This window comes from Nesoenas mayeri (assembly GCF_963082525.1).
Source record: "Nesoenas mayeri genome assembly, chromosome: 25".
Classification (NCBI taxonomy): domain Eukaryota; kingdom Metazoa; phylum Chordata; class Aves; order Columbiformes; family Columbidae; genus Nesoenas; species Nesoenas mayeri.
The window spans coordinates 4,253,430-4,366,166 of NC_137549.1; the positions used below are offsets into that span (position 1 = coordinate 4,253,430).

A 112,737-nucleotide genomic window follows, 5' to 3' on the forward strand; every position below is an offset into this window, starting at 1 on the left:
GATAAAGGCTCTAAAATCACCCAGGATTTCGGGGGAGGGCTGGGGGGATGCTCAGGGAGAGGCCAGACATCAAACGCCCCCCAGAAAATGGGGAGAACACCCAGAGCCCTCACACCCAAATCCTCCCAAGGATGGGTCCCCGCTCCCCAGCCGGAGCACCTGGGGGGAGGTGAGGGGTGTGTGGGAAGCAGGGGGTCCCGTGCCCCCACCTCGGCTCCCCCATGGCCCCCAGCCCCAAACAATAGGCGCGTTGGAGAGTTCTGAGTGTGGGGCCACAGTCAGACCCCAGCAGGAGGCCCCCGAGCCCTCCCCGGAGCCGCCTAAGGAGATTATCGCTCCTCACATGAGCCACCGGGCCCCACAGCCTCGCGCCAGGGAGGAGGCGACACAAGGGTGACAGGGACACAGAGCGGGGACCAGCGCCTGGGAGCCCCACGAGGGTCCCCACAGGCCTGGGAAGGGGCAGTGGGGGCTTTGACCCTCCGTTCGGGAGGGACAGACCTTTGCAGCCGTGTCCCCGGGGGGCCAACAGCTTCTTCCCCATGTGCTGGCGCCGCGGCTGCCCCGTCCCCGAGGGCGACAAGCGCTGGGGACCCAGCCAAGCGCAGCTCAGCTGAGGAGACAGACGCCACCAGGGCTGGGGCTGGTCCCCCAGGGCTGGGCGACAGGGACAGGGCACACACGGGCAAAACGTTCAACCGCTGCTCTTTATTGGGTGCTCGGCTTCCTCGCCCTGTGTCCCGAGCGAGCGGCACGGAGGACGTTTCCAGGGGTGACCTGAACACGGAGGCTCTGAGGAGGCCGAGCAGGGTCGGGCTGGGGGTGGGACGGGGGCAGCTCCTCCGCGTATCCCCAAACTCCCCTTGGGGACGCGGCTCCGCCTGAGCCACGGGACAACCCCCAGGCACCCGCGGCCGCCAGAGCCGCTCCCGGGAAAGCTCCATGCGGAGCAGGAACCGCCACCTCTGTCCTGCCCCACAGCGCTGCCGGGGGGGGGGCGGACCCCCAGCCCCCTCCAACTCGCCTTATTGCTGTAGTCAGAGCAGCTGGGGGGAATTCCGGGCTTCGCTGGTTTAGGAGAGGGGACGAGGGCACGTCCGAAGCCAAGGATTCACCATCAAGAGGGTGGGCTCTCGTCTTTCTGGGGAGGGGGGAAGGAGGGAGCTGCCATCTCTCGCCAGCCCGGCCGGTGGTGCCGGCAGCGCCGGGGCCGACACCGCGATCGGGGGGGGACAGTTGTGCCATGCCCAAGAGGAAACGCACCGGTCGCTCCACGGCCTCCTGCCCTCTGCTGAGCCTGGGGCTGAGGCTGCACAAACTCGCTGCACCTCCAGCAGCAGAGACCGGGGAGAGACACCGGGAGAAGCACAGAGGTGAGCGGAAAGCCCCTGCCCGGCCCCCTGCTAGTTGCGTTGGCTGGCCAGCTCCTGGGAGATGAACTTCCGAAGGCGCTCGAGGTACTGGCTGTAGAGTTCAATGTCATTGTGCCCGGCCCCGTCCACCCACAGCGGCTCCACAGCCTTGGGGCAGCGTTCGAAGAGCGCCAGGCCGTGGGAGAAGTCGATGACTTCGTCCTCCGTGCCGTGGATGATGAGGACAGGAGAGGTGATTTTGGAGATCTTCTCGATGCTGCCAAGAAGGTGGGTGGGGGAGAGAGGAGAGGGAGGGGTGAGTATAGGGACTGAGGCACCCCCGTTCCTCCTGCCCCCCGAAGCACAGCCCCTCGGGGAGAGGGACTGGGAATGCTCTTTGATCACAGCAGAGCTTGGGGACAGGGAGCTTCGCCAAGGACGAGCTCCAGGACAACACCTCCCCCAGCGTGACAGACGAGGACCAGCCAGTGGTGACAATGGCCCCGGGGAACCCTGGCAGGACAGTGTGAGCTCAGGCCCTCCCTGAGCCGGGATCAGCTGGGCCGGGCTTTGAGGAGTGGAAGCTTGGCTGTTCTCAGCCCGGCCCCAAAGGCCGCGCGAGGCCATCGGGACACAGAGCGTGGGCTGGTGGCTCCCAGCCACAGCTTCCGCCTCGGGGACCGTCCCTGGGGACTGTCCCTCAGGTCCCACCGGCCTGGCTGCAAGGAACAGGCGAAGCAAGAGCTTGTCCCCATCAGCGCTGCCCCTGCCCTCTGCAGAGGGGGAAAGAAGCCCAATAAATTTCCCTCTGGGGAAAGAGGGATCCCAGGGGTGCCCTGAGAAGGGGCCGGTGGCACAGCCCCAAAGCTAACGGCACACTGGGTCAGGATGGCCAGGAGGTGACACCACCAGGGGACATGGGGTGCACACATGGCACAGACCTCAGGAGGGGACACGGTGACCCCGGGGGGATTTATGATTCCCCAGAGGGGACCAAACGCAAGGCAGGAGGATGCAGATGGGCACGTTTAAGCCTGTCATGGGCAACAGGTCTAGTTGTCCCCACAACCCCTCTTCATGGCCAGGGCTGGCGTCCAGGACAGGGCTGAGCTGGCACTGTCCCTGCAGAGCCAAGCCCTGTCCCCGCTCCCTTCTCAGGCCACTCACTTGGGGAAGGCATCGAACCAGTAGGTCTTCTTGGTCTCGGGGAAGGCGACTCTCATGCCGGAGGTGAGCGGGGAGTGGAGCACGATGGCAGCGCACTCGTAGCGGGAGGCCAGGTCAACCGTGGGCACTGTGCCGATGCTTTGTCCATATAAAATAATGTTCTCGGGGCTGATCCCGTACCTGGGGAAGGAGAAGGCAGCTCAGCACCCAAGCACCAGCGCCACATCGCCCAGTGGGGTCACCCTGCTCTGGCCATAGTGGGGGAACAGCCCAACCAGCAGCACAGCTTGTGCCAGCGTCCCCAAGCGGGTCACACCCCGCGGCTCCCCTGGGTCACCCTGCTCCTCCTGCAGCCGCTTCCCGGCCGCCCCTTCCCGTTCCGAGCGGCCCCGGGTTCCCTCTCTGGATATTTCCTGTTTGCTGAGGTTTTCCTGGACCTCCCTCCCGCCCCGCTCACCGCGTCCGCAGCGCCTGCCACGCGGCGTCAATGTCGGAGTAGAGGTTCCTCTCCGAGGGCTTGCCCGTGCTCACGCCGTAGCCCGAGTAGTCGTAGGAGAAGATGTTGCAGTTGATGCGGGTGCCCAGCCCGATGTAGAAGCTGCTCATCTGCCCCAGGTCCACGGCATTGCCGTGCGAGAAGAGCACCGTGTACCTGCAGCACCGGGAGATGGGCACGGTGGGTTCACGGGGACTCGGCCGCGGTGCCACTGCGGTTCCCAGCCCTGCCGGTGGCTCGGGGACCGCTGTGCCAGGGCAGGGCAGACAACCCTCTGGCCACCTCCCCGCGACACCCCGGTGCAACCCCAGGGACAACTAGACCCCCGTCGCCACCCGGGCCGGGGGCTCGCGCCCAGCAGATACGGGCAGCCCAAAGGCTGGATGATTCTGTTCGAGTTTTTTAGTCTATTTTTGGTAAAAAGCTCAGGATTTGGGGCTGTTTGCCCAATGGGGATTTTAAGTAAGAATTCTGACAGCGGGTTTTTTTCTCCCCTGAGTCTGGCAAGACACCAGACGCTGGGAGAGAAGTGAATTGTGGGAGTGACAAGGCACAAGAAATTTCCACCATAAGGGGAAAAACAATGTTAATCATAAAAATTAACACTAATAGCGCATCGATGCAAGCTTGGCTCTATTCTGCCGGAGGGAGGGAGGAGCGACATGAACCCCCACACCGTGTCACCAGCTCAGGGAACAGCCGCCCAGTCCCCTCCTGTCCCCACAGTGTCCCTGCGCACCCAGACACAGGTTGGGGTCTCTGTCCCACACCCCAGCGCCCTCCTCCCATTTCCCAGTTTATGGACCCACAGCAGCGACCAGCAGTGGGTTGTGCCTAAACTCCCCCTGGCTTTCACTCCCATCGCTCTTGAGGAATCAAATACACCAGGAAATAACATTAGATTTGCAGACCGAGTTCATCGCGGGTGTCTTCTGGCCAGCACAGGGCCATCCCCATGGTCACCACGGGACCGGGGACAAGGACAAGCGGCCGGCACAGAGCCCTGGTGCTCACCAAGAGCCTCGCACAGATGTTTGTTTCACAACTGGGACATTACATCCTGGTGTGACATTGGGGGGATCTGTGGGACAGCCAGGAGAATCCCCACATCCCCACAGCCTTCGGCTTTGTCTCTGCTCCCTATTTAACCCGGTTCCCGGCTGCAGCCACAAGGCAGACCGGTCCTGGGAGCCGAGCTCGCCGCCCCATGGGATCCCTCCAAACCCCGCGGCACAGCCGCGGCTGCAGCGAGCGCCAGGTCAGGCTGGGACAGGGAGGTGGCACTCGGCTGAGGGAGGGGAGGGGAGGGGACAGGACGGCACCGCGGCCGCCAGCGCAGCAGGAGGGTCCACCCGCAGGCAACTCACCTGGCGCCGGGCACACAGCGGACGTACATGCAGCCGACACGGTTCCCTCGGCTGCTTTTGGTGACGAACACCTCGATGTTGTCCAGCTCCCGCTGGGAGTACTGGAAATCCGCCCGGTCCTTCAAGTGCAGCTTCCAGCGGCCCGCAGCACCGCCGCGCAGGGAGCTGGTGCTGGTGCTGCCCACGGGCTCCGGCTCGGGCACCACGGCGTAGGTGGGCTCCGGCGGCAGGAAGGCCAGCTTGGCGGCGATGCGGCTGGGGCAGGGCGGGCAGCAGAAGAGGCAGCAGAGCTGGCTGACGGACAGCCCGTTCATGACGGCGGCGAGGCGGAACGCGGCCGTGCCCGGAGCGAGGGAGGATCCCAGCGGCACAGAGGCCTGTCCTCAGCCGGCCCTCGGCGTGGCCGCTGCCGGCAGTTCACCGCGGGCCGGCGCTGGGGCGGCCGCCATCCGTCCGGCTGCGGGCAGCAGCGGGGACCTGCGGGCAGGTCAGAGCTCTTCACAGACGCCCCCGACACGTGTGACCCACGGCTGGGGACAAACGCACCCCCCAGCACCCCAGAACACGCACCTCAACCCCTGCGCCAAGGGGAGCATCATCCCCTTCCAACACACACCCCCCCGGCTCGCAGCCTCTGCACCCCCCAGAAACCAGCCCCCTTCAGCACTTCCCACGCACCCCCACGCCGCACAGCGCAGCCCCCGTGCCGGCCCACGCCAGGGAGGTGAGGACACGGGCGCAGAACCACACACACAACAGCCTCATGGTGGGGGTACAAAGGCCACAGCCCCCCAGAAGCCCCCAATGCCGGCACGGGTGTATGGTGGGAGCGCCGAGCCCAGAAGAAAAAGGGGAGGGGGAGAGAAAGGGGGTAAAAAAAGCAAGTATTTTCTGCAAGTTTGGGCACAGGCTCGCTGAGGAATGTCAGCCAGCCCACACCCCCAGGAATGCGCTGCATCTGCCTCCAAGGGCTGGGAAAGGGGAGGAAAGGGTGGAGGGGGAGAGGCCGCCCGCCCCGCTGGGAGGGGAAGGCAGGCACCGAATCGTGCCCAAATATTCAGCAGAAGGGATGCCCGTGCCCCGGCCCCACCGCAGGCCCTGGCGCTGGGTTTGGGTCTGAGGGCTGAATTTGGGTGCCCTGCAGGCTGGTGACCACCCACAGCGGTGCCAGGGCCGGCGCCGCACCCAGCGGCCTCGTCCTGCCCCGGGTTTGTCACCCCACGCGCCGGCGAGACCGCACGCACCGCGCTGGACCAGGGCGAACGGCGGCCACGCCGGCACCGGCACGTCGGGGCCTGGGGCTGGGCAGGCAGGGGACGGCAGGGGCCCATGGCACAGGCGCCACGGGTCACGCTTGCCCCGTGTGTCACACCTGCCGCACGTGTCACGGCTTGTCCCGTGGGTCACAGCTCACCCCGCGTGCCACGCTTGCCCCACGGGTCATGGCTCACCACATGTGTCACCCGGCCCCGGCTGGGACACGCACCCCGCGGGCAGCACCCACACCTGCCCTCACCCCACACCAGGTGTGGGGACCAAACCCCCCACCACACAAACACCCACCCACAGCCAGAGCGTGGGACCCACCCTGCACCCACTCGCTGACCCTGTGGGACCCCCCCACACCCAAAGGACCAGTGTCGCCCCCTCCCCGCCTGGCACAGGACCCCCCACCCCACACACACTGATCGCGAGGGGCACCCCCACACTGGTGTGGGGAGGCCCCATGCATGCTGACCAGCGTGGGCCCCCCACGGGGGCCCATGTGGGACCCCCCCTCCACACACCCCCCGATCCATGTGGGACTCCCAGTGGGTGCCCCCGTTCCCCCCCACACACACTGACCCATGTGGGATCCCCACACTGACCAGTGGGTGCCCCCACACACACACACACTGCGTGGGCCCCGCCACCAGCGTGGGCGCCCCCAGTGACTGCTGTGGGAAGCCCCACTCCCACTGACCCGTGTAGGGCCTCCAGCACACACACACACACACACACACACACACACACACACACACACACATAGTGCGCCCCCCCTCCGTGGGCCTCCCCACACACACTCGGACCGGCTCCTTCCCCCCACGGGCCCGTGTGTTCCCCCCGCACACCGACCCGTGTGGGCCGCCCCATGCGCCCCCCGCCCCGCGACCAGTGGGACCTTCCTTACTCACCGGCGTGGGCGCCCCCCCCCCGTCACTCGCCCCCCCAGCACCCACGAGTGTGTCTCTCTCCTCCCGGCAGGGACAGCCCCGTGTCCCCCCCGTACCTGGACATGCTCGGCCGGGCCGGGTCCCCCGCGCTCGGGATGCCGAAGGGACGGAGCAGCCGCTGCGGCCTCCGGGGCGGGGGCGGCGCTACACGGCGGCCCCTTGAGCCCGCCCCCTCATCTCCAGGAAGTGACGACATCTCCCCGCCCCCCGTTGCCAGGGCAACGGCGCGGCCTGCTCGCCTCATGGCTGCCGGGCGCCGGCGGCGACGGACGGGGGATGAGCCCACGCGTGGCCAGAATATTTCCACCCAAACCCCTAAATCTAGATGCCAAACTCAGCCTGGACCCCCCAAAACAGACACGGGGTGGGGGGGGCGTGGGCCAGCGCCGAGGGCCCGCATGGGACCTAAGGGCACCGTGGGGTCCCACTCCAGCCCTGCAAACACGGGTGGAGAAAGCAGCTCCGCCACCAAGCGGGGAACCTGATCCCCCGGGGCCTGGGGGTGCTAGACGTGGGGCATTGAACAGGCTGCCCAGGGCAGTGCTGGAGTCACCATCCCTGGGGGGCTGGACAGACGGACATGAGGTTCTCAGGACATGGGGCAGGGACCGGGCTGGGGAACGGGTGGACTTGACCTTAAGGGTCTTTTCCAACCAAAATGATCCTGTGTTTCTATCTCCTCAGCAGTTCGTTAAAGGTCTGGTGCTAACAAAGGTCCTCACCCGGTGCTTCAACCACTTTCGATTCAGGGTTTATTCGTCTTGATGAAGGAAAACTGAGGCATGAAGAGATTTAAACTGCCCAAGGAGAGGATCAGGAAGCGAGCGGAGCATCCTCCTCGCAGAGCTCAGCGCTCAAAGGGTTAGCCGCTGCCTTCATAAACATAATTTCCTGGGATTAATATTAAAAATGTTTCTAATGGCTCCCACTTGTTTACTAAATAGCCAGCACAGAGATAAGTTATCAACTGTGGCTATAATTTGCTATTAATCAAATATTCAAATGAGTACTGCAGTTGGCCACAATGGGACACACACATAATTCTCCAGCCTTGGTAATAATTAATCTTTTTCCCCCCTTTTCTTCCCTTCACTTTGGACTCTTGCAAATATCTTTTGGTGTTAAGAGGTCCCCAGAGAGACCTGCCTCTAAATGAGGTGTAAAAATCTAAGCCGCAGGGTGCAGGGACCGGGCTGGGGAATAGTTGCACTCCATGACCTTGAGGGGCTTTTCCAACCAAAATGATTCTATGATTCTATAACGAACTGTCCACAGCATCCAAGCAAACTAGACTGTATTAATATTTACACTTCCGAAGAGAGAAGGAAATAAAAGGGAAAAGGTATGTGATGGAGAAGCAGGTGGCCGCCCTTTCGCCGCGTGGGCTTTCCGTCACATCGTGGGAGCTGCTTCCCCACCCCAGGAGACCACGACCTCCGTGCCAAGGCGAGGGGTGGTCACAACTTCTCAAGGCTTCTCCCCGAGAACAACAGCTCGTGCTCAGCGAAAACCTCCATCGCAAAACCCGACCTTGCCAGGCACATCGGCACCGCGCTTACGGCCCCGGCGCATCCCGGCACTAAAATGTACGTTCACTTGCGTGCTCTGACGTGACACAGAAGGGAAAACCTGAGGAAAAGGCTGGTGAGAGCCAGACTCCCTCTGCTCCGTGCTGGCGGTGGATTTGCATCATGTTGGAGGTCTGAATCCTCCCGGCAACGCGGTACGACGGTTCCTGCCGCAGGGCACGCGGCTTTGGCTGAAATCAGGAAAAGCTAAACCTCCGTAATAATCCCACACAAGCACTGGGACACAACAAGGGTGGAAACTACACGTGGAAGGAGCTGCTGCGATTCTCCCGGCTGCCTGTTTAGCCCCTGCGGCTCCGCTCTCCAATGCCCTTGCACCGAGGGCAACGCTTCCCCGGCGTGGGGCAGCCGAAGTGGGGCAGAGGCCGCTGCTTCTCTCCCAGGATTTCCGTGTTTGTGGGATCTCCGGGAGCCCCGCGGCTGCAGCCGCGCTGCCGGCATTCCCAGGGAGGAGAGGAGAGCCCCGGGGTGAGCACAGACCCTGCGCACTGCAGAGGCGGCTTCTGGCACCCCCAGGAGACCCCACCTGCCTTGTGCCACATGCCTGAGCCCCACATTTTCCTTCCTAACAGCCTCAGAGACTTCCCCGGGGTTTTCCTGCAGTGCTACGGAGCCCGGCACTTGGCTTTCCCTGCACCCAGAGCCCTCCACATGTGCCTCAGAGTCTTCCAGGTGCATTTTGCGGTGCTCGAGTCCTCTGAGCATGTTCAGTACTCTCGAAAGCTCCCCTTTTGCCTTCCCTTGCACCTCAGAGCCCTCCTGAGAACACCACGAGTCCTGCAGGACTCTCCCTTCTCCCCAGGGCTCCCCTGAAAGCCTCAACCTGTGCTTCTGGGCACCCCAGCACCCTCCTTGTGATTTTCTGCACCCTCTGCAATCCTCCACGTACCTTTCCCCCTGCCCCAGGTCCCTGTATCCAGATTGCGGAGCATCTCCTGGGGATCTGGCCCACAGGGAAAAGCAGCGAGGCAGGGGCTTGGGTGGGCTTCCTGGGCCCGTGGGCTCCTTAGGGGAGAAAGCTTCTCACCAAATATCAGGGACAGGAAAGGACACAGAGGTCTGGCGATCTGTGCACAACCCTGATGAGAAGGAAGGGTGTAAGGCAGAAGGCAGGAGCGGAGAGGTGCAGACACCGCGGGGTTACACCAAACCTCGCCTGGGGAGTGCCCAGCGGTTACTCGGGGGACAGTGAATCACGGTAGGGTGCTGCAGAGGTGACCCTGGGGACAGCGAGCCTGGCAGGCAGAGCGGTACCCTCCTAGCGTCCTGACCTGCGGCTGGAGCACATCTACGTCGCTTCAAGCCACAAAATAACTTTACTGTGCTGGTGCTGTGCTGCTTAACTAGACCGGTGCTTCAACAACAGCGTCTCAAAGGGAGGGGAGGGGCGTTGGGGGCGTTAAAACTACAGAATCCCCTTTTCTGCATCTGAGAGCAAACAGCTCTCGGGGGGCAGAGAGCAGCCTTGCTGCCAGGACCCCCCAGCTCCCGGTTTTACACCCGCCGCAAAGGGACGGTGCAGCGGAGGGAACAGAGGCCAGCGGCAGCGCACGGCCTGCAGCAGCAACTCCGGAGCGGTTCACGGACTCGGAGCTGCCGGCGAAGGGAAAGGCTGCGCGGCAGAGCCCTGCTGCCCAAACCGCCCCAGCAGAAGACAAGTCCCAAGGTCTCAACACGGCGTGGCGGGGCAGGATGGTCCTTTTTCCCTTGGGAAGCTGGTGGAGATCAGATCAGCGGAGCTGTGGCTGTTGGACAGGCAGGAAGGGAGGGGAGGAACAACAACTGTCAGCCAAAGGGGTGCGAGGAGTCCCCACGTCCGGGCGCTGGTTTGTGTGTGTGCTGGAGTCCCCATCACACCCCGACGGGGCTGGGAGGAAGAGGAGGACGGCTGGGAGGAAGGAGAGGAGCACCAGGCGACCTGGCTGCAGTTCAAGCTGCTCAACCCCCTTCACAACTTCTGGATCTTCTCAGCGATAACGATGGGGTTTTCCTTACGGATCTTCTCGGCGGCTTCTGCCTTGTAGTCGTAGGGGCAGGCGTGCATGTCAGAGTACCGGTGGATGGCGCAGAACAGGTTCCCGCAGCGGCAGTCGAAGCCTGAAGGGAGGAAGAGCAGAGACAAAGCCGTGTTAGTCCCCGTCCAGCCGGACGGAAAGGCAGCAGGGGCCCCGCTCCTTCCTGCCAGGCCAGGAAGCTCCATGAATGCAGAAAGAGGGTGAGCAGAGGGACTGAGCGGCTGAAGGCAGTCTCGGTGTGGGGGATGACACGGATGGCTCTTTACCATCTTGGCCGCTCCCATGAGCACACGCGCGCTCTGGGCTGCCCCAGCTGTCACCGCAGTGGGAAACGCTCCCAGAGCAGCTGCTCCCTGCGCTCCCCGGGGACGAGGGACATGCCGGGGAGTGCTGAGCGCCAGATTGCTAATCCAGCCCAGGCTGCCCGGCAGCGAGCAGAGCAGGCAGCCTGCGCTGAGCCGAGCCCTCCCGGCGTCACGCAGTGGCATCTGCACTGACCAGCGAGCAGCAAAACCTGCACCTTGTTAAGATCACTTTCGAGCTATTTAGGCTTCAAAATTCATAATTTAGTCACTTCAGTTGGAGACAATGCTGTTCAGAAGTGCTACCGTTATCAACACCCTCTGGGAAACCAAGGCCGGAGAGGGTTCACTGTGGGACAGCAGCTCAGCTCCCCATTGCCTCTTTCCTTTCCCGTCTTTCCAATTACAGGCTGTAAAGGCCACAAACACCTTATTACAAGCCCTCCAAACCCAGGTAGTATCAGAGCACGAGATCTGTTCGCATGGCTGTGACAGCAGAGTATTTGTGGCACAGGCAGGTTCTCCCCGCAGCCCGGGTCTCACCAGTCAGCCCTATCTTCTTCCGGCAAGTGAAACAGCGATTCTTCTTCTGTTTCGGTTTTTCTGAAGCTGTCTTGACTTCAGCTGTGTTCTGGGATATTTCAAGCAGCGCCCCTGAAACAGAGGAAAGAGTTTTGTTACCCTTCTTGATAAACTGAACAGCACAGTTGTTTTATTACAGCAGTTGCTTGAGGCCCTGCCGATTCTGGATTCGTGCAGACATCTGTGTGCACGCTGCCCGGCTGGCACAGCCCAAACTGTGACACTCGCCTTGTTTCACAGAGATCGACACCTCACGCAGCCTTACGTGTTCTGTCTGTCTCAAATTTCTTAAGTCCAAGACTCAGAGACGCAAAGGAAATGTTATGGTTTAGCTAAACCAGATATAAGGTAATGTGATGCCATTTAGCTCCTGCTGAGAAAACGAATTACCTGGCGCTCGCCATAGGTTAAGCAAGTGTCTGGGTAGTCACTGCGGCTTAGCTGACATACAGTAACTCCACTGCACAGCTGAGCCCAGAGTTAATCTTTGCAGGCAAAAAAAACCCTAGTTAACCCCCTGTAAGTACTACTAATTATTTTTGCTGACTCTTACGTAAGTGTCCCTCGTATGTAGGTCTCGGAATGCTTTGTACAGATACTCAGCACTGTCTCTAATCTACAAAAAGGAAAACCAAGCTCGGAAAGTCAGATTGTTAAAGGTCACTGACGCTCAGCAGGATTTCCGACAGTACCTAAGCAGGTTAGAGGAGCTGCAGCTGCAGGCAGACACGTACCTGCAGTGCAGGCTGCGGAGGCAAAGGGGGCAGAGAAAGCTTCCTGGATCTGACTCTGAACAGCTTCCTAAAAATCCCACTATAAGAAGAAAGGGGTGGCTCTTCCAGGCCTCTCTTTCACCAGATAGTCTCTCACTTGCCTGTTGTAAATGGTCTCCTGGGCTGCAAGGTATCACCAAACCCAAAATGCACGTGTATGTGCAGTGATTACAGTCTCTTTTTGGGGTTTTGTTTCAGCTTGGAATGCAAAATGTGTGCTGAACTGCAGGAGGGTGTCTCCGATGCAGCGTCACCTGGTAGCAGCTCCGCTGCAACACACCAGCTCACCCTGTAACTCGTCAACCGCAGGAACGACACCTGTGCTCCTCCATCACTTCACAGAACCCACTTTGCAAGCAAGGCGACAGCATTAGCGCTCCCTCCAAGGGGCAGGTCTGGCTCCTGTCACACAGAGTGACAACAACCAGGCCGGCAGCTGCCCCCGGGCACCCTCACAAACACGGCTCCTCTCTCCCAGGACTCCGCTGGGTGCTGCTTTCCTCCCTCGAGAGCTGGCGGGGACCCGCGGCCAAGAGCCGTGCAGCAGCCCGTGGGACGCGCCGGGCTCGCTGCCATGCGCCAGGATAAGCGTCACGGCAGATGATCCTCCTGCCAGCGAGCGAGGGTGGCAGCTCCGCAGCCCACAGAGCAATCTCTGTTGGCCTGCAGGCAGGCACAGCGTTCCCTCTCCTCCCCGCTTCAGATACACGAACTGCGCTCTGTCTGCAACTGCCTGAAAGGGAGATGTAGCACGGAGGGGTTTGGTCTCCCAAGGAACAAGCGAAAGGACAAGAGGAAAAGGCCTCAAGTTGCACCAGGGGAGGTTCAGATTGAACATTAGGAACAATTTCTTCCCCAAAGCGCTGTGGGGCATTGGAACAGGCTGCCCAGGGCAGTGCTGGAGTCACCATCCCTGCAGGTTTAAAAGGCGCATAGACGAGGTTCTCGGGACCTGGGGCAGTGCTGGGGTGGGTTATGGTTGGACTCCATGATGGTGAGGATCTCTTCCAACCAAAATTATTCTGTGACTCTATGATTCTCCTGCCAGGTGAGCCCTCAGTGCCGGGAGGTGACAACCACCCCCGGAGTCACCAGCCAGTATTGTACTTGCTGCTCAAACCCATTTGTGGGATTGGTGTCATTCAGACTCATGCAAAGGCCAGATCATCTACCTGATGAGGAAGATGCTGATGAAGCTTCTTCAGTCTTGATCGATTCTTCTGTCTCGCCGCCGTTTTCATCTCTGGATATGCTCATGGCCGTCATCTGATGAGTCACAGGGGTCTGCCCACTGGGAGCAAGTGCAACAAACAAAACAGAGAGCAAACACAAATGTTTTCTTTTGATCAGCAGTGATGTGGGAGAGATCTTCAGCCCATAAAGTTAATTTTGTTATACTCAGAGGTAACCCGGGAGTACAACAGGCCAATTCCCCTTGAGATTTGGGATCAACATTCTTCACAGACATAAATGGAACAAATCTCTGATGACCTCAGTTTCCTTTTCCACCCAATTATATCTCAAAGCCAAGTCAACAACCCATCCAAAGAAGCGCAGGGACAGGAAAACAGAGTTATGAGTCAGGACTGTAGAGCTCGAGGCAGCGCTGCCTTCCTTCCTATCAAACGTGACCGAGGTCCCCTGTCCCAGCGCTGCCGCTTCCAGACAGGATTATCGCCAGGTGCTTTCGCTCAGGACTGCATTGAAACCAGTTTAACGCAGCCGGTGACAGACGAGATGCACCAGCTCCAAGAGAACCAGGATACCACTTCACTTACTACAGGTTTTAATTTACAACCGACCCTCCGGTACCTGACTCTACTCACCAGTCATCATCATCTCAGTCTTCTAGACAAGCCAGGCTCACAATCCAGCCCACTTTACAGATCCCCTTGGCCATATGAAGGGTGAGAGCCCACCCTTGTGTCCCAGGGCTGGTTTTTGGCAGGGCTGTAGATCCACCCCAGCCCGCAGCCCCTGCCCCTACCTGGCCTTCGCATCCTCAGGCACGGCGTCTCCTTCGGCACGCTGCCCCGCAACTGCATCCGAAGCCATGGGGCTGCTGCTGGGACCACTGGATGCTACGAAACAAGATCAGAGTCTTGGCAGACTGTTAAAAATATCAGCAAGTTTCTGGGGTGCTCGACAGGCAAGGAGACAGCAGGGCGAGCACATTCAGCAGCCTTTACTCTCCTGCTCCCTATCAGGAGCTGGGCAGCTAAAATCTGACTTCAGTCACCCATGACACCTCCACCATTCTTTGATTCCTCTTCTCTCCCTCAGCACTGCAAGGCAAACTGTGCATCAGCACAGATATTCTCCTATCACTATAAATGAAAGTGCCGCAGTTACTTTGAACCCAACATTACTCCGCAGCCTCTCCAAGGTGTAAGAACCAGATCCTCATCTGCTGAAAGGAACCGGCTTCAACAGAGACATGTTAGTTTATGCCAGCCGAGGTTCTAAGTCAGGGTCTTTAGAAAAACCCTTTGTGTTCCCAATATATATTTTGGGTGGCAAAGTCATTATTACACTCAGGAACAAAACTGGAGAAGACGTCTAGAAGGAATTTCCCAGCAGTATTGCAAAGGCTGTACACGGGGCATCTGCACAAACTCTCAGCAAAAGAAAATCCTGCTAATGATGGCAAAGCGTCCTTTCTGTGCACCGAGCTGCCTCCCAACTCGGGGACGTGTCAGCTCTGTTTAGCTGCAAGAAACAAATCTTTTATTTAATTGCTTTTGATTGTCAGCCCTATTAAAAAAATCATACAAACCCAAAAGGCCAAATTCTTCCCAAATAAAGTTCGTTTCAGGGATCTATCACGGAGCAGGTAATAGCTAAAAATTCAGGGCAGTGTCAGCACAAGTGAAGTTTCACAGTTCCCTGGGAGGTGCTGACCGGGCCGGGGCTGCACAAGCTGCCAGGACTGAGAAGAGAACAACTGACCCCTTCAGAGGGAACAGAAGTGCTCAGCGGTTCCGGCCCTCAGTTTAGAGCCCCAGGTCTGCATGAAAAGGGAAAAACATGAGTTTTCCAGGAGGGAGTAAACCTGCCGGTGGCCAGTGCCAGGACCACGCTCTGTCTCGGTCACTCAACACAGTTGGCACCCGCGGAAGACAAGACTTCTCAGGAAAAAATCCTCTACCTGGGGGACTTATCCGGTCACTGCTCTGCTGCCTCTGCAGGAACTCCTTATAGCAAACGGAGCACATCCCGTTGGTGCGGGGGCTGCCGTAAAATCCGCAGCCCGTGGTACACAGCAGAGGCACCTGCGTCTGGTTCGTCTCCTGAGCCATCCTCGCTGCTCCAAGGCCCCGGGCTACAAACAGGAACAGAAATGGCACAGCTGTTAGGGCCGGAGCGCTCGTTCATTGTACCGCAGCTGACCAGGAAGGAGCACAAAGGATCCCCAGAGTCCGGTTCCTGCACGTGCACAACGCGATCCGCGTCCCTGGAGCAAGGGGTGCTCAGGGCTTGTAAAGCAGCCCTGGGATGCGGGTCCTGGAGCCGTTCTGGGCTCAGCTGCCCAGAGCCGGCCTAGAACACCGACAGAACGGCTCCCGCAGCCCCTCCTCGCACCACAGGGCTCCCTGAGTCCCGGGGAGAGACCTGAACGACCCACTCCAACGTAACAAGAAGTGCGATCGCAGCGCGGCGAGCGACTCCTGTAAACAGCGGAACAAAGAATGCCACTCAAGCAGCCAGCACAATTAGCTACATGTTGTACTTAGCAGTGTTTGTTTTAATTTCAAGCCTGTTTTAGTTTTTTAGTTCTCAGGAAAATGATATAAATGATGCAGAAAGAAGCCCCTAAACCTCAGCTTTGATGCACGTGTATTTCCCAACGTATGCTGGTAGATAAGGGCAACATTAACATAGACTGGAAATAAGAATACGGTTTCTTTCCAACAGTAGGATGCGATTCTGGAACACCTTCCCGGGCAAAACAGCAGGCACGGCGAAACCTACTTTTAAAATTAATCTTAATAATTTCTTTCTGGATCACATGCCGCTGCCTCCAGATCCAGGAACCGGCCCCTTCCAGCACTTACACAGCCAAGCCACGCTGCACCCTTAACCCAGAACCACGAACAATACCCTCCCCGCAACAACAAGCAGGGACTGGGATGCGTGCGGACGCCGCGGCCCCGCTGCGGCGGAGACAGGCGGAGGCGTTCGGGGCCCACGGCGGTGCCCGCAGCTCCAGCGCCCGCACAGCGCCGCGGCGTCGCTCCCCGGAGGCCCCAGCAGCGAGCCCCTTCTCCCAGCATGGCAGACGCACGGAGTGCCCGTGTCCCCCGCTCCGCAGCTGGCTCTGCAGCTTCCCGTCACACTCCTACAAAACTGGCTGAGCCAAGGGAATAGAACAACAGGAATAAGCAATAATTACCCTCCCAGGAGCGCTCCTGCAGGATGAAGTGGATCAGCTCTGGTTTACTCCTCCTTGTCCGCAGCTGGGCGATACAAATCGCTCCCGGGTGCCCTTGCAGAGCTCAGGCCGGCGCTCCCATCCCCAGGCCGGGAATCCTGCCCAGCCCGACCGCTCCTGCGCCCGCAGCCGCCCCTGCGCGGGTGGGACCCGGCGGCGGATCCCGCACGGGAACCACGCACGGAGCTGCGGGAGCTGCTTCGAATTCTGAGCGTCCCTGGAGGGAGAGGGCGAAGACCGCGGTGACGGGGCGAGCTCGGCTCTCCCTCGGCCGCCAGCCCGGGGACCGCGAGCCAGCTGAAATGGAGAACCGGGGGGAACCGACCCGCTCCCCCTCCCGCCGCTCTGCCCCCGCACCCGGCGCCGGCAACCCCCCGGCCAGGGAAAGTGCCGGCCCCGCCGCCCCCGGTCGAGCTGCCCCGGCCGCTTCCCGGTCGTAGGCCGCGTCTCCCCGTGCCCCCCCCCCCCCCCCCGCCCCGCCGCGGCCGGGCCCCGCGCCCCGCTCCCCGCCCGCGGTGGAAATCGAGGCCGAGGCTTTGCGGCCTGCGCGGCGGCGGGCGGGCCGGGCCGCTGGGCCGCGCCGGGCCCCACTCACCGGCGGCGGAGGCGGCCGGCGGGCCGGGCCGGGCCGGGCCGGCCGCCGGGAGCTCAGGCTGGCGGCGAGCAGGGCGGGCTGCCGGGAAACATGGCGGGTGCTGCCGGCGGGACCGCGGCCCCCGAGCGCCCTCCCCCGGGGAGGGCCCGGCCGGGCGGGTCGGGGCCGCCGCCCGCGGCCGCTGGTGGGGGGGCCGTTGTGGGGCTGGGGTACAGCTGAGCACGGCTATAGGGGAGGGGGCTGACACCCCCCGCCATAGGGGCTGGGGTGTAGGTGAGCTCTGGCTATAGGGGTGGGGTTGTAAACCCCCTTGACTGTAGAGGAAGGGGCTGAGACCCCCTTGGCTATAGGTTCTGGGGTATAGGTGTGGGTATATCTGTGATTCACCTGGCTGTACAGGCAGGGTATAGGTGTGCCCTGACTGTAGCTAGGGGGGCTGAGACCCCCTGTGTGTCAACCAGACTCCACTACAGGGAGGGGATCTGGGAGCCCCCGCTATAGGGGCTGGGACACCGACCCGGGCTATAGGACCTTCCCGCCTGCTACAGGGGCTGAGACACTGGCGGGACTCCAGCTATAGGGCAGAGGACTAAGGACATCCCCATCTATGGGCACTGCAGGAGAGGGGGCAACACTCTCCCCCCACCCCAGCTATAGGGGACAGCTGGTGGTGACGCTCTTCTCCCAGCCCCCGGTGATGGGTTTGGGCTTCTTTTTATAATCTCCCAAGTAACAAGCGCCAGGAGCAGAGGAAACGGCCTCAAGTTGCGCCAGGGGAGGTTGAGGTTGGATTTAGGAACAATTTCTTCCCCATAGGGCTGTGGGGCATTGGAACAGGCTGCCCAGGGCAGTGCTGGAGTCACCACTCTGGAGGGCTGGACAGACGGACATGAGGTTCTCAGGACATAGTGTCGGGGTGAGTTATGGTTGGACTCCATGATCTTGAGGGGCTTTTCCAACCAGGATGATTCTGTGATCATATTTTCCCCAACATTGCCTGCTTTTAAGATGATGCTGGGCCATCTTGCCCGGGTGGTGCTTTTGCCAAGAAAGGTTGGACCAGATGATCCTGGTTGGTGCAGTTTGATTTATTTGTGGCAGCCAGCGTGGGAAATAAACTCAGTTGAGAGGCTGGGCAGGTTGCTGCCCGGGCACCTCGGCCCCGAGCACCCCCGGCCCCCCAAAACATCCCCATCTCCCGGAGCATCCCCAGCCACACATTTCCCGTGGCCACCACCGGCGACAGCCGCCCAGCCCGGGCCGTGGCCACCAGGTGGCACCAGCCCCCCACGGAAGGTGCCACACGAGGGGACCCCCCCCCCATCCCCCGAAGCCCCTTCACAGTATCACAGTATGTTTGGGATTGGAAGGGACCTCAAAAGCTCATCCAGTCCAATCCCCCCATGGAGCAGGAACGCCCAGGTGAGGTCGCACAGGAACATGTCCAGGTGGGTCTTGAATGTCTGCAGAGAAGGAGACTCCACAACCCCCCTGGGCAGCTTGTTCCAGGCTCTGTCACCCTTACTGAGAAGAAGTTTCTTCTCAAATTTAAGTGGAACCTCTTGTGTTCCAGCTTGATCCCATTACCCCTTGTCCTATCATTGTTTGCCATCGAGAAGAGCCTGACTCCGTCCTCATGGCACTCACCCTTTATATATTTATAAACATTAATAAGGTCACCCCTCAGTCTCCTCTTCTCCAAACTAAAGAGCCCCAGCTCCCTCAGCCTTTCATCACACGGGAGATGCTCCACTCCCTTAATCATCTTTGTTGCCCTACACTGGACCCTCTCCAGCAGTTCCCTGTCCTGCTGGAACTGAGGGGCCACAACTGGACACAATATTCCAGATGTGGTCTCCCCAGGGCAGAGCAGAGGGGCAGGAGAACCTCTCTGACCTACTGACCACCCCCCTTCTAATACACCCCAGGTCCCATTGGCTTCCTGGCCACAAGGGCCCAGTGCTGGCTCATGGTCATCCTGTTGTCCACCAGGACCCCCAGGTCCCTTTCCCCTACACTGCTCTCTAATATGTAATTTCCCAACCTCTACTGGAACCTTCACCCTCCTGGGCACCCCTGACAGCCCTGCAGACCCGAGCGGTCCCTCTGCGGCACTGCAGCCCCACTTGGCTAACGAGGGTCACTTAACGAACGTAGAGCAGGGGCCTTGGGGCCACCAGCCTGGGGTGCCCCTGTCCCCCCGGGGCTCTCCGTGTGTCCCCCAGTGCTACTGTCCTGTCCCCAAGCACCTTGGCTTTACCGAGCCCAGCAGAGCGGGTGGGGGGGTCAGCGCAGTGTTTTTGGAGCCAGAGTCCCCAGCATCCGAGCTGCAGCGCAGGGGCTGCTCTGCCAGGTCGGCTGGAAGGAGCCCAGGAGGTACCTGGCTTCACAGGCTCCCAGATCCCGGCAGGAGCAGGGGACGCTGTGCCAGGGGGACAAGGACAGGGGCGAGGGTGGTGGCGGGTGCTGAGCGCAGGGCGGGCTGAGCTCCAGCGCTATCCAGGTTCATTTTCCCGTGATGCTCTGGTAACATTTTCAGAGCCAAAGCTGGAGGGACCTGCTGGCCAAAACAACCTGGGTTTGTCCCTTCGCTACTCCGCTCTCCCTTGTCACCAGAACTGCTGCTGTCACCCACCGCTGTCACTCCCACAGCACCAAGATGTGCTGCTGGAGCATCGTGTCCGTCTGTCCTTGAGCTGTGGCAGCGGAGGGGGAGCTCCCTCCACCTCTGCCCGCCTGCATCAGCCCCCTCCAAGCATCTTCTCTGCCCGAGGTGTCCAAGGGCTGTGGCTGAGCATTCAAATGTCACCCCACTAACAGGAGCCGTGCAGCGGGGACAGCAGCGCTGGGGGAGAAACAGGAGCAAGCCAGTATTGATTTCCAGCCAATTATCGCTGTTACCAAAGCAGCGCAATTAAAGGATGAGGACACATTTCCAATACCCTGCCTGCCCCTCCGAGGCCAGACTCGGGTTCGCACATCTGCGCGCACGCAGGCGCTCCGTGGCGGCACACGCGTGTACATGCAGGGACACACGCGCCGCTGCGCAGGCGTCGTCAGCGTCTGCTGGGCTTGTTTTCCCCGCGGAGTTAATCTCCCAGCCGCTCTGCTGCCTCTTTTTCCTGCGCAGCCAAGATGCGCGTCCATCTGGCTGCGGCTGCGCCGCCGAGGGTGGGGGCTCTGGGGCGGCTGGCAGGGGCGCCCACCCGGACAGGAGATGGAGCCATGGGAACCTGGCCAGTTTCTGACCCTCGGGGTCCTCTGTGGACTGTTCCCTCCCCACATCGCCACCCCTCCTGCTCCCCGCTGCCCCAGCACGCAGGGCTGGGTCCAGCTCGCTGGCCGCGGCTCTCCCCACACGCGCTGGACGCCGGCCCGGCCGGTATTTCATTTCCTATACTCTGGCAGGACCAGCGCTGGGGTCACACAGCTCTGAGTTACACTATTTACATCCCGTCACTGGCGAGCGACATTTTGTGAGCACCAAAGATGCCAGCAAGGACCAGCCCCCACCTCGAGCTGTGTGATGTGGGTCGCGCACAGGCAATGCCCTTGAGACGTGAGCGAGCTCTGCGTGTGGTTTCCAGCACTGGGAGGGTCGGACGCCTCCGCTCCCAGAGAAAAACACAAAGCCAGGATGAATCCCTGGGTGGGCAGAGCCCAGATCCGCCCCATGCTGTCCCCAGGGGCTGTGCCGCCCGGTGTCCCAGCAGCATCTCCAGGAGATGCTCCCAGAGCGGTGCGGAGGAAGGAGAGTGTCTGGGCTCAGGTTGTATCACCTGGGAAGGAGTTTAAGTGGAAAACCATGGAGGTTTAGCTTGGATATGAGGAAAAAATCCTTCACGGAGAGGGTGGTGAAGCTGTGGAACAGGCTGCCCAGGGAAGCGGTGGAGTCGCCATCCCTGGAGGGGTTTAAAAGACATAGACAAGGTTCTTAGGGAAGTGGTTTAGTGCCAGTCAGGTCACGGTTGGACTCGATGATCCTGAGGGTCTCTTCCAACCCAAATGATGCTGTTATTCCATGATTCTATGGATCTGATAATGGCAGGAGCCCCAAACAGCCCCCTCCTCCTGCAGCTCAGGAGCTCCTCACCCTGCCCAGCATCTCCCGTCCCCAGGGGAGGAGCAGGACCCGAGACCCAACGCCCTGTCCCAGCCACTGTCCCCACCCTGTCCCCAGCGCCGGCCGCTGCTCCGCTCCAGCCTTGCGCAGGTAACACATTAACCTAGTGCTGCGCCAGCCCCTGCCTGCGGCTCCTGCGCTCCCTGCCTGCGTGACACACATCTGGGGAAGGACAGAGGGGTGGGAGGACATCAAATCCTTTTAATAGGCTCAGTGGGTTAGAAACCCCCTCGCAATTACCGCCTTCTCCTTGTCCGGTGCACACAAAGGACCCTTCGGGGCGCTGGGCATGTTCCTGACAAACCCAACGCGGCTGCGGGAGCGGGAGGAAAGAGCAGACGCAGGAGCCCTTTCAGACACTGCGATTTGGTTGCAAACTGCTTAATTTCCTGCACAAAATGATATTTTTGTTGTTGTTGTTGTTTTGATGGAAGGACGGCACTTTTTTGGCATGGTACAATCCCAGGGCTATTCATCCGTCGCCACAGCAACGAGCTCCATCAATGGCCATCCGAGATTGCGGATGATTAGAGACAACATGTAAAAGGTGGAAGACGCTGGGCACCTCGCAAACCTCATCTTCCCAAATGGCTTGAATTATCCTCATTATTTCTCCCCGGACAATTCTCTCCTCAGTCTGCGGGAGACGTCGCTGTTATATAAACACGGGAAGAGCGGAGTTACGAGAGCGGGTGGAGGAGAAGGGAACGATCCTTTCTGGTGGGGACTGACCTGGAAAGCTCATGGCATGGAGGATGAAACCCTCCGAGTTGCTCAGGGACCTGCAAACCTCTCCCCGTGCCCGGGACGAGCATCGCTCAGGGCTGCGTAGGAGCTTTTGGGCTGGAGTGGCCACATCCTGTGCTTCTCCCCAGTCCCCCAGGCCCTTGTGCCCTCCTGTGGCTTTGTCTCGAGCTGTGCCGCTCCTTCTCGGGGACATGGTGGGGACCTTGGGGTCGGTTTGCTCTTGGAGCACTCCAGGGACCCAGCCTATCAGCACCACCTGTTTTGGGGATAAACCAGAGGGAAATGGGTTTGGAGCCTGGCGAAGGCGTTCCGTGTCCCAGTGGAGGGATCTCCCACGGTGACGGTGTCTGCAGGCTGCGCAAAGTGCGGCGGTGTGAAACTTTAATGCCCACCTGCAATATTGATGGTGCTGTTGATGGCAGGGTGGGAACCGCACTGAATGGCCTGAATGTTTCATGTGCAGCTCCGCGCCGGGATTTTGGGGACCATTTCCTCCACTGCAGCCACGTCCCCACCCCTGAGCCGTCTGGTGTGGATAACAGGGTGTTGACACCCCAGTTTGCAGCCAAAGAGTCCCACAGAAATAATCTGGGGGCGTTCTGCTCCTGACTTGGGGGGACGAGCAGAAGTGTCCTTCTGGGCATCTCTCTGCTCCAGAGGGAACAGGAGACCCGGGTGAGGGGTGGGGGTCTCTAGCACCACTTCCCAAAGTGCTGTTGCTGGGTGTCCCCACCCCAGGACCAAAGCACCATGCGGATGGCCTAGAGTGTCCCACTGGGCTGTGCTGGGGACACCGCAAGGGATGGGGACCGCAGCTGTCCCCAGTCCTGTCCTCCCCGGCCATTGCAGGGCTGTCGCCACTGGAAATCCCTCTCCCAGGGACACAGAACCACCGAATGTCCCGAGTTGGGAGGGACCCACAGGGACCATCGAGTCCAACTCCTGACCCCCAAGGGACCGACCCCAGCCCCAAGCGTGCTGCCAGGGGTGTCCATGGGACACGCTCACAGCTCCAGGGACAGGAGGGACAGCTCTGTCTGGGCACGGGGTGGTGGCTGTCCTTGGGGCAGGGGGTGAACGAACCCTGCGCTGTGTTCTGAACGCAGGCTCTTCTGCTGCCAGAGCCAGCGCCATCCCCAGCCACGGTATCACATTGGATTTGAGAGGCTGACACCTGCAAGCTGGGACATCCGTGCCCTTGGGGGGACACATGCTGGCTCCTGGCCAGGGGTCACCCCCTGCCGTGGGTCCCCACCACGTCCCAGGTCCCCTCAGTTGGGATGGTCACCCCAAGCCCCTCCTGCCACCAGGTCCCCGTGCTCGCCCTTTGGGTCCCATTCACCCCAGCATTCCATGGGGACAATGGCCAAAACCCAGACAGGCCCTTTGCAGCGAGTGTGGCTCTGATCAGGCTCAATTAGAGCTGATAATTAACAGCAGGAGAGGAGATCAATAAGGGAAGCGGCTGGCGCTGCAGCTGGGGCTGGCAGGGCTGGGGTCCCTCCTGCCACCCCAAGGGCTGGAGATCCCCCCTCAGGCACCCCATGGCACAGCCATGCTGGGTCCCTGCTCTCCTCCCGCATCCCCAGAGGAGGAGGAGGAGGAGGAGGAGGATGGGAGACGCACGTGCAAAGGCAGAGCCAGGTGCCACTGAGCCCATCACCAGGCTGGGGAGTGACAACGAGGGGGAACCCCCCTATCCCACGGACCTCAGGCTGCACTGGTGATGGAGACAGAGCTGACGCTCCGGGTCGGGAGCTCCGGGGTGGGAGAAGGAGTTAATTCCTACACCGAAAAGCTCTTTGCCGGCATCTCGTCTCTAATGGAAGAGTCATGTTGGATTAGTGGGCGGCAGCGCGAGTTGCGGAGCGAGCGCCCTGCCTGCCGGCGCCCGGCCCCGAGGATGGCGGGGAAGCCATGCGGAATGGCAGATCTGGGCCACTGTGCCAGCGCCGGCGGGGGACGCCGCGGTGGGGACCGCAGCCGAGGACGGGCGCGAGGAACCCGCCGCAGCGGGCTGGCACGCTGGTTTTTGTCCCCATGGCGGTGGCTCAGCGTCCAGCCATGATGCACCCGCGGTACCCAGGGATGCTTTTCCTCTATTCCCAACTAGCCCGGGGAAAATCAGGTTCAGAAGCGAGGATACCCCAGATTTTCACGGTACAGCAGCTCCAGTGAGCTCCCTGCGCCTCCACCACTGCAATCCAATAGCCAAGGGTGGGTGATGCCCGGGCGATGGAAAACTGAGTCGGGCACATTGGACACCATGTGCTCGGCCTCCCCTTTCACGCTCCTTATCGCATCCCCGATGGTAAATAAACCACCCGTCTCCCCAGCAACCCAGCCGGGCGCGGGGCCGCGCCGGGAGCGGAGTCCAAGGTGACGCGCGGTGCCGGCGATGGGAGCCAGCGGGGAGCAGCGCTTGCCCCCCGCCCCTCGGCATGGCACGGGGACCCGGGCAGCGGGTGCTGGGGATGGTGGGTGAGCCCCATTTCCTGGTGCGATGCCACCTCTACAAGGGGCACTGAGCTCCCCAAAGCCATTCAGCAGTCCCAGCAGATGGGAAAAGTCTGGAAAACGGGAATATTTGCCACCAAAAGTCATAGCAAGGTTCTTGAGTCACCTTCAGGGTGAACGTGTGTCTGAGCTGGGCTCTCCGGTCCCCGGCAGCACGAGCGACGGCTGAAAGCACCAGAGCATCCCTGACCCACTGACCCATAAAAACGAGGCGCCCCGGAGCGGCCGCACCCTGTGTCCTCCAGCCGAGCACCCCCCTCCACAGGTAACCCCTGCAGCCCCCCCGGGCAGGGCTGGGTCAGCCTGACCCCCCCAGCTGCTCGAATCAAGCAGAGCCCTTTGTTTTGTGCTTTCATGTTATTTAATTCTCCTCTCTCCTCACTTGCACTGCAGGGGCAGCAGCTAAGCCCAGGGCTTTGCTAAGCCAGGATCATATTAAAAGCACAGAGAGGAAGAGTTTCTGGTGCTAAGCTGCTTGCGGTAACAGAGATGGATTTAAGGAAACTGCTCCCAAAGTGATATTATTGCCCAAAAGCACCGGGCTGGGGGGGGAGGCAGCCTGGGATGCGGGGAAAAGCCCTGGGCTTGTCCTTGGTGGGATGCACCAGCACCAGCATCACCACCGGCACCGGCACCAGCGCTGGCAACACAGCGCTTGGGGGTTTTGCCCCATGAGGCCACAACCGGGACCAGGACCCACAACCAGGACTGGGACCAACAGCTGGGACTGGGACCCACATCTGGGACCGGACCCAGCCCATCGGTGCCAGGCGGGCGGCGCAGGCTGCGGTGGGAGGCTCACCTGGGCTTTGACTGTATTAGAAGCTAAGTCCTCCGGCATGGCTTTTTCCAGAGCCGCAGCCAAAAAGGTGCTTACGGGGCCAAGGCAGGAGCCTGCCAAGCCCTAATTAGAGATGCTCAGCGGTGCAGCGGTGCTAATTCCCAACCTTTCGCCTCTGGATGCTGGGATTTAAACCGCAGCAAAATCATCCCTGGGACACAGGCACTGGGGTTGGGATGTTGGAGTGAGAGGGGGATAAACATCCCTTTTCCTCCCCAAGCTGCGGTGGGCTGGGAGCTGCTGAGACTCCCTGGGCTGTCATTGATGGGTGTCCCCAAAAGGTCTCCCCGCTGTGACACAGGGTGACCTGAGCCCGGGCAGGGGGAGAGGCCGGAGCGGCTCCCTGGGCGCTGTCCTCTCTTTCTCTCGTCCTCTCTCACATTAATGTGTTAACTTTGGCCAAGAGCTTTTCCCACTGACCTACTGATCTTTCCTATTTCGGTCCCTGGAATTAAGAGATTGTTGGGATTAACTTGCGCTAAAGCCTCCAGATCAGCTCTGGAGCGGGACGCCCAGGTACGGGTGCTGCGGGCAGCCAGGGCCACCGGCCGGCGGGAGGAGGGACCCGCGCGAGGCCGAAGGCTCCAGCACGGGGCGGGAGGGGGCTGTGTGCAGGACCCCACACTTGAGCGACTCGGGTGCTCGCAGCTCCTGCTTCCCCCCGCCCCGGGGTTTTGGAGCTGCTGCAGTCAGGGCTGAGAACCCCCAGGCGATGGGAGGGTGAGGATGCCCAAAAGTCACCCAGCGATGGGTGGGTGCTTTGGGGACACCCTGTGCCCAGCCTGGCAGGTGTCACCCAGCAGCAGGGATGTGATCAAGGGGGGATGCGATCAAGGGGGGGATGCGATCAAGGAGGGGATGCGATCAAGGGGGGATGCTCCCAGCCCCCTAGAGCTGCTGGGCAGCTGCCAGCACCCCACGTCCTCTGCGGGTCCCTCAGGGTGACACCTCATTGTCACTGGGCCACCAAACCCCTCGCTGTTGGCAGCAAGGGGGGGTCCGGCCACTGTCTCGGCTGAGCCAAGGGCTGTTTTTTTGCTGCATTTCATAGAACCACTTTGGTTGGAAAAGACCCTCAAGATCACCGAGTGCAACCGTTGACCCAGCACTGTCACCAGTCTATGTCTCATGGCCCATTTCCTCAGTATCCTACTTTGGGGGCAAAAAATAAAATCCAAAAATATCCCTTTTTCACCCTGGTTTGGGAGCTCCCCTAAAGGCAGGCTGCTTTTCCATCTGCAGGGACCCCAGGGAGCCCCCATCCCCTGTCCCTGCCCCAGCCCCAGGGACCGTGTCCCCCTGTGTCCCCATCTGCCCCAGGGTCCCCTCACTCGCCGCTGCGCACAGGAGCAGCCGCACCACATGAAACTCGCAGTTTTGTGGCTGGGAAGTTCAAAAAGATGGAGGCAAAGGGGGGGGGCAGGAACAGCCCGGCTTTGAAGGTGCCTGGAGATTAACTCAAGGCCACGGCGGAGGCTCCGAGACTTTTACAGCAAAACCTCATTAAGGAGGGAGCGGGGGGGCGGGGGGGCAGGGAAATCTTCTAAGCAGGAGGAAAAATGTTTGATTCAGCAGAAACAAGTGGGAAAAAAGCCCCTTCGCATCCCCCCCGCTCCGCTTTTATCTGTCTCGGGGGACCGGGCCGGAATATGAAATCTGCCCCTCTCCTCTTTCCTGTTTATCTCCTAATTATTACGCTGGAGATTCGCAGCGCCGCGCGGTGCCCGGGCCGGTGCCGAACGGGGGCGGCGCTGCCCGGGCCGGGGGAACCGCCCGGGGACCCCTCTGCACCCCCGGCGCCGGGACGAGCCCCCGCGGCAGCGCGGAGCAAACGGGGCACGGGGGTCCCAGCCCCGTCCTTCGGGCGCCGCTGTTCAGGCCCTGCGGGGACCCCCGGGGAGCGCAGCCCGGCGGGCGCCGGGGTCGGTGCAGGGTGGGGCGGACGCCGAGCTCCCCCGCGGAGAACCCCCCGGGGCGGATGCTGCGGCCGCCCGTGGTCGCCCGGCACCTTGGCCCACTGACCTACTTTGCATATCGCTGCGCCGTGGGCGTGTGGGGACGGGGACGGGGATGGGGACGGGGATGGTAACAGGGATGGGGATGGGGATGGGGACGGGGACGGGGATGGGGACGGGGATGGTAACAGGGATGGGGATGGGGATGGGGACGGGGACGGGGACGGGGATGGGGACGGGGACGGGGATGGGGATGGGGACGGGGATGGGGACGGGGATGGGGAAGGGGACGGGGATGGGGTCGGGGATGGGGACGGGGATGGGGATGGGGACGGGGACGGGGATGGGGACGGGGATGGGGATGGGGAGGAGTTGGGTATGATAATGAGTACAGGGATGGGCACGGGGATGGGGAAGAGAAGCGGACAGTGACAGGGACAGGAACGGGGATGGTGACAGGGATGGGGTTGGGAATGGGGATGGTGACAGGGACAGGGATGGGGATGGGGAGGAGATGGGTATGATAACGGGCACAGGGATAGGGACGGGGACGGTGGCAGGTGCAGGGATGGGGACAGGGATGCCATGGTCCAGCCAAGCAGCAGGGGATGCTCCAACTCACCCCGCAGAGCCCGGGGCACACGGAGGTTCAGCCCGGCCACGGCCCCCCCCACCCCCAGCCCCTAACGAAGGCTCTGCAGCCACTAATTGCTTGGGACTCCCCTCGGGGTGCAGCATGAGACTGAATGTCCCTTCCCTGGCCAGCCACAGCTCCAATTAGCCTCGTTATCCTGCATTGCAGCTGATTAAGGGCCAGGTAATTGCTGCGATGTTGGATGTCCCTTATAGCCACGCGGCCAGGGGCTCCAGTTATATCTGGTCCCACCCGCCCCCCACCCCCACACAGCCCTTGGCCCTGAGTGGGGACAGGGACCGCCCCGCACAGGCTGTGGGACTTGGGTGTGCTCCCCACTGCTGCCTCAGTTTCCCCTTCTCCACACTCTGCTTTGCACCCATCACCCACCCTGCCGTGTCCAAGCAGCACCCACGCTGTGTCACGGGCCACCGCCATGGTCCCACACTACAGTCCCACGGCACAGCCCTATGGCACAGCCCCGTGCCAGCTTTGTGCCGTGGGGCGGTGACTCGCGCTGCTTTGGCAGAGCCATGTGCCCAGCGCCACGCCAGACCTGGCCGGCTGCCAGGGGCTGGCACAAGTGGCAAAGCCACATCTTGTCACCATGGTCCGAGGGCACCGGACCCTTGTCCTGCACCGCCAGGGCCTTTCAGCAGCAAGGCAGGAATGAAAGGTGACACCGATGCCACGGAGGGTACAAAGCAGCGGGCACCCTGAGCACGGGTTCTCTGTGCTGTTAACCCCACATCAAGGCTGGGAGGTTGCAAGTGCCCCCACATCCCCTGCAGCCACCCCATCCCTGTCCCCACTGCCCGCCCCCCCCGGCACTGGGGACAGGACCTGCGCTGGCACTGGGGCTGCCACAGGGCACCCAAGGACAAGCTGTGGGTCTGATCTGTGGCTGCCAGCAGTGGGTTCACCCATGACCTGCTCCCCGTCGGGCAGGCTGGCCATTCCCAGCGAGAAACTGAGTCACGGGGAGGTGAAGGGCCCTGGCAGTGCCACGGCAGGGACCCCACGGCAGGGACCCCACGGCAGGGACCCCACAGCAGAGCCACCGCAGGGACAGCGCTGCCGGCCGGGGCGAGTGCAGCACAGCCCGGCACAGCCCGGGGGCCCGGGGCAGGGTGAGGGGCTGCGGGCGCGGGACCGGGACGCCGACGGGAGGAGAGGTTCCCCTCTCGCTGGGTGTGGCACAGGGAGAGCAAACAGTGATTAAAGCCCTATGGTGTCATCCCAAATTCCTGCTCGCCTCCAGGCCAGGGGCCAATTGGGAAGATCCCAGTGGCAGAGCCACTGCTGTGACATGGCCATGGGCTGGTGGTGTCCCGGCGTCTGTCCTGGCCCTGACCACAAAGGGTTGGTGGTGAGACCAAGCCAGGGAGTAGGGGGAGGAGAAGGGCAGTGATGGGGTGGCAGAGGTTTTGTTTCTAATACGCCCCCAATGCTGGTGCCACCTGCGATGGGCCGGATCCAGCCCTGCTGGACATGGCCCCTGGCATCACCCAGGGGGTGCAGCTCCGGCGTCCACCCGGGTTCTGGCAGCACTGGGATGTCACCGGAGTCAGCATCTCTGCACTGAGCAGCTGAGAGCGGAGCAGCACTGGGGTCCATGTCACCACATGATGGGGTGACAGTTTTTAGGGGAGGTTCAGTGGCCTCCAGAGCTCCAGTGGCGGTTCAGTGGCCTCCAGTGACGGCAGAGGTTGGGCACCGTGTGCGAAGGGTTAAGGTGAGGGTGTCGGGGAGGGTGCGTGGATCCGGCGTTGCTCATGGCAGGTGTGGTGCCGCTTATGTAACCTCATACTTTTGGGTTGCGCCGGGGGCACTCGGGGAGTATTTTCGCTCTCGCTCTGGTGTGGTTTGGCCGTAACCGTTCCAATGGCGAGCCAGCGGCCACCTCGTGGGAGGGGCGAGTTCGCCGGGGCCGGACCCCGCGTGCCCCAAAGAGTCACCGTGTTGCTCCCGGTCTCAGTTTCCCCATCTGCGAAACGCGGCTAATGAGGCTGACCTCCTTCGGGCAGCGCCTGTGACCTTCGGGGACGGGCAGCGGCCTCACGCCACGCGCGCTGCCAGCACAGGGGCCGCCCCCACCCAAAACGTGTGCCGGGCCAAGATTCCGGGGGCTGCGCTCGCAGCAGCCCCGCTGGACGCGGAGCCTGTACAGACCGAGGCGAGACGTCGCCCCGCGTCCCGTCCGCGTGCCCATCCGTGCGGAGAAAGAGCAAAGCCGCGAGGAAGCAGCGAACCCGTTCCCAATCGCCATCAGCAAAATCATGTCAGACAGCAGCACTGGAGCGCGGAGGCGGCTCGGCCCCCCGCACCCCGCGCCCCCCCGCCCACCCCCCCCACCGCGGCAGAGCCAGGGCCGCTCGGCACAGGGTGGGAGAACACGAAGCGCCGGCGATGCTCAGTGTGGGGACAGTGCCGGTGAGAGCCCCCCAGCCACCCCAGCAGTGTCCCTGCACCCCAGCTCGGACTCGTCCTTGGGGACAGGTGGGGGTTGAAATCACCCTTTTCACATCTGCTTAAATAGTTTAATTTAAGGGGTTGTGGGCCACAGTGCCCCTTGAAGAGCCCAGCTGCAAGGGCCGGGGGAGTCTGGGGAGGAGACACGATGCCACGTGTGTGTGGATACATCGGTGCCCGTGGTGAATGCCATCATGGCTGATATGGTGCCCATACCACAGCTGTGGCCGTGGCTGGGGGCTTGTTTGTGCCTATGGCAGAAGCCACATCCATGTCTATGGTGGGTGCCACGTCTGTGGTGGATGCCCATGCCCACGTCCATGGTGGGTGCCGTGCCCATAGAAGGTGCCATGCCCATGGTGCACGTTGTGCTCATGCCCATGGTAGATGGGCACACAGCAGGTCTCCAGGCCAGTGCCACCATCCCCAGGACCCAGGCACCCCTGGGTGCTGCTGAGCACCATGTCCCCTGCACCCTGAGCCCTGGTCTGGCGGTGACACAGACCAACCGCCCTCACCCCTGCAATGTGGCACCACCGCGACTCTGGTGACCGGGTGCAAGAGTCACACCACGAACCCCAGCCAGGGGGCTTTGCCTTTTGCTGTCACCTCAACAATGACCACGAGGTCTTGTTGCGTGGTCCAGAGCCACTATTTCTCCGTGTTTATGACAGCCACGTGTTGCAGCACCCCATCATCCAGGATACCACCGGCCCCCAAAGCCCTCTGTGCACGCCATAGCACGGACAGGGTGGCAATGGCTCCTGCCACCTCCCGAGCTCCCCCTGCTCCCCCCGCGCTCCGAGCGCAGGTCCCCCAGCCGGGACATCCCCTCACACCATGTCACCTGCACCGTGGTGTGGGGACACGACGTGGCTGTTGGAGGGTCCCCAAGTTTCCCCCACCCCCCAGCGCTGGGTGTCCGCAGCTTCTTCGGGGCCCGCAGCCCGTCTGCCGGGGTCCCGGTGCCCGCGGGGGGCGGACACGGCGGAGCCGCCCGGGGCCCGGGGCGCTGATTCAGCGGGACACGCAGGCGGCCCCGTGCCTGGGCGAGCCGGGACAGGACGGGCCGGGCCGGCCCTCCCATGGGCGGGCAGCAGCCGGGGGTGCAGCGCCGAGCCCCCCGCTGCCAGAGCCCGGGGTGCCCCAGCCCGGGGGTCCAGCGGCCCCCGGCGGCCCCCGGCACCCCCAGCCCAGCGCCCGTTTGCAGCGCCGGGCACCGGCACGGCGGGAGCGGCGAGGACCGCGGAGATGATGGAGGAGGAGGAGGAGGAGGAAGGGCAGGAGGTGGGGCTGGAAGTGAAACCGATTTGGGGGGGCGGGGCGGGCTCGTCATGTGAACGGCCGCATGCTCGGGCAGAAGTGGGTCAGCGGTGCCGCGGAGGGGCCGGTGACAGAGCCGCCCCGTCCCTCCCGGTGCCTCCCAGTCCCTCCCGGTGACTCCCGGTGCCGCCGCTCCCCGCTCCGCCGCACGGACCCCCATGCGCCCCCCGGCGCGCTCCTGACCGCCGCCGGCCACCATGCGAGGTGAGTTTTTTGGGGGGCTGGGGACAGCGAGGGGGCAGCGGCAAAAGTTGTCTCCTCTGGGGAACGGGGGGGACCCGGCATCAGCCCCGCGGGAGCACGGGGGGACCCGCGTCAGCCCCGCTGGGGACATTGAGGGACCCGCGTCAGCCCCGCGGGGGACACGGAGGGACCCGCATCAGCCCCGGTGGGGGCCGTGTTCCTCCTCCAGCTCCCCCGTTCGTTGGGAATAACATTCTTGTTTATTTTGCTTTGCTTTCCGACGCCGGCTTAGACCCGCTCTTAAGCTTTTCCTCGCACTAAACCCCTTAATCTCCTCTTCAATATGTTGCTCCCACCAGTGCTGGGTTTAGTGCGGTTTTTCTTCTCCCGGGGCTGTTCGGGGCCGGGTCGGCACAACCGAAGGGACCGGCGCGGTTTCGGGGTGCCCCTTATCCAGGGAAGGGGCTGAGTCTCTTCAGCGCCTGCCTGATTTTCATCCGTTATTAAAAGCGATTCCTACTTTTCACCCTCCACTTTGCAACGCAGGCAGTTGGGAGGAGGAGGAGGAGGGAGGGAGGGAGGGAGGAAGGCTCCGTCGGGACGATGCACCGGGGCCGGTGATGGTGACGCAGCGGTGGCCGGACCCAGCGCTTCCCGTGCCCGTTCCTCATGGAGCTGCTGGGACCCAACATCCTGGGGTGGGATTTTAATCCCCCGTCAAAGCCGTTTTCCATCACCACCTGAGCCCTCCACCGCACCAGGGCTCGCTGGAAGTTGTGCTGTGCACATCTCTAGGTGTGGGTTTTGGGGTGCACACATTTGGGTGTGTTTTGGAGGTGAACATCTAGGTGTATTTTTGGGGATGTACATATTCAAGCTCCTCAAATCGTTTTTCCTCCCTCCCTGGCGCAGACACTGCGGCTCTGCCGCCCGCCGCACTCTTGTGTAATGGAGGAGCCAGGCAAGCCCCCCACATCCCCTTCCCACCCCATGACATCCCAGGATTTCACCTTTATTAGTACGGAGGGAAGCGTTAACACCTGCCTTAATTAATAACACCACCTGGCTCTTATGTAGCGCTTGCACAGCCAGCACTGGCCTTAATTAGCAGCTGGGTGAACTTTTCCTTTTTTTGAAAAACAGCTTTTCTTTCCCGCTCCCCAGTGACGGTGTGTCGGCCCCAGCTACGGGCCGAACCCCCCGATGTCACATCATTTCCCCGCATCGGGTGTTCCTCCCGCAGTGCCTCCCAGCACAGGGTCCCCGTTTCTCGCCAAAGCCCCAGTGCTACATGGTGACACGGAATCGATCCAATCTCTGTTTTGTTCCCCAAAACCACCTCCGCTCTGCCCGTTTCCCCGGGGCCACTGCAGCTCCTCGCTCCTGTCCCTCCCGCAGCTGCGCCGACGCTGGCCGAGAGGCTTTGCCTCCTCTAATCCTATAGAGTTTCCAGCCCTCCCGCTCGCTTGTTTTGCAAGTGGCGTGGCGAGGAGCGTGCGGTGGCTCGGCAGCCTTCCGACTTGTCCTAGTGACCTAGATCTGTCATTGGAAAAAATCAGAGAGGGTGGAGGAGGAGCTTCCCTGCCCGTTTCGGCAGCGTGCCCACGCGGGCAAGGACGGCCAGCACCCATCGGTCCTCCTGCACCACGGTTGTGTCTGTCCCGGGTACTGCGGGATGGGGATGGGGATGAGAATGGGGATGGGGATGTCCGTGCCCTTCACCTCCCAAAAATAAAGGTGGAGGAGAAAGTTGGGCACTGGCAATGTGGGGTCCCAAGGGATCCAGCCAGGAATTGGGATGCTTGACCCTCATAACCCCGAGGAGAAGCAGCAGGTGGAGGGGACAAGTGCAGTGATGGGGGGACATGGGTTGCGGTCCCCGCGGGTGGCAGCAGGTTAACCATGCAGCTGGCTGTGCTGGCAGAATCCCCTGCCCATCCCTCCTCCCGGCACGTTTAACTTTGAACTCGGCAGCGGCTATATAAAGAGCTGCTAATGTCTAAATCGCGCCCGCTTTATTGGATGTGGTGAGCGGAGCTGCTCTTGCTGCCTTTATTTAGCCCCATGGAGATAATTCCCTCTGATTTAGCTGCAGGGCCTGCGGGATGGGGGTGTCTCCCGCTCCAGCCTGGTTTCTCCCCACCCCAGGCTGGTGGCAGGTCCCCTTCCCCGCCACCGCGCCTGTGCCGCCCTCCTGCGCCAGCCAAAGTGCAAAGGGCTGTGTCCCGTGTGGCGGGGCGGCCTTGGAGCGGGGCCGGCGAGCCGCAGCACCCGGGTGGACCCGGGGGAGCCCATCGCCCGCTGCTGCTTGGGGGTGACCAGCTTGTTGGGGTGTCCGAGCCAGGGACACACACTGCACCACGAGATGGGGGAAAACGGCGCTGTGCTGAGGATCGAGGTGGCTGTGGAGCCACTGCTTGTGTGGCCTCGGGTGAAGGTGGCCGAGTGTCACCCTGGGGCAGGGGGAGAGTGGCTGAGCCCAGTTCTGGCCCCAAGTTTCCAGGAAATCTCTGCTAATCAATTAAGAAACCGGTTCCTACCTTCAGCATCAGCCTGGCCCTGTTTCCCAGTTCATTTCCCTGTTCGTTTCCTATTACTCTGCTGATGTGTTGTCCCCGTGGCACTGGAGCTGGTGTTTTGAACCCCAGGGCCGCATGCTGCGAGCTCCATCAGCCTCGCGTGGCCCTGGCACGCTCCGTGTCACCCACAGGTGCACAGGTGGGGACGGGACTCGCTGGCGGTGGCAGCTGAGGGACCGGGATGCTGGGGGACCTGGGAGTGCTGCAGTGTGGGAGCCGGTTCAAAAGCAAAACAAAGAGCAGATGCAAAGGGGTGATCATTCCCTTTATTTACTCATTTATTCCTCTGCCAGCCCTGCCCCGCAGCCACCTCCCCACAACACAGCGGTGGCCGATTGCTGTGGGACGTGCGGCGGCTCCTGTGGATGGATGCAGGTGGAGCAGCGCAGGTCCTGGGGTCAGAGGTTCTTGCAGGGAATGAGGGAGCGGAGCCGGGTTTTGGGGCAGGGATGGGGAGGTGGGGTGGCATCGTAGGTCCCTGGGTGTCCCCACGGGTCCCTGTGTCCCCATCCTTCCCATGCACTGGGGGTGCTGAGCCCCGCGGGGGCTGTGCATGCACCCCTGTGTCACTGGGGGGAGAGGACAGTGGTGACAGAGCATCCCTGTGACCTTGGAGGGGCGGCTGCTAATTACCGGAGGCGCCCGTCCTGCGGCATCGATCGCGGCAGCGGGATGGGGCACAAACCTGCTTTCCCAGCGGGGTCGCTGGTAATGAGCTGGGGCACCGGGGACGCTGCTCCCCACGGCGGCCGAGGGGGCGTTTGGGGCAGGAACAGGCGCGGAGCCACCTCCGAAACACCTGGAGCGGGGCTGGTCCCACCCCCGGCAAGGGGCACCCAGGGCCAGGGTGGGTTTGCTCCCGTGGCCCCGTGTGCGCACCCAGGGGAGGGGGTGACAGGGAACCCGGGGGCTGTGCAGGGACAGACGCGTGTCCCCGGCAGGGAGCTGCAGCTCTTGGGGTGCAAACGGGCGTCCCCAGATTGAGGTGTCTCCCCAAGGGCCCCGTCCTCGGGCGCCGGGGGCGCAGCCTCGGTGTGGCCGCGGGAAGGGTTAACGGCAGCGGCCGCTGCGCTTCACCCCCGGGCAGAAAGTGTGTCAGTGGGACAGGACGGGACAGGACGGCTCCAGCGGGGCCACCGGGCAGGGACCGCCCGCCGGGCACGGCCGAGCCGGTGGCCGGTGGCCGGATGGTGCCGCTTACATAAGGGCTGGCCGGTGGCAGCGGGCGGGAGTTGGGCAAGAGGTATTTACAGTGGGAGGGGAGCAAATACCGCAGCCGGGACATTTTAATTGCCAGCTGGAGATTGTTATTTATTTTTTCAGACTTTTTTGGTTTTACTGCCCCCTATTTTAGCCCCGTGGGCCCTGGGGCAGTTTGCTGCCTGTCCCCCCCACCCGGCAGGGGAAGGATTTGTCCCCACCTAAACAAAGCCCGTTTTGCACGGCGTGGCCGGTGCTGGCGGGGCTGTGGCAGCAGGAGCCCGGTGGGGACGCTGGGGCACGGGGGGGGTGGCTGTGGCCGGGGTGCGGGGTTTGCTGTGATGTTTCCCCTCGATCGCAGGGGGTTTGGGGGCTGTGGGGTGTCACTGTGGCAGTGCCACCAGCACCCCCGTCCCTCCCTGTCCCACTGAGTTTGTCCCGGGGGATGTGCAGCCACTGTAGGGGCTGCAGGGGGGACAAGGGGACGCTGAGGGAGCCAGCGCGGTGATTCACCGGGGCTCACAAACAGAGCCACAATTAAATGCTGTTCTGGGCTGTAATTGCCATCGCGCCGGGGTTACAGCCGTATACCCACGTCAGTTATTTGGAGCGAATGTCTTACGAGCGGGTCAGGTGTCGGCGGTGGGCACGGCCATGTAATTAGCAGGATGTTAATTAGAACCCCAAGAGGCTATGGGCACACAGCAAGTGGTTGGGGCTTCTGCTTGGCAGCATCCAGGGTGATGCTGGAGGAGCCGGGACAGCGTCGTCCCCTTGTCTCCTTGGCTCTGGGTCTGGGGGTTCCCTGTCCCTGGCCTGGGGGTGCAGGGGCGGGTTTGGCCGTGGGTGTCACATGAATCCATCGCTGTGATTGGGAGCCAATAAATGGTTTTTGGGGCCCTGTGGGGTGCAGGGGCCATGCTCAGCCCGGCTGTTTTGTCAGTGAATGGGGGGTGCCAGGAATACTGGTAACTGGGGGGGCTGGGATTACCAGTTAATTGGGGGGTCCGGAGTATCGGCTGCGGGCGTGAGGGCGCGGTGCCCCGGCGATGCATCACCCGCCGCTCCCGGCGGCTGCAATTAACGTTGCATAACAAACCAACATGGCTTCTTGCCAGGGGTGGCATCACCTCCCTGTGCCCCCTGCGCTGCCACCACCGCCGTCCCATCCCCTGGTGACGCGGTGGGGAGGGGTCCCTGCGGTTTCCAGGTTGCCCCCCCTCTGGTGCGTGGGTGAAGGTGGTGAGTGGGCTGGGGAGCTGGGGGTGTCTTGGTTGCTGGAGCCCCCTGGCAAGATGGGGGTGGCCACATGTCACTGCTGTCCCCTGGCAAAGCGCTGAACCAGGGGCTGTGATGCCGGCACAGAGTCGGAGGGGCTGGGATGTGGCTCAGGGTGGGGACAACAGGCACCCTTGGGAGATACCTGGCTGGGCAGCCCGGGAAGGAGGGGTGAACCCCAAAATTGCCTGGTGCACTGGGGCAGGAGCTGAGCAGCGAGTCAGTGGATGGGGAAGGGATCCAGCGCCCCCACTTGCACCCATGCTCGGGGCAAGTTCTTTCCCTGGATGGCTGGGAGCAAATCTGCCCCGGGAGGGGGACTGATAGCAGCCCTGGGGGCGGGGGGACCTGATAGTATCCCTTTGGGGGGGTACCAATAGCATCCCTTGGGGACCGATGACAGCGCAGCTGCCCCCTGCACATCAGGGCTGCTGCTGACCCAGCCCAGCCTCCCCCAAAGGGAGGGACCCCGGGGCACCCCTGGGTACTGGGGTGCAGGTGGCGCTGCCGAGCGCGGGGACCGTCACCCACGGGGTGGCCTCCAGCAGCAGCGCCTGCAGAACGTGTCCCTTGGCCAGCACCGCTCGCTCCCAGGGAGAAGCGAGGCAGAAGGGAATTACTGCAGCCGGATTTGCACCGGCCCGGGAGATTGGAAATAACCGTAATCCGGCTGGGGGGTTATTTTGGTGCGCGGCGGCTGCCCAGCACCCTCGAGAGCGACGCCGGGGCTGGAGCGCGGATTAGCGGTGCAGAGATGCCGGGAGGCACGTACGAGTCCTTGGGGGTGCCCGTAGCCCCCCCGTCGCGGGGCGGGCAGAGCCAGCCCAGATCTGGGGCAGCTGGAAAATGAGGAGGACGAAGCCTATTAGCAGCTCAGTGCCAGCCAAGCAGAAGCGGGGAGGGAAGCGGATTTGAGGGGGGAAGGGGGCCGGGACCTTGAGCTGGGGATGGTTATGTTGGTCCTGGGTTTCAAAGGAGCTGCTGGGGGGGGACAAGGGCCCCCCAAACCAGACCCCCAGCAGGAGAGAGCCCGTGGCTGCAGGGATGGGGATGGTCCCTGTCCCGGGTGCCCCCCATGCGCAAACCAGCTGAAAACTGCAGGGAAAGCTTCCGAAAAAGGGTCCAGGGTGGGCTGGTGCACAAATGTGCTGCACTGCCATAGCTCAAGGGGCTTTTCTTCCCATCTCTTGGTGCTGGAGAGGATGGGGAAGCAGACAGGGGTGTCTGTTCCCTGCATGCACCTTTTTGGGGTCCTCTCTGCGGTGCTGGTGGGTCCAGCTCTCGTGCCTCAGTTTCCCAAGTGCCCAGCGGAACGAGGGTGATCTCCCCCATTCAGTTCATCACCGGCTATCATTCACCACCACGGTTTCCCCTTTATTTTCCCTTTGCCGCAGCCCAAATCGAAGTGATCCCGTGCAAGATCTGCGGAGACAAGTCCTCGGGGATCCACTACGGCGTCATCACCTGCGAAGGCTGCAAGGTGAGGCTGGGGCCGCCCGGGGCCGGGTGCGGGGGGGCTGGCAGCGCATCTCCCAACCTCCCGGTGCCGTGCAGGGATTCTTCCGGAGGAGCCAGCAGAACAACGCCAGCTACTCCTGCTCCCGGCAGAGGAACTGCCTGATCGACCGCACCAACCGCAACCGCTGCCAGCACTGCCGCCTGCAGAAATGCCTGGCGCTGGGCATGTCCCGCGACGGTGAGTCCTGCCCGCGGTCTGTCCGTCCATCCGCTCCCCTGGGGGTTCAGGCTGCTGGGCCTGAGCTGCTTCCCCAGGGGGCCAAAAAAAGGAAAGGAGGGTTTGGGGAGCAAGGAATGCTTTTGCATTTTCTGCAGGAAAGTTTAAATACAGGGTGTTTGTAAAAGGTGGACTCAATTTCAGATTGCAATGACTTTGAAATGGGGTTCATCTTTTTGAGACACCCTGCAGTTTCTGTTCCGTTCGACCCAGGGTTGGTCTGGGGTGGGGGTGCACCCTGTGAGGTCCCTGCCCCAAGTCAGGGCTCAGACACCCCGATCCAGGCGCTCCCCAGGACCCGTCCCAGGGCAGGCGGGTGGTCTCTGTAGGTCAGAGCTGCCCTGACGTGATCCCCCGCTCCCCGAGCAGCGGTGAAGTTTGGCCGCATGTCGAAGAAGCAGCGGGACAGCCTGTACGCCGAGGTGCAGAAGCACCAGCAGAGCCAGGAGCAGAGTGGCGGCCCCAAGGATGAGCCCGAGCCCCTGAGCCGCGTCTACACCACCAGCGTCAGCAGCGGGCTCTCGGACCTGGACGACATCTCCACGCTGTCCGATGGGCTCCTCTTCGACTTCCCCCTCACCCCCGATGGCAGCAGCACCTACTACAACCTGGACCTGCTCACCTCGGCGCAGCCCTCGCCCGACCAGTCCAGCCTGGACGTGGCCGATGCGACGCTCATCAAGCAGGAGTCCATCTACGAGCTGATGCTGGAGCCGGCGCTGCTCGTGCACGGAGCGCTGGAGAGCGGCCAGCTGCCCGCCGACATCTCCGTCCTCGAGATCGGTGAGCGCTGCTGTGGTCCTGGCGCGGTGCTGGGTACACATGGGGCATACGGCCCTGGGGCCGTATAGAATCATAGAATCGTTTTGGTTGGAAAAGACCCTCAAGATGATGGGGTCCAACCATTCCTGCACCTCTGTCCCTGCCCCGTGTCCTGAGAACCTCATGTCCGTCTGTCCAGCCCTCCAGGATGGTGACTCCAGCCCTGCCCTGGGCAGCCTGTTCCAATGCCCCACAGCCCTTTGGGGAAGAAATTGTCCCCACATCCAACCTCAGCCTCCCCTGGCGCAACTTGAGGCCGTTTCCTCTGCTCCTGGCGCTTGTTCCTGGGGAGCAGAGCCCGACCCCCCTGGCTCCAAGCTCCTTTCAGGCAGTTCAGAGATCAGAAGGTCTCCCCTCAGCTCCTGTTCTCCAGGTTAAACCAGGTGGTGGATGAACCATCCCTGAGACATCCCAGGCCAGGCTGGACAGGGCTCTGAGCAACCTGAGCTGGTGAAGATGTCCCTGTCATGGCAGGGGGGAGCTGGGAAGGGCCCTTCAACCCAGACTATTCTACAAGTCTATGATGGGGCGCCAAGGGGTTCCCCAGGACCCACCACTCCCCGTCCCTTGCCTTGCAGACCGGGTGGCCCAGAACGTGGTGAAGTCGCACCTGGAGACGTGCCAGTACACGACGGAGGAGCTCAAGCGCCTGGCCTGGAGCCTCTACTCCCCCGAGGAGGTCCGAGCTCTGCAGAGCAAGGTGAGCACCCCCGCCACAGCCAGAGCCACCGCTGTCCCCCCGTGCTGTGCTGAGTAAGGCGAGGAGGATGAGGAGGGTCTTGTGGTGCTTTGGGAGCTGTAAAAGCCCAGTCTGGGGGGATATGGGGTGGCAGGTCACATCCTGGGTGTCCCTGTGCCACCAGCCTCCATGGGTGACATGGCACCTGGGTCACGTCCCTGCCCCGTGGAGTGGGGACAGTGGGGACAGCAGAGTCAAGGTGGCAGGGTAGCAGCAAAGCTGAGGTGACAGGTGGCAGGCAGCCCTAAGGGACGTCCCGTGCCCGCAGAGCTGCGAGGCCATGTGGCAGCAGTGCTCGCTGCAGATCTCCAACGCCATCCAGTACGTGGTGGAGTTCGCCAAGCGCATCGACGGCTTCATGGAGCTCTGCCAGAACGACCAGATCATCCTCCTGAAAGCCGGTAAGAGGGGTCCCCGATGTCTCCCTTGGTTGTCCCCGGGCTCCGTGTTGCTGCTCGGGGAGCAGGGGGTGGCTGGAAGGGACATGGGGAGCAAGGAAAAGCTTTTCTCCGTGGTCACCCTTAACCAAATGTCACCCGGGAAGTGGGATGGAAAGGAGCAGGGGGGTTTCCGCAGGAACAGGGGCGCTCACACCCATGTCCCCCACCCACCCCTCCGCCCAGGCTGTGATACTGAATATGCAGGGAACTGAATGTGCAAAGCCCCAGAATGCCAAAAAAGAGTGGAAAAGCTGCTCAGTTTGGAAACTTTTGGGGCTGGGGAGCTGAGAGCTTCACAGGGGCAGTGGGTGCTGCACCCAGCACGGAGTGGCCATAACTGGCACAGAGCCGGCCATACCAGACACGGAGTGGCTGTGCCCGTCATGCGGCGCTTTAACTTGTTTTTTCATTTCTTCCTTCTCTCTTAATTTATGTCGTTTTCCCCCTCTCCTCCCTCGGCGCTCCTCCACAACCCCTGCGTCCGGCTGCGAATGACTGGGTGGTGTTTCCCTTTGGTGAAATATCGTCATCAAAACTGGAAACCTTAAAATAAAAATTGGATTTATTGGAATTTCTGCTCCTGGGAACGAACAATCTGGGTTTTCCTCTCTCTCCCGCCTGGTCCGGGGTGACGAACGCCCGCCTGCCCGGCTCTCTGCCGGCACCAGGCTGCCTCGAGGTGCTCCTGCTCCGCATGGTCCGCGCGTTCAACCCCCTGAACAGCACCGTCCTCTTCGAGGGCAAGTTCGGCAGCGTGCAGATGTTCAAGTCGCTTGGTAAGAGCCATTTTCCTACACCTCTCTCAGGGTTCTCCTCCCCTTTTAGTGCTCGAATGGGGCTGGGTGTGCGGCGGTTGGACTGAGTCTCCGGGGGACGGGAGGGGTGAGACCCCCACTGTTGGAGCGATAAAGGACTCAGCAAACAATTTGATTCAATGTGAATCACGCTAAAGCCATTTATTACAGAAACAAGCCTCCTTATATATGCAACTATATTCTAATCACGCGTCCACGCTCCAAGCATGGATTCGCTAAACGAGTATCATGGGCTGTCCATGCACTGGAGTCTCACTGATGATACGTCCGATGATTCACGCCACGCCAGGACCCCGGTGATTGAGGAACGCCCCTCTTTCTAACAGCACATTCTGTTCTCAGCTTCTCGAAGAGGCCTTGAGATTCCTTTGAGCCTGACTAATTCAGCAACAAACCTTTATCATATCAAGACCCCTCCACACCCCACTGCATTTGTCCCCAGTCCCCTTGGGACCAGGTTGTGCGCTGTGGTCTGGACCCACTTTCCGCCGCAGCCCGAAGCCCAGCGATGCTGAGCACCCCATGCTGGGCCCCGGTCCTTCACCCGTCTCCTCTCCCCAAAGCTTTCTGAGGGTGCTGCTGGGGCGGTGGGGGGTCGGGTGCCAGCGGGTAGCACAGAGCTGTGACGTGTCCCTCTTGTCCTCTCTGCCGTCCCCATCAGGCTGTGACGACCTCATCGGCGCCATCTTCGAGCTGGGGAGGACCCTGTGCCGCCTGCAGCTGTCGGACGAGGAGCTGGCGCTGTTCACTGCCGCCGTCCTGCTGTCCCCGGGTGTGTGGAGACACTGGCTGGGGAATCATAGACTGGTTTGGGTTGGAGGGACCTCCCCAGTGCCCCCCACTGCCATGACAGGGACATCTGCACAGCTCAGGTTGCTCAGAGCCCCGTCCAGCCTGGCTTGGGATGTCTCAGGGATGGTTCATCCACCACCTCTCTGGCCAACCTGGGCCAGGCTCTCGCCACCCTCAGGGCCAACAATTCCTTCCTCATGTCCAGCCTGAATCTCCCTCCTTTAGTTTAAAACCATCACCCCTTGTCCTATCAACAGGCCCTGCTCAAAAGTCTGTCCCCATCTTTCTTTCAAGCACTGGAAGGTGAGGGGGTCTCATGCCAAATCTGGGAGAGCTGATCCATCAGTCTCAGTGCTGCTTCCATGGTATATGATTTAAATTATTCCCAGGAAAGGAGGTTGGGGAAAAAAAATGCATCTGAAAATGCACAAGATGCTTCTGCCAAACCTGGTGAGAGGAGGAGCCGTGTCCCCCCAGGGGTGCAGAGGGGCCACCTGGCTGTGTCGTTGTCCCCAGATCCACCCCAGGGAGCTGGGGGGTTATAGAGCAGGAGCCCAGGCAGCGTGCTGGGCAGAGCCTGTGGGGTGCTGAGCAGAGCCCGCGTGGTGCTGACCTGCCATCCCCTGCAGATCGGCCCTGGCTGACCGAGACCAAGAAGGTGCAGAAGCTGCAGGACAAGATCTACGTGGCGCTGCAGCACGAGATCCAGAAGAAGCACTCGGCCGAGGACAAGCTCTCCAAGGTACAGCGCGGGGCCGGGGGAGCGGAGCCGGGGCCGTGGCCATGCGGAGCTCGTGAGCCACACGTGGGCCCATTTTGGGGGTGACCCGGGGACCTGCTGAAGGAGAATCTCTGTTCCAAGGGCCGCGTGTCTGTCGCAGCACCCTGTGCCGTTCTGGGCAGTGGCGTTTTGGGGTGAACGGAGCTGGTTTGGGAATATTTTGGGCAGGATGGAGCTGGGATGGGTACAGGGGACACTGGGGACTCCTCGCACCCTCCCTGGTGCTGCCTGTCCCATGGAAAGACGTGGGTTTGGAGACAAGGCTGCCCAGAGATGGGCAACCCATTTGGTGCTGGTGTGCCAGGGGTCCCCAAGGCCACCCGCCTGTCCCCAAGGGACGGGGAAGGCGGCATGAGGGATGCTGGCCAGGAAACCCCATGGTCACCGTTTTCTTTCCCCACAGATGGTTTCCAAGCTGCCCTTGATGAAAACCATTTGCAACCTGCACTTGGACAAGCTGGAGTTTTTCCGTCTCCTGCACCCAGAGACGGCCGTGAACTTCCCGCCCCTCTACAAAGAGGTTTTCAACTCGGAGCTGCAGTACAGCGACCCGCGGGAGAGCTAAGGCTGCAACCCGCCGGCCCACTGCGGCTTCCCTGAAATCTGGAGACGAACTGACCTTCAGAGGTTTGGGGCAATTTATTTAAATCAAATAATCAAACTCAAGAGAACCTGGGGGCTGGGGGTCTCCCTGGCCCCGTTTCCTCGCTGTGGATTGCAATAGCTCTTGAATGTAAAGCACCTTGAAGGAAAAAGCGAACGGACTTTGCCATACCGTGAAATGAATGTGAAACCTCCGCGGGAGAGGAGACGCTCCGGCGGTGGAAAGGGACCGAGTCCCCCTGCGGTGCCGGGCAGCGCACCCGCCGGCACCACGGCCCTTCCCACCGTCCCGGCTGCACTCTCCGTCTCTTCTTTTTAATTATTATTATTTTTTAATTATTATTTTTATTTTATTTTTTACCCAAACACAAGGCATGGGGAGAAGAAGGGGCAATGCACACTCGGCCAGATGGGGGTGAGTGGGCCGGTGGGGATGGCTCAGGGCTGGAGCCGAGGGGAGGGCGAAGGTGGCGCCTGTGCTTTATCCCTGCTGCCATGGGTGCAGCGAGCCCACGGGTCACCTCGTGAGCCCGGCTGAGAGTGGGGAGGGACTGAGCGCAGGATGGTTCCAGGGAGAGGACGCCTGGCACAGCGGGGTCTCCGTGGGCTCCGTCACGGCGGGGTCTCCATGGGCTCCGTCACGGTGTTTCCCCAGTGCCAGTTCCCCGTCCCGTGGGGCTTTTCGGAGCTGATTCAGCAGGTCCGACCGCCTCGTGCCACTTTCCCGCATCCCAAGAGCTTTTCCAAGAGAGGCTTTGCCCTTGTGACCGTGGCCAAATCCTGGCTGCTCCAGCCCAGGGCGCGGGGCTCAGTGCCCATCCCCGTGTGTCCCCGCGGGCCGCGTCTCTTTGCTGTCACCTGTAGTTTTCTTACCAGCACTGGTGAAACGGTCCCGTGTCTCGGCACCGGGGAGCTCTCGTTCCTCTGCCCAGCCCAGCGCCGGGTCCCTCGTCCCGCGCCACAACTGCCACCGCAGCTGCTGTCACAGCTTGAGCTGGACCCAGGATTTTACCCCCAGGGAACTGTTACTGTGGGGTCTGTTCTCAAGTTGGCAGGACCTGGGGTCTTCTTAAGGGAGAAACTGCCGTTTGGGGACAAAGGGAAGAGGAAAGTCCTTATTCCTTGCCCGGGAAGCCGCGGTGTGGCCAGGACCCGCCGTCCGGGCTCGGGAGGCTCCGAAGGCGAAGGGGTAGATTTGTGGGGTGATGGCACGACAACCCGCAGCCGGCGGCACCACTCGAGGGGCCCTCCAGCCACGCTCCGCAGGGCTTTTCCATCTCCATTCCTGCTCCTCCTGCAGCAAATGCCAAATGCTACAAGGGAAACACCCGCTGCGAGGCAGCTCCCGTTTCTGCTGGCAAAGGGCTACGATCCCCAGACCCTTCATGCTTCGTGTTGATTCCTCGTGTGTCCAACCCCGTCCTGTGGCTCGGATCGTCCCCGCGCGTGAACCGAGGGCATTCAACGTTGGATTGCGGCCCTTAAACTAAAGGAGTAGCTTGCTTGACGCGTATAGGGGATACTCACGCTTTGGGTGCCAGGGAAGGGCATGGAGCAGCGCACCGGGGAGCCCTCGCCGGGCGGACGATGGGGAACCGGGGCCCATGTGGTTCCCCATCCGCAGGGATGGCTCTGGCACCGCCAACACCGAGTGCCAGCACGTTGTTCTCCGGTGCCGTGCGTCCTTCCCGCCCTCTCGGATCCCAAAGCTGAGACCGAAGTGAGAAGTCAGCACTGCCTTGTTTTCTCTTTTCTTTCCTAGAGGGTTGTGCCTTTTTTGTTGTAGTTGTAAGAATAATTTCCAAGGGCACCGTTGACTTCCTGGGGCTCTGCGCGGGGTTCTGCAGGACAGCCACGGGTGTTTTCAAATGTACGGGGAGAAAAACAAAAGCACAGACCTTCCTTTACACCTTCGGTGTTCAATGGTCAGCGTCACCGTTTTCATCTCATCCAGAAAAGAAACCAAGAAAGCACCTTAAATGGGGAAAAGCCCTCGCCCTCGCCACTGGCTGCGTTTTTCTGGCGTAAAAGAGCACGGCGTCCATCCGGCTCCGGGAGGGGATTGTGGTTCCGAGCGCTGAAAACCCCTGGGAGCCTTGGGAAGACTGGAAGTGTCAAACACGAGCGACCCAACCTGCCAACCCATGGGAGCCTGCACTTGGACGTTCTCTTTAAGGAACCACCTCGTCAATTAGATGATTTCTTGGGAGGGGATAAATGTTGAAATGTCAGTGAAAGGGGCGTCAAGGGACGAACCTGTGGCACCGCTGCTTTTGGGTGGTCCTTGTGTGCCGCCTGCCCGGGCGTCGAGCTCGTGGGGAAAGGGCGGATGGACAACCTGGGTAGAAATGCCCCAGAAAGGGAGATTTCCACTTGAACGCGGCAGCGGAGGCTGCGCGGGGTCCCCAAGAGCCACTTGTGCCAGCGATCGGGCTGCGATTCGTGTTGCGGTTTGTGTTGGTACTTGGGCCGTGGTTTGTGTTGGTGCTTGGGCTGCGGTTCGTGTTGTGGTTCACGTTGGTGCTCGGGCCGCGGTGTCTCCAGACGTTTCCATCCCAGCAGGCGTTTTGCCGCGTTGTTTTTGGGGCCGGGCGGTCCCCGGCGCGGGGATCCCTCCTGAACATGAATCATGCGTGTTCGCTTGCTCCGGCAGTCTGGCTGAGTGTGCATTTCCACCTCCAGAACCCTCACACTGTGTATAAAAATGGATAAAATATATATATATATAATATATATTCTTGTGAATGTTGGTGCAAAAGAGAAAAAAATATATAAAGTTTCTGTTGGTTTTATGTTCTTTTTTTTATCTATACGAATGAAAGGAAGAAATGGAAGACGTTTGTTGTTTTTTCCGTTTACCCACCTGTAGATACCAACAGGTTCATGGAAATGTTTGACTTTTTAGACTTAGGAAAACGCTTCTGTTCTCATTGAATGTCCTGTCTTGTAAGATTGTAATTTCTATTTTTTTAAAGAAAAGAAAATAACTAAAACGTCCTCTTTCGGACCGGCCAGCGCGGGAGGAGGCGGGGGGGGAACCTTTATTTAAGGACAAAAGCTTTGTCTGAATTTTTCATGACATTAAATAAAAAGTAATATAATGTATGGACAAAAAGCTTTGTATTGCGGCGTATTCTATAGGTATAGCTGTATATTGCACACAATTTACAGGAAGAAAAATAAAGTCTGTTTTGCAAGGTAAAGAAAAAAAGAAATGAATAATGTTGGGAATAGTAACTGTGGCTCCAAATTACAGTGAAGGGAGAGATGGGGGTGAAACCGCTCGGGGTCGTGGGAAAAGCTTTATCTGCTCCGGGCTTGGGACGCGGTGGTGCCGGCAGCACCAACGCGGAGCAGGATTGGGACACCAGGTGAGATTTTGGATGTTGTAAAGTATTGACGGTGTCACTTACAGCCAGATGGGCCCTGGGGAGGGTGGGTCTGACACCCCTGGGGCTGCGCGGGGGCAGAACCGTGTGAGTGTTCCAGAAAAGAAAGAGCTTGAGGTGCTGAGTGAATGGAGAGAAGGGAATGGAGCTGGTGAGGGGCTGGAGCACAAGGGTGATGGAGCGGCTGAGGGACCTGGGGGTTCAGCTGGAGAACAGGAGCTGAGGGGAGACCTTCTGATCCCTGAACTGCCTGAAAGGAGCTTGGAGCCAGGGGGGTCGGGCTCTGCTCCCCAGGAACAAGCGCCAGGAGCAGAGGAAACGGCCTCAAGTTGCGCCAGGGGAGGTTGAGGTTGGATCTGGGAACAATTTCTTCCCCAAAGGGCTGTGGGGCATTGGAACAGGCTGCTCAGGGCAGTGCTGGAGTCACCACCCTGGAGGGCTGGACAGATGGACATGAGGTTCTCACGACATGGGGTGGGTTATGGTTGGTCTCCATCATCTTGAGGGGCTTTCCAGCCGAAATGGTTCCGTGATCCCGAGCTCCGAGCCCTGGACACAAGATGGATGTCAGGACTCCTGCACACGACGGAACCGCGGACGAGCCCGGGGAGGCCCCGTCAGCCCGAACACCCGCACTCGGTGACCGGATGGGACAGCCCGAGCGCGCCCGTCCCGCCCCGGCACAGCGCGGCGCCGCCGAACCCGGCGAGCAGAGCTCGGTGTCCCTGTCCATGCTCTCGCTCTCACTGGGGTACCAACACCTCTGGATTTACTGGGGCCGAGTGACCTCTGCTGGTTTGCAGCTAAAACACTCAACGGGGCCGAGACGCTTCTGCGCGGATGGAGGAGGCGGCTGATCCCCCTCCCCTGACAAACCCCGGGCGGGCCCCTCGTTTGGGCCCTCTCGGCCGCCGTAGCGGACCGGCCACGCCTCAGCCCCACCCCGCAGCCGGCTGCCCCTCACGTGACGAGAGGCGGGCGCGCCGCGGGGCACGCTGGGAAGTGTAGTCCGGGACGCGCGCAGCCCCGCGGCCGCCGCCATTGGCGGGACTCGCTTTCCCAGTGCGCCCCGCGGCGGGTCGGGAGCGGGGCTGCGGGGCTGCGGCGGGAGCGGTGAGCGGGGCCGGGCTGCGGGGGCACCGGGGCGGGCGGGGGAGAGAGGGAGGGGGGCAGGAGCAGCCGGTGCCCGGGGAAGTGTTGGGGACAGGCCGGGGGTTCAGCTGAGAACAGGAGCTGAGGGGAGACCTGATCCCTGAACTGCCTGAAAGGAGCTTGGAGCCAGGGGGGTCGGGCTCTGCTCCCCAGGAACAAGCGCCAGGAGCAGAGGAAACGGCCTCAAGTTGCGCCAGGGGAGGTTGAGGTTGGATCTGGGAACAATTTCTTCCCCAAAGGGCTGTGGGGCATTGGAACAGGCTGCCCAGGGCAGTGCTGGAGTCACCATCCCTGGAGGGCTGGACAGACGGACATGAGGTTCTCAGGACACGAGGCTGGGACAGGGTGGGTTATGGTTGGACTCGATGATTTTGAGGGGCTTTTCCAGCCAAAACGCTTCTGTGAATCGGGGACAGCCCCCGCGGGGCAGAGATGTGGGTCAGCCCCGGGGGGAGCAGCGGCCGGGGCAGCGGTGCAGGAGGCGCTCCTCCCTCGCTCTGCGGCTGCGAGACACCAGCACTGAATGCGTGAACTAAATCACCCTCTTCTGAAGGTGTGCCAGACCCATTTGCTCATGTTTTGGTGAACGATTCTTTTCTCTTAGCGCTTTAGCATAACAGGTGTCTGTGTGGCACATATTCTTCCCCCCCACGTTGTTCTTCCCCCTACATTTATGGGTCTCAGCTGAAGCAGCTGCAAACAGCCGGGGTGAAGTTTCCATTCTGTTCTCAACTGTCTTCATACTTTATTTGCTATTCACACATTTGAAAATGGCAAAGCAAAATGCTTCCGTTTCTCAATTGTAAGCTATAAAACGCCTGTTAGACACTCGGTAACGTCTGTGAGGTGGGAAAACCTGGAGGCTTTGGCTGCAACGCGCCCTGTGTGCGAGATTTAACCAGGGAGCCCCAGGTCTGAGCAGCCCCCGGGTGACGCAGCTTCCCCATCCACGCTCTGTTGCTTTCGATAGATTGGTACGAGCAAAATAATACGTTTTCCTTTATGTAGACATAGTTAAGCTCGTCTGCAACTGTGTTTGTATGTACAGGAAGAATAAGCTGCCTGTACAGGTCCCACTTCTCAGAGTGCCGTTGTCTCCACCAAGGGCTGTGCTAGAACAGCTCCATTAAAAAGGATAGTAAACACAACCCCAACAAAATAATCGCAGTGGTGTAGATTCTACGGCCTCCAGACTGTACCCGGGCACGGAGGCGCAGAACAGGGAAGTGAGCTGCTGGAAATCGATGGGTTTGGGTCCAGCGCAACGATTCTGAGCGTGTTTTAACAGGGGCAGTTTTTAATCCAAGTTTCCTTGGTTCTTGATAACTCTTGTCAGACCCCCCAGGGCTGGTTTAGAAGGTTGGTTTGTGGCGTTTTGTGTTTCCAGTCTGGGATCTGGGGGTGGGGGCACAGGGGTTTTTTTATCCTTGACAAAAAGTGGTCAGCACAGACCTGTGTGGCTTTGTCTGTGCGATCGGTGCTGCCAGAATCAGCAGCGCCTGACGCTGAGTAAACCGCAGGAGCTGAGTCTTCCAGAATTACCGTTGTGTTCAACGGCAGCGACAGGAAAAATGAATCTGTGTGTTTAGGAGTGTTGTGGGAATTATTAAAGCAACAAGGGCTGTTGGGCTTTGTGTACCAGCCGATCTGTTTATTTTGGGACAGCAGTTCACGGCCCAGCTCACAGTGATTTTCTGTTTGTTTCAGCAGTCGGGAGCATCTGCAGGGACCAGGAAACCATCTCAGCACCTAAATGCGGCATTAGGTCTGGTGAGTTCGTGATCTCCGTATGGTTTGTGCTGGAGCCCCAGGCTCACGGCCCGTGGCTGTGCTGAGGTTCTTCGGGTGCTGGTTGTGCCATGTCTGACCTGAGCTTCTTTCTCCGATAGATCTGTTGTTGTCTGTCTGGAATTTCACCAGGGAACACTCCTCAGAGAAATGGCAGGTAAGAGCTCCTCAAAATGTGGCAATGTCGGGAGAAAAACAGTTTCCCAGAATGTTTTTCAGGTATCCAACACATCCCTCCCTGAGATCTTAGTGACCCCGAAAGCTCTGCAGCTGCTCCTCGTTTCTGACCTTGGTGTACTCACTGTGTTTGTCAGCTGAGGCTGCTGCTCTCACAACAAGGCTCAGGGGTGACTCGTTTGAAAGCTTCCTGAGGATGGAAGTTATTCACAGGAGAATGATCCCTTCCTTACAGAGGCTAAACCTCTTTCTGCAGCACTCCTAGCTGTATTATCAATATGAATACATCTTCATTTTACTTGTAGCAAAATCAGTGACAAAATTCCTCCCAACTTTTTCAAGATATGGGGAGGTCTGGACTCGTGCGCAGCCGTTGTTTGTTGGGAACGCAGTTTGATTTGTGAGAGCGTGGCTCGCGCTTGCTGGTCGATGTGTGGGTGGGAGCGCTGCAGCAGCCCCGCTGCGCGGTCAGATGTTAACAGGGGGGGTTTAATTCGGTTTCCTTTGGCTGTTCTGGAAGTAACTTGGAACAGTTGTAAACTAGAGGGTCTCTGGGTGGGCAAAAGTCACCTGGCTGCTTGCACCTGGGCAGCCACAGCGGCAAAACCCTGATGTCGTGTACCCGGCAAACAAGCAGAAGCACTTGGAGCATTTTCTGAGCTCGCAAAAGGACAAAGTGCAGTGGCCGGTGCCCAGCGGGTCGGTTTGGCCCCACCATTCTGCACTGGAGGTTGGTGCTGCAGGAGTAGAGAAGTGGGAAAGGGCAGAACCAAAGTGACCTGGTGCTGCGAGAGACACAGCAGAACTTCCTCCCTCCCTCGAGAGAAAGGAAAGATTGTCCAGGCATCTGCTTTTGGTCTGTTCAGTTAATCCTGGTCTCCTAGAGCTGTGTCTATGGCTGTAACAGCGGTGCCTCCTTCCTTTGCTTTGATCCAGGGTTATTGTGTCCGTTTGTCGGCTGCGGAGACAGACTGCCCAGGAGAAAGCTCATTAGATGCTTGTAGCAAACAGAAAATTAGCGCTAAGACGTCCAGGTTCCCATGGGCTTTGAATGAGCCGTGGGACGTCGGCACATGGGTGACAGGGCCAGCGGGAGGCGTTAACCAGTGACTGAGCCCAGCTTTACAGGGCGTCTGAACTAACCTACAGTGCATTTAGAGGAGGTGGATGAGCCTCCTAATGTTTGTTTTTATATGGAAAAGTCAAATTGGGCTGGTGACTTCAAGCTTTATTCCATATTTAACTCGGATGTACTCACAGAGGGTGTCATCCTCATTTTCTGCATGAAAATAGCCCTTTCCTTTGCACAAAGTGAAGCCTTTCCTTTCCTAAAGCTCGGCTTACAGCTTTAGACTCTTCCCTGCCAACCTGCCTGTGAATTTAGGCATTTAATGACTTGATTTTAAACAGAATTTCTCCACAAGGTCGGCTTTTCTTCACCACGTTGCTTTTGTCAGCGTTGGATTGATTGTATCTGAGTGCAAAGCGAGTGTTTGTGTTCTGTGTTGTAGAAAAGGTGAATAACTTCCCTCCGCTCCCCAAGTTCATCCCTCTGAAACCGTGTTTCTACCAGAATTTCGCTGACGAAATTCCCATCGATTACCAGTCTCTGGTGAAGAGGATCTACCACGTATGGATCTGTAAGTTGAATAAGAAACCTGTGCTGGGAAAATGTAGATGTGTAGTAAAAAAAAAACAAGTAGATCTTAATGACTCCTGTGCCTTAAAGTCTTTGCAATAAGTTGATGAGAAACAATGGTTCATCTTAGAGTAATTCCCACCTAAATTCACCTAAAATAAGATGAACAGGAGAGTTTTAGGCAAGAAGAGGGTCCAGAGGAAGGTCACCAAGATGATCAGAAGGCTGGAACACCTCTCCTGTGAGGACAGTTTAACAGTTGAGGTTATTGAGCCTGGAGAAGAAAAGACTCTGGAGAAACCTTATAGTGGCTTTTCAGTACTTAAAGAGGGTTTATAAGAACAGTGAAGACTGACTTTTTAAAAGGTCCTGCAGTAATAGGATAAAGGTTAATAGTTTTAAACTAAAAGAGGGTAGGATCGGAATAGAGATGAGGAAGAAAGTTTTTATGATAAGGGTGATGAAACACTGGCACAGGCTGCCCAGAGAGGTGGTAGATGCTCCATCCCAGGAAACATTCAATACCAGGCTGGACAGAGCTCTGAGCAACCTTATCTAGTTGAAGATGTCCCTGCTTATTACAGAGGTTTTGGACTAGATGACCTCTGAAGGTCTCTTTCAACCCAAACTATTCTATTATTCTGTTACTCTGATTGAATTAGCAAGGTTTGCTATTTGTCCATCTGAATTATTTCCATCCACTCTCTCAAGATAAATGCGGCCCTTATGCTGCCACTTGTAGCCCCACCTTGCTGTAGGGAGGATGAAATTCCCCCTTGTTTGGGCCACCTGCAGGTTTCCCTGCCCAGTCGGAGCCGTTTTCCAGCCATACGCTCTCTTCCTTAGCTGCTCAGCCCGCAAAACGTTCCCGTGGTGATTTGCTGATATTCAGGATAAACTGGATATTCTGGGCATTCCTGGCTCTGAGTTTTTCGTTGTCTGGTTCAGCCATTCAGAAACCAGTAACGAGGATTGACCGTTCTCCTCCACGAAAAGAAATGGGATGAAAAAGGGCGCAGCAGGCCCGGAGAACCACAGAACACACATCTTTTTACCTTTATTATCTTTTTTCCCAAACATTCATCATCCCATTTTCCCCTCTGGCTGCAGGAAAGCTTGTTTTCTGCCGGCTGTGCATTGGGTGCCGTGACTTTTCCTCCTGGTGCATAGGGTGTGTGTACGAGCGAGGTTTGTGTGCGTTAACAACGGCATCGTCTATCGCCCTTTGTGCCGCCGTTATTTTGAGATGCTGAAATGAGCTCTGTAATTTTCTTGCCTGAAGAAACCGCTTGTCCCTTCAGACTCCGCCGGTTAATGCTGCGCATTGTGAGGCCGCCTTTGTCCACGGCTCCTCCGAAACAAAGCGCCCCTCATTCCACTTAATGGCGGCTGGAAAAGGGCCAAGCGTTTGGGCAACCGGCCATTTGGGCAACTGGTCCAAGGGCGGCCGAGGGGACCTGGTGTTGGCACCAGGAGTTCAACATTTCCACCCACAGCACCATTTCTTCTGGAGTCTCCCCATCTTTTTGGGGATGGGATAGAGGGAGAGACGAAGGGAAGGGAAGGGCAAGAAAAGGCCGGCGTTGAAAACAGAAACGCCAAAGTTGTTGTTGGGAGGTTGCATGCTCATTATTTTAATTGGATGCGAGCATTTAATTAAGGTGGATGGTGACTTGAAACCTGTACCAGAGCTCCCACTGCTGGAGAACAAACTCCACGGCAGCTCATTGTGGATGAGCTGCGGAGCCTCTGCGAGGAGTTACAGGACAGGTTATAGACCACATTGTGTCGCAGGACCCTTCCTATCGCAGCACCGCGTCTTTGTTTCCTTTTCATGTGACGAAACCGCACAACCTCATGTCCTTTCCTCTGCCCTCTCTACAGTTTACTGCATCACGCTAGCGGTGAACGTAATCGCGTGCCTGGCGTGGTGGATCGGAGGAGGCTACGGGGCCAATTTTGGTTTGGCCATCCTCTGGCTGGTCCTCTTCAGTCCCTGCGGCTACGTCTGCTGGTTCCGACCCGCGTACAAAGCCTTCCGGTAAGGGGGAGCCTGGGAGGCCGTTCTGTTTCGGTTTCCTCGGGGAGAGAGACGCGTTACTGGGCGCGTCCCCGTGGAGATCCGGCTGTCTGGGGTAAAGACGAAGGACGTGATGTCTGAGTGTTTTGTTTACTTGGAAATGAAGAAGAATGTGGCCTCTTTTAAACAGGAGAAGCGGGACTGAGTTCAGCTGCCCCGGGTGGGCGGTGAGCTGGTTGTGCTTAGAACACCAGTGAGTACATCACGGAGCCCAGGGAGGGTGATTTCTGATGGAGATGGAAAGCCACTGCTTGTATTCATCCCAAAGTTCTAAGAGAGGAAGACCCAGCTCTGGGCTTTTGTCCCCGTCCCCCGTGCGGAAGGGGGATGAAGTTCATATTCTACTTAAATATCTCAAGCTTAGCAGCACGGTCATATAACACTAAGATAGATACTAATTTGATGAAGCTTCGCTGAGGCTTGTTTTGATGGAAGACTATTAAGTTATTAGTTTTTGAGAACTCTTCTGGTTTTTGTCTCTAGACACTCGCAAGCTCGGCAGCTTTGCGTTTTAGATAAAAGCGGCTCCCTGGGGCGAGTCCTTCTGAAACTCCACAAATATGTAAAGCCATCCTACATTTTCACTTTAATTAATCAACATTTGCATTTGCTGGTGCTCGCTGTGCATCACGAGGCACTAATCCGACATTAATAAATGATGTTTGTCAGAGCCCTGAGGTGCTGAGCGGTTCCCAGCCTGACGCGGGGGGGACCTGCCCAGTGTCACCAGTGCACACCAGTCTGGGCTCTGAGCGCAAAGCTCTTCCTGGTTCCCCGTTACCAGAGTGCTCTGGCTTTTCATTATTCACCAGATTCCATGATGAGCTGGTTTAGATGACAGCAACAGGCACCAATAGAAATGGGAGGTGGCAGGTGGGGTCCTGTCTGCTCAGCGCAGGCTAAATTAGTTGGTTAAATGCTCTTCCAAATTTGTGTACTAACAACAGCAGGCAGTTAGTGCGCTGGTGATGCTTAGAACACCAGTGAGTACATCATGGAGCCTGGGGAGGGTGATTTCTGATGGAGACGGAAAGCCACTGCGTGGATTCATCCCAAAGTTCTAAGAGAGGAAGACCCAGCTCTGGGCTTTTGTCCCCGTCCCCCATGCGGAAGCCCCAGGGCTCCGTTTAAACAGCATTTGCCATTCTGAACTCTGGGAAAAATCACTCCACCCACTGACCTCCTCTGGGCTTCACAGGGACCGTTTTAATTACTTCTTCTAATGTTGTTTGTATGTGTTTATGCAACTGAATACTGAAAGGTCCCCGAGGTTACTCTGTGTAAAGATTTCTACAGTTTATAAAAAGAAGCAGCCCCGGGATCGTCGGCTTTGCCATCTGTTGTGGGAGAGGCTTGGAAAACGCGCAGCGGGGCAGCACCGTTCCGTGCGGGACCCGAGAGAGCGAGGCCAGAGCCACTCGCCGGGCTCTTCTGGGCAAACACCATCGGTACCGGCGTCGCGCACCGCGGGATGCTGGAGGATGCTGCCGTCAAACCCTCGTCAGCCGCCTGCATCCAGAATTAAATCAGCTGCAGAGCTTTGGCGCTCGGGCAGGGCTGTTACAAATCCGCACCGGAAAGCTGGATCAGAAATCACCTTTTCTGTGTATCCTCACTAATTCCCGCAGATCCGTTCAAACGAAGACTCCTCCGGCCCGGCCAGGTCCGAGTCGCAGGCGGCTGTTTGCAGGCTCAGCCTGGAGCCTGCTCCTTGTTAATTGGATTACGACGGGCTCTGCTGCGAACAGCCCGTGTTCAGAGTATCCCTGTCACACCGCTGGACTCTGAGGTGCCGTTTGAAGGGTGGCGTCATCGAGGGTGCTCAGGGTGGCAAGTGTCCTCCATGGCATCTCTGTGCCGTCTTTTGGAAGGTCACCGCGCCGTCACCCGCGGCTTCTCCGCGTGTGTCAGACCGGGGTGCACACAGCGAGCTCTCCAGAGCCCGCCGTCCTGCCTCCCTCGGCTCCTCTTCAGGCTTTAGAGGCTGGAATTATAATGCTAATAAACATTAAATACTTGTGGGGTTTGAGCAGGAGCTGGGTATGACTGCAGCTCCTTTGGAAACTCTCCCTTGCACCAAACTGCCTCATAAGCAACTGAAGTGGTTTTTGTAGATCTGTTCTGTAAATCATGGGCCCTTTGAGTTCCTGAGAGAACGGGAATCATTAGTGTCATTGAAAATGATGGTCTGGGGAGCTGTGCCTGGCCCCGCAGTGACAGGCTGGCTCGTCGCTGTGGCTGCTTCAGTGGGATGAGGTTGTTCTGCTGTTCTGTGGTGGAGCCGAAACTCGGGCAAGACCGCGCTGTGCACCCACAATGGAGACACCAGGAACGGATCTGCTCAGCTTGGGATCATAGTCGTGACCCTGCTGTACCTGCGTGGACCAAAGGGCCTCACGTATTCAGGACCCTCTCAACCGTCACATCCCGGAGACGTGGAGTCCACAAAGACGTGAACACACGCCTCTGCTGCTTCTCCTGTGGCTGTTTGTCCTCCGGTGATGTCCCAGTGCTGGATCATTAACCGTGGGCGTGTGACCGTGATGAGGAGCAGCCGCTGAGACATTCCCAGCTGGAATTGCCCCGCTCAGACCGCGGAGCGCCGGACCGCGCCGGCTTCAGGTGTCGGGCAGAAAGACGACCGGGGCCTGCTGTGCTCTGCAGAGCCCGGCTCTCCTCGCGGACATCGCGTGCGTGGCTGTTTTGCTAGAGCAGTCGCGGGAGCCAGGCTCACCGGGAGACGTTTGGGGCTGCCGAGTCACGGGTCTGCGTGGGGAAAGAGGAGCAGCCTCCAAAGTCTGTCCTGAGATCCCATGTTTGGGGGTTTGTACGCGATGGGGTCAAACACCAGCGTGAGGCAGCGCGAGGTGCCGGTCTCTCCCTGACTGCGTCTCTTCCTTCACAGGTCGGACAGCTCGTTTAACTTCATGGCCTTTTTCTTCATCTTCGGCGCCCAGTTTCTCCTCACGGTCCTGCAGGCGATCGGGTTCTCCGGCTGGGGAGCTTGGTGAGCAAGTCTTGTGTTTGTCGCTCTGTTGGCAGAAGCCACATCCCCTCACCTGCTCGTTCTCTTTAGCACCTTCCCATAATATCCTTTGGCCATTTAACCGGCCAGTTTCTAGACTCGGCTGATGCTCTCTCAGCATCGCCCTCCAATTGCTGGCAGCATATGGCGAGCAGCACACGGTGACTCAGTGCTGGCCTATAGAGCAAGTATTGTGAGAGCTGTCCTAAAATAAATGGGAGCATTTTAGTGTCTGTCCCTGCTTATAATTGTTTGGCATTTTAACCTCCTGTCTCTAGAGACTCAAGAGCAATTCCTGCTGAAATTACAAATAACATCACGTCTTGGCCTTCTGTGTAGCATTTTGTTTTCTTAACCGCAGCTGCTCTCGTTGTCCTACCTGGTTATTGCTCCCCGAGGGCTGGAGGGGTGAATCACAGCACCCTCATGTTCCCAGCCTGGTCTCTAGACACACAATCTCTGCACAACCAAAAGCACATTGGGAATAAGCCTCCTCTTCCCAAGGTCCGTGCTTTAGCTGTCCCCCAAGGCTCGGAGCCCGGATCAGCGGGGATGCGAGCGAGCGAGGTTTGAGATCCTAGGAAATACCTGCCTGAGCCTCATTTAATTCTGCCCATTTTCTCCATTGTTCTTTTCATTTTCAAGAGCTTTAAAGCTGCCTGGTAATTTCTGGGTACAAGCGAACAGTTTTTCCTGATAACAAGGAGATTAAAATGAGACCTATAATGATATTGGTCATTTCTCTCTGATTCTTCCAGCGGCTGGTTGGCAGCCATTACTTTCTTCAGCACCAACGTTGCGGCCGCTGTGTTCATGCTGTTCCCCGCCGTCATGTTTACGATGTCCGCGGTCGCGATGCTCATCTGCATCGTAAGGGTAGGTGCTGCAGAGGTTCCTTTGACTTGGAGTATCTCCGTATTGCGATAACGTGAACAGGCTCCGCAGACACTGAAGCCAGCACTGTGTTCCAAGGCTTAATAGCCAGCTGGTATTATTACATTTGTAGTGCTTTTGTTGCTGGGGAGCGCAGGACTTTACAGAGAGAGAGAAACAAGTCCCCGCTACGGTACCGAAGTGACCATAGCTCTTCTCAGGGTGAGATGTGGGGGCGCGTTGCTGATTTTCCTCCTGTTGGTCCCCTAGGTGCACAAAATCTACCGAGGGGCCGGCGGCAGCTTCCAGAAGGCTCAGGACGAGTGGCACAGCGGCGCCTGGCGGAACCCGCCCAGCAGGGAGGCCCAGTACAGCAATTTTTCGGGGAACAGCCTGCCGGAGTACCCCACGGTGCCCAGCTACCCCCCGGGAAGCCAATGGCCTTGAGCGGCGACCGCTGCAAACTGCCTGGATTATCTGCTTTTGTTGGTCTTTTAATTATTGTTTTTGAAAAGATCATTTGCATTCCCTCCCCACAAGCCCCCCAGTCATCGTATGGACTGTTTGGTTTGATCTCCTTGCCACCGCAGAAGACGCGTGCCGTCAGCCCTCGCCCCCCAGCTCTGCGCGGCCCTGCCACAACGGGGGTTTGTTTCTTGCATTGGGTGACCAGTATTTGCCTCGTTGCAGATGGAGGGACCGACCAGCGCTGTCCCGTTGGAGGGATCCTCTCCTGCCCGTGTGACAAAGCCAATCTCGCTGCGATGGTGAACGCTGTAACCACTCCTTCTCCCACCTCCCCGCTCTGTTTTCATCAAGCGCCGCGTACGGTTGGTGACATACAGTCAGAGCATTAGTGGCAACTGGTGTTTACTCTCCTGGATGAATAATCTGGAATTTTTTACTCTAAGGGAAACTCGACACCTAAATGATTTGGTACTAGTGATAGCAAAGGTATTTGTAAAACCTACAACCTCACTTGCTTGTGCTCTCTGTGAAGAACCCTTAGGCCATGGTGCTCGCGGTGTGTGCGGGGTTCAGATGTGAAGTCCCCCAGAGCCCTCACGTGCCCGCTGGGACTGTTGTGACGCCACAACTTGCGCTTTCCCCGCTGCCAAAGGTTTTTGTCAGATCCGTGTGCTTCAGAGGTGCAGATTCATCTCATTTGTTAATGATCGCTCGCTAAAAGCCGGTTCCAAAGCTGGAGGCTGCGGAGAAGCTGGTGACACCGGGGACGTTCCGCCTGGCAGCGCGAGGTCTTACGTGGCATCCAGGTTTTGTGCTGCCCCAAGAAATGCTCGACCAGACGCAGCTCGTTCTGCCCCTTTCCGGGGCGCGGGGTCGCTGGTGATCTCCGCCTGGGCCCCGCTGTGCTTCGGGAAAAGTTCTAGTACGATGAAGTTTTAATTCTGCAGTTGAAATCCAAACATTATGGGGTCTGGTAGAGCAGGAGAGCTTGTGCGTCCTCAGAACCGTTACCTGCGTAGCCAGCAGCACTTTCCCCGGTGCACGACCAGCAGATTCTCCTGCTGTTCTCAAGAATCGGCTCACAAGAGGACAGAGCTGTCGGGAGGGGTTGTTCACATCCACCTCGTCCATCTCCATTCCTGCAGCCTGAGCCATCCCACTCCCGTGTCCCGCACCCACCCATCCGCGCAGCAGGTTTTCCTCTCCCCCAACAGCCCGCTGCAATTCTTTTCTTCTCAGACCTGTCAAAACTGGGGGATCAGCTCCCAGTGTTTTTATAGGTGCGAGCGTTGGAAGGTTTTGGTTTGGAAGGTTTTGGCCAACGATCCTGTGAGGGATGGTGGAGACGTGGGAGGTGTTGGGCTCCCCATGGGACAGACCTGTCTGGCTGTCGGATGGGACGCCAGAGATGTTATAGCGTAAGCGGAGTCACTCCGAATTCACACCGAGTAACTGGAAAAATAAAACTGGTTCCTGGAAAGGGCCAGGGGAGCTTGTCCTAGCTAGGTGGAATTGATTTGCAAGTGATCTTTTGAAAACTTGTCTCTACATGTGCCTTATCTAATACAACAATAGCTCACAAGGGAGAACTTTGCTTCCCCATCGCTCCCGCGGCGCTTCCCGCTTGCTCTGCTACCTGTTCTGTCCACGCTCGGGGTCGCAGGACGGCTTTGCCAGCAGCGCCGGAGCGAACGTGCATCACAGGGCAGAGCGCCCGGGGTTTCTGCTCTCAGCAGCTCTGCGGTCCAGCCTGCTCTGCTCTGGGCTATTCAGTGTGCTCCAACACTAGGGGTTCTTTTCTTGCGAGTGTGCAATGTGCTTGTAAGTACAATCGCTTGAAGCCTTCTTACCAGAACACAACCCCATCGCATTGCCAAGCTTTTAGGTGCCTTTGTCATGCATCAAGCGTAATGTGAAGTGTCCTTTGCCGCTTGCCATCAGAGAGGGATGAAGGAGCTGCCTGAGGGTTCACTCCCTGGCAATACGGTTTGCAGGATGGGGCCGGACGCGAGGTCGGCCGCGCTCGGGAGCCGGAGCACCGTGGACCCGCGTCCCCCGGCCCTGCCCCGCGCTGCCCTCAGCTCCTGCCAAAACCTGCCAGAAGCGACTGGTGTCTGCCCTTGGTTCTCGTGCGCCAGGTCAGGGGTTGTGAAGGAATCGAGAGGAGAAGCGTTACAAGTGTTACCGGGACTCCATGCCCTGTATTTTTTTTAACCCAGGGGGCTGTTTTGAAGCCCCCCCGTTGGAAATGCTCGATGCAGGAGAGGAGCCAGACACCAGAACCGCATCTCGTTACCAGTCACTGCCTGAGACCTCTCCAGGGCTCAACCGAACCTCTCGGGGTGGGATCTGCCGCTTCTCGTCCCCCCATCCTCTCGGGTGCCAGAAGCCGTAATTCCAGAACGCTGAGTCAATGCACTGCCTGCGCTACCGTGGCTTTTTGGTTTTTGACTCCTGTATGTTTTTAGATGTTTACATTAGATTTCTAAGACTCGTTAACACCACTGACCTGGACCTGGCCCCGGTTTGTTCAGCGTCCCGTGGCGTGTACGTGTGCGATGTTTTCATGTTACTCGTGGAGCTCTGGCTTTTGTTTGTGTTTTTTTCCTCCTGATCACAAGACAATAAATGCTCATCCTGTGCTTGATGAGAAGAACTGGCCGTGCCAGAGGAGTGTGTCTGTTCCTAGGTAACCGGAGTTATCTGGCGGAGGGAAATGGCAAAATCTCTCTTTTCCTCCAAAGTCTCCCACGTGTTGTTTTCTTTCCTTAAAAGAACAGCACGTTTACGGATGGGGAGCGCTGCGGTTTGTACTCTCGCAGGTGCCTGATAAGCGTTTACCAAAACTGCTGCCGTCGTTTTCGGAGGAAGGGGACGGAGAGCAGAGCTGGGGTGGCGGGGGGACGTCGCAGCTCCCAAGCAATGGGGTCCAGCTCTTTTCCTGGCGCCTCCTGAGCTCAGAGACTCGCCGGCCCATGCAGCGCTGGCTCTGCCTTCCCCAGTTTATTGCCCAAAGGAGATCGTTATCCCCAGAGTAAACGGGCTGTTTGACAGCAACGGCGAGTTGAACCACTCTGTTAGCACACAGCTGAATTTATCACCCCGAATTACCATGCTGTGGCTTTGTACCCCTGTTATACCTTAAAAGAGATGTTTTGGTGCTGGGTGCTCGATACATCTGCTGATCTCAGTGTCTGGTCTCCGGAGCCGCGTGCCGGGTACCCCTGCCCAGCGCCACCGTCTCGCTTCCGCCGGCCCTGGTTTCCCACAGCCTCCGCTGCTGTCCCAGCATGTTCTTCTGGAAGTGAACACCCGTGGGGAAGGTACCGTAGACAAACTGTGGGGAGAGCATTTCCACGAACTCGGGGAGAATTCATTCAAGCAGCTGGAAACGCTGAAATGGGGTTTTGGGATGATGCTGGTGGCTGAAGACGATTCTCCCCCAAACCCACATGAACTCATTTGCCCACTGCATGAACGCATTTTGGAGATGAATCCATCCCATGCCGTGAAGACGAGAGCAGCAGCATCGTCCAGCGGGGCCTCCTCACTGTGTCAAACAGGGACCACTCTTGAGCCACCAAGAAAAATTACCTGGGGGTTCAGCTGGAGAACAGGAGCTGAGGGGAGACCTTCTGATCCCTGAACTGCCTGAAAGGAGCTTGGAGCCAGGGGGGTCGGGCTCTGCTCCCCAGGAACAAGCGCCAGGAGCAGAGGAAACGGCCTCAAGTTGCGCCAGGGGAGGTTGAGGTTGGATGTGGGAACAATTTCTTCCCCAAAGGGCTGTGGGGCATTGAACAGGCTGCCCAGGGCAGTGCTGGAGTCACCATCCCTGGAGGGCTGGACAGACGGACATGAGGTTCTCAGGACATGGGGCAGTGCCGGGTGGGTTATGGTTGGACTCCATGATCTTGAGGGGCTTTTCCAGCCAAGTGACTCCGTGACTCTCTCCGCTGTGCCCTCCTTCGCCAAGGTAATTTGTTACGGTTGATGACTGATCCGAGTCTCTCCAGTCCCTCCCCAGACCGCCCCTAGGCCCTGTTGCCCGCTGAGCACCATACGGGCCTGCACTATATGGGGCTGCACCCGCGGTCCCGGTGCGAAGCTGCGCGCCGCCCGGGCAGCGCGGAGTTAACGGCGCCCCGCCGCCGAGCGCGGCGCTGCCGTAAAGTGCCCCCGCGCTGCTGCAAAGTCGCCCTCTCGTCGCTCTCCTCAAGCCTCCTATTCTCGAACGCGCTTTGCGCCAACGCCGTTGCGCCACCACCCTGGCGCCGGCTGCGCTTGCGCCGAGCTCCGCCGGGCCTCTCCGCTTCGGACTTGCTATTCAGGAAAGGCGCTTACGCCGGCGGCGTGGCGGGGGGCGCATGGGCGCGAGGGGAGCCTACGCCGGTGGCGTAGCGCTGTCGCTGGCTGGCCGCTGCCCGCGGAGTGGTGAGAGGAGGCGAAAGGCGGCGTGAGGAGAGCGGGGCCGGGGGCGCCGCCATGGGGAGGCGGCCGCGGGGCAGCGGCAGCGCGGCCCGGCGCTGAGAGCCCGCGGAGGTAACCGCGCCGGGCTGCCCTGTTGCTGCGGTTCGCCCCGGCCGGGACCGGGCAGCGCCGCGGAGGTGGGGGGGAGGCCGGGCCGGGCGTCGCCTCAGGCGGGGGCGGCGGGAGCCGGGGCGCTGGGGAGGCTGCGGGACCGGGCCCGGAGGGGAGAAGGGGCCGTGGGGCGAGACAGGTACCGGGGCTGGGCCTGGGGTTCGGCGGGGCACAGCTGGGGCCGGGGCCGTCAGGGGGGCCGGGGCCGCCTCGCTCCGGTCCCGCCCGGCGATGCGGGTTTTGCAGCCCCGGGAAGGGCTTCGGGCCCACCCGGGACCGCGGCCCCACAGGCCCCTGTGCGAGCGGGGCCGCGGGGATGGGGTCCCTGCCTGGCCGGCCCGGCGGGGCCGCCCCTCGCAGGATGTGGCTCCTTTGTGGGCGGCTTTCCTCTCCCCCAGGGGCTGGGAAGTGTTTATTTGGGGAAAGGGACTGTGCTGAATCTGGTATTTAAAATAGCTTTTTTTTGTTGTTGTTTAGTTTGGTGTTGGGGTTTTTTTAGTTGTTTTTTGTTTTGTTTCTTTAGCAGAGCTGGTGAGGATGAATGTGAGAAACAGGAAAAATACCCTCCCCGTTCTGCCCCCACCAGACAGGAGCTGACTCCAGCTGCTCTGAGGCAGCCGAAAGGGAGCAAGCGTTACAGCCGGCGGGGCCGCCAGGGGCCTGTGTCTCCTGTTTGGCGGTGGCAGAAGGGAATGGAGTGACGCTCTGGGACCGCGGGGGACAAATCGAAGCCGTGGGGATGTTTGGGGAGGTGTCTTTTCTTTTGAGGAATGGCCTGTGTTCCGGGCAGCATGGGGACCTGCTGTCTTAGATGTATTTCTGAAGTTAAAAAATGAAGTTTGTTAAGCATCTTTCAAGTTGCAATGAAATTAGTCCGTTCTAAACAAGCTGGGGGTAACCAGGACCCAGGTCGTACCGTGTGTAAAATGACTGCGAGTGGTTTGTACCAGCGTGTTTGGAAGTTGCCTCGTTAACTAATCCGTCTGTTTTCCTTTTGTACAATAACCGTTGAGTACGTGGAGATGAATTCCGAGGAGTCTGTGGGTTCCTGTGCCGGCGGGACGGTCCTGTCGGGCCGTGTGCCCCATCTCCCACCGCCAGCACACAGGTTTAAAAATTGGGCCTTATATAACAAATTGGAGGGAACGTTTGGTGTTTGCCAGTGAGTCTGAAAGAGAATTGCTGTAAATTAGGGCAGGAGGCCTCCATGGGGATCCATGGCGAGGCCTTCTCTGCGGCGGGGTAGGCCTGACTCCTGGGAGGAACTTGCCAAAGGTTTGTTGGGTTTGGTTTAATTCGATTCATTACAGATAGACCTGTTGTTCGGTGGTGATTCGATCCCTGCTGAGCACCTTTTGGGCCACTGGTGGGTTGTTGTCTCGTGGTGCAGATGAGGATGGTCTAACGTGACTCTGCTGCCTGGCTGGGGGCAGGTTCTTGTTGTCCCCCCATGCCCAGGGACCCCCTGGGATTGTCTCATTAGCTTGTAGAGACAACTGCCCTCCCGCGTCAGTGTGCCTCGGGATGTCATCTCTTCTCGTTAGCTTCTGAATCTGTAAGGCCTTATAAATCACTTGTGTAGTTTCTCTGTAAAAGCAGCTGCCGCTCTGGTTTACACCCGCACCAGAACGACTGGGGTGCAGTTGGTGATGGTTTGCAGGGGAGACTGTTTATTCTGGGCAGTTTCCGTGGGCGCGCTGAATGGAGCTCTGTGTTCTGCCCTTGCGGCGTGCTCCGTGTTTGGTTTTCTTGTTGCAGCACTCTTGAGAAGAGCGAGTGGAGAGGAGGAAGTTGGCACTTGCAGTTCAGCAGGTTTCTGGATTCTGCCCTGCGAGTGCTTCTCTCTGCCGCTGTCAGGATGTAGAGAGGCTTCTCTTTGCCTCGCCTCTCGTTTTGTATTCCGTTTCCGAGCTCCTGTGCAGCCCGAGCGTTGTCAAAACTGTTAATACGGGAGTGACTCAGCGGATCAATGGGAATGACATGAGGGTTGTGCTCGTGGACAAACAGTATTTTTCCCCCCACCCCCTCCAGCCCCACTGGGCTGGAAGAGACGATGTCCGAGAGCAACTGCCAATAAACATGTTTACTGGACTCGGGCCTGATTGTGCTCTGGAGCATTTTCTCCCCCCGGCGCTGTGGTTTTCCCAGCTAGGAGGAGCTCTGATGAGCTGGGCTGGACCAGCAATCCTGAGCTTTGGCTGGGCCATCCAGGTATGTGCAGGGCTGCTGGTCTGAGCGCGTTACAGGCTGCTGGAAGGACCAGTCCTCGCGTGAGCCGGGCTGGGCACGAGCTGCTTATCTCTGCCTCTGAAACAGGGGAACTGCAGCACTATGGGCACTAGCGGTTTGTCTGAGGTGGTGAGGAAGCCTCGGGTGAGCAGCCGCCCCTGGGAATGCGCAGGAGGGCTGCGGAACAGCCGCTCTCCTTCCCCTCGGCCGGGCCTGGTTCGCCTTGCGCTGCTCCTGTGGTTTGGGCCGCAGCAGGAGTCAAACCCTCTTCCTTCATAGTGCTGCTGGGAGGGGGAGACTCAGGTGGCAACGCAGCAGCTTTCTGCTTGTGTTTACCATGGCTTTTTGCTCAGAGCTTGTGGGAACAGCTCTGCCCGCAGCCCTGTAATTGGGCTTGGACTAGACAGACTTGCCTTGTCCCGGGCGCAGTGAGAAGCCGTGAAACTGGGGCTCCATCCTCAGACCCGGCCTTGGTGCGGCTTGGAGGCTAGTCCAGCGCTGCCGTACCCTGCAAGGCAGGAGGGAGAAGAGAGGGAGCAGAGTTCCCAGCAACTCTGCAATTCTGCCAGAGAATGAGTTATCTTCCCATTAGAAAAGCCGTGTGCTTATAAATAGTTCTGAGATTTTATTCCAGTGGATGTTTATACTTCCTACTGGCAGTCTGCAGCTCCGGTGGGTCCGTCGCTGTAGAGAAGAAACAGGGCTCGGTGGTGAGGAGAGTGTAAAAGTGCTTTTCCGCTGGGGCAGCTAACGCGGAGTGTTTGGGCTCTCCCTCTGGCTCCCAGGTCTGTGCTGCTGCCCTCTGTTTCCTGGGGAATTGGAAATCCCTGCGCAGGCTGCAGCCCTGCAGCCCTTCCTGTTGGACAACCCCTCCCTTGCATGTTATGTTGATGCATTATTCTTAATAACTGGCTCAACAAAAAGCTTACTGCAGAGCATGCATCGAGCGGACGCGTTCCAAGATGCCTCCTGCCTTCTCTGACAGCAAGACCCAGATCTGCTCTCTCCAGGCTCGTCTCTCCCCAGCTGCTCAGAGCTGTGATGGCACGGCTCATGGGTCCCGCCAGCCCCGCTGCCGTGGGGAGCGAGGGCTGGTACAGCGTGTGCTGGGGGCCAGCGCAGCGCGCGTGAAACCACAGAACGTCTGTCTGTCTTCCGCTCGCTGCGATGGTAATGGTGCAGCAGATCGGTGCACTCGATAAGTGCTGAGGTGATCCCACACTGTGCAATTTAGGAAATGGTTCTTCAGGTGAGCTGGAACCTGGAGGTGAGAATTTGCAGGGTGGTTCAAAATGCTCTTTGGAGCAGGATGTTTGTGATTTCTTTTACAGCTCGCAGTAAGGAGAGTTTGCTCCTGGAGTAGAGGAAGTCAATTAGTTCTTGAAACACTTGAATTTGGCTGCTTTGGTTACAAAAAGAGCATGGACAGAAGTTTGCCGTGTGTCCAGGAAGGTTTCCCTGCGCCCGTGAAGTCTGTATTCTCCTGCTGGAAGGCTGGTGACAGTCACATTTTCCAGCAGTGTCCTGCTGCCATCTGCCTTCTCCTCCGCTGTCAGACCGTGTCACTTACAACACTGCAGCGTAAAGGTTCTCACACAGGAAACGAAGGTCTCGATGTCTTGAGGCAAATTCACCTGTGACGCTAAAACCAAGGGCTCTGCTTCCTCTCCAGCCTCAGCCCCACTGTTGTCTGGTGGGGACAGCGCTCTGACAAAGCGTTTTATTTGATGTCCCTGGGCAGAGGTGGCGATCAGTTGAGTGTGAGACCATTGGAATGAGCCACGGTGCTGTTGCAACCATGTCTTGGAAATAAGGTGTAGGAAATAAGGCACCCGTTGTGCTCCCAGGGTGTTTGAGACACTGAGAGTCTGGAAGAAAGAAGTGTTCATTTTTTTTATCATTCAGTTTCACTTGTCCACCAACCAAAGCCTGTCCTGTAGCCCTTTGTTATTTATCATTATGTAATATTTTTTAATGAGGGAGGCCTGGCTTTTGCTTTGCAAATGGTGAATTAGGCAGTTGGCAGGTGACATGCGGGCTTTGTCAGCCTGGGAGGGATGTTCTTGAGTTAACAAACGGGTTAAGGCTGGTCTTGAACTCGGATTTTGTGAGGCGTTCCTCTGGGCAGCCGGCGTGGGGCAGCGGCGCTGGAGCTTTTGGGTACCCAGGGCGCGCGGCCACGTCGCTGGGGTTCCTTCCCCTCCCCAGTCTGGAGGCCGGAAAGCCTTGCTGAGAGTGGCTGGTGCCTGGTGCTGGCTGACGGGCTCCGAAAGGTCAGCGGTAATCCAACTTAAACCCGAACGGAGGTGTGAGGGGTTTGTATGCCTCAGAAGCTCCATGCGTACACACTCTTGTCATTGCTCAATGTTTTCAGGTAGGAAAATCTCGCTGCTTTTTTGCTTTTGAGAGAGCACTGAGGTATAAACAACAAAGCAAGAATCCCTTTTTCTTTTCCTTTTTTTGCACGAGCTGTGGCAGTGCTGGAGTTCGTACTCTGCCCGGTTTCCCCAGTTTGATGCGGGGAGACGACGGTGCTTTCCAGCACCTTCTGTGCCTGCGTGTGGGCGAGGGCCGGGCTGAGGAATCCCCCACCCCCAACTACACCGATTCCTCTTATCCCAAAGGCGATGGCGGTTCTAGTTGCAGTAAAAGCTTTAGTGTTCCCAAGTACAGAGAATATTAAGGGTGGTACGGTTGGTGTGCCGAAGGGATTGCTCGCAGCAGTTGTCTCTGCGTGTGGGGTCAGCGTGCGATGGGACAAGGCATCAGAGGGCTTGGAGCCGACAGGTACGGACTAGTCCCTGCCTCAAGCCTTGAGAATTCCTGCACAAACTTGCTGGAGCTCGTTGCTCAGTGGGCTTCCGCGCTGGCGAAGGAATAGGAAGTGCTTGGAGGGATGGAGCTTGAACGTTTCCTCCGAGGTAACTCGCAGCTGATTTTAAACCCGTGTTGTTTTCATAGCAGTGTCTGCCCGATCAGGGGATCCCGAGAGGGGATTGTCGGAGTCCCCAGCAGACTCTCCAGCCTGAAGCAGGAGGAGTTTCAGTACAGGGAAAGGTGTACAGAGAGGAATTCCAGCCCAGCAGACCGTCGCGGCTCTGAGTCACAGCACAGCAGGGGATGTTGCCAGGGAGCAGCTCTCCACCGCTCAGGCCCCTTTTCTCCCCCCTAGACCTACTCCTTGGAGCAGGATGAGCCGAGCAGGGTGCTCCTCAAGCTTACCAGGTTTGGGAGAAACTCAGTTAACACACCACGCTGAATTTAGCAGGATATGGAACAAACACGGGGAACAGGAGTTACCGTGCAGTGTGCTGTTCAGGCACACCTGTGCTGTGCCGCAGTAACCGTTCTCTAGCTGAAGCTCTCTGGGTAAATCTCTTGTGGCGTTTTGCCACGGAGGAACGGTGGGCAGATCTTTGTGTTGGAGCAAACCCTGGTTTCAGGTGGTTTTGGCAGGAGCTCCCTTGCCTGGCTGCGAGGGAGGTTTGTGAGCAGGACGGTGACGCAGTGGTCCCGGCGCACTTGGCTCGGCAGTGACGGAGCATCGTGGGGCTGCTTTGGGGTGAAGCGAGGCCGCTCTGTGGGGGCTCTGGCCGCTCGGGGCTGTTTGCAAAGGCACGTCAGGAGCTCTGCTCCCCTGTTCTGCATGCAGACTGCCCACAGCCTCCCAGAGCCCGGCTGCAGCTGTGCTGCAGGTGTATTTGTTCTTTCCCCCCCTCGCCCTCCCCTCTCCTTTTCTTGTGCTGACATCTCTCTGACTTCTTGGGCTCCTACTTTGCTGAGATATTTTCTTGCAAGAGCTAGCATGTCTGTGGGGAGGCCGGGCTGCCTGCATAGCAGGAACAGCCTAGAGCGTCTTCCGCACCGGAGAGATGAGTTTGCCAGGCACAGCTGGATGGAAGGGTGGGCGCCTTTGAGGACGGCGGTGGTGCAGTCCGAGACGGGAGGACAACAGGTGCGAGTGCCCTCGCTGCAGTCTGGATGGCACCCAGGGCTCCCAGCAGGTCTTCTCTAATGTTTCTCTGAGTATATAAGCACAGGCCTGGAGATGAAACTCAAAATCCTCCTGTTCGCAGCGCAGAGGATGCATTGCAGCGGGCTTGGCTCGCTGACAGCAGACACCGGAGGTGTGATCGTGCACGAGCAGGGGATGGTTCCACTGCTGACTGTGGTCCTGGCAGGGGACAGGCAGAGCCTGAAATCCGACTTCTCCTGACACGAGAGTGTAGCACTTGCTGCTTTGCTCCTATTTTTGTTCAGAGCCAGAAATCAAAGTCCAGAGTGGTGCTTCTCCAGCCAGATTCATTTAAAGGCACTTGCTATTGTTTTAGGGCCAATATTTAACTTGTGCCTGTTAGGCTCTGTTTGCCTTAAGGAAGAAGTCTGAGTGAGGAGTGTCCACTGTGGCGGGGGGGGGAAGCAAAGCAGATTTCAGGAAGCAGGTTTGTCTCGGTATTTACAGGTCTGTGTTCCTCTCCTGGCAGGTACGGAGGCCGCTCTGGCCGGGAGGAAGTGTTTGTGCGCCTGGCGCTGTGGCCGCGCAGGGTGTGTCTGCTCGCACAGCCCCAGCCTGCGCCGCTGCTGCCAGCGCGGATTTAAAGGCACCGGCTTGGAGCTGCTTTCCAGCTGGGGCTAGCGTGGGCAGCCGGGCCGAAGCGTGCGTAAACTTCCTGATAAAAGCAGCTTATCGGGAAAGAAATGCTCTGCTGCGTTTTGCCTTCTCTGTGGTCTCTGGTAGCAAGAGTTCATTAGCCGTGAAATCCTCTGCAGTGGATCCTGCTAATGGCAGGATTTCCCATTCCCTGGGCTTGTGGCTTCTCCTATCCTCTGTCACCGTTCTCACAGCGTGACACGCACACGCCGTCACACAGCCTGCAGTAACCCCAGGAGGGTTTGCTGCTGCTGGTCCCATGTTTGTAGGCAGGGCGGCTGCATGGAGCTGTGTGCTGGGGCGCCGGTGCCGCATGTCAAAATTCAGGTCAGGTTTTGCTGGCGTCTGCGCAGGCTGCGTGGGCTGGTCGTGGTGTGCGAGGACACGGCGATGGAGAGCAGCCTGGGCCTCTGTTCCTGGCTTCTTAGGGCAGTTCAGTAATTCTGAGTGTGAATGTGAATCACAGAATGGTTTGGGTTGCAGGGCCCTTCCCCGCTCCCCAGTGGCCCCCTGCCATGACAGGGACATCTTCACCAGCTCAGGGTGCTCAGAGCCCGTCCAGCCTGGCCTGGGATGTCTCAGGGATGGTTTATCCACTACCTCTCTGGCCAACCTGGGCCAGGCTCTCACCACCCTCAGGGCAACAATTCCTTCCTCATGTCCAGCCTGAATCTCCCTCCTTTAGTTTAAACCATCACCCCTTGTCCTATCGCAACAGGCCCTGCTCAAAAGTCTGTCCCCATCTTTCTTTTGGGCCCCTTTTAAGTCTGGAAAGGCCACAATGAGGTCTGCCCTGAGACCTCAGTGGAGTCTGGGCTTCTTTAGATACCTTGTAACCCCTCTGCCCAGACTTCTGGTGCTCTGTGCTCTCGATTGGATGCTTTTGGCCATGCTTGACTATTTATGCTTAGATACTGAAAGAACATGTTTCCTCTTGAGGCAAAATCAAAGGCCCGTGGTGGTTTGCAGGCCGGCCCGAGGGGAAGGCTGGGCCCGGGCTCCTGTATGCAGAGCTCAGCCCAGCTCTGAAGGGTTGAGAACTTTGTGTAGCAAAGGGCTCGTGAGCAGCCCTTGATCCCAGCTTAGGAGAGCCAGGCCCAGCCGGAGCTCGACTCTGGCTTTTAGTGACAGGTTTGGCGCTGGGCAAGTCAAGGCTTTTGCCAGAGCCCTGTCCAGCTCGGGTGGTGATCAGGGACTGTTTTAGAAGATGTCAGCTGACTTTCCACCACCTCTGGATGCTCTGCAGGCACCTGGTACTGTCTGTGATGGTGGCGATAACTCCATGGTGACAACTGTGCTGTGTCCCTTCAACCCAAGGGCTCTGGCAGGAGCCCAACAGGCCCCTCTGTTGTCGTGTTCCCAGTTTGAAAGGCTGTAGAGGGGCTCGTGTTCCAGAACGGGGCTGGGAGCCCCTCTGAGTACCCACCCACGGGGCACCCAACAGCTCTGGGAAGACTTGGCCTATTTCCATAATGAGCATTGATGGGTTTAGGCCCACAAGTTGGCTGCGTAATGAATGAGAGAGCCAGGGGAGCTGTGTTCTGTCTGCAGGGGCTGGAAGAGGTGATGGGAACCAGAAACATAAGTCATTAGCTCAAAAAAAAAGAAGAGGTTTGGGTTTTGGATGGAAGTGTGTTCTAGAGAAGGATGAACGTGTGTTGGCTGGGTTTTCTGGGACAAATCGGAGAAGCGAGAGCCCAGAAATGAGAGAGAAGGGACAGTTTGTTCATGCAAATAATGTTCCAGGTATTAATAGCAGCAAGATGAAATGGGTCCTCCTGGGGGGTGTATCTTGCGTGTTCCTTCATGTGGGTGATCCCTCTGAATTTATAAAGTAACCCTTTTGTGTAGGGCCCAGAGAAGCGGGTCTTGAGCAGGTGAGGTGACGCTAGATCTCCCCATTTGAGAGTTTTGAATGAACCCCTTGCAAAGTTCCATGTCCACCTCACAGCACCTCTGTAACCACCTTTTGGCTGTAGTTCCTGTGGCATTCCTGGCCTTCTGATCCCGCACAAAACGCCCGCAGGTGGGGAATGATGGAAGATGAGAAACAACCTTTGGAACGTGCCTTTCTGGTGTGAAGGTTGGTGGCAAACCAGAGTCCTCAATGCACAAAGCTGTCACGGTACTTAATAAAGGGCTGTGAGTCTGATCCTCTGTGTGAGGGATGGGAAAGGAAAAAGATCTCGTGGCATGACCAGGAATGGGACGTAGGTCTCTGTTCTGAAGCTTATCCCTCACTGCAAGCCAGCAGATTGGGGTATTTATGTAGCTCTTAGGAATTTGTCCCAGTTAGTCTCCAGTTAGTTGGGAATTACCCTTCTCTACCAGCCTTTTCTTCTCTGAAATCACAGGCACGTCACTTCCCCATCTGTAAAATAAGCAGGTCGCTCCTGTACCTTCAAGAGGTTGCAAGGAAGGATGTGTACTGGATTGAGCTGCGTGGTCTTGTAATAGAGGGGGCGGCAAGACAAATGCCTCGTGGATTGATCGTCGCTCCTCTGAAGGTGCTGCTGGCGCTTGCGTATAAACTGATGGATATTGCCGTGCCATGGGGCATCCCTCCGCCCCCGTTACTCTGCAGGAGAGGTGAATTGCATGGTGCTGCTTTTTCCTTCTCCCAGTCTGGGCTGCAGGTCCTGCCGTGGGCATCTCCCCCATTTACAGCAGGGAAGTGATTCTGGCATCTCAGCGCAAGGGGTGTGACAGCTCTTTGGGGAGAGGTTTCCATGTGAACCCCCCTGGAGCCTTCCCTTCCTCCCCCATTTTCTTTCCCTCCCTGGTTCTTAAGGTTTGGCAGTAATTGGAGAGGAAATGTGTGGGGCTTTGAGCAACCTGGGGAAAAAAAGCAGAGGGGAAAATGGTGTTGGTTGGAATGTGGGACAGCTTGAGTTGGCAGAGCTGCAGCTTTGCAACCCAGAAATGGAAACAGCCCTTGTCACCAGTGGGAATGACACCCCTCCGCCACCCTGCTCCGGGCTCTCCGGGGCACGGGCTCCACCCTGGACTGGGACAGAGCAGAGCTGGCCTTGTTGCCCCCTTCCTTGCCACCCTTGGGGACTTGGGGAAGTTGCAGTGACCCATAGTTTGGTGACTGAAGAGATAACGGGACCCAGGTACCCCTTTTTTCCCTACTGTGTCTTGCAAAAGGCTACCCCAGATCTGCCAGTGCAGCTGCTTCCTAACCTGGTTCTGTCAAGAGGATATGGGTTAAGGGGAAAAAAAATATATCTACTATTAAAAGTGCTTATGCCAACCCAGATCCTGCTGACAGAAAAGGGTTTGGTAGCGATACACGTAACAGGAGGCCAAGCAGATCTCTGCAGTGACAGTCCCCAGATGGGCTGAGGAGCGGGGGAACCCGCTGTCACCCGCGTGTCACCGCGGCGCACGAGCCGCTGACAGCCGGGCTGGGTGCGCGTCAGATCTGCCAAGCTGTGTCCTGTGGGCCTGCTCCCCGCTTTGAACTGCGGCGGGTTAGAAACCCTCTGGAAAGCCCTTCTGGCCCTGGAGTGCTCACTTGTCCCCGTTCCCTGTGGGATGAGTAGCTATCTCAGATCTTGGAGATGGGGATAAACAGGCTGTGCTTTATGTGGCTTCCATCTCTGCCGCTTCCTGCCTGCCCCGGTGCCAGGGCGACGTTGGGATGAAGCTCTGTCATTTGAGGTCCTGGGCAAAGCTATAGTACAGCACTTCCTCATGACAAGTGTTGATGAAGGTGGAGGGTGGGAGTGAGTGGGAATTCCCTGGGTTGTTCACTGATGCCAGGTCAGCTCCGGCCAGTTTGAAGCTGTGTTGTGGGGAGACCCGTGGGGTGAGTGTCTGGGAGCAGCAGCGCGTTCCCAGTCTCCTGCTCCCGAGGTTATTTGGGAGCCTGTCTGAAGGCCGTGGGGATGAAAAGGTGCTGAGTGCGTCACCTGGGCATCCTGCTCTCGAGGGAGCTGCTCTGCGGGAGGAACCTTCTCCAGGTGCATGAAAGGTTTTGAGACTGTCACCCGCCTGGGCGAGGAAAGGAAGGGAGCCTTGCGCATCCAGGAATCTGCTTTTGTTATAGGAAAGGGGTTGGGCAGATGTCGAGCCCCTCGTTCAGCTACAGCTGATCCCGCGCAATGCCAGGAGGAAGCGCATGTGGGATTCGAGGCTGCGGGATCTCTGAGGACACCCTCAAAACGGTCGCGTTCTCCGTCCTCTCTCAAACACCTCCTGCCCCCGACAGCGCTCCCTCTGCACAGCACTGCACGCGGCGTCCCCCGAGGCCCCTGCTCCCTCCTGCCGCCCGCGGACGCGGCTGCGGTTCATGCTCCGCAAGCTGTGGGGACGTCTCGTCCCACTGTGCGCTCGGACCCTCTGACTCACGCGCACCTGATGTGAATGCAACGAGTTCCTGCCTGGTTCTGGAGCGTGGCCCAGCACAGGTACCTGATGATCCGGGTTGTGGTGGATTCATGTGTTTGTGACAAATGTAGGATCGTCCCTTTCACAGAAAGGCTCTTGCGGGTGCCTTGAGTCCTCCTGCTGCCTCTTGCTGCTGAGCCAGTGTTGTTACCTGAAGATAAACCCGTTCCGGAAAGTTCTGTGATGGTGGGGGAAAGCCGGAGAGGGCTCGGCGGTGCCTGTTCCAGACATGCTTGTGCAGCTCCTGTTCAGCATCTGCAGGGACTGCTCAGCCTCCGTGAGTCAGGATCCCCGCGGTGCCGCAGCCGCTCGCAGCACGTCAGGATCCATCGCTGTTCGGCCTCCTTTTCCTATCGCGTGCCAGCGCAGGGAAGGGGCGGCTGAGTTGTCAAGGTGGTTCTTTTTCCCTCACAACTGAAGCAAAAATGGTTCAAAAGGCTTTGTGTCCAACAGCAGAGGTTGAAATCTGGAATAGGGCTGTCCCTGGAGGTGTTTTGGCCTCTGGCTCTGTAACTGTTTCCAGAGGTCAGCGCTCAGTAGCTGTTGGAGCGGCAGCTCTCGGGCTGCTCTATTTCCCAGGACACAAACGTGACTCGGTGATTCGGGATACCTGCATTTCTTATGTGGAAAACCTTTTGGATAACTGCTTGCGGACAGAGCCCGCGTTGCCGGGAGCCACCAGCGCCAGAGCAGCCCCAGGTTTTGCAGTGGGTGGCGCTGGGGACCGGACCTTTCCCCATCAGTCAGATGTGGCCGGACCGTTCTGCTCCGGGGGCTCTTGGGGTCGATGCCGCTGCACAGCTGGTTCCTTGCACCTTATACTTGGGGTGTGAGTGGAGTAAACGGCAGTATCGGGTCTCGACTCTAGAAACGAAACCTTTGCAGGCCCTGTGCCAAGATGAGTGTGCTTGTGACAATGAAATCAGTGCAAAAACTGGGCAGGATGGGACTGATTATGGGGGGGAAAAAGCAGGTTCTGCTCTTACATCAACCTCAGTAGATGTGTGGAGGGGAGAGCAGGAGAAGGGGAGGGCATGGGGCTGGTAAACAGATTTTCCTGACCAACTGCTGTGGACTTTTGGAAGGCAGCTGGTTCCTTTGCAGCTCTGCCTTCTAGCAGCAGCATGGATTTAATTAGTATCCGGTGTCGAGCTGGAGCTTGCTGTGTTGTGGATCTATTGTCTGGTTTAAATAGAAAACCCGCTGGCGGAGCCGCAAAACTCGGCGCATACGAGGGGCTTGACGGCTGAGACCACTTGTTGAAGTAAGTGACTCTGTGTCTGAGACGCCTTATTGAATCCAGCTCTTGCGGGGCCGAGCAGGGGCTGAAAGGCATCGGCGTGTCTGTGTGTCTCGTGGAAACGGCCGCAGCCTCTGGGCTGCGGGAAGGGGCGCGGGGCCGAGAGTGGGCTCTGGCGCTGCCTTTCAGGGTCTCTCAGCCCGCGCCTCGGCTTTTGTGTAACGAACTTCCTTTCTTCCAGTACGACTAACTCTGCGTTAGTAAAACCGAAACCACTTCAACATCCTAATTGGCTTTTCTTTCGTGCTGAACTGTGAAGATGTGATAGATCGTACAGAATTACAGCCTTGGTTCATTGACTTCATGCTGGGGCAGAAGGCGAGCTCGTGTCTTTCCTGTTGTTGTTCAGAACCAGGTTTTACTGCTCTGGTTACCCATCTGTTACCTGTGATGTCCCTTTTACAGTAACAGCGAAGCAGGTTTCAGTTTCTCAGGCAGAAATTGCCCTGTCTGTGAGCAGGAACACCAGAGTGACACCGGTTCAAGCAGCAGGGCCGCGGGCTGGAGCTGTAGGTGGGTTTTTGCTGACCTTGCCGTTCCAACAGCGGAGCAGAACCTCTCCTGCCCGCAGCCTCGGGAACGGGTGCTGCTGGCCCTGGACGGGGGGACAGGAGCAGAGAGCAGATACAAGATGCCGGTGACATCCCAGAGGTGCAACAGCTGGATGGGAAGGTTGGTCTTGGCATCGTTTGCTACCCAACTCCCTCCTGCAGCCGGGGGTCCCGCGTTCCCGGCACCCCGCGGTGCTTTGGCGTCGCTGGTGGCTCCGTGCAGTGTGGATCCGACGTGTGGACCATGGGAAGGGCTTGGGAGAGGGACACGGCTTGAGAGCTAGGAGGTGGCTGCCCAGGGGCTCCATGGGGCGCAGTCAGATGTCACGCAAGAGGGCAATCAAGGCGTGCAGCACAGACCCCCTTTGTGGGCTCCGTAAAGCCAACCAAACAGCTGTTTCCCTTCCAGGCTCTCTAATAAAGCTTCACTGTGTTTTCTGGCAGACTTCATGAAGTTAGAAGTTTTAATTTGTGGCTGATGAACCCAAACAGGTGAATGGATTCTCTCAGGCACTTGGTTCTCGGGTGGATTTGTCTGACTTGTGCTGTATTTCGGCTTTTCCAGCTTGCTTTTCAGATCTCATCTTAGTTTAGTGTATGTGTATTTACTATTATTATTTTTCCTAGAGAAATATTTTTAGCTTTCTGCTTAGTTCCTGTGCTGCTGCTGAGTTTTCCATCCTGGCATTTCCGGCTCCTCGGTGAAGCACAGTTAATATTTTCCATCCAGGTGTAGCTGCTTTGGCCAGAGACCCAAGGACAGGAGCGCGGTTCTGCGTTTGCTGGGAGCAGACGACGCAGCCGCTCGCAGCGCTGGAAAGGGGCTGCGTGGAGTTTTCCTGGTGGCTGCTTGTACTGAAAGGTTCAGGAGCTGCCCTGGAAGAGCTGTGACTCTGTTCAAAAACACCAAGGATCTGGGTTGTTCTGAATCTGGACTGTCCAAGACACATTGATTAACGTTTCTGCTTATGCAGGCAGGGAGCAAACGTGTCAAAGCTCCTCTTGGTTAAAGAGGGACCTGTTTCTTTGTGAGATATTTTTGGGTGCAAAATGATTATTGCTGAACTGCTGCCAGAAAGCTGGTTCTGGGTAAGGCTGGTGCTTTTCGGGGGAGGCTGTCTGGCTGCTGGTCCAGGGCTGTTCTCCGCTTGTACGGCCCGTCCGTGCCCCTATGGGGAAGGAGGTTCTAAATCACAGCAGCGTGGGCATTCACACCTGCACGTGGTTCCTGTCGCGCCGTTTTGCGCCCATCGCAAGGAGGCGAAGAGCTGACCGGAGCGCACAGTGGTTGCGTTTGGTTTGGTGGTGGTTGTTGTTATTATTGTTAGGCTTTTGCCTACTTAATGGGTTTGGCGTTTGGTTTTTGTTGGGTTTTGGTGTTTTTGTTGCTATTTCCTCAGTCAGTTGCTGGGTTCTTGTCCTTTCCCGCAGACGCCTGGCGGGGGCAGGGGAAGGGTTTGGAGCTCTCAGCACTGTTCCAAAGCTGAGACGGAGCCAAGCGTCTCCCCGGTTGTCCCGCGGGACAGGGACCTGCCCCATCTCCCCCAGCCCTTCTCCCACCTCCCAGTCTGTCACGGGCATCTCCTGTGGCAGCCCAGTGCTGCTTTCCACAGACAGTCGTTTTGGGACCCTCGGGGTCCTGGCACAGCTTTTCCAGGCTCAGCTCCCAGCGCTGGATGCTGAAATAGGTTTTAACTGCAGGCCTTCGTCAACGCCGTCTGGGACCGTCCGCGGCTGGCTTTAAAGATGTGGGATCTTGCTTGTTGTGAGACTTTTGATCTCCTTGTGAGCTGAGACTTCATCTGCCTCTTCAACTTTTAAAGTTTCTTCGGTTTTGGTTTCAGCTGTGTAAGGCCACCGGTTGCTTTTTGGTCTGGATTTCTGCATTGGGAGCCAGCTGATGGGTCGTCCTGCGGGACATCAGGGTATTTGTGAGTATTTTTAGTGTTTAATTGACAGTGATCTCTACTTGGAGCTGCACGGTGTCAAGGGTTTTCGCTTTTTGTGCTCTCAAGCAGCTTTCTTCTCTTTGATCTGGAGGCAGCCGTGTTTCTCTTTGGCTGGCAAAGCGCGGAGGACGCGGGGAAGCGGCTCCGAGGAGCCGTCCCGCAGGCCCGCAGAGCCTGGGCTCGTGCGCTCGCGGCTGGTGGCAGCGGCTCACCCGCCCGGGGTGCCGGCTGGCCCAGGACACCGGGTCCCGGCTCCAAGCAGTGCCGCAGACCCGCTCCCTGACCTTCATCTCCCGCCTCCCTGCTCCGGGCAGTTATTTTTTCCTCTTCTTCCCCACTTTTGTTCTGCTCGGTTTAATTGTAACCTCCTTCGGGCAGGAACGCAGTGTGTGTATAAAGGGCTGAGAACAATGTGCCCCAGATGGTATTGTACAGGTCCTTCTCGGCAGCCACGAGGTTTCACTGTACAGGAAAGAAATTTTTAGAACTCTAACGCAAGTTTTCAGCGTTTTGTATTTGCAGATGTGGCCGAGAACTTCCGAGCATGGGTCTCGGTCCCGGGTTTCGGAGACAAGGGCCAGCGCTACCATTGCAGCTTTTGCTTCTTTTTCACCCCCACACCCCCCAGCTCCTTTTTCTCACCTCGGGACTGCAGGGAAAAGCTCATAAATGCGGCTGGAGCAGACTGCTCAAAACCAGATGGCAAATAAAGGGAACCCAATATTTCAACAAAAGCAACACAAGCCCGTTCCTTGGGTTTCAAGTAGCTGCTCAGGTGTGGGTTTTGCCCCCTCTCTGCTACTCTGTGTTTTTGTGGTTGTGTTTTGGGGAGGTGCCGAAGTCACTTGTACTTGCTGCAGTTCATTTCGCTTTCAGGTTCCCTGGCTCGCAGCACTTGCGCTGCAAACCCTGCAGGGCAGTGCTTATTTGCGTTAAGACCACAGCTTGCTTTGGAATTTCGTCTACCAAATGTCAGGCCAATGTGTTTTTTTTCTCATCCATCCCCTCCCTCCCTTTTCCCCTGAAGAAAGCAGTTTTCTTAGTCTCATCTTGCATCAGATTTGATGCCAGGCCAACAAACCCAGCCCAGAAGGTGCTTTTCTGGGGCTGCCTGCCTCGATACGGCCTCCTGTTCAAAATGTGGCATCGGGGCATCTTCCTCGTGGTGCTGCTGCCCTGGGGACAGGCCTGGGTCCCTGCTGCCCATCCAGAGGCTGCTGCGTTTTAAAAACCAGAGGGTTTTTCAGGGCTGTTTGCTCCAGAGCAGTAGGAGTCCTGGGACTTTACCAGTGGTTTCTGTTTCTAATTAGGTTGTTCTCAATTTTAAAGGCCAGAGATCTCTTTATGGCACAGGGTGGAAAACCCGACGGGTCGCTGACACTGCGCAGAGGTGGGTGCTGCTGTCATGCTGAGGTCCAGGGAGCCGTTGCCTCTTGGGATGTGAAACGGATTCCTTGCAGCCCTCGGGGAGGCCGGCGGGCAGAGCCGGGGCAGCGTCACTCGCCCGGGCTGACTCACACCACCGCGGTTCGGCAGCTGCGGCTGCTGAGAAAGGGGAATTGCAGCCGGCGGGGTTGGTGCTGCAGCCGTACCGGTTGTTTCCCTGGCCCAGCTGTGTAACGGGTCCGGAGCCGGGCTGATTCGGGACGGCAGCTCCCTGTGCAGGCAGGTCACGCAGACACGGCACTGTCTCCCGGTGCTTGCGGGAAGCAGTATTTATCAAGACTAGAGGTGTATTTTGTCCCTTCTGTTTGGGCTCTGTCTCACACCATTGTCTGAAATTCCCTTGCAGAGACTGGCCCATAACTCTCTTTGCAAAAATAATCCCAAGCACGGTGGCTGGAGCTCCCTTGGCTCTGGCTATTGGCCGCCTGACTGTGCAAACAGTCTGGGCCTGAAATCCCCCAGGACTGAACATAAAGGTTCAAAACGCCGGCGGGGTATGGAGCAGCGTGGCTGCAGGAGCCACGTCTGGGGAAGGTGGCTCTGAAACGCACCGGGAGGGCCGCGAGGAAGCGGCTCCACGATGTGCGAGGCCGGCGGAGGTGGGAGAAGCGTGAGATGGGCGGGAGGGCACCGCCGCGCGCCGAACCCCCAGCGGAAATTATCGGGGGAGCAAAGAATGAGCAGGATATCACGTGTCGGCCGTGCGCGCTGGGGCCGGGGCAGAACAAAGCGCAGGGAAGCCCCGCTCAGCCGCCGCTCCCACCCGCTTCCTGCTGGCACGGGACGGCCACCGAAAGGGAGCGTCAGGGCAGGAGCCGGCGCACCGCTGCCTGCGCCGCCGGGGAGGGAGCTGGAAGGCTCCGTGTGCCTCAGTTTCCCTCGGCTGGGATGGCCCCTGGGTGTTGGTTTGCCTGGGTGTTGGTTTTTGCCGTGCTGCTCCATGCTGGGGATGCTCCAGCGGCGTTGGCCTGGGGGAAGGAGAGGGCTCTGGTCCCACGGGAAGGCCTCGTTCCCACTCCTCAAACGCAGCTCCTGTGGATGGGGTCATGCACCCACAGCAGCCCCAAGGGCCCAGGCCAGCACCCCGCAGCGTTTGGCCAGGAGGCCGCGGTCAGGGTGTGCTGGGCCTTGGTGAGGATTCGGATCCTTCCCCCGTGCTGAGCTCTGCCTTGGACGTCTCTTTCCCTCTGTCGCTCTTAGACCCTCCCCTGTTTCCCCCATGCACCCTTTAGCACAAGAAGGCTTTTTTTTTGTTGTTATTAATAGCTATTGAGAACCAATAAATTTTTTACGGCGCTTGGCCAAGCGTCAGGACTGGCCATGCGCTCATTTCCTGCAGCCGGAGTGCCGCAGGTTTGCTCCGTTACCTTGTGGGTGCTGAGGCCGCGGCAGCGAGGGCTCTGAGCGGAGCGAGGCGGGGAGAGGGAAAATGGGGCTGGGGGGACAGGTGAGATACGGGGGTCTGCCACCCAGCTCAGCTCGTTCAAAACACAGCAAGGGCCGAGTGGGGAGCGAAACCAGAGGTGCTGGGTGCTGGGGAAGGCGAGGCGGGTGTGTGCGTGCCGGTCCATCTGTCTGTCTCTCTGTGGCCTCGCTGTGCTCCTGGTGTCGCTGAAAGCTAGCGGGAGTTCCCTGTAATGCAAGGGGGTGTTGGAGGGGCCCTGCAGAGCTGTGGACAGGAGTTTGGACTCACAGCCACCTTTTGTACCTTCCCTTCTCGTTTCTCGGTGCTAATTCTCTCCCTCTCGTTGCCACAGCCGGGAGAGCCGGGAGCCGCGCTGGGAGGACCCTCTCCGCGGGATGTGCTCTCCACCAAAGAGCTCCCTGTGACGGGCAACGATGACAATCCCGGCGGGACCTTGGGAAGCACTAACATTTCAGTAACCCAGCACCCGCGGGTGGCCGCTCATCCCTCCTCCTCCACACCCCGCCCTCCCACCGCTCACCGTGATGGTGTATTAACCGAGAAGAACTCTGCTTCTTTTCTCCTCACCCCTCAACTTTTGGCAGCTCTGGGATTTGTATGGCAGCAGCGTAACCGTGGAGAGGCCGGGGTATCACAAACTTATGGATTTTGATAAGAGAGGAGGGAAAGGGGAGCTGGAGGAAGGTAAAAGGATGTCCAAGACAGGTGGAGGAAGGAGCAGTCATGGAAGCCGGAGCGCTGGAACCAACTCGGGAGTCTTAATGGTGGGTCCCAACTTCCGGGTCGGCAAGAAGATTGGATGCGGCAATTTCGGGGAGCTCCGTCTAGGTGAGAAGGGCCTTCTTCTGTCCTCGCTATCACCGCCTGTGCCGGGACTGCCCTGGCACCCCCTCCTGCGCAGGAGGACAGGACGTGCCCGGAACCCTCAGCACCGTGGCTCTTGTCTGGTGCTGGAGCCCTCGCTCCCTTCGCTGAGTTTCCTTTTCCTTGGCCCCTCCACTGGGCTTCATCTTTCAAAGCCCATTGCAGCCCATAAAACCTATTGCAGAGGTGTTTCCCATCTCTTCCCCTTACCTGCCTGTCTGGCTCCATCAGAGGGAGCATTATTACTATTATTATTATTCAGTCATGTCTGTTGGAAGGCCTGGGTGTCCCCCCAGTCCGGGAACACTCAGTGAGTCGTGTTTCATAGAGTCATTTTGGGCCTTAAGAGCACTGAGTCTGACCATAACCTAACTCAAGCACTAAGCCACGTCCCCCAGAGCCTCATCTTGTACATCCCGTTCCACGAGATGCTGCTGTGTGCTCACCGGATCCGCTCCCCCTGTGCAGGGGGTGCTGTCCTCCCGCCGCGTGTTCGCGCTGCTGGGGCGAACGTCTGGGGAGGAGGGTCGGTGTTTTATCCTGGGTAAATTCCCTGGTTGTTCACACTGTTTTTTGGAGACTCTCCTAAAATTTTCTGTGGGGGAGAGAGGAAGGACTGAACAAAACCCAAACACTTTGCACAGTCACCTTCTGGTTTGAACCAAATTTACCAGGAAATGGCTCAAGCAAGCTCTTGCTTAGAGGGTGGGTGGGCTGCTCCTCTCCCAAGGACGGGCCGCATCCAGGGGGCGTTCAGCGAGCTCTGAGCTATTGGGTTGGCATCAGCCAGCTGGGAGAGCTGTGCCAGCTCCAGGAATGCGCGTCGGACGTGTTGATGGAGCCTCTTGCAGCCGGAGCACTGGCCTGGGAAGAGGGAAGAGAGCCGGTCCCCATGGCGGGTGGGAGCCTGGGACACCCGTGCGCCGTGTCGCTCCGTGATATTTTAAGCAGCACCTTTTAAAGCCAGGCTCTGAGCTAAACCTGCAGTAAATGCGGTGGTTGCGGGAGGTGGGAGGGTGGAGCGAGTTTACCCACCTCATCTGTGGGCAGTTAAAGTTGGCTCTTCCCAGCACGACAGACTGGCTGGTGCCAGCTAAACCCTCCTGTTCTCAATTCCCTGATGGGATCACGGCTTAATTGCAGAGCTTGGGAAAATGCTCTATTTAAAATCCAGGCAAGCGGTTCCCGCGTTCAGCAGTGGAGGATCTGTCTGTTCTGGTGTCGTGAAGAGCTCCCATCCCTCCTCCAGACCCAGGTATCATGGAAGGAGAAGAATTTATGGGTTTTGCTGCACCAGTGGCTGCTTTCGCACCCCAGGTGGATCTGGATGTGCTGCAGACCAGTCCTTGACCAGCACCGGAGAACCCGGATCACCGGTCGCGGTGCCGGGGCAGGGACTGTGCCACGGCCGAGGCTGGGGCTGTGGGAGCCGGGGCCGTGGCCGTGGCTGGAGCGCGGCGCAGAGCCCGGCGTCTCCTCGCGCACCGTGATGTGCAGGAGCAGGTGCTAGATCCCACCGCTGCCAAACGCGCCGTTCGGAGGGGTCGGTTTGGTGTTAGCAGGGGGTCAAGGGAAAGCCAGGTCTGGCTTGTGGAGGTGATACAGACCCCGGGCCTGGCCGCCTCCTCCCATGGGTGGCTTTGGCTCTGACGGACACGCCGTGTCTTGTGGGTGCTGGCAGCTGGATTCGGAGGCGCTGCTGGCGCTGAGCTGGGCAAAGGCCTCTGCAAATGCAAATATTTGCTTTCTGCCACCCTTCATGCTGCTTTGCTCCTTTTTTTTTTTTCTCTCTTTCAAAAGCACCTTTTCTTCTCTGAATCCTGTAGTAGTGCTGCCTGTTGGAGTCACAAGTTGGACTCGATGACCCTCGTGGGTCCCTCCCAACTCAGGGCATTCTGCGATTCCCACCAGCCCCACTATGCAGGGGATGCCACAGACCTGCTGCCCTCAACCCCCGAAAAATAAACCTAAAGAGCAAATGGCCTCAAGTTGCGCCAGGGGAGGTTGAGGTTGGATCTGGGGAATAATTTCTTCCCCAAAGGGCTGTGGGGCATTGGAACAGGCTGCCCAGGGCAGTGCTGGAGTCACCATCCCTGAAGGATTGGACAGACAGACATGAGGTTCTCAGGACATGGGGCAGTGCCAGGGTTGAGTTATGGTTGGACTGGATGATCTTGAGGAGCTTTTCCAACCAAAATGATTCTGTGCTTCTGTGACTGCTTGTGACAGGGACAAGGGATCTGCACTGGAATCCATTGGGATTTCAGTCCTTCCCTACCCCAGTCAAGTTCCAAAGAACTGGGGGCTCCCTGGAGCACTCTGGACCCATGCATGGGTCTGGGGAACATCTCACCACCTCTCCTAGAAATATCGGTCCATGGTGTGCCGGAAACCGCAGGTCTGGCACACGCTTGCGTCAGCCAGACGGTTTCTCCCTCCCTAATTACGCTGTGAAAGGATTTGCTTTTGCAGAGGCAGGAGACAAGTGACTTGGTGGCGCGAAGGGACAGGAGAGGGGCAGCGAGGCGGCGGGACAGGGTGCTCCTTGGCCGCACGGCCCGTCCCCCGGAGGAGCCGCTCCATTAATATCTCCCATTCATCCCTCTTCCCATAATCCTGCCGCCGACTGCGGCGCTCAGCAGCTGGCTCTGATGTCACCCGGCCAGGATTTATTGCTGCTTCAGGTGGAGAGCGGCAGTCGGAGCAGATGAGATCTTATGCCAGGAGGAGCTTGTTCCCTGAGCAAATTGCTTGGAGAAAATCCGAGGAGACAGATGCAGCTCCATCGGATACGCACACGCCAGGCGGTGGGATCGCGTGTCTGCTGCTCCGCGGCCGCGCAGGGGACCTGCTGTGTTAACTCCCATCTGCCCGGTGTCCGGAGGGGCTCTGGCAGAGGGGGCAGTGGGGTATTTCTGCAAAACTCTTTGATCTTTGCTGCCGTGGACCTGGGGCAGAGGTTGCGCTGACGCTTCCCTGGTGTAACCCATTCCTTGTGGCCCCCTGGCTCTCTGCGGTGATGTGCAGACACCGTTAGGTTAACCTCCCCGCTGCACATTGCTGCCTTCAGCCCCTCCTGCAGTCCGGGCAATGCTGGGGCTGCTTTGGGTGTCCCCTGCACCCTCGGGGCCGTGGGAGTGTCCCAAGGAGGAGCCGCACATGTGCACACACACACACACACACACACACACACACACACACACGTGTGCCATCCCCCCCCAAAGCAGCGTCCCCCCACTCTGGGCAGCCCTCCCAGAGCAGGACGAGGGGAACCAGTAAGTCCCAGCCTGGTTCCTGCCCTGGCCAGTCTCATCTGTGCAGGGCTGGCCTGGAGCGCTTCCCCTTCCCAGCAGACTTGGACCCATCCCCTGGCCATCCCCATCTGGGGGTAATTAACGGGCATGTGGCAACTCCCCGCTGCGGGTTCCTGCTCCCGCTCAGCCTCGAGGTCTGTTTATGTGCTGTGGGAGCTGCCAAACCTGTTCCGGAACGTTCTGCAGCCCAGGAGCCCTCAGGGGACTGTGGGGGGCAGTGATGTGGGGTTAATGCAAAGACTCACTTGCTTTTTGTTGCCTCCTTGCAGGAAAGAACCTCTACACGAATGAATACGTAGCTATCAAATTGGTGAGTCCCTCGGGACTGGGGGCGGGGTGATGTTCAGGCCGCTGGAAGGAGGTTGTTCACCCCCGGGCTGTTGGAGCGGGTGACGATGGGCGGTGGATGGGGGTGCGCAGGGGCTGCACTCGCTGTTGGGAGCTGAGGGCAGGCAGAGCAACATGCGTCCTTGAAAGTGGGTGATCTGCGCCCAGGGAAAGAAGAGCCGGGTCTCCACTTCTCCAGGACCTTGCTGGGGCAGAGGAACCTCGGGGCGAGGGTGGTCCCCACTGGTACCTGCTCCCATTGATGTCCCTGCCCCTGCACCCGGTGCTCTCTGGAGGGGGTGGATCTGGCTCCCATATGGGCTGATTTTCTCTCATCATCCCCTGGGGCTTCATCTCGATTTTATGCCATTTTTTTCTCAGCCCCAAATGCTCTCAGTCCAGCTGCTGCCAGCATGCGACAAAGGCGTCTGGCACTAGCGTCCCGCTCCCCTGACCGTTCTCCTTCTCTCCTTCAGGAACCCATAAAATCCCGGGCCCCCCAGCTGCACCTGGAGTATCGGTTCTACAAACAGCTCGGCAATGCAGGTACGGGCTGAGCTGCCGTGGGGACCCGGGCAGCGTGGCTGGGAGAGGGAGGCTTCCCATAAATGTGATTGCTGCTTCCCTCCCGGCCTGAGCGACTCCTGCCCATCTGCTCGGCTGGGAGAGGCCATTTTACACAGAGCCACGTCTAATCTTTGATCCCTTTTGATTTAGTTCTTTCCCGCCCAGCTCCCCCGCAGCAGAGTCAGGGATGCAGATGGAGCTGCCTCCTTCACTCTCCTGCGAGAGCAGAGCTGGGCTGACTGCGGCGCAGAGGGCACTGCAGAGACATCCCCAAACCTGCAGCCCCCGTCCTGGCTCCGGTGATGGCACGGCCATGACAGCACAGCCACGTGCTGCTCGGTGCCGCCGCAGCCCCTGACAGCCGCTGCTCCGTCTCTTGCAGAAGGAATTCCTCAGGTTTACTACTTTGGCCCCTGTGGGAAGTACAACGCCATGGTGTTGGAGCTGCTGGGACCCAGCCTAGAAGATCTCTTTGACCTGTGTGATCGGACCTTCACGCTCAAGACCGTCCTGATGATCGCGATCCAGCTGGTGAGCACAGCAGCTCCAGCTCCCCCGGTCACAGACCCCTGGGGAGCAGGGGGTGCCTGGGGACCCCACAGGGAAGGGAAGGAGAAGGAGGGGTGAGCCAGCGCCCAGCACATCCCAGATCATCCCCTGCATCCCTCACCATCTCCTGATGGAGGAGAGCTCTCCCTCACCCGCACGCAGCCGCTCCCCAAGCACAGCTGAGCATCTTGAGTACATTGAGGTACTAGAGAAAGTTCAGAGGAGGGCGAAGAAGCTGGTGAGGGGCTGGAGCACAAGCGTAATGGGAGCGGCTGAGGGACCTGGGGGTTCAGCTGGAGAACAGGAGCTGAGGGGAGACCTTCTGATCTCTGAACTGCCTGAAAGGAGCTTGGAGCCAGGGGGATCGGGCTCTGCTCCCCAGGAACAAGCACCAGGAGCAGAGGAAACGGCCTCAAGTTGCGCCAGGGGAGGTTGAGGTTGGATGTGGGAACAATTTCTTCCCCAGAGGGCTGTGGGGCATTGGAACAGGCTGCCCAGGGCAGTGCTGGAGTCACCATCCCTGGAGGGCTGGACAGACGGACATGAGGTTCTCAGGACATGGGGCAGGGACAGGGTGGGTTATGGTTGGGCTTCATGATCTTGAGGGTCTTTTCCAACCAAAATGGGTCCAGGCTGAGGCTGTCCCCAGGGAGGGAGGACCTGTCACGCCTGCCCTTTCAACCCAGGGTGACATTGGGCTGAAGGGAGCGGGTTTGCTGCCTGGGGACAAGGCAGCTGGGCCCAGGGAAGGAGGGTGTGGGGAGGCAGCAGTCCGGTGCATCCGCTATGGTGCTGACATCTCCTTCTGCCCCCAGATCACACGGATGGAGTATGTCCACACCAAAAGCCTGATCTACAGAGATGTCAAGCCAGAGAACTTTCTGGTGGGGCGGCCAGGCAGCAAGCGGCAGCACACCATCCACATCATCGATTTTGGCCTGGCCAAAGAGTATATTGACCCCGAGACCAAAAAACACATCCCCTACCGAGAGCACAAGAGCCTGACAGGGACAGCACGCTACATGAGCATCAACACCCACCTCGGAAAAGGTGTGTGCGGCCGGCCCTGCCTCAGCCGAAAGGGACCAGGAGGGGGACTGTGGGGTGCGAGTCCCCCCCGCCAAGGGTGCAACTGGGGACAAACTGCCCTCTGCTCCTCACCCTGGGATGCTGGCAGGAAAATTGGGTCTGGCGGGGACAGGGAAGGTGGCTCTAGTGGAAACATAACCGGTCTCTTCTTTTTCTCGGCGCAGAACAAAGCCGCAGGGACGACCTGGAAGCGTTAGGGCACATGTTTATGTATTTCCTCCGTGGGAGCTTGCCTTGGCAAGGCCTCAAGGTAAGTGCCAGCACCCACTGTCTGTGGGCTCGGCTGCGCCGTGGGCTGGCTCTGCTCCGCCGTGGGCAGCATCAGGGGGTTTGGGAGGGGGAAGCTTTGCTCCCGGGGTGTTGGCACCTACCAGATGCAGGGGCTGTTGCTCTGAGCTCCGTGCCGGGTCCTTGCTGTGCTGAGGGGCCTGTTGGTGTCCGTCTCGCTGTGTCCCCCCACTTTGCGGGTGACCCAGCTGCTCTCGCGGTGCCTGTCCCTGGCGTTTGTCCTCCAGACCTGCCCTGGGTGAGGGGGTTCCCTGGGAATGAGCTCTCACTGTCACCTGGGAAAGGGGGACCAAGAAATCTTTTGTGGTCTACTGGGCCCCCAGTGCCCCCGCTCCCCAGGGACATGCCTGTCCCCAGTGCTGACCTGCTCCTTGTCTCTGCCAGGCTGACACACTAAAGGAGAGGTACCAGAAGATCGGTGACACCAAAAGAGCCACTCCGGTTGAGGTGCTCTGTGAGAACTTCCCAGGTGAGGACACTCTGCGTGGCTCGTCCCTGTCCCAAGCTTGTCCCCAGAGCCCGCTGGCCTGGCACCTTGTCCCCTTGCCCCAACGGAGCCCACTCTGTCCCCGCAGAGGAGATGGCCACCTACCTGCGCTACGTGCGGCGGCTGGATTTCTTCGAGAAGCCGGACTATGATTACCTGCGGAAGCTCTTCACAGACTTGTTCGAGAGAAACGGTTACGTGTTCGACTACGAATACGACTGGGCAGGAAAACCACTGGTGAGTGACAAGGGGACCGGCGGGGGGTGCTGGGCCCCGGGGGCGGTGGGCAGCGTGCAGGAGGGTGCGGGTCGCCAGTTGTCCCTGCCCCAGAGACCAGTTCCACCAGTCCTCAGCGGACCCAGCAGCCCGCTCTGCGTTGAGGCTGTTGCAGGGATTTGAGGCTCCTGGAGCTGAGGGGAGCCCAGCCCAGTTGTCACCCCACTTTCTGCCATGGGGCTCACACACCCAGCCTGGGGCTGCTGGGGTGCGGGCAGGGGCCCCAGTTCCAGGGTGTTTCGCATGTTTGGCCAGAGGTTGGATGGGGAGGCGCGGGGTGGCGGGAGGGCTGCTGTGCCGTGGCTGACCTTGTCCTTGTCGTGTCCGCAGCCCACCCCCATCGGCACGATGCACAGCGAGGTGCAGGTGCAGCCCCCGAACAGAGACAAAGCACAGCCACACACCAAACACCAGGTGAGCAGCAATGCCAGGGCATGGGGCTCCTGCTCCGCAGACTCACCGAGCCCAGCGGGGCCTCTGCGTGGGGACAGGGCCTAGGGTGTCCCTTCTGACCCCGGCGCTGTCTGTGGGAGGGGCTGTGGCTATGGCTGGTGGGGGGACCCGGGCAGTGTCCCCAGGGCCAGCTGGCCTGGCAGCAGCGGGGGAAGTGGCGTGGGAGGCTGCGTCACCACGGGGAAGCGCCAGGCAAACTGCTGGTGGGTGTGGGCACAGCACAGGCTGAGCCGCTTTGTGCCGGGGACAATGTCCCCACAGGGGTAACTTGCTGCTCTGTTCGTGGTGCCATTTCCATCAGTGAGACGGGGACATAGGACAAGGGAGGGGCTGCCTGGGCCTCGGGGGGACGCGTGGGGCCGCTTTGGCAGCGCGTGGCCCCGTGCTGGTGGGGCTGGCTTTGCCATGGGAGCTGTTGGGGCACCTGGGCCTGAGCTGGGAGCAGCCGGGGCAGGGACCCGGGCAGAGCTGGGCAGGCAGCTCCCGCCTGCGTCACCGTGGGAAAGGGGCCAGGCTGCCCCTTCTCCGCCGCCGTGGCCTGTGCTGCCCTGGTGCAGAAAATGTGGTTCTGGGACTGCTGCTGTGGAGAGCAAACCTGGCCTTGCTCAGCGGGGACGCGGCTTCTGCACAGAGCCCACAGACTCCGCTCTGAGACCCCTGCAGTGCTGGTGCAGCTCGGGGTCCTCAGTGCAGGATACACGTGGACGTTCGCACTCAGTGTCTGAGCAGGAAAAGCAAAGTACAAACTCCACAGCACTGGAGCAGGTTCCAGCCGGGGGCGCAGGGATGACCCCGCAGCCGTTGGGGCTGTGCCGTGCTCACCGCGGCGAGAGTTTGGCAGCGCGGTGCTCTCTGCCGCGGGACAGCTGGCAGCCCGGCGCCCTCGACGTCCTCGCCATCACCCCAGAGATCCGCGTTGGCCTCGGAACGTTGCGCTCGCAGGAGAGCGGCCGGTGGTGTCACCTCGGCCTGGCTGCATCTCCCAGTGCAGCAAGCGCCCTGCCACCCCCGCTGTGAAACGCAGCTCCCGCGGCTGCTGTGCCGGGTGTGGGGGGCGTGCGTGGACGTGCAGGGAGGATCAGACCCGCAGCGTCACCGCGGGGGCTGCACCGGGAGCCGTCAGGACGGTGCCGCGCGAGTGCCCTCCGCAATCACAGACTCGAGCTGCTCCGGTCATGTTTTTTGCTTTTGCATGTCTTATTTTCTCGACTCCCTTTGCCACTCTTCTCCCTGCCCCTTCCCTCCACCTCTCCCTTCTCCTCCCCATTCTTCCTCTTTTGTTTCTTTTCGTTCTGTTCCTCCTGCCTGTCGCGAGCAGCCGCCCGAGGGGACGGAGGTGTGGGATCCTCAGGCCGGCGGGCAGCCCGCCGAGGAGCCCGTGGGAGCTCACCTGGCGGCCGGCCGGCTCGGGGGGTCCGTGCAGGTACACGCAACCATGCGCCGAGGGCGGGGGGCCGGGGGGGAGCAGAGCCAGCACCGCGGCGCAGGCTGACGCGTGTGCCGGGTCCAGCCCCGCTGCCCTGCCCTGCTCACGCCTGGGCCGCGGCACGTGGCCCCAGGGCTGCGCTGCCCTGTCCCCGCGGCGCGGGTGACACGGTTTGCAGACTCGGCTGGCGCTGCTTCCCGGGGGCTGCCGGGCTCCTCCGCGCTCAGAGGGCGGTTAGAGACGGACGAAGTGCCGGCTCTGGGAAACCAGGCTCTGCTTGTCCCAGCAATGCTGGACAATGTGGCCTTGTCCCACGTGGGGACGTCCCCGTGCCTCCTTGACCAGAGTGACGGCTTCGAGCCCTGCTTCTCCTCCCTGTCCCGGGCAGCCCTGGGCCTCGTCTCCCCGCCCCGGTCCCGCGCCCGCGCTGTCGGCCGTGCGCTCGCAGCCTGTGCCCTGCGCTGCGGGGATGCCGGAGCAGCCGTGGGGTCCCCCGGCTGGCCCATGCTGCTCCCTGTCCCTGCTCCCTGTCCCTGCTCCCGTCCCCGCCGCTGCTGCTCGCTCCCGCTGCTCCGTGGTGAACCTCGGCTGGCGCTCAGTCCCTGGCATGGGCCCGGCTAGGGCAGAGCGAGGGCCCAGCTCGTGCTCTGCTCTGCTCCGCTCCCCCATCCCGTCCCCTCTGTGTCCTGGTGGCTGCTCCCGCTCGCTCTGCAAACCGACCCCGTCCTTCGCCTGTCCCGGCACTGCGGGGGTGCTGGTGACGCACAGGGGTCTCGGGCTTGTTTTGGGGGGGCTGTAGCTTAATGTAGCCCGGACAGGCTCTGTGGCTGTTGGCGGCTCCTCCGCGCGTCCTGGTCGGGCTGAGCCTCCTCGCCGGGGCCCAGCAGCTTGGTGACCCTGTGGCCGCGCTACCCCAGGAGCTCCTGTGTTGGCCGGGGGGCAGTGGGTGCAGGACGGAGGTTTCAGGCAAGTCCCAGTTGCCGGTGCCAGCCCCGTCCTTGGTTTGGTGACTTGGATTCGCTCCTGGCGCTGCACGTGCCTTGCTGCCCCGGCCAGCGGGCAGGACCCGGGGGCACCTCGGGGCACCCCAGGGGGGCGGGGGCTGAGCCCCGCAGGGCCGATGGTGTTGGGGACCCAGAGCTGTGTCCATCGCTCGGCCGCGGCACCATCTCCATGGAGCCAACGGCTCGTGGGGCCGTGTCTCCAGGAGCACTGGAGCTGGCTCCCCCCAGCCTGTCCCCAGTGGGTGTGCCGGGGTCCCCGGGCCAAGATCCCCCCAAGACACCCAGGGGATCCAACCTCCGTGTGACGGGGCTGCTTGGGAGCGCTCAGCGCCGAGCCCAAGGGCACCATCCTGCTGCCCTGTGTGGAGACCTCGTACAGGGCCAGGGGTCCGTGCCCCTCCTGGGGCTGCACCTCCGGGATGCAGTGGGGTGGGGAACAAGGACGAGGTCCGGCCTGTGCCCCCTGGGCTGCCCCACACTGACGCTTGTCCTTCCGCAGGTGATGAGCTCCACCAATGGCGAGCTGAACACGGACGACCCAACGGCAGGACATTCGAACGCCCCCATCACAGCCCCCACCGAGGTGGAGGTGACAGACGATACAAAGTAAGGACACAGCCCCACCGTCCCCCTCTCGCCAGGGCCGGGGTGGACACGGGTTTGGGTGACACCTTGGCCGGGAACAGCCCAGAGTGAGCAGCTGCTGTTCTGCTCTGGCGGGGCAACCACCACCCCAGCCCCTTCCCGGGACCCCACGGGCTGTCCCTGCAGGGCCACCACCACCCCAGCCCCTTCCCCCTTGCTCTGCCCAGCCCTGGGGCTCACACGTCCCCCCAAATCCAGCACAGAGGGACGTGCACGGATCCGGGGCTGTTTCTGCTCTGGAGCCCTGGCTGTGCCCGGTGTCACCCTGCTCAGTGCCACTTGCCGTGGCCACCGCATTGCTCCCAGTCCAGCCCCTGGGGGCACCTCCCGCAGCAGCTCTGTCCTGGGGCTCCCCAAGGGGTTTGTGACCCCCTCACCGGCTCTACCCTGACCGTGGGGTGGCTGAGCCCATCCTGGGCACTGACACTGTCCCCTCTGTCCCCAGGTGCTGCTGTTTCTTCAAGAGAAGGAAGAGGAAAACCACCAAGCGTCGCAAGTGAGCCGCGGGCCGGGTGGAGCGGCGTGCCATGGCTCCTCTCCCTCCGGCCGGGCTGGACCGTGCCCGCGGAGCCGCCGGCCCCTCGGTTTGGCCGGGGCCGGGGGGGCCGAGCTGGACGGCCGCCCCCAGCGCCCCAGGCGCAGGCGGGGAGCGGGGCCTCCCCACACTGCTTGTCCTTCCCTCCGCCGCCCCCCCGGCGGGGCCGTTCACACGAACCGAGCCCGACTTCACAAGTCCTGCGTCCGTCAAAAAGAACAGAAAAAAGACCCCGAACCAAGTCCCCAGCGTCACTCGGCTCCGGGTCCGACGGCTGCACACGGGGATCAGCTCCACAGCCTCGGCGCCGCCGCTGCCGAAGGAGCGGAAACAGATTCACAAAGAGCAGTGGGCTGAGGAGGAATTTATTTTTCTGTTGCTTCTTTGTCTCTAAGTTAATTTAAAGTGAGTCTGGGTGCAGCGAGCCGAGTCCTCCGTCCTTGACCGCCATCCTCTGTCACCGAGTCTGCTCTTCTGTGGGCCCCACACCTGCTGCCCCACGGGGTGTGTCCCCCACCTGTTAACACCTTTGGCTGCCCCACGGGGTGTGTCCCCTTCGTTAACACCTTTGGCTGCCCCACGGGGTGTGTCCCCTTCGTTAACACCTTTGGCTGCCCCATTGGGTGTGTCCCCCACTTCGTTAACACCTTTGGCTGCCCCATTGGGTGTTTCCCTCCCCCCCCATTAACACCTTCGGTCTCTGGTGAGAAGTGCTGGGGGGCTTGGGAGGAAACAGCAGCAACCCCACCCATATTTACAGTCATTTGATGATGCACTTTTGCAATATGGTGATGTTGGGTCTGGCCAGGAACAGGTGGGTGACACTGGGGGACGCGGGGACACGCTGAGTGGGGGCAAAGCCGCCTCACCTGCTGGGGTGTTGTGGGGCAGCGCGTTTCAGTCCCTGCGGCCGCAGGGCAGCGGAGTTTGGCCACTCTGGTTTTACAGACCGTTGGCTGCTGGGGGGACGGGGCTTGGGGGGGCAGGTGAGGGGACATGGCGAAGGGCATCGGGACAGGAGCGGCCACGGTGGCACCGTCCGGCACCGCTGGGAACTGGATCTTTTGTGATTTACACACAAACACACGGACACACAGATACAGACTCACAGACACCCCCCCCCGCCCCATTCCTCACCCCCCGGGCACTGCAGCTTTCCCCCCACTGAACCCTGCGCTGGGGTGTGTATTGATCACGACACATTTGGGGAGGGGAGGGTGCACACTTATCTTTACCAAAACCATGTTGTTCTGCCCCAAGAGAGGGGCTGAGGCTCAGGGTGGGGGGGCGGGTGGGGAGGGGAAAAATGGGACCATCTGTGGCTGCTTTGAACCATTTGTCCAAAGTGACCGTCTCGGGGGGCGGCCCCGGATCACGGGAGGGGGGAGTCCAGGGGTGTCCACGGCGCCGCATCCTGAACGCGGGATCACCCCCCGCTCTGGCTGGCGCAGCCGCTGTGGGGCTGAAGTGGAACATCTGCCCCCGTTTCCCCAACGAGACAAACCGGTTCCTTTTTAAATCGCCTTAAACGTGTCCCGGACTCGGCACCGGCACATCGGCCCCGTGTCTGTCTGTCCCACTGACCATCCTTCCAGCGAGGAGTCCAAACACTGCGATTGTACACCAGGGTGTTTGTTCCATTGCGAGTTTAGTTACCGCTTTCAAAACAAAGTGTACAGAAATGGCATTTAAATTTCTCTGATGCTTCCTGGAAGCCATAGAATTTAGGGGCTCTTTTTTTTTAATAAAAAACAATTTAAAAAAATAAAATTTAAAAAAACCCATCAAATGTTGGAAGGCGTCCCCGCGGCTCAAGCGCCTGCTCGCGGGTGGGGGCAACGCCTCCGCTGTTCTCACCCTTCCAGAGACTCAGCTCCACGGCCTTTCCTGCTGCAAACTGCTTGGAGTTAAAAATAGGGTCCCTCATTTCTTCCTCGTGGCGCAGGAGCGGCTGCGGAGCAGCGAGGTCGGTAGCTCCAGCGGCTCCGTCTCCAGCCCGACTGCTGGGGATCGTGGAGTGTCCTGTAAGAAGCCGCTGAGCGGGACTCAGGGTGCTGGGTGACACGGGGCAGGGCCGGGGCTGTGGAACTGTTGGGCTCGATGAGCTCGAGGGTCTTTTCCAACCAAAACGATTCCACGATCGAGCCCCCTCGCATCCTTGTGCTCCCACGAGGGCAGCGCTGACGGGTACGAGGGGCAAGAGCAGAGGGACAAGGCTGAGGATCAGAAACCGCCAGTCATGGTTAAATTCAGTCACAAAATGAAGGGTTAAATCCACCACACACAAGGGAACACCCATTCCACCCCCTCCTGTTCCCCAGAGGAGCACAGGCTCCTCCTGACTGTTCCCCTGCCACCTGGGGTTCCCCAGACACTCGGGGCTCCCCAGCCGGGATCTCCTTCTCCCGACTCCACTCACCCCACGCACACGGAGGGAGAAGCCGAGGCCCCCAGGGCTCGCTCCAAATCACGAGGCAACTTCTGTACAACCCGAACGTCTTTATTGATCCTATTTACAGATCACAAAGCTGGCCAAAAGCAGAGTGTGAACACGAACGAGAGCGTCGGATACATTCATCGTATAGCGCTGGGGTCGCCGGGCCAGCTCTGCTCGGGAGGTGACGCGGTACAACAGAACGTCTCAGACTCTTGGGAACAGGCATGTCCAACAATGAATTACATTCATCTATCTACAAAGCCAGAATCGCATCCAACTGCATCAAAGCCGTAAGAACAGAAGTTGCTCCGGTGTAGCTCAGGGGTTGTCTCTGTGCCCTCCCGGACTGCGGGAAGGGCAGGAGGGGCTGTAACCACGTTAATGGAACCACAGAAACCCAGACGTTTCCAGGGAAGAGCCCGAGGAGCCGCCTGAGCCGGGGCTGCCCCAGCCCGGCTCCTTCCAGCCAAGCGCAAGACTGTGCCTCTGCTGCACTCCCATCATCTCCACGGCTGCCAGTGCTGCAGCCCCAGGCGCCGGACCCGGCGCAGACACCTCGGGACGGGCGCAGTGAGGCTCCCACCGCCCCCGGGAAGGGGCAGCGGCGCAGCCGCATCAACCCCGAGCGCCACCCGCCCCGGCTGCCAACCCGCTCACAGCACTTCGCGTGGCACAGGTGGCTTCCGTAACTACATCGTGGACCCATCGTTTTGTTTTTATCTATTGTTTTCCTTTAGTACTGGCCATATTAAAAACATCCTACCTTGAAGCAGGTTTACAATATACACATCTTACAACGTCTTCCTAGAGAACGCGACACACTATGGATATGGGGAGTAGCTCCTGGTTGGGGGCGCAGGGTGTTCTGGCGGCGTTGGTGAGGAGGCACCTGCACAGACGGGTCGTGTCCCCAGCCAGTGAGGGACCACCAGGCGCCGACGTCCAGCGGCCCAGCACGGTGACAACTGCGCGGCGAGTCACGGCGGCTCCGCTCGGGGAGGGAACATCGGCACCTCCCGGCCAGCGAGTCCCAACGCGGACGTGGAAGGCTCCGGTGTTTTAATCGCAGCTGCTTCTGCAGAGGAGGAGGAGGAGGAGGAGGAATCCCGGGGGCACCAGCGGGAGGCTGGGGGGGCAGCCAGGGGCACAAGCCGCCCCGTCCCCTCGAGTCGCAGCCGCTGCGGGAACAGGAACCGGCCCCGAACGGGGGCAAAGAGGCGTCTTCAAGATAACGGAGCTCGACAGCCCCGAGCAGGCGGGATCTGGGGATACCGCGTCTTTCCATGCCTGCCCCAACAGGCGGCGCGTGCAAACACAAAACCTTTAACGTTTTTCTTGAACTGCTTCATGAATCCTCGTCCATCTGCTGCGCTTTGGGTAATGGGTGGTCGCACCTCAAACCTCTATTTCGCATGGGGCTTCGCGATGCGGGAAATGCAGAGAAAACGCATCGAGACGTGCGTGAAACCAGCAGCGACGCACAGGAACGGGGCAAGCGCTGCTACTGGCAAAGCCCAGCGCTACCTGCGAAGGGCTAATCAGCGCGGTAATGACCAGCGGGGCACCTGCTGCCGAGCACGGGCTGTCCCGGACCCCCCAAAACACACCACGGAGCCCGAGGAGCCGGGCCCCGTGGCCACCGGTCAGCGAGGACACCACAAACACCGCAGCCGCTCCGGCTCTGAGCTCCGCAACAGCAGGGACAGCGCAGCCTGGGGAAAAGGCCACTTTGAGTCACGCTGTGAGGGGTCGGGCCCGGGCTGGCCAAGCCCTGGTGTGGAACATCAGCTCGGCTGCTGAGCTGGAGCAGCAGGACGGGCCACGCGGCCCCAACTGTGTCTTTGTGCAGGTTTATCTCCTCCCAGCAAGTCAAACCACAACCAGAGCCACTCGTTTCCATGCTTCTGACTGGTGGAAATGCATCTACATTCATTATAGTCCAAAAAAAATTGCATGTTGTTAGATAGGATTAATCGGTAAAAGTGAAAATGACTAGCCACAGACAACCTACACATGGGACTGGGACACCAGTTAGTCTGGCACGTGATAGCAGCAGAATCACTAGCACAAGGCAGAACATGAGCTTTGAAATGATTTTACTGAGACCTTTGGCTAGTGCGGCTCCCATCGGTGTGGTCAACTCAGCCAGAGATTTAGTTGGGAAGGTGACGGGGACGAGAACGGAGAGTCCGGCGCAGCTCACTATGTGTAGAAGATGATCTCTGGGATCTGTCCGTCCTCCACCGACGTGCCGTTGTTGTTTCCGGCCGCGTAACAGAACGTGAAGCAGGTTTTGGCGCCCGTCGTCGGCGACTCGTGGATGACTTTGCGCAGTCCTTTGGTTCCGTAGTGCGAGTCGGGACCCTGCGGCGGCCACAGGAGACGAGAATGGGTCAGGACGGGACCGCGGCCCCAGTGCAGGGTCCCCGCGCCTCCCGGCTCCTCGCGCCTCCGCTATTGTGAGCAAAGGTCTTGTTTCTATCACAACTGCACGTCACATTTAACCAGACCTCAACAGATCAATATCAACCATCCCAGCAGCACGCAGGCTCTGCGCTACGCGCCGGCGGAACCAGCGGCTTATCTGTATATACCAAAAAAACAACGCCATCCCTTCATCACTAATGCAGCCTGTTAATTGCTGTGTGCTCGCAAGACAAGTTAAAACCAACCCTGAATGCTGGTGGTGAACGGGCACAGGGCACCAGCAAGGGAAGGACCACAGAGCAAACCCTCCCGATTACGCTACCGGCCTCGAAAACGCAGAGTGGAACCCCCGTTGCACCAAAGGGACCACACAGAGGCCACCACCACCGTCCCAGTCGTACGATCCCGCCCCAGCCCCAGCCCAGCCCAGTACCTTCAGAGTAGCGCACGCCGTGTAGTTGACGTTGGGTAAAATCTCAACGGGCTCCTTGAACATGACCCGGAAGGTGTTTGATGAGCCGTCGCAGCTGAAGCCGGTGTCGTTCTGCCCCAGGACCGTGTTACTGTCCGTGTGGATGATCTGGAAGACACGTGTTGAATTGAACACGCGCGGTGAGTTGAGCGCCGCCCCGCGGCAGGAGGGTCCCCGGGACGGGCTGAACCGGGGGACACGGCAGCTTGACCAGGACGTTTTGAGGCCGTTTCCTCTGCTCCTGGCGCTTGTTCCTGGGGGGCAGAGCCCGACCCCCCCTGGCTCCAAGCTCCTTTCAGGCAGCTCAGACATCAGAAGGTCTCCCCTCAGCTCCTGTTCTCAGCTGAACCCCCAGGTCCCTCAGTTGCTCCATCACACTTGTGCTCCAGCCCCTCACCAGCTCCGTTCCCTTCTCTCCATTCGCTCAGCACCTCAAGCTCTTTCTTGGCGCGAGGGGCCCAAACCAGAGGACTGCGGGCTGATGTTCCGAGCTCACACCTTCACTTGCCTTTCTCCTCCAAGAGCTCAGAGGACCCTGACAGCCCCGGGAGCCCCAGCAGACCGCGCTGATCCCGCGAGCCGCGCTGTGCCGGGGTCACCTTCCTGGGGATGGTTCTTCCCAAGTGACCCAGACCAGCCTCACGTACACACCATTTCCATAAAGCACCTCAGTCTGCAGTCACCAGCCTTCTGGTCACGTCAAACGGGACACTGGCCACACACAGCACAGACACAGCAATCCCTTTCTTCCCTGCCCACGCTGAATCTCGGCTGCTCGCGGCGTTTGTCCAGCTCGGAGCGCAGGACGCTGTGAGAACGGCAGTAGAGCGGCCGCCCCACGCGTCCCAGAGCTGCGGTGTGACCTTCCGAGGCCGGGGGATCCGCGGTGACGCGGGCAGCGGGACGTCGCATGAAATCGAGAGCAATAATCCCGCTTATCCGCAGTGCCCCATCTGGCCCTCGCCACATCTGCCAACCACCCCGTCTACAAACACACACAGTCCCTTCCCACCCAAGATTCCGTTGTATATTTACCAAAAAAGTTTAAGTTAGTCCCTACAGCAGCAAATATTTTTAACATAATAGAGAGAATTACCTGTATATTTACTTGGTAATCCGTTGGCCCATGTATGGATCCGTATAATCCAAACCCAACTACAAATATCCTTTTGTTTACTGAGAACCTGCAGGGACAGATCAGGAAAGTCAGAGCAGCTCGCCGCTCCTGTGCTGGTCTAGTACATGGACGACACACAAACATCTTCACTCACTTCAGTTTTATACCCACGATTTAATCCAACATATCACAGCTTTAAGCATGACTCCTACTAATAACCGAAATGCTTTACAGAAATTATTTGCAAGCTTAAATCTTTGACTGTCCTAACGGGCAATAACTTTGTTTGAGCGTGTAAAACACAAAGCTGCACGATCCCATCGCGGAAACTGCAGGGTCTGGGCTCAGAACGCGTCTCGAGGTTGCGAGTCAAACACGAGCGTTTGTCTCTGAGCGTTACATCCGAGAGCAGCGTTTGCTTCCAACTATGACCTGCAAGGGATGGCCCAGCACAGCCACTCAATAGTTCTCGATATGCGAGACCCGCCGATGAAGAGGCTCAAGAATTTTCAAGAACTATATAAAAGCAAGTCCTGCTTCCACCCAAGGCACGGATGGGATCAGGAAATACCGAGGGCTTTCCCGTGACCTCCCGTCTGCTCTGACCGCATGGCCCCCCAAAGCTTGCACACCCCATCTGTCCTGTCACCGTGAGCGGGCTTTGCTATTTCTCTGCGAGCTCAGGCCTGAACACACCAGATATCAGCAGAAAAGCAGGCGCAGGCAGCGTTTTGTTCTAATCCCTCCCTCAAAGAGGCAAGATTAAGGGGTTTCAAAGAGCCGCGTTCACGCTCAGCACAGGGAGCTTGGTCACAGGTCCACTCGCTCCACTCGCCCCGCGCCCGCACGGCTGCAGAAGCCGCGTGAAAAGAGGGGAATCATCTCCAAAAGGCCTGTGCTGCGGGGCCCCATTTGCTGGAAACCTTCGCCAATGCAGAAGCCAGTCAGCAGCCTGCAGCTGCACGTGTGGGTCAGCACAGCGGGCGATGCTTTTGCCCAACAGAGTTCACAGGAGGGTTTCTATGGTGGAAATCAGGGTCTGGCACGTAAGCTCGCAGGTTTAGGTCTAGAGGAGGCTCAAAGCTCAGTAAACACGAAACTAGCGGCAGCAGAATTAGCAGAGGAGCTGACCTTATCCTGTCACTAGTCCCACTGTACCCCCAGCGGCTCTCCACCTGCTGGAACCGGCTGATGCTGCACTCCTTCCCGCGCAGGCAGCACCGCGGCCGGTCGATGAACTCCACCCGCGGCTTCGGGTTCACGGTGAAGTGCAGGAACAGGCTGACCACCTCGCGGTCCGTCAGGATGCCCGACTGCGCGGGGCCTGCGCACGGGGACAAAAGCAGCAATGTCAGCAGAGGGGAGCTTTTCGGGTTACGTGGGAAGCAAACTTGCAGCTAAGAGTGGGTCAAACCCGTGTGACGGCAGTAAAGAAAGATGGGGACGGACCTCTGAGCAGGGCCTGTTGTGGCAGGACAAGGGGTGATGGTTTAAACTAAAGGAGGGAGATTCAGGCTGGACATGGGGAAGGAATTGTTGCCCTGAGGGTGGTGAGAGCCTGGCCCAGGTTGGCCAGAGAGGTGGTGGATGAACCATCCCTGAGACATCCCAGGCCAGGCTGGACGGGGCTCTGAGCACCCTGAGCTGGTGACGATGTCCCTGTCATGGCAGGGGGGGCACTGGGAAGGTCCTTCAACACAAACTGTCCTGTTATCTCACTGGTGGGTCAGGAGGTCAAACCCCGGATGGAAACGGGGCACACAGCCCTGTATGGAGCCTGGTTACCGTCAACTGAGAAAATACAGGAGTGTTTTTCTGTCCAGACAAAGGTGGTTCAGGCGCTTTGATTCCCCTCTCCTCTTGGGCATTTAACCCCTGCTTTGGTTTGTTTGGTTTTGGGGTTTTGTTTACTTTGCTTGTGCTTTTTATCTGATTTTTTTTACTACCTTTATTACAGACCCAAGGGAAAAACACCAGCAACTTCCAGCAGAGTTGAAACACATTCTCATCTTTTTTTCCCCCCAGTAACTCGATAGTTTTTCCAAAGTGATGCTACACTGAAGTTCTGGAAACTACTTGGAATACTTTTAAAAAGCGGAACTGGGTAAGAACCAGTTAGCACGAGAGCCCAACGCTGCTCTGCGCCTCCGCAAGGGGCTTCTGACAGAAGCGACACCACTTCGTACTGAAGGAACAATGGCATTAATGCTCTTTGATGCAGGAAGAGAACGCCGAGCTGCGTGTTGGTCCAAAACCACTTGTAGCTGGTTAAACTCAGCACCACGTTCTGCAGACACAGGGTGGTCCGAGACTGCAATACGCAGATATGGAAGAATCTAGGGAAGCTGACTGCTAACAGATAAATAAGCTCAGGGATACTTTGCTCAGCAAAAATCAGTCGTCATTGATCATGTCTGAACTTATCCTGAGTTGCTGGAATTCGATTCTCAAATTACTTGCTCTAAGGGGAGGGAGTGACACGATTGCCAGTTAAAACATCTTCACACAAAACTCCGTGTTTGATCCCCGATCATACAACAAACTCACTGCAAAAATCAGCACCAGAGTCACTCAGGAAAAGCACAAAGCCAAGGCAGACCCATGTTTAAGAACAGCTGAGGGTGCAGCCCCTCAGCCTCGGGGCTTCTGTTCATCTTTTAGGCTACAGGTCCATCCCCGTGAGATGGGGGGACCCAAGATCTGAAGGAAGGGTTGAAAGAAACAGAAAGCAGGTACCACATTTCAAGCACAGATTTACTCCTTCATCTTGAAGTACGTACAACATTGGCTGTCGATACGCTGACCCCATCTCCGCCTTGAGAAGCGATTTGCAAAGGAAATGGTGTCAGTGACTGGTTTTGCTGCTTTGTGCACAAAACTGCAGCCTAGAACAAGGGTGAGTTTTGAAAAGGGCTCCACAGTGTCTTCCAGCACAAAACCTCTTTAAGCTGATTGCCAGCTTTAATGCCTGGAGAGTCACCACGTAGGAAGTCAAAGACATCAGGCAATGATGGCAAAACTCAAAAAAATCTTGGGTCAAAGCTCATAAATGACTTAGACAAAGTCATCCATCAAAATCTTAACGTCAACTTGAAAAACGCTTTGAGACACAGACTAAACACCAACCCTTCAGCTCAAAGAAGATTCTGGAAGATTGCCTGGTTTGGGGCTGTGCTCTGAACGGCCAACACTGGGTTAGAGGCGGCACACACTGAGGATGGGGAGGTCCAGCCCCGTTCTCTTTGGGAGCAACCAGCACCGATTCTTTGCAAGTCCGTTAGCTCTGTGCAGTTTAAATGCTCGGAACGGTCAGACCGCAAAGCGTGAGCCCCGGGCTGGGTCTGTGCTCTGAGCTGGATGAGGAAACCGCCACCCAAACACACCGGAGTACGAACAACCAGCTACGATCCCAGCGGCTCCCGCCTGCTGCAGCCCGTAGTCTCCATCGCTCAGCAAGAGATGGCAACGACATTTATACGGCAGATGTTTAGATCAATGGGAATGGGGGATAACCTCAAAGTTCAACTACTATAGCATACACAGAGAAAATCCATTTTCATGTACTTGATTCTCTGCAGTTCAGAGAAAGCAAAGAGCAGGGTTGCAGAAACGCCTCGTGTTCAGTTACCTGCTGCAAACTCCTCAATAGTCATCAACGGGAAGCGGATAAGAGAAAGCGCTTTGCCCAGAACTTTCCGCTTGTTCTCTGGAATCACCTGAAGCTGCTGCCGTTGACACTCGGCCTCCGACCAGCGAACCACCGCGTTAAACAAGCGAACCTCCCGGATCCCCAGCGTGTCCCTCTCCAGCACCGCCACCAGGGTGTCTGCAAGGCACGACAGACACGGACACATTCAGGCGCTACCCCAAATCACCCCATCTTACCTGCCCAGAAGTACCCTATGTACAGCCAACTAAAAGAGAAGCAGTTTTAAAAACAGCATCTCCCAAAAGTGCCGCCTGCAGCCGCCGAGGAAGATAAATCTGCGTATTCCATAAGGAAATAACTCACTGGAGCAGCAAATGGTGCCCATTTAATTGGCGCGTTAATGGAAGTGCAGTAGGATGAATTGCGACCTACTTGACGTCAAATTTGGATGGAGCACGCAGCGTGACAGCCAGAAGGTTACCCGTGCCTTACCTCCATGGCCCAACCCATGAGAGGAAGGCTGAAGTCTGAATGGGAATGTTTATTGACTGCAGGCAGCAAGTTTGGAAACTGCATACGATAATTAAAACAGCCAGTTCTTGCTTCCAAAAACGCAACACCTTTTTAACTGCAAAATCTGACGGCCGGTGAATAATGCCAACTCCACAAAGGCAAGTTACACCCACCCCAAACCTGCCAACAGCAACAGAGGAAACGGGCTTTGTGGCGTGCCCAGAAACATCAAGTTGCACCAAATAAGCAGATTCCAGAGCACTTCTGCGAGCGAGCGTGCTCTCTGCTCACGCCAGAGACTGTTCGTGCAACGGCTCGTCCAGAACAGCAAAGCCACGAGAGAGAAGAGCCAAATGTTAACCTGTGACAACCCTGCTATAAAGCAGGAGAGAGAAGAGGAGAAGCGGCTCACCCAGGTCGATGTCTGTGAACCCCTCCGCGTTGATGGCGTCCGACGTGTTCTTGTCGATGTTCTCCAGGCACAGGCTGGCCAGCTGAGGCTCGTCAAAAAGCCTTGCCTAGCAATGAAGCAGCAGTCACGAATACAAAAGGTATTTCGAAGTTTACACTAAATGAAGACCCCCCCCTTCTTTCCCAGAGCCCATCTCCGTTAGCAACACCGTGCCCGAGCGCACCCCGACCCCGCTGCGCTGCACCCGCCTTCACACACCGGTAAGCGGGACAAGAAACACGAGAACAATCCGCACCGGGCACCAGCCCTGGTTTCATTCTGTGTCTTCAGGCACATCTTTGTTTCACCGTCACACCAGTGAATGTGGTTATAGAGCTTTCTCGCACCATATTGTCTATGTCCACGGAGCAGGGGTAGTTTTTATTACATAATTTCTACATTTAGAAGAAAGTTCTGTCCATTGACTCCGGGCCTGCTCACTCTAGGAACACGCAGAGCCAGCCTGCTCTGTAAGAACAGTCGCGCAGATCTCATGTATTAGCAATAACGCCTTAGTTCGAGTCCCAGAGATGCGCACAACCCGCAGGGTACGCGACCTGCTTAGTGCTTTTGCATGTTTTGCAAAGAAACAGCTACTCTAATCTAGTTACCTTAAAGAATCCCCTCCAAACGAGGTTACTATTCCACACAAAGCTTGCACGCAGCTTGGGAAGCTGCTCAGAATCTCTTTGTGCAGCTTAAGTGCAGTCCTGTAACTATTTCTCTACCAATTCAGATCCCCCGGACCACGAAGACATGTGAGCGTAAGCTTCAATTTCTGCAAAAGCCGCTGCTGCAGACACTGCCAGCGACGCAGTAACTGCGATCAGAGCCTGACAGACGCTCGTGATCCTGCCAAGGAAGAAAACCCAGCAGACAGATCTGCTGGGTAGGACAGGAGGACCCCAGGGTACACACGCCCGCGTGCGCTGGGTCCCCACTCGTCAGCGCTGCGCCCCCATAAGAATGCAGGGTGACGCAGACCTGCTCCACTTTGGACAATCAACTCTGTAACACTCAGAAAGCTTCCAGTTTGTTATTGCGATGGACCTTGCTCAAGGGACTCAACACAAATGACTGCAGGCTCACCTGTGTTAACAGCATGAACGCGTTGTCTGCCCGGAGGTTTTTTTTGAGGAACTCCACGCAATGGGCTTCAAGGGCTGGAACTGCATATTTTTTAGCTGTGTAAAGCGTTGTCATAACAGTCTCTGGTCCAATCTGCACTTCGTCTGAATAAAGAAATCTGAAAACACGCAAACAAAACATTGCTCTGGTGCAGTCAATAAGATCACGGGGTAAAAACCCTTGAAATTCATAAAAAAACATGTTTGTACTTCTGCCCATCATCCTGACCCTGCTTCCTGTACTGGAGAGATGAAGATTTTCACACCAGTAACAAAGAACGAGAACAGGTGAGTATCGACAGGACTACAAGAGTCAGCACGTGCACTTATTCCACCTGCTGACCAGAACTCCTCCCATTGCCGCGTCTACACGGTGTAACTACTCATAACCACGTATTTACAGAATTCTGAGCCACACAGCTCAGTTTTGCCCACACTGCCCATCCGCAGCAGGAGGACACACTCATCTCACTATTGCTAAAGCAAACACGGAGGGAGTCGGATATCTTTGTCCACCAGACACCTCCCCAGGAACAGAGTGATTTAACACCGGCATTTAAACGCCCTTGAACAGATCAACAAAAAGGCGTTTTATTTAGAAACTCAACAATCTCCACTCTGCAAAACGGCTCACTGCTGTCATTAAAATATCCTTCTCCACAATCAATGTGCTCCTTGGGGCTACAGGGAACGTCAGAAGGCGCTTACTTGAGCAGAGCAAGGAAGGCAGCGGGCTCCACGTCGGGCAGCTCAATCTCTGTCGAAGTTGTGGCCATCCCACCATTGAACATGGCATCGAAGACCGCGCTGCCCACGGCCAGCACAAACCTAACGTTAAACAAAACAACAAGCAACAAGAAAAACTTGCGTTAAACCATATTCATTCTCTTAAAAAAAAAAATCCCCAGGCTAGTTGCTGTTCCCCAAGGGCACCCCCAGGGACAGCAAATCCTTCCCCTGTTAAAGCAACAATGTTTTGCAACAGAAGGGAGTGTCAGGCTTTCTGTTCCTTCACTGCGAAAACAGCAGAGTTGCGAGCGATGTTCTTGTGAGCCCTGTCCCAGCACACAACACAGCAATGGCTTCCCAAAGGTTGTGTGCATTGCGGAACAGAACACACAAAGCTGCTCCACAAAGTCCTCTTGGGAGCCTGTGGACGATCTGAGAGGCTGAAAAGCCAAGAAACAGTGAAGTTAAAGAATTCAAGTTCTCCCAGCAAACAGAGCCCAAGTCTTGGTGCAATTCCCCACCGTCATGTACTGAAAACTTAAGGAAAACTCGTCACTACGCACCACCTCATTTGATACCCAACATCCCTGCTCTCTTTCTAGGCACTCTGCTACACCAATAATAAGACAAACCACTCAAGAACTACGACTATCCCACCGCTGCACACCACCTCCCTCCTCCGGCTGCTCCGCTGTGTAGAAATCTTACAATATCTCTTATTCCAGAAGAGCTGACACGGGCACAGAGCAGCGCGTGGTGTCTGGAGCTCGGTGAAACCGCAGGGGACAAGCGGCCACCAAACGATGATGGTTTGCTGGCCGCGTCCTCCCCCCGCGAGGAGCAGAGACAGCAGGTGAAACCAGCGGGAGGTGGGTTCTAGAACCCCCAGGAGCAGCTCTTCACGTGGCAACCCCAGAACATGAGCGCTGGGACACCCGGCACACGATGCTGCGGGTGCTACGGGCTAATCCGCACCCAAGGAAAGGCAGGATGAGACCAGAGGAGAAACCTGTCAGCAGCAGCCAAAAACCTACCCAGACTGTCCCCAGGCTGGGGTACACGGGGGGCAGCGCCATATGCTTGTTCTGGTCCCTTTTGGGTCATGTTTTCTGGCCAATTAACAAGTTTAATCACCGCACCCACACAGCGCCTGGCTGGGGAAGCTTAGATGTTTCTAATCTTGCTGTTGTGCTCCATGAAGAGGGTCTGGCAAAAGACAGGACAAAAAAGACCTTCTCTCGTGCTGCTGGGGCTAATCAAGTCCTCAGCCCTGGCCGCGTTAGCGCTGCGGAGCCGGAGGCAGCCCGCTCGGACCCGCGCTTCGCCAGCCTCGACACAAATAACTTCAGGCCATTCCATCTTCTTCATGGCTTGCTCGGCAGCGAGAGGGGACGAGCTCACAGCGCAGAGACCGAGGTTGCTCCAGGGTACAAAAGCAACTTCTGCAGGGTCTGGAGCTTCCTGAAGGTGGAAAATGTCTGATCTCGAGGCTGCGGGTGCTTGGCAGGACAGACGCTTGGGTAGACACACCTTCAATCAACCTTGCACGCACAAAATGAACGGTTGCTCTTGGTTGCTATGCGAAATATCTCGTCTGCTTCTACGGCCTTATACGAACTGCGGAAGCTCTTAGAAACACACCTGAACCAACAGCTACATCACTCCAGGATCCTCCTCACCGCGCGGGGACTTCACCTGCGATCGCTCAGCATACATGTCGTTTATCAACCTGAACCTATGGATAACACAACCCCTGCTCCGCTCCCTGTTGTTCAGCATACACATCATTTATCAACCTCAACCTATGGATAATACGACCCCTGCTCCGGAGCCCCAACGGGGAGCAGGGCTGCGACCCTCAGGGTTCTTGCGCTGACCGGTTTGCTGCCCAAGTTGGCAATTTCTAACGCACCAGTAGGCACATGGATACCAAAGTAAGACACTGCAGAGCGCTCCTCGAGGCACCACGGGCCAAAAGCCCCGTTTAGGACACACTCACACCGCAGCCACGCTTTACACCTGGCCCAGGCTGAGAATTAACGCAATCAAACCAGCTGTGGAAATACCTGTTAACCGTGCGCTATTCCAGACCCCAGCACCCGAGCACGAACATCTGCCCTTGGTTGCCGAAGCAACACGGTGCCTCTCGAATTAGATTCATGGCTGCTTTGTGACTCAATTCCAGCGCCAAACATCTTCTGCTGTGGGAGAACTGAGCGCAGAAGGGGTCTGGGTGGATTTATTTTAAGCTGTTTCTGAAATAACCACCGTGCTTCATGAATCATCAGGATATCCCAACTGTAATATCATAAGGCAAGTTTACTAAAATCTATATAATCCGTAAGTGGGATGTCACGGCATGACACGCTCTATTCTATCTTTACCACCCAGAGCACCAGATGGATTTCAGAGCAATTAAGTAGCATTTCACTTTGGGGCTATTTTTTTTTTTAAGCTTCATTTATTTTCCATTTATTTCTGGGCTGAACATTGCCCCTCCCCACCGAGCAAGCCTGGCTCTCAGGACAGGAGCAAGCTTACCCAAATACTAATTAAGCTTCAAATTATAAAAGAACTAGCACCCTAAACGCTCATATCAGCCTAGAACAAGCGTGTTTCATTTGGAAAGCGAGAGAAAAAGGGAAATCTGAAGGGGAAACTACCACGAGCACGTGTGAGACAAGCGATCGTCCCAAGCTGCATGGAGCGAGGCTCCCTTTGCCAAGCACCATTTCTAAGTGCACCAGCCAGCCTTCCCACCCCCAGATTGAAGCAGGTCTGGTCCTGGAGCCCCAGGCTCTTTGCCGCCAGTGGCACATGCGATTCACCGAAGCCACCGAACGCCAACCAGCCCCATGAGTTTTCCATTATCCAGGTGGAGGCGACTCCCAGCTCGAGGGCGAGCGAGCGGCTCCAGCTGCCAGCTCTCAAATGGCAGCTCGGCCTCCAACACCAGCCCCGCGCCTCCTCGGTGCAGCGCCTCTAGAATCGGGGGTTTGTTTTATAGCGGTGGATGACCCTCCCCCAAATATAGGCCTTCAGAAAAGAGTCAATAAAGGGCGTTTTAAAGGAAAATGTGGCAGATATTTGGGTTCTCAAATCATTGCTCCTTCCTTTCCATCCCCAGTGCTCTTAGCGGCCCCTGTATCTGTCGCAGAGTCGCGGGCGCTACCCCTCCCCGACTCCCCACAGAAAACAAGGATTGCTTCTGGGCAAAACCCAGGGATTTGGGTGTTTTACCCCAGTCACGCCCATCCCCGGGGACAACGCAGCCCAGAGCTGGACCGGGTGACCGCAACAACGCGAAATCCATCGAGCGCCGGGGGAGACGTGAGGTGACAGGGACCGGCCACGCAGCGGGCAGAGTCCCCCCACACCACAGGCACCCCCCGCACCACAGTGACCGCACCACAGGCACCCCCCACACACCACAGTGACCGCACCACAGGCACCCCCCACACACCACAGTGACCGCACCACAGGCACCCCCTGCACCACAGTGACCGCACCACAGGCACCCCCCACACACCACAGTGACCGCACCACAGGCACCCCCCACACACCACAGTGACCGCACCACAGGCACCCCCTGCACCACAGTGACCACACCACAGGCACCCCCCGCACCCCCCGCACCACAGGCACCCCCCGCACCACAGTGACCGCACCACAGGCACCCCCCGCACCACAGGCACCCCCTGCACCGCAGTGACCACACCACAGGCACCCCCCGCACCACAGGCACCCCCCGCACCACAGTGACCACACCACAGGCACCCCCCGCACCACAGGCACCCCCTGCACCGCAGTGACCGCACCACAGGCACCCCCTGCACCCCCCGCACCACAGTGACCACACCACAGGCACCCCCCGCATCACAGTCTGGCACCTCCACACCGGAGCCCCCGGCCCCGCCGCCCGGGTCCGTCCCGCCCAGGTCTGTCCCGCCGCCCGGCGCTGGGCCTGGCTGGGGCCTGCGCGTCCCCCCGCGCTTCCCACGGCGGACAAACCGCGGGGTGAAGCTTCCCGACCCTCCCTTTCTCCTCCATGAGCGATGCACGAAGCACAAACCCCGCAGCCCCTCCGCCGGCGCACTCCTCGCACAGCGGGGACCCCCGACACCCCCGCACCCAGCGCACGGCCTGTCCGAGGCCCGGGACCCCCGACACCCCGCACGGCGCCGGCAGGGCCCACCGGCCACCCCCCCCGGCCCGCCCCGGCCGCCCCGAGGCCCCGGCAGCCGGCCGGTGCCCCCGGGGTCCCGCTCCCACCTGTGCGCCGGGATGCGCTGCGAGCCGCGGCCCTTCCCCACCAGGAAGTGCACGTCGCTGAGCACCTCGTTGTTGAAGAGGAAAGCGAAACGCTCCTGCACCGTCGGCTTCGTCGCCTGCCAGTTATAGACCGGCTCCCGCTGCAGCGCCCCGCCGGGGCTGCCCGCCCCCCCGGCGGCCCCCGCCGCCCCCGCAGCCGCCGCCGCCGCCGCCGGGCCCCCCGCGCCGCCACTGCCGCCGCCGCTCGCCGCCGGGTTGGCCGCGCCGCACTGGTTGTAGGTGAGGCCGGGCGGGGACGGCGGCGCGCCGTTGGTGCAGGCGGCGGCCGCCCCGTTGCCCGGCGGCGGCGGCGGCTGCGGGCAGGAGGAGGAGAGGCCCCCGGGGCCCCCGCCGCTCCCACCGGCCGCCATCTTGTGCGGCGGAGGCGCGGCAGCGGGCGGCGCGGGGCGGCGCTGCAGCAGCACCAGCACCAGCAGCGGCGGGCGGGACACGGCGGCGGGCGGGAGCGGGGCGGCGATGGCGACGGCGGCGCCGCGGCGGCCGCGGGTGCCGGGGGCGATGCAGAGGGCCGGGCAGCAGCGGCGCATGGGGCACCGCGCGGCGCCGCCGCCGGCCGGGCAGGGGAGCGGCGGGGCGGGGAGAGGGCGGGCGGCGGCGGGCGGGAGCGGGCGGGCGGGGCCGGGCGGGAGCGGGCAGCGGGGTGGGCCCTGGGGGACAAGGGACGGGCCCTGCCAGGGTGTGGGGGAGTGAGGGCGTGGCTGCCGGGGGCAGCGCGGAGGGTCTGGGGGCAGTTCTGGGGCGAGAGGGCGGTCCCTGAGGGGCAGTTTGGGGATGAGGGGCGATCCCTGAGGGGCAGTTCTGGGGCGAGAGGGCGGTCCCTGAGGGGCAGTTTGGGGGATGAGGGGCGGTCCCTGAGGGGCAGTTTGGGGGATGAGGGGCGATCCCTGAGGGGCAGTTTGGGAGGGTTGTCCCTGAGAGGACAATCCCTGAGGGGCAGTTTGGGGGATGAGGGGACGATCCCTGAGGGGCAGTTTGGGGGATGAGGCGCGATCCCTGAGGGGCAGTTTGGGGGATGAGGGGACGATCCCTGAGGGGCAGTTTGGGGGTGAGGGGCGATCCCTGAGGGGCAGTTTGGGGACGAGGGGCGGTCCCTGAGGGGCAGTTTGGGGGATGAGGGGCGATCCCTGAGGGGCAGTTCTGGGGCGAGAGGACGATCCCTGAGGGGCAGTTTGGGGGATGAGGGGCGATCCCTGAGGGGCAGTTTGGGATGGTTGTCCCTGAGAGGACGATCCCTGAGGGGCAGTTTGGGGGATGAGGGGCGATCCCTGAGGGGCAGTTTGGGGGATGAGGGGCGATCCCTGAGGGGCAGTTTGGGGGATGAGGGGCGGTCCCTGAGGGGCAGTTTGGGAGGGTTGTCCCTGAAAGGACGATCCCTGAGGGGCAGTTTGGGAGGGTTGTCCCTGAGAGGACGATCCCTGAGGGGCAGTTTGGGGGATGAGGGGCGATCCCTGAGGGGCAGTTTGGGGGATGAGGGGCGATCCCTGAGGGGCACTTTGGGGGATGAGGGGCGGTCCCTGAGGGGCACTTTGGGAGGGTTGTCCCTGGGAGGACGATCCCTGAGGGGCAGTTTTGGGGGTGAGGGGACGACCCTCGCCTTCAGGAATGAGGGGGTGATCCCTGAGGGGGTGAGGTGACCGTCCCCAAGAGGCAGTTCTGGGGGACAAAGGGGCAATCCCAGGGGAGCAATGTGGGGGCACGGGCAGCGATCCTTGAGGGGCAGGTTTTGGTGGGTGGTCCCTCAGGGGCAGTTTTGGGGATGAGGGGGATCATTGTGGGGAGGATGAGGGTCGGAGGGGCCGCGTTGGAGTTTGTGGAGGGGTGAGACCACATCTGGAATGTTGTGTCCAGTTGTGGCCCCTCAGTTCCAGCAGGACAGGGAACTGCTGGAGAGGGTTCAGCGCAGGGCAATAAAGATGATTAAGGGAGTGGAGCATCTCCCGTGTGAGGAAAGGCTGAGGGAGCTGGGGCTCTTTAGTTTGGAGAAGAGGAGACTGGGGGGTGACCTTATTAATGTTTATAAATATATAAAGGGTGAGTGCCACGAGGATGGAGCCAGGCTCTTCTCGGTGGCAAACAATGATAGGACAAGGGGTAATGGGATCAAGCTGGAACACAAGAGGTTCCACTTAAATTTGAGAAAAAACTTCTTAGTAAGGGTGACAGAGCCTGGAACAGGCTGCCCAGGGGGGTTGTGGAGTCTCCTTCTCTGCAGACGTTCAAGACCCACCTGGACATGTTCCTATGCGACCTCACCTGGGCGTTCCTGCTCCATGGGGGGATTGGACTGGATGAGCTTTTGAGGTCCCTTCCAATCCCAAACATACTGTGATACTGTGAGGAACAGGGAGGTGCGGGTTGGCAATGACGGGGCTGGTGCTTAATTAAGAGGCTGTGCCACTGCCTTGCTGTGATCTCAGTAACTGAACCGTTAAAGTGATTTATTCTCCATGGGGTAATTACATTCCCCCTTTCTCTGTTATCCGTCCCCTGATCAGCGTTCGGTGTGTGGAGATGCATGCACATGCACTCGGGCAAGCGTGTGGTCCTTGATTCGACGTGTTCCATGAGGAGATGTCCTGTCTGCCCCTTCTGCTGTCTGCACCTTTGCGTTACAGTTCCTGTAATACACACAGGTTTGTATTGATTCAAGGCTTCCAGGCCCTGGATTGCTCAGGGATCTCCGGATAAACCACCAGAGCCAGATGCTGCTGAGCCACATCACAGCAGTGTCGTTACGCGGCTAATTTTGATCAAGAGCTTCCAACCTGGTTTTGTATCATGTTATCAAATACCTATTCCTGCCGCCTCGTGTGCTGCGAGCTTCTGCTGCACTTTTAAAAGCTGTGTTGTTAACACATTCCACCTGGATGAGTTTGGGAGGTCCTGTGGCCGCGGCTCTGCCAGCGATGGGAGCAGACCCTGCTGGCAGCAGGGAGCAGGAGTCAGCAGGAGCCCTTAGAGGGACAGCTCTCTTTCCTGTTAAATCTTTCTTGTATTAACAATAACCAGCTATTAAAGATGCATTCTGTTTTAAAAGCGCTGCGTCCTGGTGTCTGTCACGCCATTTGCTACACTCGCACC

At 59.0% G+C, this 112,737-nt stretch overlaps 6 protein-coding genes across 14 annotated transcripts; 3 read left to right on the forward strand and 3 right to left on the reverse strand.

The window, feature by feature from the left end:
* Positions 1 to 562: 562 nt before the first annotated feature.
* Positions 563 to 6,766, reverse strand: ABHD17A (abhydrolase domain containing 17A, depalmitoylase). Its single transcript, XM_080359120.1, has 5 exons — positions 6,652 to 6,766; positions 4,383 to 4,859; positions 2,977 to 3,171; positions 2,520 to 2,699; positions 563 to 1,629 (listed from the first exon to the last, which is right to left on the reverse strand). The coding sequence occupies exons 2-5, from the start codon at positions 4,694 to 4,696 to the stop codon at positions 1,404 to 1,406; spliced, it is 915 nt and encodes a 304-aa protein (XP_080215246.1). The 5' UTR covers positions 4,697 to 4,859; positions 6,652 to 6,766; the 3' UTR covers positions 563 to 1,403.
* Positions 6,767 to 7,872: 1,106 nt separating this feature from the next.
* LOC308049603 (AN1-type zinc finger protein 5-like) lies at positions 7,873 to 17,020 on the reverse strand. Of its 2 annotated transcripts, XR_013923313.1 has the most exons (8): positions 16,884 to 17,020; positions 16,250 to 16,505; positions 15,005 to 15,178; positions 13,844 to 13,937; positions 13,029 to 13,147; positions 11,045 to 11,155; positions 8,725 to 10,281; positions 7,873 to 8,587 (listed from the first exon to the last, which is right to left on the reverse strand). XR_013923313.1 is itself a non-coding variant. In XM_080359345.1 (7 exons), the coding sequence occupies exons 3-7, from the start codon at positions 15,153 to 15,155 to the stop codon at positions 10,133 to 10,135; spliced, it is 624 nt and encodes a 207-aa protein (XP_080215471.1). In that variant the 5' UTR covers positions 15,156 to 15,178; positions 16,250 to 16,505; positions 16,884 to 17,020; the 3' UTR covers positions 7,873 to 10,132. The 2 variants fall into 2 exon arrangements, 1 of the variants encoding a protein (XP_080215471.1); XM_080359345.1 differs by having other exon boundaries at positions 7,873 to 10,281.
* A 14,672-nt stretch (positions 17,021 to 31,692) lies between these two features.
* On the forward strand, positions 31,693 to 44,002 carry LOC308049500 (nuclear receptor ROR-beta-like; the record flags this gene model as incomplete). Its single annotated transcript, XM_080359182.1, has 10 exons — positions 31,693 to 31,699; positions 38,130 to 38,215; positions 38,290 to 38,431; positions 38,840 to 39,253; positions 39,871 to 39,992; positions 40,300 to 40,432; positions 41,140 to 41,247; positions 41,948 to 42,058; positions 42,708 to 42,820; positions 43,263 to 44,002. 10 exons carry the CDS (start codon positions 31,693 to 31,695, stop codon positions 43,422 to 43,424), a joined length of 1,398 nt encoding a protein of 465 aa, XP_080215308.1. The 3' UTR covers positions 43,425 to 44,002.
* A 3,952-nt stretch (positions 44,003 to 47,954) lies between these two features.
* SCAMP4 (secretory carrier membrane protein 4) lies at positions 47,955 to 60,660 on the forward strand. Its single transcript, XM_080359439.1, has 9 exons — positions 47,955 to 47,964; positions 48,392 to 48,556; positions 49,711 to 49,773; positions 49,893 to 49,948; positions 51,480 to 51,608; positions 53,492 to 53,648; positions 56,593 to 56,694; positions 57,471 to 57,588; positions 57,856 to 60,660. The coding sequence occupies exons 4-9, from the start codon at positions 49,942 to 49,944 to the stop codon at positions 58,030 to 58,032; spliced, it is 690 nt and encodes a 229-aa protein (XP_080215565.1). The 5' UTR covers positions 47,955 to 47,964; positions 48,392 to 48,556; positions 49,711 to 49,773; positions 49,893 to 49,941; the 3' UTR covers positions 58,033 to 60,660.
* A 1,725-nt stretch (positions 60,661 to 62,385) lies between these two features.
* CSNK1G2 (casein kinase 1 gamma 2) lies at positions 62,386 to 93,488 on the forward strand. 8 transcript variants are annotated; one of them, XM_080359367.1, is made up of 13 exons: positions 62,405 to 62,592; positions 63,155 to 63,382; positions 80,910 to 81,406; positions 85,026 to 85,066; positions 85,560 to 85,629; positions 86,033 to 86,181; positions 87,015 to 87,249; positions 87,453 to 87,538; positions 87,961 to 88,045; positions 88,152 to 88,300; positions 88,670 to 88,753; positions 91,722 to 91,828; positions 92,313 to 93,488. In XM_080359367.1, the coding sequence occupies exons 3-13, from the start codon at positions 81,220 to 81,222 to the stop codon at positions 92,365 to 92,367; spliced, it is 1,248 nt and encodes a 415-aa protein (XP_080215493.1). In that variant the 5' UTR covers positions 62,405 to 62,592; positions 63,155 to 63,382; positions 80,910 to 81,219; the 3' UTR covers positions 92,368 to 93,488. The 8 variants fall into 8 exon arrangements, with proteins under 8 accessions (XP_080215496.1, XP_080215493.1, XP_080215494.1 ...); XM_080359368.1 differs by having other exon boundaries at positions 63,158 to 63,382; XM_080359369.1 differs by having other exon boundaries at positions 63,218 to 63,382.
* Positions 93,489 to 94,906: 1,418 nt separating this feature from the next.
* Positions 94,907 to 110,201, reverse strand: BTBD2 (BTB domain containing 2). Its single transcript, XM_080359211.1, has 9 exons — positions 109,597 to 110,201; positions 105,304 to 105,423; positions 104,558 to 104,714; positions 103,430 to 103,535; positions 102,484 to 102,681; positions 99,987 to 100,179; positions 98,835 to 98,922; positions 97,700 to 97,846; positions 94,907 to 97,203 (listed from the first exon to the last, which is right to left on the reverse strand). The coding sequence occupies exons 1-9, from the start codon at positions 110,181 to 110,183 to the stop codon at positions 97,042 to 97,044; spliced, it is 1,758 nt and encodes a 585-aa protein (XP_080215337.1). The 5' UTR covers positions 110,184 to 110,201; the 3' UTR covers positions 94,907 to 97,041.
* Between the last annotated feature and the right edge of the window lie 2,536 nt (positions 110,202 to 112,737).

Bases quoted from the DNA above. Each gene is read 5' to 3' on its own strand.
- CSNK1G2 (XM_080359370.1), top strand. From the start codon at position 81,220: ATGGATTTTGATAAGAGAGGAGGGAAAGGGGAGCTGGAGGAAGGTAAA. The intron at 85,067-85,559 runs GTGAGTCCCTCG...TCTCTCCTTCAG, and splicing joins AATACGTAGCTATCAAATTG to GAACCCATAAAATCCCGGGC. The intron at 86,182-87,014 runs GTGAGCACAGCA...TTCTGCCCCCAG, and splicing joins TGATGATCGCGATCCAGCTG to ATCACACGGATGGAGTATGT.
- ABHD17A (XM_080359120.1), bottom strand. From the start codon at position 4,696: ATGAACGGGCTGTCCGTCAGCCAGCTCTGCTGCCTCTTCTGCTGCCCG. The intron at 3,172-4,382 runs GTGAGTTGCCTG...CCGGTGCTGCAG, and splicing joins CGCTGTGTGCCCGGCGCCAG to GTACACGGTGCTCTTCTCGC. The intron at 1,630-2,519 runs GTGAGTGGCCTG...CCTTCTTGGCAG, and splicing joins TGGTTCGATGCCTTCCCCAA to CATCGAGAAGATCTCCAAAA.
- BTBD2 (XM_080359211.1), bottom strand. From the start codon at position 110,183: ATGCGCCGCTGCTGCCCGGCCCTCTGCATCGCCCCCGGCACCCGCGGC. The intron at 103,536-104,557 runs GTGAGCCTGCAG...CTTCATTGCTAG, and splicing joins CGTTCATGCTGTTAACACAG to GCAAGGCTTTTTGACGAGCC. The intron at 102,682-103,429 runs GTGAGCCGCTTC...CGTGCCTTGCAG, and splicing joins GTTCACAGACATCGACCTGG to ACACCCTGGTGGCGGTGCTG.
- SCAMP4 (XM_080359439.1), top strand. The intron at 51,609-53,491 runs GTAAGTTGAATA...CCCTCTCTACAG, and splicing joins GATCTACCACGTATGGATCT to TTTACTGCATCACGCTAGCG. The intron at 57,589-57,855 runs GTAGGTGCTGCA...TTGGTCCCCTAG, and splicing joins TGCTCATCTGCATCGTAAGG to GTGCACAAAATCTACCGAGG.
- LOC308049603 (XM_080359345.1), bottom strand. From the start codon at position 15,155: ATGGCTCAGGAGACGAACCAGACGCAGGTGCCTCTGCTGTGTACCACG. The intron at 13,938-15,004 runs GTAGAGGATTTT...CTTGTTTCGTAG, and splicing joins TGACCGGATAAGTCCCCCAG to CATCCAGTGGTCCCAGCAGC. The intron at 11,156-13,028 runs GTAGATGATCTG...CCTCTGTTTCAG, and splicing joins ATCAGCATCTTCCTCATCAG to GGGCGCTGCTTGAAATATCC.